Genomic DNA, 111,762 nt, shown 5'->3' on the forward strand with positions numbered 1-111,762 from the left:
TAACTTATAGTATGCTACAAAGTGTGTTTATTAACTACCTATGCAGTGTGTAACTTTCTTATGCAACTTCTGTGATAATAATGAACATGTGATTATATTTATTCATTCTTAATCAGTAATATACTTCATTAAACAGTACATATTTGATACATATACATTATTAAAATCTAATACATGACTGTTTCATGGTTACTGCCACCAATAAGAAGGACCACAATGGAAATAAGTGAAAATCATTTTTCTCTTTTTTGTGTTATCCTTGGTAGTGTGTGTGCATTCCATGGTTTGCTATGTATATTGCTGTGATAATATATTTTATATTGTCTGCATTATGTAGTAACTATGTAATGTTCATATGTTTACCAAATAAAATCAATCAATCGACCTCACGGTCTTAATCAGCGGCCATGTTTTATTTTTATTATTATGAACGGAAATGACGTCGTGCATTTCCGGCGTCAACGTTGTTTACGCGCTCTTTTATTAACGTTTATTCTTGCACGTTGATGCCATATGGTGGGTATGTCCTTAGTTTTGACTTCCACAATTGCTCCATTACTAAGGACATACCGACCATAAGGTTAACTACTCCATCCACTTTTTGCCATATTTTAACTGACCGGAACTATTTTATTACTCTGCAATTATGCCCCCTGACCGGTGAACGGAACTATTTTATTACTCAGCCATGACGCCGCATACGCAGACGAATCCACTTTATATACTACAGTAGACAACAAATACAAATTGCAATCAATCAGCCAAATGAAGACAGAAACAATTTGTTTTCTTACATTAATTAAATTTTTCACCAAGCAGGTAAAGAGAAGTTTAAAATACAAACATGTGTGACTGTGTATTCTTTTACGGATGTTACGGTCAAATGGCAAAACTATTCCAAAACTCGTTACGGTCAGAATGTCTTTATTCACGATCACAGACACATTGATGTTAGTGAATTGTGATTGTTATCGATAAGAACCTAGTAATTCAACATAAATTGAAAACGAACTATTATGAGTCTATATTTCCATAATAAAGTCAAAACTGGTCACAGCAAAAGGTACATAGTTTGCAATCATCTACACAGTAAAAATTTGAGTCAGATTCACCGCTTAAGGTATACGAGAGGCGTGTACGGAAATTTGTGTTACACTTTATTCTAAAGTTGACGTACAGACAATGGGTCTTTCTTCTGCAAAACCGTATGGCTGTTACATTGAATCTCATGTTGGGTTGTTAATTTGCATTCATTTCAAACGATACACTTTATGGTACACATTTTTTTACTTTGAATCATTAAGTGATTACTCAAGAATAGCAATGTTTTGTTTTAAAATAAAACACGTACCATTTTAAATATTTCCATTTAAACAAAATCAGGATTTATTTCACTAAAATAAAGGTATAGAATTCAAACTGACTTTATTTTAGGTAAAATGTGTACTGGGTGTTATACATTGTGCTGTTTATGTTTTGAAATTGTCTTTTTTCTTGCTTAATCTATAAAGAAACATTAACCTATGTCTGTAGATCATTCGCAAATAATATGATATATGTATATAACAATATTCGTCGTACGACTGATAAATTTATTGTGACCTTATCGATGTTTAAGGACAGGACTTGAGACCTTTAAATAGAATAAGTATTCATAAGTATATCATTAAAAGAATAACTTATATAGTTACCATCCCGGTATCGTAAGATCAGTTTAATATTGTAGAGAACAATGGCTGATAGTTTTAAAGAACGATCTAAATTATTAAAGAATTTATCCATTGTTAATCATTGGCGTCTCTTGTTTCCTGGGACTTGCTATTTATAATTATGTGTATATTTATAAAGCCCCCGACTGTGACATAGGAAACACTTATGCAAGCCGATTTACAAAGCTATAATGGAGACTATGTTTCATGCTTTACAAGGCTTGCGAGATAACCGCCGGACTACACCATCCGAAGATTGCCGGATCGATCTCCGGCCCGGCCACATAAATTGTGTAAGGATTGGTAGTGAACTCTTTTTCACGGTCTTCCCCCCCCCCCCCACCCCCTGATCATGATTCCATTGGCGAACTTGTCCAAGTTTTGCATTGTTGCTTGTTTGCATATAGTACAAAGCATGTGATAACCCGTGTGAATGCACCTGCATGAGTTACGGAATTTCCTGACTTTTTTAAAAATGCATTTCAAAAAGCATTCATGTCTTGGTTATTTACCATACCACACCCAAATTATGCCCAAAACGGGTTGTTTCTATAAAGGCTGCTATTGCATATTTCAACACTATAAGGAACACATATTTTAAAAATATTTGTTTTTGTGAAAGCCACCTGTAATTTTTGCGATAGGACGTGGCAAAATTCGGTGAAGTTTTTTTTAATTATTTTAATTCACATTTACATGTACAATGTGAGACCTATATTTGGCCTATTTGGTGTCACAACATCGCAATAAAAACAAACGCCCATTTCGTCACCTCTATACAAAAAAGCTTGTTTTTACAATTTACATGTTTTTAACAAAATGTTGAATTCATGAAGTTACTATGACACAATTTATATAGATATATATAGAAATTAAGCGAACATAATTCGCTTTTTTTAATGTAAATGCGGTTTCTTTTTTATCAAGGAATGCGTTTATCAACCGCAGTATACTTATATTAATGTCCCACTTATGGAGTCAATAATATGAAGCGGTGGGATGTTTGTTATTGTGATATGACCATTTACTCTGAGATGAATACTTTGTTGCCTGTTATGCTCACCCAATACGCGTGTAGTTATAGTGTTGTAAATTAAACGGGGTTTTAAATACTTTTTTGTTCTTCTCGGATCTCCAAAACTGTCGATTCAATATAGGGAACATATGCAAATTGATTTTGATCAAGTAGTATCTAACGTCCTTCTTTAAGGCAAGATGGTTGGAATATAGAGAAAAACAGGTTACTACCTAATCGTTTTGTAATATAGCACGCAAGGCTTAGAATAATATATATTATTTAATTCGTGCCGAGTTTGATACATTACAAAAAGATCAGCCAGTAACCTGGTTTTTCTGTTTATCATACCTCTTCGTCCCCATTGTAACAAAATAATGAAAAAACACACACTAAAAAACTGCAGTTTTAGCGGAAAAAATATGACTTTTGTCGTTTGACGTGTTAATAATGACGTCATGAGCATGCGCGCTAAATATTTATAAAAAAATGTTTTTTGCTGTTTGTGTTGCATTTTGTGTTTAAAATATATTACATCTTGGTATCAAATTGTTGTTTTGTTGAATCTGATTGGATTTTACTAAAAATTATTTCTTTATAGTTGATTTCGAGTAATATGACCATCCTCCACACATGACTGATATAAAGACTTCCTGTTGACCATGATATCAAAAATATATCAGGCAACATTATATCAGGCAGATATCAATGCGGTGGAATGATAAAAATCACTGTGTGCAACGTCATCTTCATCAAAGGGTTTTTAAATAAATGTACTTATGTGTGCGATGTAAAGCGCTTATTGAAATATGCGCCGCAGTTTCATTTCAGTATTCGTGTGCAATACATCAGGGATCTAAATTGTGCTATTCATTCATTCATTTATTTCATATTTGAACAATTTGTAAAACATGGTACATAAAGCATATAGACCAGTTGAATGTTATTGTTTACATTCAGGATTTTCCGCGCATGCGCACTGGCTGGTTGGCAAAAAACACTTGTTACAGTAACGTAAAACATGTATACACGTCGTTTGTTTAGTCAATAAAACGATACAAAAATCCGAAATAAACATTAAAACTCTTAAATAATAGAGCAAAAATATAATATTTAGTACCAATAAATGTATTTTCATAAATATTATTTCCTCTGTATAAAAATACGAATTAATAATATTAATACATCACAGTAAACGTGGTCGGAAGACTAAAAACTGGCAATCCAATAAAACAAAACAATAAATATTCTTTCCTATTTTTTGTGATTGTAAGATTTTGGTAAATTATATTTTAAAGATAATAACACATACATTAATTTGATTATAATTATAAGTGGTATAGATATTGTTATTGTTCATAAGCGAGCGAAAGTGCAAGAGGGGCATTTAATCAATTATAAAACGAAGCCCTAAAAGCGGAATACATTACAATTTATAAACATTGTAAAAATTTTATTTTCCATGGAATGAATTACCGTTTCGTTTCCATCGAATGACAATATCATAAAGTTTAGCATTCATATGAAAAACAAGAACTGCATATGAGGCAAATTAAACTGTCTTTGCGTGCACTCTCTTTACTGGTGATAAGGAGTGATAACAATCTAGCATTTTATGATAAATAAATCTATATATTAATTTATTTTACGCAAGTATTTTTTACCCTTTTGTTGTTTGCTTGTTTTCATGATGTCATTTCGTACACTACAGAAACGTACACTCTCAACACGTAACAGCAGAGTTTACATTTGCCGGTACTCGTTAAATACGTTAATTGTGTAGCAATGAAATTGCACAATATTTTTAATTTATAGTTATTTACACTCTAGTATTATGATTAAACAGGCTAATATATGCATACACTAATTCCTGTTAATCCATTTCAGACAAATATCTTCATTTTTTAAATATGTTCAAATATTTAATAAAGCAAAGACCTATAGAATTCATCTATAGGTCTTTGATTAAAGCAACTGTTTCGTATTTTGGCTTTACAATTTTGCTTAGATGATCGCTGAATATGCAAAGAGATGACATGGAGGTATCATAAATTGTGTTTAATGACCAGACACTTGTATGCCACATGTGGTTTATGCAGGGGCCCAAAAATAGGTCCCTGGATTTATCACACCATGTGTTCTTTGTAATTGTTTGGACAGTATCCGATCATAACGAGATAATCGCTTTATGATGAACAAAGGTGCAATAAAACACCTGGTTAAAAACGCTGAAACAAAGAGTGTCGAAATTGGTGTGAATACTTAAATAAAAACAATTACATTTATCAAGAGAATTTATTTAATGTGTAACAAGGCAAGTTTTTACAGGCATAAATGTTCAAATAAGTTACTATATGTTGCGTACATAAAGTCGATCTATTTGCTGTTTGTTTACATCCATTAAATTTGATTTATTCTGAAAGAATTTCAATATCAGAGAATTTAATTTTTATCTAAAACATGGTCGCGAAGATGTGCCAAGTAGATATTTTTATGGTAACCGCATACCGCGCTCGTAATCGTATGTTGTGTACCACTCCCGAGTTCGTTTATAGTAAAAACAAATAATAACAACAATATAATCGTTCCAAAAATGCATTTCCTTGCACGCTTATGTTTTATTCAGACATAGTTAGCAAAATTATATTTGATATAGTGCAGGATTATCAATAAAAACGATTATTATTTTAACCTTTTCTATATGCGCTTATATGAAGTTCACCTCTTTTTGCCAACCAGTGGGCGGAGTCTAATATTTGCAGGTGCGCGTGACGTCACTCGTCAACTGGTCTATATAACACATAATAAGTTATATCTGCTGATTGCATAACAAATAGCAAACCAAGAAATTAAAATAGCATCATAGTTGATAAATCAAGCAAACAAAACTACAGGTTTATAAAAAATCAATAAATCATATAACTTAATCTCTTTTTTTTTCTGTCATAAAACATGAGCGAATAATACTCGTTTCGCCATAAATACGGTATTATTTTGATAGCGGTCATGTTCCATAAATACGGTATTATTTTGATAGCGTTCATGTTCCATAAATACGGTATTATTTTGATAGCGTTCATGTTCCATAAATACGGTATTGTTTTGATAGTGTTCATGTTCCATAAATACGGTATTATTTTGATAGCGTTCATGTTCCATAAATACGGTATTATTTTGATAGCGTTCATGTTCCATAAATACGGTATTATTTTGATAGCGTTCATGTTACATAAATACAGTATTATTTTGTTTCTCGTTTTAGCGTTAATATAATTTGCAAATCTATTGATTCGAACTTCGAGATGTATACTTTGCAAGGTACCGATATGGACAACGAGAAAGAAAGGTGTGTATATTGGCAATATTAAATGAGATCTTACGTTTAATTTCATTCCAGTCGTTCAGTTAACATAATGCGGAATCCTAACACCACAGCATACATTTCAGTAAATTTTCTCGAAACACGGGGGATTCGGTTAATGTGAAAACAATGTTAAATACATTTATAATTTACAGTTCATAACAATAAAAACCGGTTACCCATCGAAGTGTTTCAAACCGACTGTTTTAATGGGCAATTAAACGGTGACAGAAGCTGTTGTGATCCGAAGCATAGATATTGAAAATACGATTTATCATAAGATCAGATCTATTTAAAGGCTGCTTTATTGCTTATGTAAGCTTTATAATTTATTCAATCAATAACCATTAAAGAATTGCGTTCATACCTTTTTTGTTTTTGTAAAGAAACAATTAAACAGTCTCAACATTTTATAATCTATCCCTATGTTGTCATCTATGGGTAGTTTCATATGGTGTACGAACTGGTCAAAAACTATTCTAAACTGTCCGGGACAGTTTATAAACCGTCCGGGACGGTTTGTAAACTGTCCCGGACAGTTTACTAAACTGTCCCGGACAGTTTGGTTTAGGAAAGTTTTGGACCGTTCGTGCGCATAAACCGTCCGGGACGGTTTAAACTGTCCGGGACAGTTTAGTAAACTGTCCGGGACAGTTTAAACCGTCCGATACGGTATTATTTATATCAACCAATCAGAACACTCCTTACAATAATGCTTTACTTTAGAAGTTTGACGAGCGTAATGTAATATCGTTGTCATCTCGAGCGACGCTATTTTTCTCGGACAAAACATGATTTTAAAAATAATCAATCAATCATTGCCGCCAAAAAAGCCAGAGTTAAAAATGAATATATTAAGTACTCGAAATAAATGTAATTGCCCACAAAGTATGTCTGACATTGGTAACGAATTTCTTCTTGTACAGTTTATCTCAGACCTACTCAGGGATGGCCATAGGAAATTAACGGTCATGGCTCGGGCCAGGCCGGTAGGATGCAGACAGTAAATATAAATAGGGCGGTGTCACACTGGGTTGCGAATGCAAGCTGCATATTTGCGAACGGCAAAGCCAGATAGGTTCAAATATGTCACGAATTTTCTCAATAACTTCGCATCTCGCTTTCTTGTCGCATGGAGTTACAACGTATCACACTGGGTTTGGATTGTCAGCGAAACATTTTCGAATAACATTCGCGGGGACATCACAACAGTTCTCGTTTTCGGCACATGAGTCACATGCTCTCGCTTTCCTGTCACTTATACTTTTGATTGTATAACTTGTTGGAAAAAAACGTCGCAAATCAGACGTAGTTTAATCTAGGACACTACACTGAGAACGGGTTGAGATTGCTTCAAGAACTACAGGTTCGGGCCGATTATTTATAATACTGTCTGTCTCTGTCTGTCTGTCTGTCTCTGTCTGTCTGTCTCTGTCGGTCTGTCTGTCTCTGTCTGTCTGTCTGTGTCTGTCTGTCTGTCACTGTCTGTATGTCTCTGTCTGTCTGTCTGTCTCTGTCTGTATGTCTGTCTCTGTCTGTCTGTCTTTGTCTGTCTGTCTCTGTCTGTCTGTGTCTGTCTGTCTCTGTCTGTATCTGTCTGTCTGTCTGTCTGTCTCTGTCTGTCTGTCTCTGTCTGTCTGTCTCTGTCTGTCTGTCTCTGTATGTCTGTCTCTGTCTGTATGTCTGTCTCTATGTCTGTGTCTATAACTTGTATCGCAAGCATGTCCTCCATTAACTGCCTGCTGCCTGCAGTTGTTTTCATGTTCCGCAATAGAATTGGGACTATCGTTTGTTCAAAGATATTTTAATGGTTCTTCTGTACGTAGGAATTCAACCATTATTTAAACACAATGAAGCATTGCAAGTATCACAGAGGGCGATAAATCAAGACTTTACTTATTACAAATTGGAGACCAAATAATCTTCTCCATACCGATTATAAAGTACGCACATATGTTATTGCAAACAGTATGCGTGTGTGCATGAATGCTCTTATACGTTAAGGCAGTATTGGTTTCATCAAACATCAAACATCAGACATATTGTGCAAAATGATGGTTTCCAGACTCAGAGCAGGTTTTTTTTTGCCCAATTTCTCAATCCCAAAAAGTATACTTTTTTCCCAAATTGTGGCAAAAAATTCCCAATTCCCCCCCCCCAATTATTTTTTTTAAGAAGTGTCGAATGCGTATTTTATCTCAATTTTATTTCAATTACATCTAACAAAGTATTATATGATTTTGTTCTTTTAATTTGAATGATTATAAAGAGTTATGTCAAATTTAGTATTTCCCTAATCAGTGGACTTTTCGTGTGGAAAAAAGGCTAATGAATTTATTTTCCCAATTTCATGAAAATGCAGATAAAATGCCCAATGCCAAAGCCATGGGCTATCTTCCCAAAAAGTGGGAAAAAAATCTGCAGAGGGTCACTCAACCGATTTTTCTATAGGGTGGAGCGGCTGGTATATCTGTTACCCAACCCGTATACCGGTATTTGAAATCATCAAAAAGTATGCATCATTACATGTTTTAAGCGAAAAAGGTATACCTTATCACATATTTTTGATTCATTGTATGCATTTAATCAATTACAAGGAAAATGAATGTTGATGTCATAGCGGAGAGGGAAATGTAGCCCTTGCCCATGCATAAAATCGGTTGGGCATGAAATTCAAAGCTGGGGTACATTGAACTGTTACTAAAGGACCAAACTGGAAATAATTGCCCCGCTCACATAGGCCACACACACCCAAAATTATGTTTTAACATAATTTCTTCATTTATTAACCGGTTAACTTCAAATTGAAACTGAACATTTCTTATGACAGGATCGCTCTCAACTATCCATGACCCCATTACCCATCCTTTAAAATATAATATAAAAATGCTCGGTCTGACAGATTTTTGGATCTTGTCAGACCAACTGTCAGTTATTTTTTCAGAGCTTTCGCCACGTCTACCAAAACATAATTATCTGAACTTGAAGACTATGTGAATTAGCAAATAAGTGTACCATGTAAAAGGGTGAAAACTATGCACTGTTTTTAAGCTTGTAAGCCCGATCGAGCGATTTATCGTACAGTTACCGGCTTTCGCACCCCACCAGCGTTCGAACCTTTTTCTATTTTCCGTTTATCGCGCATGCGCGAGCGTGTACGCGTCATCAATCTGTGTGTACCGATGCGTTTGTTTACAAACCAGACGACCGTAGCTATCGATCGTTAAAATGCGATATAAACAGGTAAATTTTCACAAATTTTGAACAAAAATAACTATTTTTAATATTATTTTTAAATACTGTGAAACCATTATTAATCGTCAGGCATTAATGTTCATAAATTTCGTCAGTCGGCCGATCGGCGAATTTAAGATCCTAACGAACAATCATGCTCTATGTTTGAACAAAAACAAACACTGAGTTGAACAATATTTTAAAACTTTACCGTAGACATGAGGAATTAAATTCCAACATAATCCATGCACACATTCACTGCTGTTTCGTAATCAAGATTAATCCGGTTTTGACACAAAGGGATGTAGATTACACAAGGTACTTAACTGACACGTTACACTTCTTTAAAACGCGTGTGCAGTACAGCTGTATCGAATGCGTTGACTTCGTTTATGTAGAATGGTAATGAATTAGCGCTAATTGTTTATAACTTAATTACCCATTAGGTGCATTGTGTTTTTCAGGGGTGTTGCATATTAGCCATCACGCAGCGAATGCCGATGAAAGACAATAAACCAAATGAAAAGATGACGATGTGTGATCAACATGCATATTTATCACAAATTAATAAAGAATATTTTAATTGCTGTTTGTTGTTTGATTGTTTGCGTTTAACCACACTTATTACTATTTTAAATGTATCAATTTATTTATTTTTAAATTATTGACATTATTGATTTATATACCAGTAGTTTACTTTTTAAGAACAAACACACACATAGAGTTTATAATTTTAATGTTGATATAAGAATTAAAAAGCATTTTATTTGAAAAAAAAACACTTAAACTGGAACCTCTTTCGTATAACACAACCAGTTTTAAAACGGTATTGACAGCATTTTAATAAAAATCATACCAACTAGAATTACGATTGTTATCAGTATGGCAATTATAATAATAGAAAAAGACTAATGGGCAATTGGCTTCGTTGTTACAAACACTCGTTAACGGTTATTCGATCCCACTTGTCCGCTAATCATAACAATGAACGTGTGAATGGCATACATTAAGAGGGTCCATTACTGTCCCTTGATAACAAAAGACTAGTTAATTGGCATGTGACAAACAGGCCCGACCTCCTGCAGTGATTCTCAAGTGTGTTCCCGCATTCGTATGATTTTTCGCAACTGCGATTGATCGCGAATATGTATTACACACAAATCGGATATTGACTGACGCATTTTTTTTTAATTTAAAATCAGAAATCGGCGAATTTAAGTGCTGACGAAATCGTCATTTTTATAAAAATGACGAAATTTTGTGCTGTCGAAAATAAATGGTTTCACAGTATATATATATATATAAAAAAGTCAGATACATAATGATTTTACACTTACAACTTTTTGACAGATGACCCACATTATGGTCTGCGTCAAGGGTCACGTGACCATGGTAAATCACATTGCGATAGGTTACACCACAGTAAAGTTAGTGTGAAGTTCAACATAGCTGATCCACTTTGCATAAATTGACATTAGAGAAACATTTCTTTTTTCTCTCCTCTTTTCTGGTAGCAATTTAATTATGTTTCAGGTGTTTCCACAAAAAAGAGTATCAAAACACAAAGGATACTCACCATCAGCTATGATGAATGCATATAAAATGGTAATGGAAACTGGTGCACCAGTAAAAACTGCTGCTAGACAGTACGGTGTACCACATAACACCCTAAGAGATAGAGTGAAGGGCAGAGTAGATCCGCAGACTGTCATGACAGGACAGGGTCCATTATTCTCCACTGAAGAGGAAGCAAAACTTGTCGACCATGTTAAATATATGGCAAACCTTGGGTATGGTTTCACAATAACTGAGGTTGTAGCCAAGGCAACTGACTATGCAGTGTTCTTGAAGAAGCGAACCCATGACAACCCATTGTCAGTCAAGTGGTTTCATGGTTTCAGACGACGTTGGCCTGAAATAAAGGTAGTAAAACCTAGAGCCTTTAGTCAGTGTAGAGCAAAATCCACAACTGAGCAGGCAGTGTACTCATACTTTGACAATCTAGAAACTGTCATCAAAAATAATGATCTACTTAATAAGCCTGAATGTGTATACAACATTGATGAGAAAGGTATACAGACTGAACACTCTCCCCCATATGTTGTCAGTGGCAAGGCATGTGTCCCGGCCATAACTTCATCAAGGTCCGGAATAACCACTATTATTGGTGGTGGCAATGCACTAGGAACACTGATTCCACCATTTTTTATTTTCAAGGGGCAGCGAATGAATGAAGACTTGTTTCAAGGTCCAACACCTGGCTCTGCTGGCACTATGTCTAAAAGTGGTTGGTCCAATTCTACCATATTCCTTGAGTACTTGGAACGTCATTTTGTACGCTACATTCAAAGGCAAAATGCAAGTCAGCCAATCCTATTGATATTTGATGGACACAAGTCGCATATCAATGTTCCTGTACTAGAATGGGCACAAAAGAATAATGTGCTTTTGTTTGTGCTTCCTGCCCATACAAGCCATTGCCTACAACCCTTGGATATTGGATGCTTTGGTCCCTTACAAAAGATTTACAATAACATGTGTCAAAATTTTGTGAGGGACAACCCATCTTCCAAAATCACTAAATTCAATGTAGCTGCACTGGCTTCAAACGCATATGTCAAAGCACTCTCTAACAGCAATCTAAAGGTGTCTTTTCAGAAAGCTGGCATATATCCTCTCGACAGAACAGCAGTCCCTGTTGACAACTTCAAGCCCTCCGAGCCATATGTCGGTTTAGACCCTACACTTGTCCCAGCTGCTGATCAGTCTGACGTTGACTCATATTTCAAGGCTGCAGAGTCTGTTATCGATAAAAAGAAACAATATAACAAAACATCAATCAATAAAACACTAAGTAGTGTTGTTTCCGGGCAAGAAATTACCCGATCAGACATATGCCAGGAAATTGTCAGCAAAGCACAGTCCCAGCCTTTGTGTGAACCGCCAGCACCCAAGAAGCGTAAAAACAATTCCAACCTGAAAGTCTGTAAAAGGTCTGTCAGCTCACAAAAACACAAACAATCCTGTTGTTATCCCATTCCAGAACCGGTTCCTGGTCCATCAACCATACACTTAAACCTTCAGTCAGATTCATATTCAGATGACTCTGACTCTGATATTGCTGACGAGGATAAGTGCTGCGTTTGCAAGTAATTTCAACCTGAAAAACTGAAAAATTGTGTGTCCCTTGTGTTCACTAAATGGGCACAGTGTGACTTCAATGGCTGCAAACATTGGACACATCTCGAATATTGCTGCAAGCAGCGAGTCATTCGGCGTAATGACATATTCATCTGTCCTTGTCATGGCCAGTCAAGCACTGAAGAATAATAAAATAATAACATCAGTATAAACATGATCAGTTTAAGTAGTTAAATGTTTAAAGTTATTAACTGTTTCAAGTTTTATTGTTTTGGACCAAAAGTTATGAACTATACTGTAATTGTGTACATGGTTCGAAAGCTGGTGCTCTAAAGAGGTGGCCATATTGGATTTTTTGTGACAGGGTGGTGGAAACTACCAAGCATATTTCAAAGTTATGAATTGGGATATACATACGTAAATTTATGCAGGTATGTAGCAAACATTATATTTTTTGGAGGTATTGTTTATTTCGTTGTAATTGTAATAAAAACTATTATTGTATTGCATCTTATATTAAGGGGTTCGAAAGCCGGTTCGTCCACGCTAAGCTTGATTGAGCTGTATAGCCTGATCGGACAATTCCACCTGCCTTTCATACCCCAGGGAAGGACGAGTTTTTTCTTATGGTTTTTCAAATCCTGGGTAAAGTCCCTGGTAAATACCCCGCAAATTGCCCCCACCTTTTTCATTGATATGGTCACGGCTACATTTGCCTAAAAGCCCCACACTGACCTGGCAGTGAACATCGGACAAGTTGAAACATGAGACTGTTGCCCCATCCTTCCCTGGGGTTGGGGGGCCATGATTTCAAGTGACCGGTGCATTATTTGGAAACAATACAGGTTTAAAATTCATGCAAAATTCAGAATTAAATAATTTTGCACATTAATTGAAATGTTTGGGATGGTGGAAAATACCTTTTCATTTCTTCAATCACATCCATCCCTGCCCTGAAACTGTCGAGTAACGGTGTAAACTCGGGATATGATGTGGTCATTCTGTTCACATTTCTGGCCAGAGCATCCAATCTTGTCAGTGAAGAGTTAATCACCTCAAGGGACCTATTTGTCTCTAAAGTTCTTGTAATGGAATTAAACACATCCCGACAAGTCTCTAAAAACCGATCTCTGTCCATATTCGCGTACAAATGATAAATTATCGAACAATCACTCGAATAAACGTTACTAAAAAGGATATTTTCACTTTCGAAATGGCACATAAATGCTTAGTGTTACGAGTGTTTTGATTGGTTGATTGACTCCTCTTTAGAACCTATGCCGTACTATAATTTATGCCTGAAAACCGTCCGAGACAGTTTACGAAACCGTCCCGGACAGTTTCCAGGAAACCGTCCCGGACAGTTTCCTAAACTGTCCCGGACGGTTTGTAATCCACAAAATAAATCGCCCGGTACGGTTTACAGACGCACGAGCGGTTCAAAAGTAAGAAACTGTCCGGGACAGTTTAGTAAACCGTCCCGGACAGTTTAGAATAGTTTTGGACCAGTTCGTACACCATAGTTTCAAGTCTATGGCAAATCGGGGCCAAATGATTGTATTAAGGGTTCATTATTGACAATATTAAAAAGTTTAAATATGTTAAAAAGGAATTTTCAACGAATATGGACGAAATATGTATTTTTCTGTGCTTTACACTTGCCTTTTTATGTCGGAATGGAATAACACTACAGTACCTATACGATTGACTTATTCTTTACGCCATCGATATTTAATTTTAAATACAACTTTCCCATAAATTAATGTTTATGTAATGACACTTCTAAGCACAAGTGTACTTGCATGATCTTGAGCGTGATCGTAAAGATTACTATATACTAATTTAATAATTAAATATTTTTAACTTATTTTTAATTGGCATAATTTCTTGCATATAATACCAATTTGTTTTTGTGTTATGTACGGTAGGCTAGCTTCAAGTGTTTTGTCTTTAATGACGTCATGATCTGATCAATATTAAATAACGCGGTGCGTAGCATGTATGGCTTAGGTTTAACCCTGTATTTGTTATTGCAATTGTATTGCTGATAAGGTGAAATATAAGCACTTAATTTTCATGAATAGTCCAGTCAAAATATCCCCAAAACAGCCATAACCTTAAAAAATTGCAACAGAAACGAAACCTTTTTTATTTACCATCTAGGATCTATTACACATTAAATATAAAAAATCTAGAAACATCTAAGCAGGGGAAATGTTGTAAAAAATGAAACAATTTACTAGGTAAACACTTAATATTTCAGATAGAAATCGTCTGCTACAGCTTAATAGTGTTCAGAAGAGCAGTTTCATTTCAATATTGGAACATAAGCCGACACACAGAAAGTAGCAAATAATAGAAATATATATTATTTAGCTATCTGTACATGTATTTAAAGCGAGTTGAGTATACATTAAACATAATACAATATTGAAGAAGTGGGTGGGGCAAACCTCAATACAATACGAACATAACCTAAATAGGAGTATATGACTGCCACTTTACGTTCACCACAAGTATCAGGCACATATAATAAAGTCTTGAATACAAATGTTAAACCAAGTTCTTATAATTAAAAGTCAGAGTCAGAATCGTCTGGTTCCCGTCTACGTGTTGTGTTAGTGCAACTAACACCCTGGCACTCTGAACATCCAGTTGTACATTCAAGTCTGTTTTTTCTACATGTGCATTTTTTAGAATCGCAATTTAGTTTGCATCTGCATTTAATCATGCTAAGACGGTTCTCTGGGGCAGGGGGTAAATCTGTTTTCGCTGGTAGAAGTCTGTCGTTATTAAGAGCCCAACCTCAGCAGTCGTGGGTCAGCTCCTATCCACTCCTGGACTTGAAAATATGAGCGCAAACTGTGATACTTAGCCGCCCATGAGGTAGGTGGTAATATTTGGACCTGCATATGGGTTGTACTTGCCATTATCTTCCTCGTAAATTTCCTGAAGCGTTTTACGTCTAGCCCTTCCTCAACCAATCCACCATACAGACTAACAAGTATTTTTTCTCCATTTCTTACTTTGCTTTCTTCAGTGGACTGTTCTATGAATGCCTCCGCAAGTGGAACAAGATCTGTATCACTCAGAAACTTTTTCAGCGCCGTTCCTTTGCTTATACCATACATCTGTGAAGTAGTATCACATCCAGCGAGGGCATGTATTACAGGCAGGATATGGGAACAGCTGAGACCTAATACATGTACCCGTTTTGTCTTCTGAATATTGCACACTCGCAATCCCTTGGAGCTGAGCTCCAGATAAGGGTCGTATTTTCGTAATTACGAATTATTTTCCGTTACGTATTTATTTTAAAATCTTGTCGTACCATTAAGAATTACAAAATCAAGTTACGAATATTATTTTTACATCGGTTCGTATCGATTTTTAATGAGTTCTTTTCGCGTATTAAAGATCTTTGCGGTGCTTATATAGAATGGTTATCGGGTTTGTTTAACAAAGCGCATTTTTCAATAAAAGCGGCGTATCCAGTCTCTCTGTAAAAAACAATGGCGGCGCCCAGAGAGCGTCTTAAAAAACTGCAAAGCGTGCAAAAACACGCTTTAACAAATTGTACGCAAAGTGAGCCGAAGTTAAATGTTTAGAAAGACATTATAGAAAAGATCTTATACGATGTTGTATGTTCAGTTGCCGACACAGTCGGAAAAGCTAAGCAAAAACGCGACACGACGGGTCCAAACTTAAACACAAAAAAAACATTGAACGAGTGGAAGGGACAAGTCCCGTGGCTAATCGTTGAAAAGATTGAAGGGGAGACCCGTTTTAATTGTGAGATATGTAAAAATTCATCTAAGGCATGCAATCTAAACACAGTTTGGGCATATGAAGGTATTGGAAAAATAAAATTGTATAATACTGAAAAGACACTGTTGAACTCGTATAAATAAAGTTGCTAGTATGTTTATTTTGATTTTTTTTTGCATGAAAATAACCATTATTATTTATTTTTAGGTCATTTAGAAAAAATAAGAATTATTTTCCAAAACTTAGTAGTAACGTTAAGAATGAAATTTCAGAGTTAAGAATTCTTTTTGAAAATCTGGTAGTAATTTAAGAATTTCACAAAACCTTATCTGGAGCTCTGCCTTGGAGGCTGTAGCACTGGTAGCTGACTTGAAGAAGACCGATTTGCTGGGCGTATTGTAATGTAACAGAAGTACGAGTAAATCCGTATCTTCACCAATAATGGTTACATTTGATGTTTCCACTAATTTGAGAGAAGTTTCTACAATCAACCGATCAGAATCATGGACAGTGTGAACACAACGATATCCGTTTCCTTCTAATTCTGTCCCCAACATGGAAATGAAATTCTGTTTATTTTCTGGGTTTGGCAAGAACTTCTCTTTTCTTGAAGCCAATGGAGTACATTTTGTTAAGTAGACTTTTGGTCCAACAACACCATGCGTTCGCCAACTGTAACGGAGCTATGATAGTTCTAGGTCGACAATTTTGCATAATGGCTTGACCTATTGAGGACAATTTTACATCAGAATCCCCGAAAATATTTCTCTTAAAAAGAGTAATAAGCTTTCAGGCACAAACTGCTTATTGGCGATATCATCCGGATTTGGATAAACTGAGTCACTTTTTGCATCCTTGATAACACGTTGAATCAACTTAGCTGCTGTTTTTAAAACATTCACTTTTTGGGCCTCAGCATTATCAGTTTATCTACATTTCCTTGTGAATAGAAGTCATGTAATATTGAAGCTGCAGTTCTTCTAAAGGTGACCACATCTGCTTTCCCATTGATGTCTGTGATTATTACTGAATCACCAAAATGTTCCTTTAGTTTGTTCTTAGTGTATTGTACACCATATGCATTTTCTCCACAAATATTTTTCATTTGGTCAACTAAAACTGTAACTGTTATTTGCTCATCTTCACTTTCTTTAAATAATGAGATCACTTGTTGAAAAGCTAGATGTGCTGCTTCGTTCGCGGGTCTGCCTCGTATTGGTGATGTCATCGTTTTGGGTTCGGTAACACTGCGGAAATGTGTCGGCATGTCTTTAAATGTTCTAAAATTGATGCTGCAGGACTGGTGGTAAACTGCATCAGCTGCTGGCAGGTCATTTACATATTCTATCCTGCCCCGGACCTTATTAGCCCAATCATCTCCTCTAGCTGAACACAACTCTATTATAGTTTTTTTAAATGTCCTTACTGGAAATACATCGAAACCACGTTTTCTGTCATTGTATTTAGCAGAATGATCACAAAATGTACAATGTTCTTGAAAATTCAAAACATCAGCTTTAGACCTCACAAATCTGGTGTTTGGACTAAGGTTTTTTTTTTGGTATCCCGAGCAATAACATTAGCGTTTGTGTAAGTCTTTCGACATGCAATGTGGAAACAATTTCCTGGAACAGCATAAACATTATCCTGTCTCTTCATGCTAGCATCATTTATTCCAGTGCATCCTTTTACAGTAAGTTTAGAGCCTTCGTTGTCTTCAACTGCATGGTGACATATACAGCAAATCTTGATATCCATTCTGTAATATAAAGAGAAGACAACTGTTAGGTTTATGTTACACACTTCCTGAATAAAATATTTTTGTTGCATTACTGCATTTATTTTCAATAATATATAAACGTTGAACCTGTACACTTGTATTACACCATATTTATAAGTAAAATGTTGGTCTGTTTCTAGTTTCAAAATACGGCATACATGGTGCTGATAAGAAGTTATAGCATATCTTTTCATTTTGTTGAAAGATACAATATATTAAATTCATTATTTTTGACATGATAATACTCACTTGTCAGGATTTCTAACATTAACCGCAAGACATCAGGTGAATCATTTCCATGTTATTGTCTGATATACATAATAAAAAAATTAGAAATGTTTGTTATGGAAGCAATTTTGTTAGAAATCATTTCTGGTTATGGTCACCGTATAAACAAGTGATTCCGACCGATGCAAGTATTCATGAAGTGTCCAACAAGGAAGCCTAAAGTTAAGAAGGATGACAACAGAAGACCAATAACCTTAATAATCATGAGCTTTAACAATGATCCTTTGATGACATTGTTATGACATTGTTATGTATGTATTTTACATTGCATAGATAACTAGATTAGCAAAAGATATTGGATTCACTAATTTTCTGTCTTTTTCACAACCCATGAAATACTTACAATAACAGACTGGTCACCAAATGCTTTGTCAATTGTCTGAACATCTGTCAGACAACTGCTGGATTCAACTGAAACATGCAAGCAAAGGAAAATATAAGCATTTTATGCCTCATTGGTAGCTATAGACTTTTTAAGTAATAAGTAAATAAGTTACGTCAAAATTGAAATTTTGACTGAAATTTTGACTTGAACGCGCTTCCGTACTTGAGTTTTTTTTATGCAAAATCTGCAATCCCGCGGACAGTGTTTCAACCCAAAAATGTGTGTTTATTGGTGATTATGATTGATTTTTTTTATAAATGCAACTTATATTTTGTGTTTTTGAAAGAAGAATGCCACTCAAAGCGAGAAAATATTACTAAATAATGTTGCTCAATCGTAAACCGCGAAAACATGTAACATTTATATATTGCACTTTAAATGGCTTACATACTTGTCGCACAAGAGATATGACCTGTAAATGATGAAAACTCACATGTAAAGGTTTTTTCTCAAAAGATAAAGCAGGAATCCCATTGAAAGCACCAACGACCTTCATCGACGCCGATGTCATCGTTTACAAATACTAAAAAATCCTCCGAGTTGAAAAGTAGCTTACGTATGGTGGGGTATATGGACAATTCTTAATATTTATAATAGGAAAAATAAACTTGACTATTTTCATATTTCCCCTGCTTCGATTTTTCTGGATTTTTCAAAAAAAAATCATAACAATATAAGATAAATAAAAAAATGTAAAAAATTTCTGTTGCATTTTTTTTTAAATGTCAAATCGTAGAATAACTGGACTAGAATTAGTTCCTACTCATTTGAGAAACGTGTTTCGTTGTATTTGATGCGTGTAAAGTATTATCTTTATACGACAGTTTATATGCATCTTGCTGTTCGTTCTTCCAAGGGATTTTCACGTCCAAAACTTGCACTTGAAGCAGAGTTTTTGTCGAAATCGTCTTCATTCCAAAAATAAGCTTCTATTCAAACTGGTACGTGCATCGCATCGAATCACTTTTTACCCCCCAAAAAATAAAGATATAAATATCATCGTCGTTACTCAGTATTTCGCAATGACGAAAAACAACAAAACAGTTTGCCTTGAAGCTGTTTGATATATGTAAATTTGAAATAATGTTAAGGTGAGAAACACACGTATAATATGCATTTTGGTACTCCTGTTGTTGTTTTTTTCAAAGTGAGCGTGTATACTACTTATCTGTATAGATTTAATGACCGAGCGAATAACGTGTATTCATAATTATGAATGCAATAAAATTATATATCTTATTTTCCGCGTCCCTTTTAAAGAATCGGGTTTTATTGCAATGAACCTTTCCGCCGGTCGGTCGGTCGAACAGTCAAATAGGCGGTCCATAGAATGTTTCGTTTGTGCACAATATCGTGAGAATGCTTTGACATTACTTCATTCAAATTGGTAATAAAGGACGACGCTTATCGATTTTGATGTGAACTGGGGTGGTATTCCAGAAACATCTTAAGTCATTTCTTAAATAATTTCACTTAAATTCAAAATTACAATGTTTTGTATTTCTATACAAGATAAGGAATCATATGTTTCTTTTGGTATTCCTAAAATAACATTGACCTAATGATGTTATTTTGGTGTAATTCTTGATGCCAAACTATTGAAATAGGAAATGAAACACTTAAGAAAATGTCCCAATTTAACCCATTCATGCCTAGCGTCCTGATAAAAGGATATTGCAAACAGCGTAGACCCAGATGAGACACCGCATGATGCGGCGTCTCATCTGGGTCTGCGCTGTTTGCTTAAAGGAATTTCAGTAAGTAATATTCTAAATATAGAAATAACTATACTAGACATCCCTAATGTTGGAAATAGATTGACCCAATTCAGAAGTATGGGAGAGTCCACTTGGCATAAATGGGTTAAGGATAAAAATAAAATTAAACTTAAGATGCTTCTGGAATACGACCCCTGCAGAACTCCTGGGGTCAGTGGTTCGAACCCTGATGCGGGTTACTGTTTTTTCTTAATCTTATTCTTGATTTTTTACTGGAGCTTTTTAGATCCAATGTTTACATTTATCAATATAAAGCATTTAATGACATACTTTAATACTTGCCAAAATCTGTGAAAATGCCCCTTTAAAGGAGAGATATTAAACATACATAATTTGACCTTTACATTGAATACTTCTGTTTTTTTGTGTGCGTCCGTTAGGCAATGATGACCTTGACCTTTCACCACTCAAACAAAATGTGCAGCTTCATGAGATTCACATGAGTGCCAAATATCAAGTTGCTATCTTCAATATTGCAAGAGTGATGGCCAATGATAAAGTTTTCAGACGGACGGACAGACAGACTGACGGACAGTTTAACTGCTATATGCCACCCTACCGGGGACATAAAAAATAACCCTCAAGTGGGCTCGAATCACTGACCCATGGAGTAAAAGTCTAACACTTATACAACTCGGCCATCCGTGCTCGTACAATGACTGATGTGTTTTATACTTTATATAGGCAATCCTTGTAAGTATTTTACAAAATATAACGACAACAACAAAACTTTCCATATTATTCAATCGTTGCAACGCTTCATATATTTCAGATTTATAAATAGTCAAAAGAGGCATATAATGGATATGTAAGAGCATGGCAAATGTTCAGTATTACTGTTTCCTCACAAATATCATTACTACAACGACGATTTGCGAATCTGGAATACTTTTTTTAGTTTTTCAATTTTCCAAAACACGAAAAGGTCCCTTTTGAAGCGTTTGAAACAATACCAAAAAATCGCTAGATTTCATAACATACACCCGCTTTCACACAAAAGAAGCATTCCATTACTTATTTATTGTTTATGAATGTTTTATGTCGTGAACATATTAACCATCGGGCAGGAGATGAACAAATGAGATATTTAGGTACAATTGTTGATGCGTGCCATGAACAATTAATACGACGGTAGTTAAGTTGCTACAGTATTACACAGGGAAATTAAAATCGAATGGTGCTTAAACCAAGCAAATTGAAAAAAGGAAGTTAAGCATAGCAATGAATAAAATATTCAACATTCTATTAAAGTCCATGATCCTGAGCAGCGGCATGCTACGATGAGTATCGGTAATTAATATATCTAAATGTCAAACTAACACGGGCCAAAGCAATCGCAATTACAAGTACGAACGAACATATTTAAATATTTCCGATAGCTTTTACCTTGCGCAATTTATAGTATCACTTCTTCCAGTTCGTACACTAGGAATGAGCCGCGCTATGGGAAACGGGGAGTATTGCATGGCGTATGATATTGTCCCAATTACACGTGTGCAGTCGTATGTAAAAACTATGAGAATGTACAATCGAATTTAAACGCATCAGAGTCCGACACCATGTTTTCATCATAATATCAAATTCAATTACATGTATTTCGATAATGAATCGGGAAGAGAAAAACCTTTATCATTTGTCCGGGTTGGAACACTAATCCATCTTTTATAAAAAAAAATATCGATAGTTTTGCCTCTGATGAAGCATAGTTAAATGTTTGCGTTTCCATAGTGTGACGATCGTGAATAAAATTTAACTTAATATACTTCTGGAATGCCCCTCCTGATCAGAGGTAAATGTCAATGGGGCTTGTAACCTGAATACATACATAGGTCCACTTGTCTCTTCAAGTACAACACATAGCCATAAAAACATTCCTTGGAAGGCTTTCAATTCTGATAAAACTTATCCTGAACATTGGGCACTGAAATGCATAATTATTATATAACTCATGGTACTGAGAGCACTAAAATGCCATTTACATAAAATCTTATTAGAGATGTGTATTCAAAACTAGAAACATGTTTCTTTGCTTGCTGATTTATAACTATAAGGGATTGACCTTATTAAAAAGCCATGCAAGGTTGGAGGCGCCATGCATTTTTCATAAATAGTTCTTGTAAATATCTGTAAAGATCCATATGAAAGATCAGTACGGTCAGTAATAACAAAGAAGCAAATACTATCAACGCGCTTATTAAGTACACGAAATGGATTTGCAATTTTACGGAAGCCCTGGAGGGACATTTTTTGTTACATGTTACGAGTTATTTGTTATTACTTATTAGTTATTACTTATTTAAGTTATTTGTTATGAGCTAACTATTTGGAGAGCATGAGGTCTACCACCATTACTGTAGCTCAGTCCCTTATCTAAGATCCTGTAGATTCTACTCTCAATGTTTTCAGAGTCAGTATCTGCCAATGAGGCAAGTAACTCTTAAGCATCCGGTTTGGCCTTCAGTTTCATTCTACTAATTATATACTGCACTGGATCATCAGAGCTGTTCCAGATAGCCATTTCAGTAAATACTTCCACTTAAGTACATGCAAGGCTCCAAATGTCTGTCATTTCATTTGCACGTTTTCTTTCAAGAAGGATCTCTGGTGCCTGATATGCAGGGGTTTCAGGCTATAAACAAATCCCCCAGCCACAATTGTCATAATATTGTTTGTTGTCTAAGTTTACTGACACCCATATCACATAATTTCACCACATGAAACTCGTTTGCAACAAGTACATATTCAGGTTTGATGTCTCTATGTATGATCATGGGGTTTTGCAGATATGCAACAGCTTTGGATATCTTCAAGCAAACATTTAGCTTCAAAGACATGCTCATAGATGGTCCATCAATACCAAATAGACTGCTGTCAAATGTAACACCATTAATGAGTTCAGAAACCAAGTATAATCGAGCACTTTCAATAGCGAACGCCATCAGCATGACACTATTTGGATGCCTTAGTTGTGAATGGACGCAGAGTTCTCGATCAACAATTGGTTTTGCGATCTTCATCCGCTTGATCTTGATCTCTTTGATAGCCACATTTGTGCCCATCCATGATCCTTCATACACAATACCAAACCCCCCTCTTCCAATTTCTTTACCTTAGTTTATGTCAGCCAAATTTATTCTTGGTACTGTGCAAGATGTTTGGATGTTTAATGTCTGTAGCTGAGTGTTGCATTCCTGTGATTGGCTATTCAATGTCTGTGCTGGAGTTTCCAATGACAGTGGTGGAGTGTTCCCTGTCTGTGGTTGAGTGTTCAATGTATATGACTGTATGTCAACTGTCCGTGGAGTGGCCAATGACTGTTGATGTGCATAATCTCTGTGGTTGGGTGTTAAATGTCTGTGGCTGAGTGCTGCATTCCTGAGACTGGCTGTTCATTGTCTGCGCTGGATTGTTTAATGATCGAGGTTGATTATTCAATGCCTGTGGTTGAGTGTTCAATGTCTGAGATAGAGTGTCTAATGTCTGTGGTGGAGCGCTCAATGTCTGTGGCTGAGTGTTCAATTCTGTGTTGGTGTGTTCCCTGTCTGGGGTTGAGTGTTAAATGTCTGTGGTGGAGTGTTCCCTGTCTGTGGTTGAGTGTTCAATGTATATGACTGTATGTCAACTGTCTGTGAAGTAGCCAATGACTGGGTTGATTTTTGTCAGTGTTTTCATTGTATTAAACTGTTCTGTTACATTACACCCAGCATCAAAGGTGTACAACTGCTCACCTATAATTTTTCCAACAGAATATTTTCCAGGACACGTTACTTTCAAAACTGATGCATTCATCCCTTTATGAAAAAGACTGCCATCCCTAAACCACTGATACTGTAAATATCTGGTGTGCAATGGCGTTATCAATCCCAACATTATATCACCACCATTCAGTCCATGTATTTCATTTGGACCCTGCATTATTATTTCTGGATTAGCAGAAGAAGTGTAACTGCTATATTGGTACGACCCGTCATTTAATTCATTTAAATACTTCCGATATTTTTTTTGTCCCCTACCGGTTTCACCGGAGGGGACTTATGGTTTGCGCTCCGTCTGTCAGTCCGTCCGTCAGTCCGTCCGTCCGTCCCTCCGTCACACTTTTCTGGATCCTGTGATAAATTTCAAAGTTCTTAATATTTTTTCATGAAACTTGAAACATTGATAGATGGCAATATGGACATTATGCACGTCATTTCATTTTGTTCCTACGTCAAAAATTCTGGTTGCTATGGCAACAAATAGACTAGAAATACTGCTGAAAATGGTGGTTTTCTGGATCCTGCGATCACTTTAAAAGTTCTAAATATTTTTTCATGAAACTTTCAACATGGGTAGATGGCAATATGGACGTTCCTACGTCAAAAATTGTGGTTGCTATGGCAACAAAAAAAAATAATCTGAAAATGGCTGAATTTCTGACAATGGTGGAGCCGGTAGGGGACAATATTGCTTGACAATAGCCTTGTTCAACATGCACTAGTAAAAATCCATCATCTGTGATACAGTTATAATCTGCAATTTGCAATTTTATGCGCTGATGAATTATAACATTGTCTCATAGAGGCATAGGAAATTGTACACTCACTAGTGTCATATCTAGATAGTATGTTCCTTTTGTACTTAAGGTCCATATTTCCAGGCATAGTGTTGTTAACAAAAAACACTCTTGCTGTGTCTTCTTAAGCATTTTCATCTGCTTTATCTGTCACTGTCTCTTCCACATTCAATACCTCTTCATCACTCTCATCCACACTTCCAGCTGTTTGTTGAACCTCCATAGTACATGATGAAGTTTGTTGTTTTGGCTTTGTTCTAATATACAAATGGTACTGTGAGGAGAAGAGCCCGCGAGATTTCATGTATTCTTGAAAAGAACATGCATTTCCTTCTGTAAATCCGTCTAAATTTTCACCAGCAAAACTGCCTAGCGACAAATCCATGTCCTTCAAGTAACCTAACTGACTCTTTCCCTCTGTGAAATATTTCTTTACACCTCTTTCAATAATTGTTTCCACAGTTAGATCTTCTTCTGCATTGTAATCCATTCTTCGTACACCTCCTCCTTTTGTCTTAGTGACGACTCTATACTTTTCATTTGAAATATGCTGCCATCCAATATATAATTTGTATATAGCGTGTTTTCCCCTTCCACTGTTGCCTTCACCAATATCTTGTTTCTTCTGAAACAAAAAGACAAACATGAGCCAAGATATAAGAAAATGACAAGAGCTCCACGGTCGGAGACTGATTCCCCCAAAACAGGGCATTGACACAAGATTTTTTGCAACAAAACTAACCACAAGAGTTTATCTTATCATATTGGTTTGACTTAGCCACTAAAATAGGGGTCATCAATTGTCCAAGGAAATGCGCATGGAAATTATAAGGCCAATCTATTCGTAGACACGTAATTGACAGGAATCAATTTTCACATTTAATTTGACAGTGACCTTTGACCTAGTGACCCAATTTCAATTGGGGTCATCTACTCTCCAAGGTCAATGCACATGGGAAGTATCAAGCCAATCGGTCAATTATTGACAACAATTATTGACAAGTTATTAATCGGAATCATTGTTACATTAAGTGTGACAGTGACCATTGACCTAGTGACCCCAATTTCAATAGGGGTCATCTACTGTCCAAGGCCAATGCACATGGGAAGTATCAAGCCAATTCATCAATTTGCTGACGAGTTATTGATCGGAAACGAACTGGTCTACCGACAGACCGACATTCAGACCGACCGACCGACCGACCAACATCCAGCAAAACAATATACCCCCTCTTCTTTGTAGGGGAGCACAAAAATTGGGACAGTGTCAATAAATGCCCTCGTTTGCAAAACAGGTATGCCTACCTTAGTGAGTCCAATTTGAGATAGGAATGTCCCATTTAAGGTACCTAAGGTAAACAGGTGCTATCAGAGGGGAGAAAGAGAGACAGACAGACAGAGAGACAGAGATAGAGATAGAGGCTAAGAAACAAAGATAGACAGAGACAGACAGATATGTTTTAGTCATATATGGACAAGAAAAGTTAATGTTAAACTATTAAGTATGTATAAAAAGCAGTTATTCTGAGAAAGGTTTGTGAAGTTTTTGCTCCTGTCTACAGGTTGGTGGTATTTTGGTAATGTATTAAAAGTAATATGTCAAAGGACTTCTTGACCTAGATACCGGTAAGTTTAATGAAGTTTGGATTTAAACGTGTTAAGTAATAGAGTGGACAAGACTCTGGTGTACAGATAGACATACAGGCCGGCATTTGAAAACTAGTATAACCTGGCATATCTGATGGAGGGCATAATAAATCATGTCAACACAGAACATTTTGTAAATTTTACCAAAAATCAAGCTTGTCTAGTATTGTTATAACTTATTTCTTATGTGTTATTTCTTATTACTTTTTAGTTATTTCTTACTAGTTATTACTTTTTACTTAATTGTTATTAGTTATTACTTATTTCTTAATACTTCTTTCTTTCTTTCTTATTTTTTCTTATTGCTTATAAGTTATTTCATATAAGTTAAATATATGCCGGGTAAATATGTCAATATTGACAAATATTGATGGTTCAGTAAATGAGACGAAAGGGACATGATTGCCATTAACATCTCCACTGACAAATTGACTGCAGTTTTTACCATAATTATTTAACAAATGAGACCCAGATTGAAATTGACCAAGAGGACAAGCATTTGTACCATAAATCATCAAGGCTGGACCAAACTTCAGTTCTCTATAGCATTAAAAAAGACTACCGGTAATAAGGTTTAGTATTTACCTAAAAACATTAGTTATTGTCCCAGGATTAAGTGTCCTAGTATCAGGTAATACTCATGCCTTAAATTGCTTAACCATGTGATAATACCCAACTGAATAAAAAATAACCATGTGAATTTTGTAAAGTTGGGCTGTTAATTTTAAGCTCTTTTTAAGAATGGGACCCGAATTAAGAACTTTTAAGACTGTGCGAACTCTTTCCACGAAGGGGGCTATAATTTCCTGATCCTAACCCTAGCATTATAGAGTTAAAATCCGAAAACCGCTTTACCCGATCCAGGTCACTATGACCTTTGGCCAACTTACCTGACAAAAATCAATAGGGGTAATTAGCTGTCAACCTCCCTGTAAAGTTTCATGATCCTAGGGCCAACTAGTATCGAGTTATCATCCGGAAACGGTTTCACTGTTCTGGGTCACAATGACCTTGAGCTTAAACCTACTGACCTCAAAATAAATAGGGGTCATGCATCTGCTGGTCAAGGGCAACTTCCCTATCAAATTTCATTTCCTAGGTCAAAGCATGCTTGAGTTATCATCCGTAAACTGTTCCGTATACGGACAGACCGACCGACATTTGCAAAGCAATATACCTTCTTCGAATAGGGGGGGGGGGGGGGGGGGGGCATAACTAGAGGTCCATATGAATTTCAATTCCTTGAGTAATCTTAGTACAAAAGGACTTTTATTGTGAAATTATTTACAACTCAGGAGGCAGTTTGAAAGAGTGCTGAACACATTGGACTAGGAGTCAAAAATATAAAATTATATTTTCCATTTGGTTGCTATGCCAATGAGAGTTCCATGCGGACTTCTATTCCTTGAGAAATTTGGCAGAGGACTACTCAAATACTATTTCTGTGAAATGAGTTTCCAATCAGGCTAGTGTTTGATTTTTCTTTTCTTTTTTTAATAATATTTTCATATTGGTAGCTTTGGCATGCAGATATGAATTTAAATTTCTTGAGAAATGTTAGTAGAGGACTACCCAAGGATCAATTCTATGAAATCATTTACAAATCTGGCTGGGTATGATACCTTAGGAACTGGTGTAGACTTTTTCTTTCTAGTTTCCTTGCTCATGTTTATCCTCCTTGACTGTATTTATTTATTTATTTAACGACAATGGCACAGTCTCTCGGGTTTCTTTTGTAACAAACTTGATGCCTGATGGGGATGTCAGCTAGAAATATAAAATTACAAAAAATTAAATAATTGGTAAATCGAATGGCAATGATTTAATAATTGTTAGGAAATATGTTTCACATGAATGCATCGGAAAATACATGTATTAAGTAATTAAATTAAGCAGTTATTCAAGTTGATCTCCCAGCAATTTAACATCTGGTTATATAAATGATATAACCTGGGCGAATTCATAAAGTCATGTGACCTGTGACTATATACAATGTAATCAGCAACGCACGGGGAATTAGGCAGAACTGCTCGCACTGTCGGTGAAGAAACATCGGCCCGATAGTAGTAAAGGTAATTAAGCTGGTGATACATGTAGCTAATTCTGCATTAACTGCTTTCTAATACATCGTACCAAACTTGTTTGGGCATTGAAAAACCAGCAGAAGCTAGACATTAGAAAGACTCGCTATTCCTTGTCCGTGAATATTATTGCACAAGCATTGCGTTTTCTGCGATCTACGAAGCGTCAAGGATATTTTGATCTGCTAGCGTATTACACCCTAGGACCAGTGCTCCTTGCGCCTGTCTGCTCAGTGATTACCATTCCCTGATTTGAGTTGCCCATCAAATCTTATTTGTAGATCCCATCTCAGATTTGAGGTTGATCAAGTTTTGTCTTATCATCAGGCAGGTAAAACCAAGAGAAATTTATATGAAGTATAATTGGCTCATGTTAATCCTTCGCGTGTACTAACGAATATATTCGTTGCTCTGAGAACCCCCGGGGGGGGGGGGGTAACTTCCCAAATTTTAGGGTAGGGGTGTCCCGCTGAGACTTCCGAAATGTGACCCATTTTTATACCGGAACTCTGATAAGGTAGACCCATTTTGATACAAGATTTTTGAAAAAGCATGCCCATGTGTATACGATACCATTGAGAAAGTGGACCCATTTCAATACTAGAAGTTTCATAAAGTGGACACATTTCATACTAGAAATGTAATCTCTTTCATATCAATACAGTATACTTATTGAATTTGCTATTATATCTTTCCGGCTACTGAAATTTACTTTTTGATACCCATTTATATACAAGAATGACATTTATCATACTCATTTTGATACTGATACTTTCAAATCTATATGCATTTATATAAAGCAAATTTCTAATTTCAATATCCATATCTATAATTTTAGTCGAAAAACACACCCCATAAAATCGGCACACCCCTATATAGGAAGTTACCCCCCCCCCCGGGTGAGAACCACCACAGAAGGGCTAGTTCCTGTTCGTATTCCATACAATACATATCACAACTCCTTATAAATACAAATTACATCAAGCAAGTCAAGGGCAATAGATCTACAGTTCTTGCAGAACATAAGAATAATATACGATAATAATATAAAATAATAATAATAATGTTAAGGAAAAACTTACGGCATTTAAAATAAAAATAAATGATTCCGATCCAAGTACTACTATGGCGGGAAATAACAAGGGAGTACACTATGCACAACACTTCCGGTTAACGAACACTGAAATTCTCTCTTTCTCACTTGAGCCTTGAGGTATCCTCCTACATTCAGATTGAGCCACTCCTGAGAGAATAATTTTGAAGTAAATCGAGCTCTCTTAAACACAATGGCTGAAGAATGAATAGAACATCAGTCCAACATTTTATATATTTATCTATTTACATGTTTAGTTACGGAACGTGTCACACGTATTAATTTTGACAGCTAATGTGTATCAGTTTATCAATTTATGAATAATTAAAAAAATAAGTAAATAATATACCGCAGAATCGCCGTCACTAGAGCCGTTCACCATTCCATGCTGATTTTTTGCGCATATAAACTCGTAACTATTAAGTAATAAGTAATAACAAACAACTAATGACAAATAACCTAGAACAAAAAATGTCCCTCCAGGGCTTCCGTACAATTTCAAATACAAGTGTAATTCATACGCACGAAGTCCTCATTGTATTCACTAGAAATAGTAATTTACATAAATCTAATAATAACTTCAATCCTCGCCCATACCGAACAGTGGTAATTTTTAAACAGCGAATAAGTGTTCTACTGTAAAAACGAGAAGTATTTAAAGCTCTATGCAAATCTCTCTAAGTTATCAAAAAAATCTAAACGTTAATTTAAGTTTGGTGTCCATCAACGTTTTCGTATTTTTTTTCTGAAAAAAAAAGGTTGAATCGTATAAACCAAAATGTGTTGGGACTGCCTTCGGAAGTTGTCTGTTTTACACTTTGTTATTACAGATAAAATAAGTGTTACTATACATTTAAAGCAAAGATTGCACCCGGACTCCGTATGCTATCTGTTGACTATGCTATCCGTTAACGCTCATCATCATCTAACTCCTTTGTTGTGGCACCAGGCGTTAAAGTTGGCGCTGTTGTAAGCGCACGCGCTCCTCACCTCGGCGACCCGGGTTCAATTCCGGCTCCCAGTGCATGCGATTTTGGTGACCGTAAAGTTGGAGTTTTCCCTCGTAACTCGGGATTCCACCTTCCCCACATAAAGATCAAATCAAAATCGAAAATCATTAAGTACAAACAAAATAGCTGGAAATTGTACCTACAGTTCTAAATTCGTCCCAACTGTCGTGAGTCAAGTTAATAAAAAAGAAGTGTAGGGAAACACTCCGGGTCCTCATATAATGCAGTGTCGGGCGCTGAAGGACCTGATTAACATTGACAAACTTAAGGTTGCTGTGCCATGAGGAAACGATTGCGGAAAGGAGTCAGTTGTGCTTGAAATGTTTGCAGATTTTTTTTCGGATGCGTGTTGGCGCAATGTGGACATATGTCAAAGCATCCTTATGGAAACATTTTCAAATAAGTATTGCATATTTTAATATCATTATAAACATTCCATTTGGCCGCTTCCATACTATGATCTGACTGCATCTTATGAGGTGATTTCAATTAGTACCTTGGTCAAATCTTTGCCTTCAAGAGCTGTTGGTATTTGTTTTAACTCGGCAAGGATGAAAGCCAAACCTCTTTAGATCGACATAACGAGATACCTGTTTGGTTTAAAAACGGAAATCTCCGACTTAACTTAAGTCAACTTGGGATGACCTCTTATGCGATGTCGTCAGAACATAAAAGTTTAAAATAATTGATCGGATGTTAGGATTTAATATCAATGCAATTGTACATTCAAAGAATATAACATTGCAGGGCAAAGTACATTCGGCGCTCGTGATAACATATTTACCAAAATAATCGTTAATATCTTGAAGAATACTTCGTGATTAATAAATATTTTGTTATCTCATTTAACACGGAATATATTTTGATGCAAAGTACGGCACGTTTGCTAATGAGGTTCATCCCATGGGCAGAATAAAAATTATTTACATGAAACGTAATTCCGTACAGAGTCAATTCGTTATAGGACGAGTAGTTCGTTTTAGTCCGTTTCTGGTAAATGGTAAAATTATATAAAGTAATTGGACAGAGGATCACACAAGAAATATCTGTGTAAGTTGATTTCAATCAAACAGAAGAGCACGTTAAGGCAATTCCAAATAAAGTCAACGGCTTTTGACCAAGTCTTTGTTTCGTTGTCCAGTGTCCATGCATTTTGATTATTATATACAAGTCGAAGTGTAAGAATCGCCCTTGGATTATTCCTATCACGTTTGGTTATCATCTGCCGAGGGGATACGAAAATATTGCGTAAAATGTAAACGATTGCAAATGCACAATAGCTTACTTTTCAGCAATTTGTTTACATGGAATAATTAACTATGTTCTCTTTCATATAAGTTTATTCAAAATTTATTAAGTATTCTGTAACAACACGTTTCTTTGCATGCACAATTTTAATATAATTTACTATGAACAGGGCAAAACAAAATCGAATGTTCTCTACAACTTACAAACAAACATTTGTATTGATACAATTTACACATACTGCTGACCGTATGACCACAACACGCTAACAATGTTGTGATAATTAATGAACGTTAATATCTTTTTCTAACTAATCAAATGCTGCATTTATAACAACAGACAAACACTTGTTTTTAATAATTCAAATAATCTATGAATAATTTACAGCGTTTCTAATTATATTAATCATACAAAGTCTTACAAATATCATTATCGGTCAATGTATATAAAACGAAAAGGGACACAGGTCGCTCATCTGAAAGTCAATGTCTAATTATCATTGGGGCTAAAATCCTGACAATGTTTCATCAAGATTTGTCAATACCTGGGACCTCTAAAATGCTTACAGTTTCTTCAAAATGACCAAAATTACCTACAACCTTTGACCTCTTCTGAATAAAGTTCATAAACAGCCTTGATATTATTGGGCCAATATTTTTTTCCTAAAGATTGGACTAGAAATGTGACCACTAGAGTCTTATCAAGGTACATTTTTACGCTACAAAAAGCAAGAAGCACAAAACATGATAAAAAGCTCACCTTGAGCACATGCTCAGGTAAGCTAAACTTAAATCTTACCTTAAAATCATGTACTGTGGAAAAAGCAAACAAAGGGCCATAATTGTGCCAAACATGTCGCATGTTCTAAGGATCATCAACAGTTTATGGCTATTCATCTGTGAAAGTTTAAGTGGGATCCAACACAGAGATGGGGATAAATTGAAAACAAAAGCTTAAGGAGGTGAAAAACAGACAAAAGGCCATTACTCTGCCAAAACCTGTTGCGGCCAAAATTTTGCTCTTTACAATCATCTAAACATCAAGGTCATTCATCTGTAAAAGTAAGAGCCAGATCCACCCAATAGAGAGGAGTTAAAAATACAAACACCAGAACGTCCAGATGGATGTACAGGAGGACAAGAGTGATACAAACACCAGAACGTCCAAATGGATGTACAGGAGGACAAGAGTGATACAAACACCAGAACATCCAGATGGATGTACAGGAGGACAAGAGTAATACAAACACCAGAACGTCCAGAGTGATGTACAGGAGGACAAGAGTGATACAAACACCAGAACGTCCAGATGGATATACAGGAGGACAAGAGCGATACTTAAAGCCTACTACTCTTTGGGGGGCATAAATACTGTTGCAGTAAACAAACACTCAAGAATACAACTTCATTTAAATTAACATCTAACACAAAACATTCATGGTGTTTTTTTTTGGACTGAAAACATATACAGATTTAAATAATTTAAATGCATCTGAAATAACATATAACTAACTGCCTGCTATTTATAGGTACAGATTGCAAAATTATAGTGACTAAGCAGCAGCAAATCCCTAAACAAGAGCACCGCATAACGGGTGCCACGCTCGGCTGCGGGTGAGGTTTGAATAACTGAAAGCTTGTCAGAATTTTTTTTTTTTTTTTAGAGGTCACAGTTACCTAGACCTTTGACCTAGTGACCCCAAAATATGTGTGGCATGTAGAACTCATCATGGTGCAGTGACATATGAAGTTTCAAAGTTGTAGGTTGAAGCACTTTGATTTTAGAGGCAATGTTCAAAACCTTAACAAAATGTTAAGGTTTTAGCACGTCGCGGTTGGTGGACAACACGACGAGCTGGCTATGACAATACCTCGGGTTTCTCCGAAAAAAATCCGAGCTAAAAACAGCCTAATGTTGGCCATCATCAGCTAGGAACAATTCTTTCATGGCAAATAAAATAATCCTGTTCATTTATGCATTTAACACTATCCCCCATAAGAAGCGTAGTTAACATGGCTTTTGCAACCAGCATAAAACCAGAACAGCCTCAAGTAACTCAAAGTCTGTTCAGGTTTTATTCTGTTTGCTGCTCATTAGTAACTAAGAGTTGGGAATAATGCATTTAAACTTGAATTAAGAAAGAAAGGTTTTTAATAAAATGTAACTTTTTAAGGGACTACAAATGCGTCAAAGCACATATCTTAGTGGCAAATTATTAATTCAGAGGACATGTTCTTCAAAGTTAACCTCAGTTCAACTTCAAGGTTTACCAACTGTTGAAGACTTGACCTGATGACCTACATTTTTCTAGACGCTAGGCATAAATGGGTTAATATTGCAGAGATAATTATTCTCACCAAAATCACAAATAATGCATCATACATGTGGCTCCTAGAGTGTTAACTGGGTTTTCTTCTGATCTGACCTCGTGAGATTTTATTTGATGCACTTAACCCATACTCGAACATGGCATAGATATTGTCAAGATAAACATTCTGCCAAAGCATCAACAAGATTTAGGAATACAGACAAACCCAATAATTGTTCCTTTAGGGCATCTATTAACTTGTTGAACACGTATGCGAAGGAAACCCACATACGCCAATAGTGGAAATAATTCAAGCTTGTACTTTATGCAAATTCAGTTAACAAGTATCAGGCTTCTATTAGCAACCTTTTGATGAAAATTTAGACATATTAACAGTATAAACATTTAGCTTGGCACAATGCTCAGACATGCATTTTTGTCAAATGTTATAAGAGCTGTATCATAAGTATTATCAATGATGTATTGGTCATTTCTAGAATGTGTAAATATTCGTTTGTTCTGAGCTCATCTAGCTGAAAACCACACAAAACATAATATTTTAATGCAAACAAGCTCAGAAATAACTACATGTTAGCAAGAATATGTCAGGGTTTTTAAAAATATTAAAGACATAGTGTGATGAATCACTTATCAGCAAGACAATAAAACAAGAGGGCCATGATGGCCCTGTATCGCCCCACTGCTGAAAAAAGGCTATTCAAATATTCTCTGCATGTGCAAATACTTAAATATAGGCCCTATTTAAGCACATGTACACTTTTGTGACCCCCTGGGTTTGGTCAAATTTAACCCCAGGGGCATAATTTGAGCAAACTTTGTAGAGGACTACTATATCTCACTACATGTTCATATAAAATATGGTAGCCCTAGGTCCTAGAGTTAAGGACAAGAATATTTTTAAAGTTTTCACAAAATAAGCAAAATATAAGCGTATATAATGATCAATTTTGTGACCCGCGGTTCAGAGTCAAATTTTACCCAAAGGGCATCATTCGAACAAACTTGGTAGAAGACTATAAGATGTTACTGCATACCAAATTTGGTAGCCATAGTCTGAATGGTTTTCAACAAGAAGATTTTTTAAGATTTCACAAAATAGGCGCTTTATAAGCGTTTATTCAATTTTGTGACCCCCCAGGGCAGGGTCAAAGTTGACCCCAGAGGCATTATTTGAACAAATTTGGTAGAGGACTATAAGATGTCACTACATACCAAATTGTGTAGCCCTAGGCCCAATGGTTATGGACGAGTAGATTTTGAAAGTTTTCACAAAATAGGCCTTATATAAGCATATGTTCAATTTTGTGACCCCGGGGCAGGGTCAAATTTGACCCCAGGGGCATAATTTGAAGAAATTTGGTAGAGTACTATTAAATGTCACTACATAACAAATTTGGTAACCCTATGCCTTATGGTTAAGGACAAGAGAATTTTTTTATTTTTCACAAAAAAGGCACTATATAAGCATATAATCGATTTTGTGGCACCCAGGGCAGGGTCAAATTTGACTCCTGGGGCATAATTTGAACAAACTAAGTGGAGGACTATACAATGTCACTACATACCAAATTGTGAAGCCCTATCCTAATGGTTAATATGGACAAGAATTTTTTTAAGTTTTCACAAATTAGGCAATATACAAGCATATGTTCAATTTTGTGACCTCCAGGGCAGGTTTAAATTTGACCCCATGGATAAAATTTGAACAAATTTGGTAGAGGACTATAAGATGTTACTACATACCAAATTTGATAGCCCTAGGCCCAATGGTTGTTGACAGAATTTTTTTGAAGTTTTCGCAAAATAGGTCTTATATAAGCGTATTTTCAATTTTGTGACCCTCAGGGCAGGGTCAAATTTGACCCCAGGGGCATAATTTGAACAAACTTGGTAGAGAACTATAAGATATCACTACACACCAAATTTGGTAGCCGTTGACCCAATGGTTATGGAAAAGAAGTTTTTAAAGTTTTCACAAAATAAGCCCTTTATAATATATATTCAATTTTGTGACCCCAGGCAGTTTCAAATTTGACCCCAGGGGCATAATTTGAACAAACTAAGAAGAGAACTATTACATTGTCACTACATACCAAGTTTGGTAACTCTATGCCATACGGTTATGGACAAGAAGATTTTTGAAAGTTTCCCACAATAGGCCTTATATAAGCATATTTTCAATTTTGTGACCCCCGGGGCAGGGTCAAACTTGACCCCAGGGTCATAATTTGAACAAACTTGGTAGAGGACTATAAGATGTCACTACATACCAAATTTGGTAGCCCAACCCCCAATGTTTATGGACAAGAAGATTTAGAAAGTTTTCAAAAAATAAGACCTTTATAAGTATATATTCAAATGTGTGACCCTCATGGCAGTTTCAAATTTGACCCCAGGGGCATAATTTGAACAAACTAAGAAGAGAACTATTACATGTCACTACATACGAAATTTGGTAGCTCTATGCCATACAGTTCTGGACAAGAATATTTTTAAAGTTTTCAAGAAATAGGCCTTATAAAAGCATATGTTCAATTTTGTGACCCTCGGGGCAGGGTCAAACTTGACCCCAGGGTCATAATTTGAACAAACTTGGTAGAGGACTATAAGATGTCACTACATACCAAATTTGGTAGCCCTAGGCCCAATGGTTATGGACAAGAAGATTTAGAAAGTTTTCACATAATAAACCTTATATAAGCATATGTTCAATTTTGTGACCCTGAGGCAGGGTCAAATTTGACCCCAGGGGTATAATTTGAAGAAATTTGGTAGAGGACTATAAGATGTCTCTACATATAAATTTATTAGCCCTAGGCCCAATGGTTATGGACGAGTAGGTTTTGAAAGTTTTCACAAAATAGGCCATTATATAAGCATATGTTCAATTTTGTGACCCCCGGGGCAGGGTCAAATTTGACCCCAGGGGCATAATTTGAGGAAATTTGGTTGAGGACTATAAGATGTTTCTACATACCAAATATGATAGCCCTAGGCCCAATTGTTATAGACGAGAAAATTTTGAAAGTTTTCACAAAATAGGCCTTATATAAGCATATGTTCAATTTTATGACCCCCGGAGCAGGGTCAAATTTGACCCCAGGGGCATAATTTGAAGAAATTTGGTAGAGTACTATTAGATGTCTCTACATACCAAATTTGATAGATCTAGGCCCAATGGTTAGGGACGAGAAGATTTTGAAAGTTTTCACAAAATAGGCCTTATATAAGCATATGTTCAATATTGTGACCCCCATGGCAGGGTCAAATTTGACCCCGGGGCATAATTTATAAAAAAATTGGTACAGGACTATTAGATGTCTCTACATACCAAATTTGATAGCCCTAGGCCCAATGGTTACGGACGAGAAGATTTTGAAAGTTTTCACAAAATAGACCTTATATAAGCATATGTTCAATTTTGTGACCCCTGGGGCAGGGTCAAATTTGACCCCAGATCATAATTTGAATAAATTTGGTAGAGGACTATGCGATGTCTCTACATACCAAATTTGATAGCCCTAAGCCCAATGATTATGGTCGAGAAGATTTTTAAAGTTTTCACAAAATAGGCCTTATATAAGCAAATTTTCATTTTTGTGACCCCTGGGGCAGGGTCAAATTTGACCCCAGGGGCATAATTTGAACAAATTTGAAAGAGGTTCACCCCAGGAACATTAGTGTGAAATTTCATCAGAATTGGACCAGTAGTTTAGGAGAAGATAATTTAAGGAAAAGCTAACGCACGCACGGACGCTGACACAATGGACACATGACCATGACATAAGCCCCGCTGGCCTCTAGCCAGTGGAGCTAAAAAATCACATTTCACAACAAATAAATAAACATACAATACAATTATAATTCTGTTATAAATTCTATACAACAACATACAGCCAACATTTTCAGGATGATTGGATGAGATGTCACATGACAGTGGCTACACACCATTGAAAGTCACCGCACACCACCAAATGGCAGACATCAATTGAAATCACTCAAACTCATATACTCTGTGAATGAAGTTCAGGCCATGGTTACTTTGACATAACCACTTTGCCAGTGTCTTCCTTGCCCTTGTATCGTGTTTTACCACTTGACCATGGAACATATCGGTGCTTAATCATGTGCTGGAATGAAAACACAATTAACTTTTAAACAATCTGACAGATGAATGGCTTGCACTAAATGAAAGTTAGGGAATTATTTGCTCACAGATTGTATAGGGAATTTGCAAAATGCAGCAATGAAAGTTCTCAAAATTCTAATTTTCATTCCATTATTATATTAAGTTGAACATGTTAGCCATGCAAAAAAAATCATCTAAATATACACCTTTTTTATAAATGATTATTACATAAACAAATAATGAAAATTGCCTTGAACCAAACCAAATTTTTACTAAATTAAAGCATTGTGAACTGTGAACTGTTAAAACTTCTAAACAATATAAGCAAAACTTCAAAAATCAGAGGCAGAGATCCAAACTTCAAATTACTTCAAATTTAGTGCCCACTAGAATTGTGTCAATTAGACCCAAATATGCCCACATACATGTCATGGACTTGTGTTTTTGAAAACATTGCTTTGATGCTAAATCAATATTCATCAAGGAAAAAAAAGATTTTGGTGTTCAGTTTGGAAATATATCATGGAACATAAAGCAAACAAAAAAAGTATTCATTTAAAAAGATAAATGATGGTGTGAATGACAATTTCATATCAGTTAAAAATGTTATGATAAAATAAAAAAAAATTCATAAAAAAAAACTCAAAATCAGGATCTTTTCGCAAAATGCCATTTTGTTTGTTAAGTGTTTACTCTAAATTTGTACAAAATGTGCAGGACATACATAGGGCATACATATAGGAAATATAAATTGTAGGACATACATAATGGCCCTGCTCTGTGAAAGGGGGGTTTAATGAATGTAGGTAAAGTGTCGTCCCAGATTAGCCTGTGCAGTCCGCACAGGCTAATCAGGGACGACACTTTCCACATTTAAGATATTTTTTATTTCAAGAAAGTCTCTTCTTCGCAAAACTCTTGTTTAGACGTGAAGTGTTGACCCTGATGATTACACCCCATTTACACAGAGCCTGGCACATATGTAGTATTAAGTCAGGATACATACTTTTATTTGTCTCTTCATGGTGATGACAAACAGGATGATAAAATACATCACTAATATTGGCCAGAACACAGGTATATTAAATGCTTCAAAAAATGTACAAAACATTGCAATGCACACTGCCCAGGTTCCAGAATACCTGAAAACAAAAACAGTTTTTTTGTATACAAAACAATACATTTCTTTATAACTCTTGGAGGTTTCATGCAAAGTGAAAGAAAACTACAAATAACACCACTCATTTGGAGGACAAACATGAATGATTTTATTTCACAAAAGGAATACAAAACCAACATAAAGAATTTCTTTCACAAAAAGTATGTTCATTACAATTTGTACAATGGCCTACCTGATAAAAATGAAACAGTCATTAAAGATCGCAAACAATTACAACCCACAATCGCTCATTTCACGCAGATGCAAAACATTGTTGTTATGAAAATTAATCTCAACATTTTTTGCTACTTAGCATTAACCCTTTGGATGCTGGGAAATTTGTCGTCTGCTAAAATGTCGTCTGGTGAATTTCTAAAATTAGCATTTTCTTCTATTTTTTTCAAAGAATACTATCAGAATAGCAAACAGTTTGGATCCTGATGAGACGCCACGTTCTGTGGCGTCTCATCTGGATCCTAACTGTTTGCAAAGACCTTAAAAATTCGGTTCCCGCATTGTAAGGGTTAATGACACACAAAGACTAAAAAATAAATTTATTTTTTGTCTGTGTTCAAGAGAACAGAGTTCTCTGGAACAGAGTAACAAACACAAAAATAATGTCTTAAAACTTAGTAAAAACAACACTCCTATAAAGTTTGATGTTGATGTGAAGAAAAATTACCATTGACCTCTATGTTTGAATTTTACCTTGAAGATGAATTTTGCCTACGACACACTCTTTCAAATAGTTATTTTAAAATCTTTCAATGCATAGAGAAGGTACAGAGAGATTCCGATATAGCCTCCACCACACCCCTGTGGAATGGAGGAGGGGTTTACTTACGTAAGGCTTGAAAATACTGTTATTTGTCAGACAAAATACACTTGAACTCTTTCAAAATGTTCCGACTCCCTGGGCCCTTATCAACCAACTCATCTTAAGAAGAAGGCCCAAAGTCGCTCGTCTGAGATAACAAGATATTATTAGGACAAATCTTCTGACCAAGTTTCATGAAGATTTGAGAATAAATGTGGCCTCTAGAGTGTTAACAAGGTTTTACTATAGTCATATAAGGAAAAATGCCCCGCCCCCTGGCGGCAATGTCTTTCAACCAAAGGGCATCATTTTTTAACTCTTCAAAGATATAATTGGGATGAATCTTCTGACCGAGTTTCATGAAGATCGGACTATAAATGTGGCCTCTAGAATGTTATCCAGATTTTACTATAGCCATATAAAGCCATATAAGGAAAAAATGTGGCAGCCATGTTTTTCAAGCAAACATTACCATTTTTGAACTCGTCCAAGATATCAATAAGACAACGTTTCTGACCACATTTCATGAAGATTGGACAATAAATGTGGCCTCTAGAGTGTTAACAAGGTTTAACTATAGTCATATAAGGAAAAATGTCCCGCCCCCTAGCGGCAATGTCTTTCAACCAAAGGGCATCATTTTTTGACTCTTTCGAGATAGAATTGGGATGAATCTTCTGACCGAGTTTCATGAAGATCCGACTTTTCATTTTCGCAAAGTTTTCAGAAACTTCCCGGAAAGCACGTTTTTTGCATGAATGAGCGTATGACGCGATTAAACGTTGCACCGTATCGTATTGCATTCTATCTAAATTTAAATTCACTTGTCTATAAATGGCCTCATTTTATGTTTTAATTGATGTTGTTATTATGTTGGATTATCGGACATATATGCACATTAGAAAGCGGTATGTTTACAGTTAATGGATACACATTTTCTTTCAATTTCTCACCCCTTAAAACACAATACACACAATGGGTACTTTTATCGGATTAATGAATGCAACACTAAGTGTTTCTTTTACGGGAGGGTTTTTGTCCGGTCCCGTTTTTTCATGGGAGGGTTTTTGTCCGGTCCCGTTTTTTTCATGGGAGGGTTTTTGTCCGCCCATGTTTATTCATGGGAGGGTTTTCGTCCGCCCCCTATGAAAATGACGGGAGGGTTTTTATCCGGGAGAGGTTTTGTCCGTATTCCAAAAACAATATAATCTCATGCCCAGCGTTTTTTCCAAGAAAAATAATATTATTAATTCTCAAGACGCAAGTTGGATAATTGTTTGGTGAATAGAGTCCAAGGTCAATTAAAATATTGATCAGTTTATTAAACTTGTTAAAATATTCATGAAAATTGATATAATCTCAAGAATGATGTTAACATGCTTGTAATCCAGCACTTCTTAGCTGAATTGTAACATTTGGATTGTACATTTTGAAGTTGTTTTTTTATTTTCTCACCAGAATTTGAACTCAGGCAGGCGCCTCATAAATGGCTTAAACTCATCTGATGATCTTGTGGGAAGTGAGGGACCATCCTCTGAAGTCAGAAACAAATCTTGCTGATTTCTATTTACAAAACATGAGCAGTGCTCTGTGAAAAGGGGGCTTAATGCATGTCCGTAAAGGGTTGTCCCAGATTAGCCTTTGCAGTCCACACAGGCAAATCAGGGAAAACACTTTCCTCCTAAACTGGATTTTTGCAAAGAAGAGACTTTCTTTAAACAGAAAAGCTGAAAGTGTCGTCCCTGAGTAGCCCGTGTGGATTGCACAGGCTAATCTGGGACGACACTTTAAGCACATGCATTAAACCCCTTTTCTGAGAGCACAGCCCATATGGTTACATACTGGATTTTTTTGTAGGAAGTAGGGTCAAGAAGATGGCAGGCATTTCGCAATGATTGGTATTATGGTAAAAGGCCAACACATTTACATGTATTTTTCAATGCAATTTTAATTCTGATAAGTTCATTATTAATTTGCTTTAAACTGAAAAGACTTTTATGACTAAAAGTGAAGAAATCCAGATATAAACGTCTCCATAAGTCTAAACAAGCCTTGAGATGTAAATCCTGCAAGTTCAGCTTTATTTTTATCCCACCCTCATCAAAAGCAAAGTGAAAATGGCTTTTGCAACCAGCATAAACCAGAACAGCCTGCGAGTAACTAGCAGTCTTTTCAGGTTTTATGTTTGCTACTCATCAGTATCTAAGGTTTGGAAATGAAGCCTTTAAAACGTGAATTAAGTAAGAAAGGTCTTTATTTAAATTTAACTTTCTGAGGGACTTCACATGCGTCAAATTGCGTTTATAAGGTGATATAGGTTATCTGAACTGTGCATATCATTTGGCAGTGTTCTGTGAAAAAGGGGTTTAATGCATGTGCCTATAGTATTAAATTAAGCTAAAGAGAAAGTGTTGTCCCTGATAAGCCTGTGCCGACTGCAAAGGCTTATCTGGGATGACGCTTTACACACATGCATTAAACCCCTTTTTCACAGAGCACGGCCCATTTGCTCGCTCATACCGTCCTGGTCTTGTCCCATAGTTGGATCAATCTTTGGGGTCAGGAACCCAATGAAGAGGTTGAGCAGATAGATTCCCAAGGCATATGTTACTATGTACCAACCCTGAAAGACAAGCATACTCTATGTAAACAGCTTAGTAGCCTTTTAATGCACTGCACAATGTGTATAATTTAAGCAAACAGAAGAGCTTGATTGCTTTTAAAATTGAATTTCTCTTAAAATTCAGCAAACATACAGAGCTTAGTTGCATGTAAATGTATGAGACAGTCTCTTTAATACAAGCAAACAAAAGAGCTACGTTCCATTTTAATGTTCAGGTATCATATATTAAAACTATCATTATAGTAACCTTATGAAGAAAAACACATGAGTGTACCTAAAGAGAACAGATGTTTAACATCATTCACACTACTTTAAAAATACATCAAGATGTAATATCTGTATTAATGTCAAACAAAAGTTTTATCTAGTTTGAGTGACTAAATGATTTGAGGTCGCTGTGCGGTAGTGGATAATGGTGTCCGCTTGGCGACCTGGTCAAGGCTTCCATCAACCCCAAAGACGACCAAGGACTGGTTCTACCCATGAATCTGACTCAAGAGCAAATCAATAAGCCTAAGGATTTTGATGCAATCAAGTTTAAATAAATAGCTTTTAACTTAACTAAACTAAATGGTTAAAGTCGCAATCTGAGAAACCAGGGCTAAATGCATACATGTATGCATAAAGTGGCGCCCAAGATAAGACTGTGTAGTCTGCTTCTATGACTTTTTTGTTTTAATTAAGTATTCTTAACAAAAATCCAGTGTAGAGGGAAAATAACATCCCTGACTAGCCTGCACATTTTGCGTAGGTTCATTAAAAACAATACCCACACTTATTATATACCTGTTTAATGCTTTTAACAAAATACAGGTTGTATCAATCGTTGAAATAAAAAATCCCGTATTACGCTACTCGCTGTTTCCAATTCCCTATTACCATACTAGCCGGACTACTTCGAGCCATTTAATGACGTCACATTACGCGCAACGAAAGTAGAAATATTTTATATTACGAAATATATTACTTAGTACATCGTGTGACTTCATTTCTGTGACAAACACAATAGTTTTATCTAAACTCTATGGAATTTAAGGACATGTCGGACGTGGTGTTTTTTAACAGTAAACTATTTGTTAAAAACATCCAACGAATTCAAAACGTTTTGGAGTGTGTGTTTATCATGCATAAATGTATATTTCGATAAGAATACAATAAAATAGTGTGGTTTAAACTAAGTTTCGATAAAGACATGGAAGAAGTTGAAGTGCATATTGTTTCAACGTTTTTGTTATAAACATCGCATTAAAGTTGTCAACTTAATTGTTATAAACATTGGATTAACGATGGCATTAAGGTAAGCGTGTCAGAAACCTGTGTTTTCCAGGTTCGAATGTTTACACGTTAATTTACATAAACTGTATTCATACGCGTCTTAAATAAACTATGGCGTACTGTTTAAGTCATTGTTTTGTTAAAGTAAAAACTACAATTGTTTACTTTTTTGTTAGTTGTTGTATATAATAAAAGAAATATCACGCTAGTCAATTGTTCCAAGAGTTTGTATCACTCTCGTGGCTTGCGCTATTTCGCATCACACTCGAGGCTCCGCCTCTTGTGTGATACGTCATCACACAAGCCACTCGAGTGATACAAACTCTTGGAACAATTGACTAGCGTAATATTCCGTATGCATTAACCCTTTCCCTCTCAGAAGCAAAGTGAAAATGGCTATGTGCAAACAGCTTAAAACCAGATCAGCCTGCGAGTAACTTGCAGTCTGTTCAGGTTTTATGCTGTTTGCTGCTTATCAGTCAGGGATCATATTTTTTTCGGTTTTGTCGGTCCTAGACCGATTGGGGTCATGAAAGACCGATTGAAAATCCCAAACAGTCGGTCCGATTTTGTTTGCTAAAAGTCCCATGTCATGAAATTGATTACACAGTGTACATGCTAACACACCCTAATGACATTCTTATCTCGATTAGGTGTGATAAACCACGGAGCGTATATTGACCTCATCTAGAGTCCGTGGATAAACCATTCGCTGCAGTCTCTTAACCGGTCATGACCGGTTTATTGCACGTCAGACCAAGAATCAAAAACTTGTGAACAGCGGATTAAAGTTGAATCCGAAAAGACGCGTCTGAAAGCACGCGCTGTAACTAAACAAAACATGCCGATACATTTTCCACCAACGTAATAATCCGGTAATATAATTATGAATGAAAGTCGCGGATCTGATCGACAGAACAGCCGAAAGTTATTTTTATGGGCGGAACTTCACATAAAAAAGTACACAAGAAAAATAATATAAATTGTATAAATCTTTAGTAACACCGTGTTAGAATCGAAATAATTCGTGAACTTTATAGTTTGTTGTTGAATAACTCACGAGCGGAAAATTAGATGCGTGGTTTCAAATGCTTCGCTCTCATGATTTAATCCCTACGCATCTAAACTATCGGCCGTTTGTTATTTGACAACAAACTATAACGTACACGAATATTTTCTTGATTATTTGGTTTATTATTGTCAGTAGCCAACCTACGCACAGACATTTGTTTGGTTCAGTGCATGTTTGTAAGCTCTTATCGAGTCGACAACGATTTAAAACATCGGTATAGACTTACACGGATTAATAAAATTGACAACGATGAAAAAAGTCTGATAAAACAGCACACGAAACAACAATGAAATAGCAAATGATAAAACCAGTTGAGAAAACTCGAATGTTCTGTTTAAAAAAAATGCCTAAGGGAATTTTACTTGTACATTTATTATACCACCTTCATGAATGGCAAAATCAATGGTTTATATGTTGACGTAATTTGTCATGATTTCGGACATAAATTTTCGGATACTTTTTCCCATTTATATCCAGACCGATTGATGTTGCGGGAAAATATGATCCCTGTTATCAGTATCTTAGGGTTGGAAATGAAGCCTTAGAAACTTGAATCTACTATTATCTAGTAAGAATGGTCTTTGGTTATATTTAACTCTAAGGTACTACAAATGCTAAACAAGAGGGCCAAGATGGCCCTAGTTCGCTCACCTGAGAAGAGTGTGTTCATTGAATTGTTACCAAATGTATTGGGCTGTTTGTAAAACATGCATGCCTGCATATGGGCTGTCAGTTGTTATGGCAGCCATTGTGTGAATATGAATATATTAGTCATTGTGACTTTGACTTTTGACCTTGGTTTCTTGAGTTTTCATCTGGACACCATTTTACAGTGTTGAGTCATTGTTATTAAGACGTTTGACCTAGTGACTTGAACATTATGTTGGTCATCTGCCAGTCATGATCAATGTAACTATGAAGATCATGAATCTAGGTGTAAGCATTGTCAGTAAATATCAAGAAACAATTTTATTGTTTTGAGTCACTGTGATATTGATCTTTGATGTAGTGATTTGAAATTTAAAAGGGGTATTTTTATAATCATGATAAATGTACCTATGAAGTCTTTATTCTAGGTGAAAGTGTTTTTGAGTTATCATTTGAAAACCAATTTTTGTATTTTGAATCACTGTAACTGTCACCTTTGACATTGTTTATATGCTAATACATGTTGTCGTTAAAATTAAACCCAAAACAAATATGTTTGTTGATCGTTTAATACAAAGACAATAATCATACGGCTCAATACACAAACACAAAGTAACTTAAAGTGCTTTAGCTGATTCTAAAAATGACAATGGCAAATGATTATTGAATTTTTATTAATACATGCCCGTGATAATCGTATTTTGTTTTTATAAATTCTTTTTTTTTTATTTGCATTCTTTTAAAAAAATAATTATTTCTATCCGGATGACAGCAATTTCTTTAGAAACGGGAATGCAATCACTAACAAGAGGGCCTGAAAGGCCCAAAGTCACTCACCTGAGATAACAAGATATTATTGGGACAAATCTTCTGACAAAGTTTCACGAAGATCGGAAAATAAATGTGGCCTCTATAGTGTTAACAAGGTTTTACTATAACCATATAAGGAAAAATGCCCCGCCCCCTGGCAGCTATGTTTTTCAACCAAACGGCATCATTTTTTAACTCTTCCAAGATACTAACAGGATGAATCTTCTGACCAAGTTTCATGAAGATCGGACATTAAATGTGGCCTCTAGAGTGTTAACAAGATTTTACTATATAGCCATATAAGGAAAAATGCCCCGCCCCTTGGAAGCCATTTTTTTCAAGCAAACATAATTATCAAAATTGTGACTTCTAGAGTGTTTACAAGGTTTCTCTATAGCCAAATAGGGAAAATTGCCACTATATACATATAAAGAACAAGAGGGCCTGAAAGACGCAAAGTCGCTCACCTGAGATAACAAGATATTATTAGGACAAATCTTCTGACCAAGTTTCACGAAGATCGGAAAATAAATGTGGCCTCTAGAGTGTTAACAAGGTTTTACTATAGCCATATAAGGAAAAATGCCCCGCCCCTGGCAGCCATGTTTTTCAACCAACCGGCATCATTTTTGAACTCATCAAAGATATCATTGAGACCAATCCTCCTACCAAATTTCATAAAGGTTTGACAATAAATGTGGCCTCTAGAGTGTTAACAAGGTTTTACTAAAGCCATATACAGTCAATCTTGTGGCTGCGACCACTTGTATTAAGCGACCTTTGTCTTATGCGACCATTTTGAAATCCCACGGAGCTTTTTCGCTATATAATGATATTGTATTAAGCGACTTTTGTCTTACGCGATCAGTGCGGAAAATAAACTATTAATCGGCAACATCTGTCGAAATCCGTACATTACCAATTTGTTATTATGCTAATTAGTAGATATTTGTTAGCCAATCACATTGTTATTGACTTAATAAATTTTCCAATCAGGTCTGTTTGTTTGTTTTCAATTGATGTGTTTTAATTTTTTCAGCTCATTATGTATCATAATCGAGTCAATTTCATTAAGCGTACATGCAGAAATTAAAATGTCAAAACGAAACGTGTTAACGTTGAACCAGAAAATTCGGGTTTTGGAATTGTCAAGGAGTAAAAGTGCGCGTAAAATCGCAGATGAGGTTGGAGTCGGTAAAACTCAAATTCAGAACATTCTGAAGCGTCAAGCCGAGGTGCTTGAAGACGTGGAAAATAATGTGTCAGGTGAAAAAAAAATGTGCGAGGTGCATGAGGAATGAGGACATTAATGATCTTGTGTTAACGTGGTTTAAGGATGCAACAATGAGGTGAATGCCTGTGTCAGGCCCTCTCATTTGTGCTCAGGCCCTTAGATTTGCGTCCGACTTAGGAATTGAGACGTTTCAAGGCTTCCACTGGCTGGTTAGCTTCGTTTCCCAGCACATTTTTAGCCAAATTCTTTGTTCTCAGGAAAAATATTTCCTTGTCTATGTTGTTTTTGAAAAAAATATGTACACACAATTCATTTATAATAAATGATAATTTATAATAAGTGAAAAAATATAACACATTATAAGTTAAATATTGTTTATGTACCGTATACGTGCGCTAATAAGACGCATTTTTGAGACTTAAATTAATAAGTTACAGTTGGGGTCGCGTCTTATAAGCGAGATACTGGTGAAAATAAACACAAAATTTCAAAATATCGAGTTTACTGGGCTTATGCTAGCCAAGTTGGACACTTGTCAGTTGTTTTGAATCATCGCGGCAGCCATTTGCATTTTCTCTAAAGTCTGTAATGGCCCGTACCGTGTATCGGAACGCTATGTTCAGTTACCGATTTATTTGTAATAAAATGTATTGTTACTGATTTTGTTGTCAATTATTTTTAATTTGAATTTTGTTATTTTTGGGGCGTAAGACGTTATATTGTCCGTGATTATTCTTGAAAAGTTTTTATCACCCGATTGTCTGCGCGCGACGTCGTTAAATGCCATATAAATTGGCCATTATAGTATACGTGTGTAAGCGGCTACACGATGCCAACAATATGCTAAAAACAACAGCAAAATCAATTCTCAGTTTGAAACTGTCAATTGTTCAATAAACACGCTGCCGGTTACAAATGCTATTTGACAAGTTTGTATCACCTGATCGTCTTTGTTCCACGTCGTTAATTTTCAATTAAGACATAATTGGCAATTAGGGTATCCTCTGAAATAAGTTACCAGTTTGCAACTGTCAATTGTTAAATAAACATGTTTATTCAGACGACCCACTAATGCCGATGCCACATTATTTATTAGGGGCCAACAACGACGGGAGCAAAGAGCGACCGCATGCAATTATCCGCATATGGCTTTCTTCTTGACACGTGATTTCGATCTGCGCTTCGGAGTTTATCACTCTATCACGCGATTGGCTAATTTTATGAAAGTGGGCGTTACCTATTGTTGATAGACAATGGGCGTAAAATTTGCATAATCTAGGTAATAAAACTAAACGCTTTCAAAATATCTGCCTATTAGATTTCAATACCTGTCAAACAATACAATTAAGATGACTGACACAATCAATTTTGCTTGTGCATTGATATAACGAACGTAATATGTTTGCAATTGTTAGGGCAAATGATTAATACGCAATTATTAGAAATTTTGTCAATTTGATAATTATTTTCATTGCATGAATAATACTTGAAAATAAATTAAAACCCACTAATATATCATAAAATAAACAAATATTATTTACTTTGTTGTTTGGTTGTTTTATTTTTCAGACTTGCGTGAATTACTAATTGTATGCAGCGCGAGTTTGAAAAATTCTCAATGTTTTACTAATTGATGATTTTCTTTAACATTCTGGCATTTTTCGTACATTTTCTGGCCGATGAATACGGCACAATTTGACCGCGTCTTACACGCGGGTCAGTCTGAAATCCACCCATAAAAAGTCCAAAGTCGGGGTGCGTCTTATAAGCGAGGGCGTCTTATAAACGCATGTATACGGTATTGTGTTTATATTCATTTTATTATAAAAGTTAAAATCATTGTGGACAAAAGAGATTATCCTTCATATAGATTAAAATTGAGGGTAAGCATTCTTCCAGAATGGCCTTTTTTATTTAAAGACCATTTTATGAAGAGACCACTTTTGATTACTCCCTTGAGTGGTCTCTTAATACAAGATTGACTGTATAGCCATACAAGGAAAAATGCCCCGCCCCTGGTGGCCATGTTTTTAAAGCAACCAAAACCATTTTCGAACTCATCCAAGATATCATTGGGCCAAATCTTCAGACCAAGTTTCATGATGATCGGAAAATAAATGTGACCTCTAGAGTGTTAACAAGGTCATACATTTCAATATAAATTAAAATAAAAGTTGAGATGACCATGTGTCGAAAAATGCGAAATAAGCCAGATATTTAATTCTGAAATCGAAATATCTTTAAAGTCAAGTTGCCAGAATGTATATCATGCATGTACGATGTCAATCTTAATTTAGTTTAATGGTTGTTTTTAAATTTCTGCAGTGATGTTTATTCATACGATACACAAACACTAACTCTGATCCTAATAAAAAGACGAATTCTTCGGTTATTGTAGGAAAATATGTACGAAATATCTTCGTCACCATCGGCTCGGGGCGCTAATTTGTCTTTGCTGCATTTTATGAAATTCGTCTTCCATGTCTTGCCTATTTTGTGTTATTGTAACATGTATTTTTCAATATATTACAATTTAACACATATAAAAATCGTATTGTCTCGCTTTAATCATTTGACAAAAGAATGCCATATTGTACAGAATCATCAAACAATAAAAAACATATTCAAAAGTTTGCTATCTTTCAGAATGTAAACTATCATTTATAATTAATTCCACTTAATCTTCTTGTGCTTAAAAAAAAAAATTAAAAAGGGAGACAACTCTGTCAATTCAACATAATTTTTCAAAGGCCATTTTGCAGTTACTTCCCTTGACATGCTAAACTAGAGTGTTCACAAGCTGCCTTACTATATAAATATAAGGAAAATGACCCCCCCCAGCAGCCATGCTTTTTTACCGATCCAAACCATTTTCGAACTCAACTGTCTTATCCAGAAAACACATGTACTGACCAAATTTCATGAACATAATGGACCAAAAATGTGACTTCTAGAGGGTTCACATGTTTTCATTATATAAATAGAGAGAGAAAACTGCCCCGCCCCCTGGCGGCCATGTTTTTTCACCATTCTGGACCATTTTCGAACTCGCCCGAGATATCAATAAAACCAGTGTTTTGACCAAGTTTCATGATGCTTGGGCAAAAATTGTGACTTCTAGAGTGTTCACAGGGTTTCTCTATTGCCATATAAGGAAAACTGCCCCGCCCCCTGGCAACCATGTTTTTCAACGGACCAGAACCATTTTTGAACTCAACCAACATATTATTAAGGCAAACATTTTGACAAAGTTACACAATGATTGGGCATCAAATGTGACTTCTACAGTGTTCACAATGTTTTTCTTTTTTTTGACCTAGTGACCTAGTTTTTGACCCAGCATGACCCAGTTTCGATCTCAGTCAAGGTATAAATGGGACAAATGTTCTGACCAAGTTTCATCAAAATCAGACAATAAATGTGGCCTCTAGAGTGTTCACAAGGCAAAATGTTGACAACGCACGACGGACAAAAGGCGATCACAAAAGCTCCAGGTGAGCTAAAAATGCCCGGCCCACTGGCGGCAATGTTTTTACACCGATCTGGACCATTTTGGAACTCGTCCGAGATATCAATAAAACCAATGTTTTGACCAACTTTCATGATGATTGGACAAAAATTGTGACTTCTAGAGTGTTTACAAGGTTTCTCTATAGCCAAATAGGGAAAACTGCCACTATATACATATAGAGAATAATGCCCCGCCCACTGGCGACTATGTTTTTAACCGATCTGGACCATTTTCGAACTCGTCCGAGAAATCAATTAAATCAATGTTTTGACCACCTTTCATGATGATTGGGCAAAAATTGTGACTTCTAGAGTGTTTACAAGGTTTCTCTATAGCCAAATAAGGAAAACTGCCCCGCCCACTGGTGGCCATGTTTTTCAACAGACAGGAACCACTTCTGAACTCAATCAAGATATCATTAAGACAAACATTTTGACAAAGTTACATGAAGATTGAACATAAATGTGACTTCTACAGTGTTTACAAGGTTTTTCTTTTTTTTTGACCTAGTGACCTAGTTTATGACCCGGCACAACCCAGTTTCGAACTCGGACGAGATTTTATTGGGGCAAAGCTTCTGACCAAGTTTCATGAAGATCGGACAAGAAATGTGGCCTCTAGAGTGTTTACGAGCAAATGTTAATGGACGGACGGACGGATGACAGACAAAGACCGGTCAGAAAAGCTCACCTGAGCAATCAGGTGAGCTAAAAATCCATATCTAAGTGGTAAAGGGTTAAGCCCAATTTTCTCAGAGTGCTTATCATTTGTATGTTTACCTGTAAAAAATAGACTCTAAGGAAGTAGAATGCAAAGAGGAGAAGTGTGACTGTCCATCTGAAAGCCATGTGGGGAGTGGATTTGTCCATGAAATTTTGCTGGATCTGAAACAAAATGTGCAAACTATATTTACAAGACAGCTTTCAGAAATTAAATGTTGTAATTATCAAATAACAATATAACTATTTCAATGAGCTATATAAGCTGAAGTCACAAGTAAACTGTTAAGTTGTACTTTTTCTGAAACTGTGAATATACATACAAAATTTTACATAAGTCTCTGTAATGTTTGTTGACTTGTCAGGAGCAAAACTTAACAAGATCATGGACACAAATTATATGCCCATGGCCCCATGGTAAATAATAAATTGTCAATGTAGTGTCATATAACCCCCTTACACACTTACGTAATAATATGTAGCAAGTTGTAATAATGAAAAAGTTTGACCCCAAGGCATGTTCTTTTGATGCCATTGGCATTTTTTTTAAAGTTTGTACAGATCCTCAATGCAATGTTACAAACAAAACATTCAACCTTTGGGCCTTGTACATGTAGTTTAAGTGGAATATTTCCTGAAAGTTATTTTGCTATACATGTATATGTCTACATACATGTAAATGTTACCCAATGGATGTAGCTGGTCGGTCATGATTTGATGAAACTTAGAAGACCAATATACAATTTTGCATACCAAATATTATAAATCTGGATGTGGAAGTTACACAGATGTTTATATTTTTGCTAATGAGGTCAATGGTAACAATATCAATGTAAAGAAATTCTACGGAGGCATAACTTTTTTAATTGTTCATGTACGATGCTGAAACTGACTCATGCACACCTTATATCATAGCTAACAAAATCAGCAAGTTTTAATGTTGTCTGCATAAAAGTGTAGATCATCCCCAGACAATGAGCAAGAGAGCTGAAATGACAAGATTGACCAAAGAAAGGGCTATTTCTTCTTTAGTGCCTCACAGGATTCGGCTTTTTTTTCATACTCGGCCTCCATTTTATGTAAACAAGCATTTGCACAAAGCTAGTTTACGATTGGATTTTAAAATTACACTTAGTCCAAAATCTCTTATCAGCCTGGTTTACATGTAAATTGTCTGGTGATAAAATTTGGCCTCCTTTGTTAGTAAAAAAATAATCCCAGAAAGTCTGTTGACGATTTAATGAAAACTAAAACTAAAAGATTGGAAACAATTAATATGCCTTCTACCCAGCTGCCTATTTATTGGCCTGGTGGATAAACAAGTGTATAATAAGGGATCCCTATAAAATGAATTAAGAGGATAATTGTTAAGCCACTAGGCTCTTAATCTTGTGGTGTTCCCCAATAATTTCTTTACAAGAAAAAAAAAGAGAAATAACAAATGTTGGCAACTGTGGTAAGTAGCACATAAAGTCTGTCTCCATAGACAAATCAACTTATTGGCATATTCATTTCAGAGACCAAATTGATGGTGGGCCATTAGCCAAATACCTCCCACATCCTGCGAAAAAACTGCGACACCATCCCAGGCCGCCTTGGAGCTGAATCAGAGTCCATTGTTGTCAATCTGAAAAAGAAAATGCCATGTTACCAACTAGATGACTATTGCAGAGAAACACACAATTTTCGTTGCTCCAAGTGATTGTAGCTGAATACAAAAGATCCTGAAACACAATCATTAAAGTAAACACAGTAAAAGGGTCATTTTGAATTTTCTACTAAATTTGTTACACATTACTGATTTTTTATGAGCAACTTCCATATCCCGACAGTGTTTTTTTTCAGTTTTGGGGGAAAGGGGTCGGGTCCCTTAAGGGAGGAAAATTTGTGCGTAAAAGGGGAAAAAGGGGAAATTTCAATGCTTAGCAAGTAACAGTACAAATTCAAGTTTTAACACTATTATGCACCATAAATAGAGAGAAAAACATTATTATCCCCACGCTTTTTGAAAAAAAGGTGGGGATATTGTGGTTATCTCCGCCGTCCGTCCGTCTGTCCGTCCGTCCGTCCGTCCTGGCCACTATCTCCTCCTACACTAAAAGCACTAGAACCTTGAAACTTACACACATGGTAGCTATGAGCATATGTGCGACCCTGCACTATTTGGAATTTTGATCTGACCCCTGGGTCAAAAGTTATAGCGGTTGGGGTGGGGCCGCGTCAGAAATTATCACTCATTTTTTTAGGTTATTTTACATTTACTTCTTTATTTCTACACCGATTCACTTCAAATTGATACTGGACCTCTCTTATGACAATACGGTCAATCTCAACCATGCATGGCCCCATTCCCAACCCTGGGGCCCCCCGCCCACATAGGCCACACCCACCAAAAATTTCCATTTACTATAATTTTTTCATTTCTACACGGATTCACTTCAAATTGATACTGAACTTTTGTTATGACATTAGGGTCAATCTCAACTATGCATGGCCCCAATCCCAACCCTGGGGCGCCCGCCCACATAGGCCACACCCACCAAAAAATTCCCATTTACTATAATTTTTTCATTTCTACACGGATTCACTTCAAATTGATACTGAACTTCTCTTATGACATTAGGGTCAATCTCAACTATGCATGGCCCCATAACCAACCCTGGGGCCCCGCCCACATAGACCACACCCACCCAAAATTGCCTTTACTATAATTTCTTCATTTCTACACCGATTCACTTCAAATTGATATTGAACTTCTCTTATGACAATACAGTCAATCTCAGCTATGCATGGCCCCATTACCAACCCTGGGGCGCCCCGCCCACATAGACCACACCCACCCAAAATTGCCTTTTACTATAATTTCTTCATTTCTACACCGATTTACTTCAAATTGATACTGAACCTCTCTTATGACAATACGGTCAATCTCAACTATGCATGGCCCCATTACCAACCCTGGGGCCCCGCCCACATAGACCACACCCGCCCGAAATTGCCTTTTACTATAATTTCTTCATTTCTACACCGATTCACTTCAAATTGATACTGAACTTCTCTTATGACAATACGGTCAATCTCAACTATGCATGGCACAATTACCAACCCTGGGGCGCCCTGCCCACATATGTCAGATCCACCCAAAATTGCCTTTTACTATAACTTCTTCATTTCTACACCAATTCACTTCTAATTGATGATGAACTTCTCTTATGACAATACGGTCAATCTCAGCTATGCATGGCCCCATTACCAACCCTGGGGCACACCTAGGTCAAACATTCGGCGTGGGGATACGCGTCGGCCTCTGCCGCGCCATTTCTAGTTCCAACTGTTTTTTTCATCAACATGTTATGTGTATGTTCAAAGATCAACCTTTTGACAAAAAACTGCTTGTCGAAAGTGCCCTTTTGACAAAAAAGCCCCCCTGCCCTTTTCAAATCTTAGCTGGAGCACTGAGAAGCTGATGTATATCATGTCCAAATGACCGAATATAACTGTTTAACAATTTATTTAAAGTGAGATGCTTTACTTTTTGATGTTTTATATTTCTTTTTCCCTTTCAAATGATGTTCATTGGTGTTATTCTGTGTTTAAACTAGAAATCAGAGCTCCAGATAAGGGTCGTATTTTCGTAATTACAAATTATTTTCAAGTTCGTTACGTATTTATTTTAAAATCTTGTCGTACCATTAAGAATTACAAAATCAAGTTACGAATATTATTTTTACATCGGTTCGTATCGATTTTTTTTGAGAGAATTTCGCGTAGTAAAGATCTTTTCGGTGCTCATATAGAATGGTTATCGGGTTTGTTTAACAAAGCGCATTTTTTTCCAATAAAAGCGGCGTGTACAGTCTCTCTGTCAGAAACAATGGCGGCGCCCAGAGAGCGTCTTAAAAATCTGCAAACGCGTGCAAAAACACGCTTTAACATATTGTGCGCAAAGTGAGCCGAAGTTGAATGTTAAGAAAGACATTATTATAGAAAAGATCTTATACGATGTTGTATGTTCAGTTGCCGACACAGTCGGAAAAAGCTTTAAAAAAAGCGACACGACGGGTCCAAACTTAAACATAAAAAAACATTGAACGAGTGGAAGGGAAAATTTCCCGTGGCTAATCGTTGAAAAGATTGATAGGGGGGACCCGTTTTAGTTGTGAAATATGTAAAAATTCATCGAAGGCATGCAATCTAACCACAGTTTTGGCATATGAAGGTATTTGAAAATAAAATTGTATAAATCAGTATAATACATGTACTGACTAGACACTGTTGAACTCGTATAAATTAAGTTTCTAGTATGTTTATTTTGATTTTTTGCATGAAAATAACCATTATTATTTATTTTTAGGTCATTTAGAAAAGTTAAGAATTATTTTCCAAAACTTAGAAGTAACGTTTAGAATAAAATTTCAGAGTTAAGAATTATTTTTGAAGATCTGGTAGTAACGTTAAGAATTTCACAAAACCTTATCTGGAGCTCTGTAGAAATTGCACGGCAGAGGCCGACGCGTATCCCCACTAGGGCTGCAACAATATACCGGTATATCGGTATATACCGCAATACGCAATCCGCATATTGTATTGCGATATGATTTTCATCATACCGGTACGAAAATTTTACAAAAATTCATTCACATTTCGTCCAGAAAAGCCATCCGAAATAATGATAAAAAGGTAAACAAAACAAAGCAGTGTAAATTAATTTTTACGTAAAAATAGCATTCTAAAAAGTGTATTATACAGAGTAGCGTTGTTACATAGGAGCATTCATTCGATGCTTTTGAACAGATTATCGTTGAATAAATTGCGCACAGCTGTAAATGTTTCGTTCGATTCTGATTTGAGCATTATTTGTAATCCGAATTTCGGAAACACGCTTCCAAATTTGAATGCTAACGCGACAATAAAAAATTATAGCGTCAAATAAAAAGTGCTTTATCCTTTGTCTCAATAAAAAGCGCGCGAAAATTATACAGACATGAAGAACGTCGCATGGAAAGTATGGGTGTATTTTGTGTTGTATAAAAACGGGAACATCACGTCAGCTAAATTACGCGTGTTCAGTGGGAAAAACGCCCCGGTTGGACGTTATTTCATCACATCTTTAAATAGTAACAATTGCAAAAATGTATTTGATACTTAAGAAAATTTGCGATTGTTTGTGTTTCTTATTATTCTTGAGCACATTTATAGTAAATATTTACCAGAATTTGCTTTAAATTGGAATTTATGGGATTATCGGGTAATTGGCAAGTTATAATTTTGGTACAAGTTAGCACTATATTGCGATATATTGCAATACGGGTTTTTTAACTGACAATATATTGCAATACGGTTTTTGGCGTATTGTTGCAGCACTAATCCCCACGCAGCATGTTTGACCCAGGGGCGCCCCAGAATTGGTAATGGGGCCATGCATAGTTGAGATTGACCGTATTATCATAAGAGAAGTTCAGTATCAATTAGAAGTGAATCGGTGTACAAATGAAGAAGTTATAGTAAAAGACAATTTTGGGTGGGTGTGGCCTATGTGGGCGGGGCGCCCCAGGGTTGGTTATGGGGCCATGCATAGTTGAGATTGACCGTATTGTCTGTAGAGATGTTCAGTATCAGTTTGAAGTAAAATCGGTGTAGAAATGAAGAAGCTAATGTCAAATAACCTAAAACAAGAGCACCGCATAACGGGTGCCACGCTCGGCTGCGAAAACTTGTCAGAATTTTTATTTTTATTTTAGAGGTAACAGTGACCTTGACCTTTGACCTAGTGACCCAACAAGAGATGTGTTTGTCAGAAACACAATGCCCCCTACTGCGCCGCATTGAAATAAAACTTCTATTTATCATTTGGCAGGTATAGAAATCATCTCCCTTTAAAGGTTATTACTTCCCTTGAATTTTGTCCAATCCAACCGGGGGTGGGGGGTGGGGAGGAGCTCACAGTCAATTATGACCATGTCAGACATCACTGACAACCAAGGCCTGTGGTTTAAAAGAGATCATAACCAGAGTTGATCATGTACATTGTATCTATGGACATAAGTCCACAGGTATGTAATGAACATCAAAGAAATTATGATTATATCATTAAAAAAAAAAATTTGACAAATCAATCATTTGGGTTATAAATAATCAAAATAATAAATCTGTACAGTAACTGTGCAAAGAACTTCAATTCTTGGTAAGGAAATATATCATATGAGATTTATAATTTTATAAATTACTCCCTTGAAAATAATTGTCTGTAACAAATCTCTATTTTTAGTAGCAAATAATTAAAAGCCACTACCGTTACTGAAGATTCACTACTCAAAATGTGCAGCTCCATGAGATACACATGCATGCCAAATATATAAAGTGGATATATAGAATACTTTTCTCCCTTTTTAAAGCTTATTACTTCCCTTAAATCTGTATTATTTACCATAGACCGTAAACGATGACCTTGACCTTTTACCACAATGTGTTTGTCAGAAACACAATGCTGCCTACTGCGCCACTTTAATATATTTAACAAAAATATATACGTGGGCAGGTTAGATAACTATGTCCATTTAAAGCTTATTAATTCCCTTGACTTTGTTTTTTCGACCCTAGACCCTGAAGGATGATGTTCACCTTGAAATTTTACAACTCAAAATGTGCAGCTCCATGAGATACACATGCATGCCAAATATCAAGGTACTATCTTCAATATTTAAAAAGTTATGGCCAATGTTAAGGTTTTAGCACGACGCCTATGGTGGACGCGGACGACGAGCTGGTTATGACTTTAGCTCGGGTTTTCTCCAAAAACAGCCTTGCTAAAAATGAGTGAAAATCTCTGACCCGGCCCCACCCCAACCCCCATAACTTTTGACCCAGGGGTCAGATCAAAATTCCAAATAATGCAGGGTCGCACATATGCTCATAGCTACCATGTAAGTAAGTTTCAAAGTTCTAGCGCTTATAGTGTAGGAGGAGATAGTGGCCAGGACAGACAGACAGACGAGATAACCACAATATCCCCACGCTTTTCATGTCACTGTGGAAGAGGAGAAGCTGAAGAGATGGAAGCAATACTTTGAGTCCATCCTAAACCGCCCAGACCCACCAACCCTAGCCGACATTCCTGAAGCTGAAAAGGACCTTGACATCAACCTCGGCAACATCACTGTAACGGAAGTCAATGAAGCCATCCGAAAGCTGAAGAATGAGAAGGCACCTGGCGACGATGGAGTGTGCCCTGAGATTCTGAAAGCAGAAGACACAGTGACGCCGCAGCTTCTTTGCCAGATTCTTCAAAAGATTTGGAACAGCGAAGAAGCGCCAAGCGAATGGAAGACCGGCTCCATTGTCAAACTGCCCAAGAAAGGAGACCTGGGGAACTGTAACAACTGGCGAGGCATCACTCTACTATCTCTCACCAATAAGATCTTCAGCCGCATCATCCTCCAACGCATCACAACAGCAGTGGACGGTATCCTTCCCCAGGAACAGGCTGGCTTCAGGAAAGGCAAGTCCTGCATCGACCACATCATCAGGCAGATCCTTGAGCAGTCCCATGATGGAATGTATCCCTCTACGTGGTTTTTGTGGACTTTGAGAAGGCCTTCGACAGCCTACACAGAGACTCTCTGGAAGATTCTGAGACATGACGGCATCCCTCAGAAACTTGTCAACGTCATCAGGTCTCTGTACGAAAACTTTGAGTGCAGAGTCGTCCACAACAACCAGCTCACTGAACCATTCAAGGTGGAAACTGGGGTGAAGCAAGGATGTATCCTCTCGCCGCTCCTCTTTTCAATGGCAATTGACTGGATCATGCGACGCACCACAGAGGGAAGGAGGCAAGGAATACAGTGGACGCTGACCTCGCTGCTAGATGACCTGGACTACGCCGACGATATCGGGCTACTTGCTAGCAGGAACCAGGACATCCAGCAGAAGACACAACAGTTGGCACTGTCAGCAAGCACCATAGGTCTCAGGGTCAACATTGGGAAGACTCAGGTCATGAGGAAGAACACCAGAGTTGGCGACCCAATCACTATCAATGACCAGCCTCTGCAAAATGTGGACGTGTTCATTTACCTGGGCAGCAAGGTCACCACAGATGGAGACTGTGCAAGGGAGATCAACACAACATCAGCAAAGCCAACCAAGCCTTCGCAATGCTGAAGCCCATCTGGAGGACCACAAGTCTTAGCCTGCACACCAAGCTCCGCATCTTCAAGAGCAACATGCTGAGCGTCCTTCTATATGGGTCTGAGTGCTGGAAGACCACTGCTACCATCGAGCGAAAACTGGAAGTCTTCCAGAACAAGTGCCTACGACAGATCATGAAAGTCTTCTGGCCAAACATGATCACGAACATAGAACTGCTTAAAAGAGCTGGCGCAAACAGCATTGCGGAGACCATTGCTTTGGAAAGATGGAAATGGCTATGCCATGTCTGCAGAATGGCACCCGACTCCCTACCCAGGGTAGCACTGAGAGGACTCCACAGGGGAAAAGAAATCGTGGACGACCGAAAGAGACGTGGCACTGAACCTTGGAGCAAGAGCTCAAGAACAGAGGCCTCACTCTGCAGACAGCACCTGCAACAGCAGCTGACCAACCAAAGTGGCGCTCCCTTGCCGTCACCTCAAGTACCAGACGGTGCAGAGAGGATTTAATGAATGATTGAATTTTCAAAAAGTGTGGGGATAATAATTTATTTAAAACATTTATGCAGCATACCGTTTAATAAATTGATGTTAACATTATTATATTATTTTGGTTATCTGTGTTGTTTATCACGTTGAAAACAAAAAGTTAATTATATACAAATAAAGCTTATCAAGACTTATGAAGGTATGACTTATGAAGGCACATGTAATTATTGTTTTTTATGTAATAACATACTTTTTAAAGTGATAATATATTCAATGACATTAATGTAGTAAGGTTTCTTTAAAAGATTGTTCTTTTTACAGGGGTTTTTCAGCACTGTCTGCGCCTTCGGAAAACGGAGGCAGTCCCAAAGCAAACGGACCCAATCCCAACAATCAAAATTATAAACAAAAATCCCAATTTCCAAAAAAAAAAATATTTTTTTTTGAGAATGAAGTGTCTTATAACTTGTGTGACTAACCAGTGTTTGTTTTGGTAAAAAATATCTGCTATAAGGTTTTGATTGTTCAGTTCTTATCTCAGAGTGTAACTGTAACTGAAAAACAAAACTGCAGTACTTGAATAAACGTTGAACATGCCCAATATTGCATCTGTTTATATAAAGAAGACAAAATAACAAATTAACACAAATTTATTTGTTAAACCACTGAATTATTTAAGCATGATAAATTAACATTTTTTTCCCAAATGAGCCGTTTCATCTAAGCAAAAATTACCAAAATGGCCAATTTTGTCGATAAAACATTCCCAATTTGGTCAGACTCCTTTTCCCAAAATAGACAGAAAAAAACCTGATTAATTAGGTTGGAATAACCAACAGTTTTCACGCCGCGAAAAAGTGGCGATAACTTTTTTTTGGCCAGTGAAACCTATGATTATGGTATCGAGGTCTGTAAACATTGAAGGGAAAATGTTTTTTACTCCGTGAAGATTTCAGTCTGAGATACTGTCTGATCAATGTTAACTGGGTCACGCGAGTTGTGTATCATGTTATTACTTAAAAGTTGACCCTGGTATTTGTAAAAATATTGCAAGACATGTTCTCGAGAGGATTTCAATAATACTTAGGATTTTGATGCAATCAAGCTTAGATTCATTGTTTTTTTTCACTATTTGGGGAATGGGGCCGGGTCCCTTTGGACTGGGAAAAATTTGCGGTGTTTTGACTAAAATTTGGAAATTAGTGTTGTTGTTGTTTTGCCAACAAATGCTTAATAACTGAGGATACAAGTGTGTCCAGTATTATATTTACTAAGGTTAATCTTACAGTACAGCTAACGCGGCACAAACATAATCTGCGGCTACGCCACGGCCAGATTATTAGTGCGCGGCGGCCGAATCGTGTGTTCACGCGGCGTATCGCCGTGGCCCTCAGCATCGATCCGCGCAACGACGCCGAGTCTGTGTTAACCTCGCGTACTTTCGCGGAGTAAATCAGCCGCATACGTACGCGGCGGATCGAGTGAAAAGATATCCACCTACATGTACATACATGTATGTGTAGCGTAAAATTAATTACGCGCAACTGTTAATGTTTCGTTCGATTATCATTATTAAATTTGTAATCCGAAACACACTTTCGAATTTTAATGCTAACGCGCTCTTTGACAAATTCTAGCGTCAAATGAACAGTGCTAAAATATCCTTTGTTTCATAAAAAGCGCGCGAAAATTATGCAGACATGTAGAACGTCGTTTGGAAAGTTTGGGTGTATTTTGTGTTGTATAAATACATGAACATCACGTCAGGTGTAAAGCGCGTGTTCAGTGGAAAAAAACGCCTCGATTAGACGATATTTCATCATCTCTATAAATAGTAACAAATGCCAAAATGTATTTGATACTTAAGGAAATATCGAGAATGTTTGTGTATCGTAAATATTCACCAGCATTTGCTTTAAAACTGGAATATACGGGATTATCGGGTAATTAGTAGCGATATTACCTGTATAATATGAACAAAATAAAACGTGTTTATATACGCATATTCAAACAATAGTTATAATAAGCTGATAATTAACAAAACAACAAATACGTCGTCACCGTCTTGATTATTGATGTGACTTCAAACTGCTAATTTTCTCAGCTTAAATTTAATAGCAAAATGAACATGCAATTAATTAATAAATCCACCATATGCTGGAGCCTTGACCACTGGTATGTGCGAAAACATAATTACGTGACCTTGTTTATGTGTGAAATACATACACTACGGGCGGGAAACAAACTTAGTTGGCCAGACACATTAACTATGCTTACATGTATATGCTAATACAATCCAGGCACAATAAATTTATTATAATTTTAATTATTATTATAATTGTTCTTTCAAAATTTGTTAACTACATGTAACTAATAATTTTAAAAAGATTTTTTATTTCATGACGCGCATCGACTCGGCATCATGTCGCGGATAGCGGCATGCCTCAGCGGACAGATGCGAAGTTTCGCGACGAAATGCGACTTGCCGCCGCATACTGTTGCGGCTTCAACGACTGACGCGGCATCGACTCGTTTCGCCTTGCCGCCGCGGATCGCGAAATACGTTTGTTCCGCTTTGGCTGTACTGTATATGCATGAGAGAAAAAAAAAAAATTGAAACCTTCCATTGGGAAATTTTAGCTCTCATTTGGGAAAAATATATACTTTTATGGGTCCAGCGATATTTTTCCTTCTTTATAAAGTACCGGTAAACGGCACTTTCCCAATTACGAAAAAACTACAAATTTCCCAATTGCTGTCCCAAAAATTCTCAATTAAGGTAAAAAAAAAAAAAAATATTTTTTTTTGGAAAATGCAACATTTTGTTAGTTTCCCTATGCAGCTCTATGGTTTGAACCTAGGTAAATAAAATATTGACAGCTTGAAACACTAAGTTATCAATTTTAAAGTATTTGGGAGCATAAAATCAAATTCTCCAATTTCCCAATTTGAGGGTTTCACTACTAGATTTTTCCCAATTTTCAGGTGGACTCAATTTTTCCCAATTGGACCGGTACGGGTACTTTTCCCAATTGGACAAAAGAAATCGCTGAGGTCCGGTTACTGGACTCGATTTTGAATGAGAAAAAAACACTGCTTCCTGTAGTATATTGCTGACTATTACAGGAACTTGGGAAGGCTTATTATAGGCAGATCTCCTGGGAAGAAGCAGTACTTAGTGTCTATGGAGGAAATAATGAGAACGTTCCCCGAGCAGAAAGAAAACCAGAAAGCCTGTAGAAATGCCAGAAATGAGTATGTTAGAGACATGATAAGTGAACCTGGAGGCAACAACAAGAAGCTATACTCATATGTAAAAAGCATGAAAAGTGACAGTTCAGGCGTTGCTCCCCTGAAAAAAGATGGGTCCACCTATTCTGATGCTAGTGCCAAAGCAGACATCCTGAACGACCAGTTCTCCTCAGTGTTCACAAAGGAGGACTGCGAGAACCTTCCAGATCTCGGACGGGATATCCCAGTGGAGGCCCCCCCACTGATGATCCATGTCAATGGTGTAAGGAAGCTACTTGAAGCCCTCAACCCACACAAAGCATCAGGACCAGACCAGATATCATCCAGATTCCTGAAGGAGATGTCATCGGTCATAGCCCCAGCACTAACCCTCATCTTTCAAGCGTCTCATTATCAGTGCCAAGTCCCTACTGATTGGAAACAAGCCAATGTCACGCCACTTTTCAAGAAAGGAGACAAGACCCAAGCTTCCAACTATCGTCCTGTGTCACTAACCTCAATCTGCTGTAAGACCATGGAACACATTGTTCACAGCCACTTGATGAAGTTCTTGGATGAACACAAGCTTCTCTCCGATGCACAGCACGGATTCCGAAAGAGGAGATCATGCGAGTCACAACTCATCAACACAGTACAGGATCTCGCAGCAGGGTTGAGTAACAAGCAACAGATTGACGGGATACTACTTGATTTTTCTAAAGCATTCGACAAGGTGCCTCACCGACGTCTTTCAACAAAGCTGCACCACTACGGTGTGCGCGGCAAGACTCTGGGGTGGATTAACAGCTTCCTATCCGATAGACAACAGCAAGTTGTACTTGACAGAAAGGTATCTGCACCAGCCCCGGTTACATCAGGAGTCCCTCAGGGTACTGTCCTCGGGCCTCTCCTGTTCTTGGTCTACATAAATGACCTCCCAGGTAGTCTCATCAACTGTACGCCTCTTTGCCGATGACTGTCTATTATACAGGACCATAAGATCGGCAGATGACACCAAGGCACTTCAAGATGACCTCGACCAGTTACAAGTATGGGAGCGGGAGTGGTTAATGGACTTTAATCCGGACAAGTGCGAAATGATCCGTATTACCAACAAGCGGAACATCACACCTGGCTCATACAACATCCATGGCCAAACACTTAAACAGACAGATAAAGCCAAATACCTTGGTGTGACCATAGACAGTTAACTCACGTGGAACAGCCATATAGACATCACCGCTAAAAAGGCAAACTCAACATCAGCCTTCCTTCGTAGGAATCTGGCAACCTGCCCTACAGACATCAAGGCAAAGGCATATACACATCACTTGTAAGACCCCAGCTTGAGTATGCGGCATCTGTTTGGGATCCCAAAACCCGATCCAACATCAACAAATTGGAGTCTGTCCAACGAAGAAATGCCCGCTTCTGCACAGGCGACTACCGATACACCAGCAGTGTCACTGCAATGATGGTCAAGCTCGGTTGGCCAACGCTTGAATACAGACAGGCTTTTTCCGCCCTATGCCACGGGTCCGAAATTCGGCCCCATTCCCAATGCAAATCTGGTTGTTTTTTTCCCAATTGAAAAAAAAAATCCCAATTCCAAAAAAAAAAATAAAAAAAAATTATTTTTTTTTTACTTAAAATATATAAGTTAACCTGATCCGGTGTAGAAAATAAAAAGTGTTGCATATTTAAATTATCTGTTGCCTTGAATTTGTTTTAAAAACTGTAAAATATGTTAATGATTATTTAAGACTTTCCTTATTTTCCTCAAAATCCAGCGCTTCGCACGATTTTTTTCACCTCAAAAAAAGCCAGGCCTTTTCCCCAAATTCAGATTTATAAACCTGCACTTATCTCACATGTTCATAATACGTTGTAAAATTTTAATAATAAGTTATCAAAATAGTCGTTATGTACCAGTTAACGGCTTCTTTGAAATATAAGAAACACTATTTACATGCGATAATTTTTCCCAATTGAGCCAATTTTGCGACTAATTTTTTTCCCAAAATGGGAGTTTTCACGACGCGAAATTCCCAAAATTCCAGTGTGGCGTATTCCCAAAATGGAGCGGAAAAAGCCTGACAGACGACAAGCGGCAAAAGTGGTCATGATGTACAGGATCGTAAACAACCTGGTGGACATCGATTCCAGAAGCGTACTCATACCAGCAGGAGTGCACACCAGAGGCCATGCAAACCGCTTCATAGTGCCATTCACGACAGTCAATGCCTACCAGTATTCCTTCTTCCCAACTGGAATACGCCTCTGGAATGGTCTCCCAGAACAGGTGGTCAATTCGCGACTTTCCAGTTTAGCGCCCCTAGCGGTCAGGAGGTGATTTCAAAACAAAGATGGCTGCCTATGGGGTCATGACCCATATGATATGAAAGCATTGAAAAGCGATAAATATACATTAAATTCACAACGTAAACATAATCAAAGGAGAAACAAACACAACAAAGGTAAATATATTTGTTTCTGCAGTTTTTTCTTAATGCCAGCTGATAATATCAAGTCCTTACATCAAAATTGACGTGCGCTGTGTTGAAAAGACTTGGTGGGGTAATGTAAACACATTGATATCTACGTACATTGAAATGAGGTAGATTTAGGCTGAAAATAGCGTCCAAATAAAATGTTATATGTAAAAATATTAATATTAAATAAATGTGAATCCTCATTGATAGATGACAATCATTTTTAAATGAAATTCCAGTATCGACTATCATATGTGAACAGTATGTCATGAATGCATTCTTTGACTTTATTAAAATCAGGGAAACACTAAAACATGTAAAGTCTGTGTGGTCGTCTGAATATAAAACGCTTCGTGTTGAGTATTGAATACTGCTTAAGCCGGTGCTAGTGGTAAGAGATGTTTAACCTTCTATTGCCTCCCTCTCATGAATGGATATGATAAAACTGAGTCGCAATTTTTTTACTTTCATTTTTGGTTTGGTTGCTCTCAAAAGATAAGCATTTCCAGATTATTTTTTTTTAATTTTTTTTTCCATTTATGATAGGCCCCAAAAAATAAATTGATTGTTTCCGCTTTCCAGACCAACCGAATTTTTTTCTCCGGGCCCTTAAGTTTAACATTGAAAATGGCAATAACAGTGTCTGTTATGTTTATTTTTCAGATGCCTCATCATTGCTGTGTGCCGTTGTGTACTAGTGACTCTAGAGTGAAATCCTCGCAGGATCTTTCTTTCCATTCATTTCCCAAGGATGAAAGTTTGAAACAGAAATGGGTAAAGAACATTCGAAGAGACATTGGTAAGAACTTTAATTTGAACAAGCATACAAGGATATGTTCAGCTCATTTTGAGGGAACTTGTTATGAAGTGGCTGTGCCAGGACAAGTGCGTAGAAGGTTGAAAAAAGACGCTCTGCCCACAATATTTTCATGGGTCACGCCAAAAATTCCACGTAGAAAGCTATTCAGGGACAAAACACCTAAGACGCTGAAAGTGACAGAAAGTGGTCAAAGGTGTGTCTCTGGCAGTTCATTCATGATAGATCATTCATACTCTGGACCAAGTGACAATATGGACTATGTCATTGATGACTGTGACATACAGGATGTTTCTCCTTCGCCAGATACCTTGAACACTAGTAAGCAATCTTCATCTACAGATGACAGCCTTCAAGACATTGAAGCAGACCCTTCACCACACAAAGAGGACCTCTTCAAGCAGCACAAAGCCCTGCTGCATGCAAGATCTAAAGAAAAGTTTACAATTGTGCGGTTCTGTTCTTCTGATAGTGACATCAGATATTACACAGGCTTCCCTTCATACACAGCTATGTGTGCTTTCTTTCACTTCCTTCAGCCTGAATGTAACTTTTTGTACTATGTTGGTTCGGAAAATACTTCTCAAGGTAAAGCGTATGAGTTTGTGTCGAAGAGGGGGCCATCCAGATCTCTGTCTCCCCTAGAGGAACTTTTTCTCACATTGGTCCGCCTTCGAAAAGGTCTTCCAGAGAAAGTAATTGCAGACTTGTATAACTTATCTGAAGGACATATTTCGAAGATTGTGAATACCTGGATTCTTTTCCTGTTTGACAGGTTAAGGTGCCTACCAATTTGGCCGTCCCACAAACAGGTGCGAAAAACAATGCCCATTTCATTCCGGACTGATTACCCTGACACACGAGTCATTATTGACTGTACAGAGATATTCATTGAACAGCCGTCAGCATCAGTGTGCCAAAGGGAAACATTTAGCTCCTATAAACACCATAACACTGCCAAAGGACTCGTGGGTATAGCACCCAGTGGCCAAATTACTTTCATCTCAAGTTTATATGCGGGTAGATGCAGTGACAAAAAAATTGTAAGGCACTGTGGCTTATACGATATTCTGGAGGAGGGAGATTCAGTCATGGCCGACAAAGGTTTTGATATTGAAGAGGATTTGAAGGAGAGAAACCTATCGTTAACAATCCCCCCGTTTCTTGAGAACCAGGCTCAGTTCACCTCCCAACAGCTTGCGGCGACAAGGAACATAGCCGCAGTACGAGTGCATGTGGAACGAGCAATAAGAAAGGTGAAAGAATTTGAAATACTCAGACACACAGTCCCAATATCACTTTGCCCAATGTTGGAAAAAATTTGGACGGTTTGTGCTCACTTGGCCAATTTCACTGGTAGCTTATTTAAGAATAAATAAAAAGGTCCTCTTTGTGGTTCTGTCAGAAAACTTGTTTGAACAGTTACAATTTACAATGGCTTTTGTGGCACGCTAGATGGGAAGCCGGCCTTTGTGATTTTGCAGAAACTGAACAAGTGTTATTTCATATGTGTGTTCAGTATTAAATATTGTGTTAAAGTGTAAATATAATTATAGTAAGATTACAGAAGAAAAAAAAACAATATCATTGAAAATTTAATACAGAAAACTGTGAAAAGTCCTGAATTCATATGTTTATATTTTATTTTAACCCTTTTAGTGCTAGAACCAAACTTTAATGGCCTTTACTTTTTACAGTTTGGATCCTGATCAGATGCCACTAAATGATATTTTGATAGTGTTTTTTGAAAGAAAGTTAAAATGATATTTTTAGAAATTCAGCAGATAGTTAAAATTATATTTTTAGAAATTCAGCAGACGACATATTTCCCAGCATTTACAGTGTTAACCATTTGGACACGACTGTCAGATTAATGTGAAATATCAAGAAATGATTTCCATAATTTTTATTTTTGTCAGCATGCAAACCTGAAATTTCCCTGAAAATTGGCTCCTAATATGGATATGAACTAAATACTTAGTTAATGCACCTTGAATCACTTTCAATTTCATACATGTATAGAATAACATAGCCCATGATGGAACTAGAATCAGGATTTTTCAAATAATTATTGACTCTATATTGATATATCTTATAATAAAGTTATAAAACATACATGTCTGGTCCTCTATTTCATATTCTACTGCATTTGATATATTATCCTATTTATAGGCTATAAGACTGATTTGGAAAATACACAACATAGTTATAATATTAAAATTAAAATGTTGCCTAAACCCTTACTGCATAAGAACCTGTAAAAAAATTTAGTGACTTATTGATCTGCTGGCAATATTAGATAATGCACACTTAAAACTGCAGGTGGCCACTGTAATCCCAATCAATGCCAATAAACAAGGGGTCATAGATCCCCTAGTGACTGTGTAGACGAGAGTTGATCAGCTGGATATTGCTTAAGGCCATGTGCCATATGAAGGATGTCCCATAATTTATGACACCTTTTTATCCATTGTTGCCAAGGACTTCCCATAGTTACAAAGAATTTTGCAAGATGTTTATATGCAGATTTGTTATTCTGTATCATCTATATAGTGCTGATGAAACACTGAGTGTATGAATGTTTGGTCACATCACTTTTTTTTTAGTCATTATCATTCATCTTTATGGAATAGAAATTAAAGAGTTTAGAATGTCATTTAAGAAATGAAATAATGAATTGTCATAATATTATGAAGTCCAAACTAATGTTTATAATTTGAGATATAAATTAAATTATATATAGCTATAGCTCTACTTCAGAAAATACTTGTAATTAAATTTGATATTTAATATTTATATATCTTTTCCTAATGTTTGTGTTAATTTGAGATAGCAACATTTATTACTGCTATTCTTCAGAAGAACCAAAAAATGACCTTGAATATGAAGATTTATTTTAATCTGCAGACAATTGTTTTTTCCTAATCAATTGTCCTTGTTATTTATTAAAGCTAAACCTCTGTTAAAATATTAGGTCATCTCTTGATTTTGATTATTTATAAATGATGCTTATTTTTAGTGCTTTTATTTGTTGATATATTTAAATAATAATGTTATTCCTCAAATGTGCATAGAACGCTTAATAAAATTTTTACATAGTACATTTGTTGTATATCTAATTGGTTTTTGAAAAGGTCCATGAGCCTTCTCAAACGAGTGCTTGGTGGAATCAATCCTCTCGGTGCAAAAATGAGGAAGCGATCAAGATCCATTTGGTAATGAATGAAGTCATTGAAGTTAAACTTGAAAATTAACTTAGTGTATAGAACTTATCGGAAGCCAAAGATCGTTTGTTTTTCAAATCATATAGAACCTGTAACTGTAGAAATTCAGCAGACACCATTTATACCAGACATTATATCTAAGACGAGAATGGTCACTCTTCATTCATGTTTATCAAAAGTAAAAACAGAAGTAAACTTTACACTTTTAATTCATGAATTTCCATATGGAAACATTCAAAATACATATCAACATATTATACACATAATGAGCAAGCATGAGACAGCAGTTTTTTAACCACATTTACCCTTTCAGTGCGGGAACCGAATTTTGAAGGCCTTTGCAAACAGTTTGGATCCAGATGAGACGCCACAGAACGTGGCGTCTTATCAGGATCCAAACTGTTTGCTATTCTGATAATATTCTTTGAAAAAAATCGAAGAAAATGCTAATTTTAGAAATTCAGCAGACGACATTTTAGCAGACGGCAAATTTCCCAGCATGCAAAGGGTTAAATTAAGATGACTTGTGAACTAGAACTTTACTAAACTGAAAACACATTTTGTCATGCTGATATATATGCCATTTGTATTCAAACAGTTAAAATACATATGATATAAACATATATTACAGATCTATAAAAGTACATTTTTACAATTTTTATACAAGGCAGTTTTTTTTAACCACAACATTTCAAACATGCAGTATTATTCCGACTAACTCCACTCAATTAAAGACCATTTTCACTGTAAGGAGAGCTGTGTAATTCCTGACGTAAAGTAATGAGCCATATCACAGGAAAAGGGACCTTACGGAGATTACGTAAAGTTTGAATATAGTTCAGCCTTTGCTTAAAAGTGCAGTCTGATAAGGATTCAACATCTATTCTTTACTGGATGAATAGCAATCTGGATTCAGAACGGACTGAGATTTTCTATCTGGTTTCAATCTACTTTAGGTACCTTTTCCTGTAACACGACTCAAATAATACACTAATATAAAAGGAATGCATCTAATAACATAGACTGACACTACAGAAAGCATTAAGAAACAAAGTGTGGCAGTAACTTGTTGAACCATATGTCTGACAGCTTAGGCAACATGACACTGTTGAAGAAGTGTTGGTCCCTTTCCACACAAACTATCATAATGTCATCAGGGGGAACAAACACAACCAGGTCACATGTTTCGATACCACAAATATTTAACTGTCCTTGAATCTGAAAGTAATAGTCATGCTTTTCATGTAGCTTGACTCTGTCATTGTCTTTTTTCAAATAGAATGATCTATTATTTATCTGTTTCTGGATTGAAGTTTTTCTATCAAACAAACTGTATGGACATTTCACTTCTACCAACTTCATGACCCTATCTTCTGTCAGAACTATTCGGTCAGGACTTGCACCAAGAAATGGAATGTTTGGATTCACTACCAGACCTACAGCACTGTCTGTAACATTTGTCTGTTGTGCATATTTAGCAAACGCAACATTCTCATACATGATCCCATGTTTTACACTGCGACTTGTGAAGTGCACCTTTTTTTGGTCAAATGTTTTACATGGATCAGTTGTTGACTTCATTCTACAAAATGTTCCAAATGTAGAAGATGTTATTCTGTACTCGCGCTCAGAAAACCACTTAGCATTTTTGCTTTGCATCCGTGTTTGTTTTTCAATGTTTTTAGACATCTTAATGTCACAGGTGATAAGTCCTTCATAGAATGTCTTCTCATTTTCGCTGAATTCATGGCAAGTTTTGCTGAAGGTACTGGTTGTTTCTTGTAATCGCTCAAAGAGCATGTCATTCAAGTCACTTGCATCACTTTGGGCTTTTGGTAACACTGGCTCACAGTTGTTGCTCCTTAATGTTTCTATAACTGGCAATTTCAGCCCACCAGTGTCATACAATTTAACAAGTTTTTCAATCTGTGTACTTGACACAGCTTTTGCAAAGTGCGGTACAGGATTGTGATATTTCACTGTAGAACACAATTCTCTCTTTGCCACTTTGAAAGGGTCATGTTTCACAAAGTTAATGTCACTAAACAAAAGTGGTTCGTCAGAAATGGGTTTTCGCACATGCCACATTTGTAATTTATCTGTACAAGTTTGGATGTCTGGAATTTTCTCCACTCCTTGTCTATGGAGGTCAATTATCAAGTACACAATGGCCACAACATGTTTGCACTGTCCATCATTACCAGCAGGACAGGTGCAAGTTGCCCACTTCATGGAGGTACCACCATTTTTCAGACACAAATGGACATGGTAGTCCTTATCCTTCATAGAAGGGACAGCGACACCCTTAAAATATATATATTTTCCGGATTCGGATTTCACGCAACTTAGTTTTGATACTTTGCCTTCTCGAAAAAGGTTGTATCCCTCAATTCTATGTCGTTTTGTCTTGACTTTCTCATCCAAGACCTTCTCGTCGATATCGGTGACATAGAAATCTTGACCCCAGCCGTTCTTTGGGGCAATTCTTCCTTGGAAAGCCAGTAAAGCTGTAATAAATAAATTTAACTAATTAAAGTACTTTGTTCAAGTAAAATGCTTACAGAGACTTTGTATATGTATAAGTTGCTGGTAAATAATTTTGAAGATAGAATCTAAATATTACAGAATTTGGCACCTGCGAAGACTGCATTTTGAATCTTGAAAAAAACTAGTTACAACTTTTTCATTATTAGTTTTTGCTTGGTATGGCTAATTTGCAAAAGAAGTTGCCAAGTGAATGAAATATGACCAGTGCTACATGAAATCCAACAATGAATGCTTTGATCCACACTGTCTCATCAAGATTCACATTGTCAAAAACATACATAATAATATAGGCTTTCACATAACGAGACTCCTTTAGTTGTTGTACCAATCATCTGAGCGAAAGTGACCAGATTTTGACTTTATAGCTACATGATTTATAATATGTACAACTAATAATACTGCCTGTTTTTTTGGCTTTAAATCATGCAATATACACTGTACAGGAGTATCTGCTTTATCTATACTGAAGCACTAATCCCAATAGGCACATGCATTCCTTGTCTATAATATTAAATGTTATTATAATATAATCTGCGTCACAGGAAAATGGACTTAGCGTGAGTGTTAATAGTTTCGATCCCGATCAGCTTGTGTCTTTAAGTGCAAGCTGATAAGGATCCAAACCGTACACTATTCTGTCAGTACTTCTAAAGATGCTAAGCTAACATTTTAAAACCGATCTATTTTCAAAATATATTTAAACACTTCACAGAAAATGTTTACCTTTGCGAGTCAATGTTGGATTTTCATTCATGATCTCTATACAACCAGGGCAGTTCCATGAAGACAAATAACCAGCCTCGTCTTCATCCATGTCAACACAACGTGGGTGAAACCAACCATCGCAGAAGTCACATTCAACCATCATTTCATTCTCGTCATTCTTCTGTCGGCACAGACAATACAGCTGAACATCTTTAGTAGAGCCGTCCCCGAGCTTACGTTTCTTCGACATTTTAGATCCTGCAAAAAGAATAACAATTTATGCGACTCCACACTCTGGCTCATTTGTTTTCAGACAAATACATACAATACTATTTTTTACTTGACTATGGCTTGTCTTGACAGAGAATCAAATTGGTAACCTTTGGCACTTGATGGGTGAACACTACCTCTGCCATTACACTGGTAATATCATTGTAACACACTGACAGTGACTAATTGCTGTGTGACACTATTATATGTTCTATCTAGATTTTAAACACACATGCAACTTATCAAATACTTTCGGACACTGAAATAGTCCTGTTACAGCATTTACAGTTGCACTGACTCAACCTAAGAGGCTTAGTGGTATGAATGCACTTCATCCTGTGTGTTGATGGGATTACTTTAAAATAATGATTGATTGATTTATGGTGGTAAACATTCATATTATTGTTAAAGTTCACTTATTAAATATTTTTACGCTGTTTCAAACATAAATTTAACACTTCAATGTATTAACTACCGATATGTAATGTATTTACATTACCCCACCCGCTCTTTTCAACACAGCGCACCGATGCCTACCGTCAATTTTGATTATACTAAATAGATGTAATCAGCTGACTATAAAAGAATAATTGAAGAAACAATCATATTTACCTTGTAGATGAGTTTAATTCTTTTTTGATGGTGTTTAGCGAACGACTTTACTGTATATATATCGATTGTCAATGTCTTCATATCATATGGGTTATGACCCCATAGGCAGCCATCTTTGATTTGATATCACCTGCTAACCGCTAGGGGGCGCTAAACTGGAAAGGGGCGAATTCCCCGTCCATAGATGTCTTTAAGACTAGGATGGGGGAGCTGTGCATATAACTCTGGAGCAAAATGTTTTTATCCGGCTTTTAACCATTGTTCTTCCCTTCACACGTGTACATAGTTCACAATTGTGCGACAATGTCCCAGAGGGGCCCAGCACATTAACCGAGAGATAGAGATAGATAGAGATAGCAGGGAGCGAACCCACGAACTCCCGATCGCTAGGCGAACACCTCATCCACTACACCACTGCGACCTATATAATGTATCTTTTATTGAAAAATTAATTTCTGTTTCAGATTAACTTCCAATTGCAACCACTCAGTAAATTTACTAAAAATAAAAACTAGAAAAATAATCAAAACATTACCCCACCCACAAAAAATACAACGCGTTTGTTTCATACCTATTTAGAAAGTCGGTTCAGTAGTTTTGAGATGAAAGTCAAAGTATGGTGTTTATATTAAACGAGTTTTGTCATAAGATGGGCATAAAAACTGTCATTTTAAAGCAAAATACATATAAAAATACGAGGTACACGTCGCCAGTGCCGGTACTTCCGGTATAGACTAGTTTGTTTACAGCTTATTACAGTTATATAAAAACTATGTTATTAAATGGAAACCAGTCCAAATGTGTATTTGCCGGTTAAAAACTACTATTAATCAATTACAAAGGTTAGATACCAGTAATTGATTATGAAACGCTGTGACTGAGTATCCAGTGCATACAGATTCGATATACAAAACAAACAATAGTTATATCTATCAAAAGGTTGTTTTTTTTTCCAAAATATTATAACGTATTTTTGCATAAGAGATTAAACCTTGTGACTCAGACACTTACTATGGCTCGATTAGTCATTGTCGGCTCCGCTACTACTTAAATGTACCCCGGGCATCTTAAGTGTACTTAAACGTGCCCCAGGTACGGAAAATATACTGAAACGTACCCGGAATTTCTAACGCTAAATTGGTCGTTGTCTGCAATTTTTTCGAATTAATAATGCTCATACGTATCCTCCAATTACCTTGAGTCGAGCATGACCCAAAGTCGATCACTCTGTTTATATTAAGAATGCGGCTCTCGTGATGACGTCACACGCATGCGCTCCGAATATTTTGTTTTACTTACATTACTTCGCTTGAAAATAATTACAGATACGACTAATATAAGGAAAAACCCAAATTAATTGTATTTAAAAATCTTACTTCAACTAAAATAGTCAAAATTTATGACCATTTTTTGCATTTGTTCGGTACTCTTCATTAAACTTGCACATAAATTGCAGACCACTTCCCTAGTTTAAACACAAAAAAATCATGTATATGATTTATTTGAATGAAAATTCCTTATTTTTTTCAAGATTCCCATAAAATGTTGCATGGAACAATCTGTGAACGCACGTCGCGAAAATAGGTTACATGACGATTTACACACTTTCAGTGGGTAAACCTTGTCCCGATTGGGTGATAATTTTATCAAATCTTTTCATAGTTTTATATGTCATAATTTTATTTGAACAAATTGCAAACTTTATTTTTTTTTGAACTCTTGAGCACTTTTTCGTGTCAATTAATGTTGCTCAAAAGAAGATTGACCGATCCAACAGAAACTTGTTGAATGGTTAATAAAAGATATGGGAAAAATTAAATTAATCTTTCAGTTTCTCTAAATTTGGTCAGTGAATCGACTTTTCAAAGTTTTGTTGACCTTCTGCCTATTGGAATCGAGTACTCTCGCTTTTCGGATGTGACCTCTCGACTCAAAGTAAACAACGTGTGAAGTGTATGTCATTTGCGGGTGTGTATGGAACTATCAGCTTTGCGTGGTTAATCACGCTGTAAATAAACAATTTTGACATTGGTTGAACGGGATTGAAATGAATCTTTAAAGGTACATCATTTATTGCGGCATTGTTTGAATTAATTCAGAAATTATTTTAGTTGTTTCCTTAACCGCTCGACTCAAGGTAATTGGAGGATATGTCAACATTTTGTTATATAAACTCTATTATATCGAACTCCTACCCAAAAAGCATATTGAGGCAGGTTTTGTGTAAAAGGAATTGTGTTTCGTATTCCGTTGCGCGTTTTACGACATCGGATTTTGGGCGGGAATAAACATCGGGTACAGTCTTAATCGGTCTGGTACGTGTTAGTAGATCTTCCACACCCGGGGTACATTTAAGTATACTTAAGAGTACCCGGGGTACATTTAAGCGGCATCAACGGTCGATCGCGTCTTGTATCTTGCAATATCCCTCGTACAGTAACACAACTCAAAATGATTAGACGTTATGACAATATTGAAGATTACTATGCACTTTTTTTCCTTTTTGACAACTCTCCTGTTGTTGAGCCAAAACAGAGGTTTTATGTAATACCATTGAACTACAACGCCGCTTTTTCTAGTACTCCAAATGTTTGCAAAGTTTTCCAAAAGTTAACACACACGGATTGCGCAATCATAAAGGGATTCTAGATGAGAGCATCAAACAAGCACACAGTTTGGTAGAAATTTGTTTGAAAATAGTCAATTAAAGACAAAATGATGCATGTATAATCATGTTTAATTATCGAAAGTGAAGACAAGAATTATGATTCCCATATTAAAAACGGCTCTGCTAGGTCCCGTGCTAATTTTATCGTTCATAATTTCGACGCAAGTTTCTCTTAAGTGAGCCCATATATCATTTTTGTACTTTCTTGCCGAATTCGAAATTCGGCGAACCGGTATTCCAGAGATTTGTGTCATTGTTAAATACACAAGGCTTTGCATTGGCAATTTCAAAACGGTGATCCCAGCATTTTGTGTTTCTGTTTCGTGCAGCATTAAATTAATTATTTATTGTGATTGCTTAAAGGTACTTGCTCATAGATGTTTGACTAATTGTATTTAAAAAAATAAAATTCGTCAAACTGATAGATTTGTAAAGAAGCCATTGGATCGTAGTGTTTTCCTTAACGTGTTCGATATGTCGTATTCAAATTCGTCATTTTTAACCCATATGCCAAACCAACTTGTGGAATATTAAAGGTTTACGTAGACGTTGAATGTGCTGCTGTTCTCATTTGATAACACACTATATGACATGCGATTATGTGGAAGCTCACAAGAGAGATAGGTTCTTGAATGAAAAAAAAACAACATGGTCGTATGTGACGAATATATAGTAATTGAAAGATAACCTCCAAATATATGAATTAATAAAAAATGTTATTGTATTTTATAATCACAGGTGGTTAGCGTGTGGCTATGATATTAATTAGTGAAAACATCATTTTGAATGATAAATAATCATATTATAACGAAAAATTAACTTTTCTGAAAAAAAAAATTTCACTATCAAATATATATATAACAAGGTATGCAACTCAAAATCACCCCAAAACGGGGTGCATCGCTTTGAACAGCCATATCTTCATCAATTGTGCAGCGATTTTCACGATCTCGGTCTTATTCAACGCAGAAATGAATTTCCTTTCTGGAAATGTATATGTCTTGCAATATTTTTACAAATGCTGGGTCAACTTTTAAGAAATAACACGATACACAACACGCATGACCCAGTTGACAGTGATCATGTATTCTTTATGAATGAAATCTCCAGTTGTAAAGACACACCTCCGCATTGGACCAATGAAATCACTCGTATGTTTAAAATGTCAGTTAGTTGAAATGTATGTAAACAAAGGTTTCAAACGGCGCTGGACAGTTAGTCTTGATGCAGAATGTAACGACAAGAACGGTAATAATGTTTTTTCATACGTTTTATTGAATTTTGGTATCGAACTACATGAACTTTGTAGGGAAGTTGCTCTTTACTCCGTGAAGATTTCAGTCTTAAAGACAGCATGATCACTGTCAACTGGGTCATGCGTGTTGTGTATCGTGTTATTTCTTAAAAGTTGACCCAGCATTTGTTAAAATATTGCAAGACATATACATTTCCAGAAAGGAAATTCATTTCTGCGTTGAATAAGACCGAGATCGTGAAAATCGCTGCAAAATTTATGAAGATATGGCTGTTCAAAGCGATGCACCCCGTTTTGGGCTGATTTTGAGTTGCATACCTTGTTATATATATATTTGATAGTGAAATATTTTTTTTTTCAGAAAATTTAATTTTTCGTTATAATATGATTATTTATCATTCAAAATGATGTTTTCACTAATTAATATCATAGCCACACGCTAACCACCTGTGTTTATAATGTCAATGAACCAAAGTCGTTAAAAAGAGTTGCGACAGCACATAATTGTAATTTGGTTATGTGACTATACTATGCACAAATCATTGACGTTTCAAATAATTAGTATTTTTAAACACGCGGCAAAATAATATCTTTTTTAAATGCAAAATATTAGTTTTATATCATATTTTCGTGCTTGCTCTTTTGTAATGTGCTCTTATATGATTAATCTTTGAGCACACGATGGCACACGTTATTACTTTATAAAATAACCCATTGGTAATTGTTTAAATGTATTGAGGATAGTTTTGTTTTAACATTTTCCATCACAAGCTCCCAATATCATTTATGCAACCAGCTTTTTTATTACGTTGTCATCAAACCGTTATGTTTCAAGTTCGAACAAGACATAATTAATGCTATTCAAATAAACACTCAGTGTTTTGTGTTTATTATTTTTTCACATGATTACTCTGTTCTTATATTATTTAGGTTTATTTCAGTGAAATTTATTAAATTTCATTGAAATCAAGTATACAATACAAAATGTGTATGTCACATTCGTACAAGGAACCTATACCAACATATAGGTCCCTTATTCGTAGTAGCTTTAATTAAGTACGGTAGAAAACTTTTAAATTTAATTTATATTTGCAACATAAACCAAGCCTTATATAAGATGATTTTTAAATGACATATCATAGCACCAGAAAATAATGCCGGTCAACTCGTACCATAGATTCCTTTTAATCACAATACATGTAGTGTATTTCATCATTTACATTGTATGTCATGCAGGGTACTGAAACCGGTTCTATTCAATGTTTACCTTCAAAAGACTGTATTGACCGATTTTAAACATAACATTTAACATAGTTTTAAGAATGTTTATATTTTAAAGAACACACGAGGATAAGTTCGAACAACTTTGTTCGCAAAATATAATTTCACAAAAGAAAATGAGTAATGACTCAGTCATATACATGTTCTCATAACTTTAAGCAGTTAGTTACTAATCAATATCACCTTAGTATGACTCAGTTAGGCTCGATTGGTCATTGTCGGCTCGGGTACTACTTACATGTACCCCGGGTACTCTTAAGTATACTTACATGTACCCCGGATACGGTATACATACTTATACGTACCCGGGAAATTTAACGCTAAATCGGTCGTTGCCGGCTATTGTTTTGAAATTAATTATATTCACATTTATGTCAATTTTCTGTAAAATGGCCTCTATATTATCGAAACCCATACTCAAAAAGCATGTTGATGCAGTTTTTTTAAAAAGAGAAGTTTATTTAAGATAATCGGTTGCGCGTTTTATCCCACAGCTAAATGATTTTATAGAACAAATACGACTCATAAAGAAAAGATAAGGTTTTCTCCACGGTTATTTTTAGATAAGGTTTATTCCACAGTTATTTTTAGAACATAGGGACTACTTTTTGGCCTTTCACCCCTGATTGCGTCATTCAGGTCATTGGGTACGCAGTCGTTGGACGAGTTAACGAGTGTGTGTGTGTGTTTGCGATGGATAATTAAGAGGATAAAACACGGCTGAGCAGTGATAATCGGCCCGCAGGAAGCATAACGGCCCGAGGGCTTTAGCGACCTGGGGCAGATTATCACATCCCGGCCCGGCTCAGCCGGGTATTTAACGTCTATAATATATATCTTACTTTTATATTACATTATAGATGGGCACAGGTTTTGAGTCATACAATCATACTTTTTTGGTCCTTTACTAAAATTTATGAGGAACCAGCTTTCCGTACTTATATTTTCATTGAATTGATTACACATGTGACGTAATTTAAATGACAAAACAAGCTAGACGCTTTGGATTTAAGGACAACAACAATTCGGACTTGGGTGGTTTTTATTTAACAGTTAAATATTTTTTAAGCATCGAACGATTAGTGTGTGTGTTTACGATGGATTATGAATGTGAATAACAGTATTGGGATATAAAACTGGAATGAAACTGGTGAGACTGCATTTTCGATTTCGTTAAAATGTCGAATGTACTCGAATAACGCGATGTTTTGTTAAACAATTGATGGATTTAATTTAAGAAGAGTATCAGTGAATTGTTCTTTAACTGTTCGAAGGAAATCGATGTTGATTTAAAAGGGTTATTTCTTTGATGAATAAGTCGTTCCTTTGTCAGTCGATCAAAGAATGTCTATTCACAAAGAATCGCCTGCTTGCATCCAGTGCGTTAAAATGGAAAAGATTGATGGCGATGAAGAAATGTGTCCAGAATTTTAACTCGTCATGGAAGCAAATTAAACTTTACGAAAATAAACATGGTAAGAAGATCTACACAACTTCACGTAGGTTTCTACACATTTTGTAAATTTCAAAATGGCAGTCATTTTTGAGTTCGGTATTTTACAGTGATAAAACCAGAATTGTAGTTTGAACACAACCGTGTTCTACTTGAATGTGTAACATTTGGAACGCTGATTATATTTGGATCGAGGCTTATAGCGATATTTTGTCTCGTTACTCTTCTTTTGCGTGGAATTCTTAAGGACTTTTTCGAGTTCCGTAAACGGGAAAGATCACAATTAATATTACTACGCAATGTTAGGTTCACCTATTTTAATGTGGTTTTGCTTATATTTTATATATTAAAGACTACTATTTTTATTGCATCAGAAATAAATTAAATAAAAAAAAATATTGTCGGATAAATAGAATACTATTTTAGTGTGATTGTGTACTTAAATTTATCCCACTCGTCTCAGAAAGGCTTACAAGGCTCGGCAAGCCTCGCCATGTAAACCTCTCTTCACTCGTGGGATAAATTTAAGTACACCATAACACTAACATAGTATTCTCTGTTTACGACATCGGATTTTGGGCGGGAATACGACTCGGGTACAGTCTAATATTGACCTGGTACGATTAAGTATATTTATCGTACCCGGGGTACATGTAAGTATACTTAAGAGTACCCGGGGTACATGTAAGTAGTACCCGAGCCGACAATGACCAATCGAGCCTCAGTTAGCGTTTATTTATAACGACTAATTGAAATGAAATGGAACATATATGATAAAAGGGACGTTAGCTCTAACATCGAAGACGCTTCCATAATATATGCTAAAATTAACTCGGGCTTGTACAGAGTTCGACGAGAGATTGCCGTGGTGTAGTGGATATGGTATCCGTCTATCGATCGGGAGGTTACTGGTTCGATTCCCACTGTGGGAGCGATCTTTTAATCTCCCGCCCCCCCCCCTCAAAAAAAGTTCTGGTTCTACCCAGAGCCCAGACCCCTTCTATAGTCGAAGAGCGTCGATGCTCCAGAGGAGCCCTGCACTTAATTGACAATTAGAAGAAGTATATAGTGCGTGTATCCTTAAAAGTACTGTGTTGTAACCTATCAAAACCCACGTTGCTATTTATAGATTTTATGGAAAACCAACTAAGTTTGCAAATTTAAATTTGTTGTTACTTTGCAGCATTATTTTAACCATGTAAATCTCATCCAAGTACTCATAGAACATTCAAGTCATAAGAGTGTGTCTCTGTTTTTATATGTCCATAATTTATTTGTACTAAACAAGGGAAGTTTACAGGTGAAGAGTTCAAGAAAAAGACTGCTGTGACACAGTGTGAGTTGTGACTGTGAGAGTAAGTTGTAACGACTGTCTGAGTGGGTGTATAACTACCCTAGCAGGGCCAAAACACCAACTTTGGGAAAAGGGACACAGCCTCTTTTTTTCGGGGAAGAAAGACACCATTTCCTGGCTATGGGGCATGAAAAAAACTGAGGTAGATTGGAAATTTAGAGATAAATTCATGATTTAAAGAAATTTATATAAGGCAAAGGCCAGTTTCAAAGGGCCTTTTTGGTTAAGGGGAAGAAAAAGAGGCCTCTTACGAAGGTGTTTTTTTTGCCCTGCTTAGTGTTATAGTATTGACAACTTTCTGGAAAATTTTGGCCACATAGAGGCATATTCGTTTATTAAAAGAGTAACTTGCGTGCATTGGATTCAAAGGGATCGTATCTGGTTTTACTATAGCAGAAGGGTAGATAACGTCTCTGCCTATAGTTCTATGATCTATCTCATGTATACTACAGAGGTAGTTTTGCTAAGTTATATATTTTAACTATTTGATATCGTTTGGGCAATAAGTACCAGTAGTTGCAAAAATCCAACTCCCAGCTGTTGACACTTCTGGTCTCTGCATGAGCTGTACGAATGTACTCATAATTTAAGCTCAGAGCATTCAAGATGATTTAGGCCAATACTCGACCATATATACCTTTCACAGTAGTTTGGTCTACCATAACTTTAAATGTTGCCTTTTAGTATTTTCTTACATTGCAGGACATGGGAACAGGTTCTGTATACAGAATCATCTTAATGCGGAAATAAATAGCTGATTCACTTGAGTCTTTAGTTGGTAAATATTTTTTCTTATATAGATCTGTCATGGACCCTGCACAGAAGACAGCCTTAAGGAAGTCTCGAGTTCATCTGGTCAACCATCTCGAGATGAGACATCTCTATGATTACATACTTAAAGATGAGCTGTTGACACCAATCATGGTTGAAACCATACAGGTATGCTTTGAAGATGTAATACTTCATCTACATGTATACTTCTGGTAAAAAAATGTTCATATGAATAAGAAAATTGCCAATAAAAAAAACACAAATAAGCATAAAGTGTTAAGACATTTTGAATCTTAGACACAATATAATTTTATCCTATCTAGGTAGCAATACTTGTGCCACACTGATTGAACAAAATGACAAGTGTACTTTTTGTAGACTGAATATTGTCCCATGAATTCCAGTCAGTTTTAAGCAAAATTAGCAAGATATTATAAATGCATACACTAAATTAAATTGTTAAACCGCTCATTTAATGATTTATTACATAATCATCTAGGTTGAACATTGTTCTTTAAAACAAGCAATCAGGCTGTTAGTTCCACTTTAAATCAAGAACATTTGGTTGGAAAAGCTCTAAAGGCGATGCATATTTTACTCTATAAATGTAAGCAGTATGAATTAAAGCCAAAATTATTTTGTCGGTTGTTTGATTCTTTTGTTGTGTCTATTTGTTGCTATGCCTCTGAAATATGGGGTTTTAATAAATCAAAAGAAATCGAACGCTTTTATTTTAAATTTTGCAAAAGATTGTTGAATGTAAATATAAATACATGTAATGCTGTAGTATATGGTGAGGTAGGCAGATACCCGTTGTATGTTAAAAGATATGTACGAATTGTTAAATATTGGTTAAAAGTTGTTAACAGTAAAAATATTATTATACAAACTGTATATATCAAAGTATTGAATGATTGTATTAAAGGATGCAAAAATTGGGTTGCAAATGTTAAACAATTGTTAAATGAATACGAATTTTCTCATGTGTTTGAAACTGCAAATATAACTAATAGTTGTTCTTTTGTATGTGAATTTAAATGCAGACTTATTGACACCGCTAAGCAGGAATGGTTTGGAAATATGAATAGAAGTTCTGTTCTAGCTAGATATGTATAGAATTTTTATGCCCCCCTTCAAAGAAGAGGACGTATATTGCTTTGCACATGTCGGTCGGTCTGTCGGTCCATCCACCAGGTGGTTTCCGGATGATAACTGAAGAACGCTTGGGCCTAGGATCATGAAACTTAATAGGAACATTGATCATGATTCGCAGATGACCCCTATTGATTTTGAGGTCACTAGGTCAAAGGTCAAGGTGACTTGAAATGGTAAAATGGTTTTTGGATGATAACTCAAGAACGCACACGCGGCCAACAGGGCGAACTCTGAACAATATAACTGAAGCAACTGGTCTGTAATCCTAAATCTATAATTATCAGTCCAATGAAACATCATCATTTGGGAAAAATAAAGTGGATCAGTAAAAATATTATCAGAATATGAGTTTTTTTTGTATATTTTGTATATTAAATATTGTGTTAATGTTTAATTTTGTTGATTAATATAAATATAAGCAGTACAGGAGAGGTAATACACTTAGTCTATTATATGTTTCTTATAATAAGTGCAATAAGTTTAAATTTCATGTTTAATAAATAGAGGATATTTGTTCATGTCAGTGTGAGATCATTTGTTATTTTTTTCATTGTCCCTTGACATATTGCTTTTATATTTTGCATACTTGTTTACCAACATCACCCCCAACCTATAAACAAGAGCAGACAACTCTATCAAGCATTTTGTCATCATTATTGCCCCTTCTATACTTAGAATATGCATATATTTGATAAATCTATGTTAAAGTTGCGTACTACCTCAAATATTTCCTATATCCTTTAACATATTGCTTTTATATGTTCCATACTTGTTTACCAACATGACACCAACCTATAAACAAGAGCAGACCACTGTATCAAGCATTTTGAAATAATTATGGCCCCTTTTACACTTAGATAATTGAACATTTTGCTTAAATTGCCATAACTTCTTTATTTATGATAATACTTTATTATTACTTTGGCAAAACAACACTTACCGGAATACCACAATGCATTCCACCCAAACAATACCCCACGCCCCTACTAGAATCCCTTCCCCCTCCTCAACCTCACCCCCCCAATTTATTTTTTAAACATCATATAATAAATAACCACACCCCACATTATACCCCCCTCTCACACCCCCCACCCCCCCTACCTCCCCACCCCCCAAAAAAGAGATTTTTTTTTAAACATCTAATAAATTACCACACCCCACGTTATACCCCCCTCTCACTCCCCCCTACCCCCCCACCCCCCCCCCCCATTTTTTTTTAAACATCTAATAAATTACCACACCCCACATTATACCCCCCTCTCAACCCCCCTACCCCCCCCCCCCCCCCCCCCATTAATTTTTTTTCCTTGTTTTATTTTTGAAAGATCGTCTAATAAATTATTGAATATGAACAATTTCCCCATGATGACTTACGTTATACTGTCAAGCAATTGAATAGTCGAGCGCCCTGTTAGGTCACAATGTCAAAGGTCAAGGTCACAGTGACTCGAAATAGTAAAATGGTTTCCGGATGATAACTCAAGAATGCTTACGCCTAGGATCATGAAACTCCATAGGTACATTTATCATGACTGGCAGATGACCCCTATTGATTTTCAGGTCAATAGGTCAAAGGTCAAGGTCACAGTGACTCGAAATAGTACAATGGTTTCCGGATAATAACTTACATTAGGTCAAAGGTCAAGGTCAAAGTGACAAAAAACGTATTCACACAATGGCTGCCACTACAACTGACATTCCATATGGGGGGCATGCATGTTTTACAAACAGCCCTTGTTAAAACCTCTCTTGAATATGAGTACTACTTGGATTTATTGCCTAAAAATCTACGTGTATACTTTGTTAAATTAAGGGCTTCAGCCCACCCGTTGAGAATTCAGACCGGAAGGTACTCAGGCAACAATATCCCTCGTGATGAACGGTATTGTCTTTGTTGCAATCAACGGGACATAGAGGATGAATTCCAATTTAATTGTGTTTGTGCATGCTTTCGTTTACTACGTCAAAAATACATTAAACGTATTTATCACATGAACCCATCTGTTGTAAAGTTTTATAATTTATTGACATCAACATGTAAATTTGAAATTATTAATGTATGTAAATATGTTAAAGAAGCCTTAACTATACGAAATTCTATTATAAATACCACTAATTGACTTAATAGACTAGTTTTTTTTCTTATTAAGTTCCCATAAATATCTGCAACTTTTTTGCATTGATATTATGTGAAATAATTGTTCTTCTGTTTTTGTACTTTCTGCAAAAATTATACCATATATACCATACCCAAATTAAACGTAAATAGTTTATCCTTACTGCCTTTAAAATAAGAATGTTTCTTCTTTTCAAAATGGTTGTTTTTTCTCTGTTTATATTTTGTTTTGAAATTTCACTGAATTCACACATTGAATTTATATATATATATATATATATAATATTGTATCATTGATTTTGTCAAAATTATTATATTTTGACACGTGACATTGTTTAATTTATAAATATATGCATTAAAGACGATGTACATATGTATAAGTCTGAATAAACTGTCTGTTCTGTTCTGTTCTGCTGTTGGGTCAATATGTACCTTGTAGTTGGGTTTGAAAGCAGCATCCAGGAAAACAGCAGATTCCAGGAAAAACATGCTCCTGCAATGTTTTAAGATATTCAATAACTTTAAATCCGACCTTCAAGAAACTTGATGATTATGTTGGTATGCATAGTAGATTGTTCAAGTGATTATGTTGGTATGCATAGTAGATTGTTCAAGTGATTATGTTGGTATGCATAGTAGATTGTTCAAGTGATTATGTTGGTATGCATAGTAGATTGTTCAAGTGATTATGTTGGTATGCATAGTAGATTGTTCAAGTGATTATGTTGGTATGCATAGTAGATTGTTCAAGTGATTATGTTGGTATGCATAGTAGATTGTTCAAGTGATTATGTTGGTATGCATAGTAGATTGTCAAAGTGCAATAACAAACCAGATTTCATGAAGCTTGTAAGATTTATAGCCCTTGAAATATTAAAACAATTAAAAACCAAATCTTGTATATTCTCTAATTCATATAGTTGTAAATGAATCATCTTCATGTTTATGTTTATTAGTATCATATCTCGATTAAGTTAATAACCTGCTAGATCATCTGAATTTTGGACCTTGTATAATCCTAAATGTGCTGTCTAATATGTACTTTCTGTCCACTAGATATAGTTATGATCAACCAATAGTGAGGAAACATTAGAGATTATAGTAACCAGAGAACAAGTTGTTATGATCAACCAATTGTGAGGAAACATAAGAGATTATAGTGACCAGAGAACAAGCTGTTATTGAATAGTGAGGAAACATTAGAGATTATAGTAACCAGAGAACAAGCTGTTATTGAATAGTGAGGAAACATTAGAGATTATAGTAACCAGAGAACAAGCTGTTATTGAATAGTGAGGAAACATTAGAGATTATAGTAACCAGAAAACAAGCTGTTATTGAATTGTGAGGAAACATTAGAGATTATAGTAACCAGAAAACAAGCTGTTATTGAATTGTGAGGAAACATTAGAGATTATAGTAACCAGAGAACAAGCTGTTATTGAATTGTGAGGAAACATTGGAGATTATAGTAACCAGAGAACAAGCTGTTATTGAATTTGGGCTGGTCATATTACGGTCATGGTCACTTTTACAGTTATTAAAAAAAGAAAAATGGTTCCTGCTGAACGACTGTGTGTTATGAATTTGGAGACTTTTTTTGGCTCACCTGTCACGAAGTGACATGGTGAGTTTTTTTTTACCGTGTGATGTCCGGCGTCTGTTGTGCGTGCATGCGTGTGTGCGTGTGCCCATCAACAATTTGTTTGTGTAGACAGTAAAGGTCACAGTTTTCATCCGATCTTTATGTTATTTGGTCAGAATGTTTATCTTGATGAAATCTGGGTTGGGATAGTATTTGGGTCATCTGGGTTCAAAAACTAGGTCGCTAGGTAAAAAAAACTAGGTCACTAGGTCAAATAATAGAAAAACCTTGTGTACACAATAGAGGTCACAGTTTTCATCAAATCTTTATGAAATTGAGTCAGAATGTTTATCTTGATGAAATCTGGGTTTGGATTGTATTTTGGTCATCTGGGGTCAAAAACTAGGTCACTAGGTCAAATAATAGAACAACCTTGTGTAGACAATAGAGGTCACTGTTTTCATCCAATCTTTATGAAATTTAGTCAGAAAGTTTGTCTTTTCAAATCTAGCTTGGAATCGAATTTTGGTCATCGAGGGTAAAAAACTAGATCACTAGGTTAAAGTTAAAAAAACAACTTGTGTAGACAGTAGAGGTGAGGTCACAGTTTTCATCCAAACTTAATAAAATTTGGCCAGAATGTTAATCTTGATGAAATCTGGGTTGGGATTGGATTTGGGTCATTTGGGGTCAAAAACTAGGTCACTAGGTCAAATCATAGAAAAACCTTGTGTAGACAATAGAGGTCATAGCTTTCATCTGATCTTAATGAAATATGGTCAGAATGTCTATCTTGATAATATCTGATTTTGGATCGTATATGGGTCATCTGGGGTCAAAAATTAGGTCACCTGGCCAATTCTAGTAAAACCTTGTGTAGATGAAAGAGGTCACAGTTTTCATCACATCTTAATGAAATTTTGTCAGAATGTATTAATTGATGAACTCTGGCATGGGATTGTATATGGGTCTGATAGAATTTAAGTTGATGTAGCAAGATTAGTCAGGTGAGCGATTCAGGGCCATCATAGCCCTCTTGTAATTGCATTTTTGGTCAGTCTGGTTATGGTCACTGTTATTCAAAATAGAACATTGGTATCCAATCAATAGCTTTTGTTTGGAACAGGGTGTAACATGGAAATCGGGTAAGTAGGTACCTTACCTGCTTCCCTAAGTCAAGGTCACTGTAAAGCAAAGATATCAGTTCAAAATGGTGGGACTTGATTTGGATAAAAACAAGACCCACAGGTAATATGACCCAATAAAGGCTATACATATAGCCAAAACAAAGCTGTGCTAATGCTGTACACAGAGGCAAGCAGTTGTTATCTAATTTGATATGTACGGTCAATATGCATACCAACTACTACACAAGCGAAAACTTCAGAGAATGGTTCAATTTTCAGGCCAAGGAATGTAGACCAGATCAGGTGCGGGCTTTTCTTGACATTCTGCCGCGTCGCGGTCCTACAGCCTACAACATTTTTCTGAAGATTCTGACGGAGAGTGGTCAAAATGCTCTTGCAAATCACATCAAACAGGTGTGAACAACGGTTTGTAAAATGCTGAAATGCTAAAATGCTATAAATTGGGTCTCTTTTTGTACAGTCGGTTATTACAATATTCGTATACCTTTTCACCATATTATAAAATTATATTATTGTTTGTTAATTATAGCTGAACAACACAATTTTTATGCCCCCGGATTGAAAGATCGGGGTATTTTGTTTTTGGCCTGTCTGTCTGTCTGTCTGTCTGTCTGTCTGTCTTTCATTGTGTCAGTCAGTCATTGTATGTGTGTGTCACAAACTTTAACCTTGGTTAAAGTTTTATAACGTTTGCAATATTGAAGATAGCAACTTCATATTTGGCATGCATGTGTATCTCACTGAGCTGCACATTTTGAGTGGTGAAAAGTCAAGGTCAAGGTCATCCTTCAAGGTCAAAGGTCAAATATCATTGTATTTTTCGTTCCTAAAACTTTAACCTTTGTTAATGTTTGGTCATAACTTTTTTAATATTGAAGATAGCAACTTGATATTTGGCATGCATGTGTATCTCATTGAGCTGCTCATTTTGAGTGGCTTAAGGTCAAAGTCAAGGTCATTGTTCAAGGTCAAAGGTCAAATTTATGGCTTCAAAGCGGCGCAATAGGGGGCATTGTGTTTCTGACAAACACATCTCTTGTTGTTTTAAAGGGAGAAAACAACATGAGCAATACAATTAAAAATAGATCGGAATTAAAGGGGCCTTTTACAGATTTTGGAATGTATTGAAGTTTGTCATTAAATGCATTATATTGATAAATGTAAACATTGGATGTAAAAAGCTCCAGTAAGAAGCAAGAATAAAATCAAAGAAAGAAAAAAAAGTAACCCTCAACTGGGCTCAAACCACTGACCCTGGAGTAAAATGATGTATTTGATTCTTTATATATTTAAAGCAATCCTCATAGTATCACTGAATATAACAACAACAACAGAACTCTCCAAATTTGTTCAATCATTTCACGTTACAACGCTTAATAAATTTCAGGTTTTTAAATCATCAAAAGATGCATATAATTGATATTTTAAAGCATGGTAAATGTTCAGTATTGCTGTTTCCTCATAAATATAATAACTAGAACGAAAATTTGTGAATCTTAAACATTTGTTTTTTTATTTGTCAATTTGCCTAAACATGATCAGGCCCCTTTAATGGTGTTTGAAATAGCAGTGTTGAAAGGTATACAAATAAATGTGTATGTGAAAGAATTTTAATATATTTTTGGCAAATTTTGGCAAAACATTATTTTTTTTGTCAAATGTAAAAGTCATTTGTATTCTGAAAGGAAAATTGGTTGCTAGTTTAAATATTAATATTAATTTTGCAGCTATAGACCATTACACAACAGCTCAGTGTACACTGGAAAATAAACCAAGTACAGCATGAGTTAGGAATGTCATAGTGTATATGGTGTCTGTCTCATCTGTCAGGAGAGCTGTTAGGAATGTCATAGTGTATATGGTGTCTGTCTCATCTGTCAGGAGAGCTGTTAGGAATGTCATAGTGTATATGGTGTCTGTCTCATCTGTCAGGAGAGCTGTTAGGAATGTCATAGTGTATATGGTGTCTGTCTCATCTGTCAGGAGAGCTGTTAGGAATGTCATAGTGTATATGGTGTCTGTCTCATCTGTCAGGAGAGCTATTAGGAATGTCATAGTGTATATGGTGTCTGTCTCATCTGTCAGGAGAGCTGTTAGGAATGTCATAGTGTATATGGTGTCTGTCTCATCTGTCAGGAGAGCTGTTAGGAATGTCATAGTGTATATGGTGTCTGTCTCATCTGTCAGGAGAGCTGTTAGGAATGTCATAGTGTATATGGTGTCTGTCTCATCTGTCAGGAGAGCTGTTAGGAATGTCATAGTGTATATGGTGTCTGTCTCATCTGTCAGGAGAGCTGTTAGGAATGTCAATAGCGTATATGGTGTCTGTCTCATCTGTCAGGAGAGCTGTTAGGAATGTCATAGTGTATTTGGTGTCTGTCTCATTTTGTCAGGAGAGCTGTTAGGAATGTCATAGTGTATATGGTCACTGTCTAATCTGTCAGGAGAGCTGTTAGGAATGTCATAGTGTATATGGTGTCTGTCTCATCTGTCAGGAGAGCTGTTAGGAATGTCATAGTGTATATGGTGTCCATCTAATCTGTCAGGAGAGCTGTTAGGAATGTCATAGTGTATATGGTGTCTGTCTCATCTGTCAGGAGAGCTGTTAGGAATGTCATAGTGTAAATGGTGTCCATCTCATCTGTCAGGAGAGTTGTTAGGAATGTCATAGTGTATATGGTGTCTGTCTCATCTGTCAGGAGAGCTGTTAGGAATGTCATAGTGTATATGGTGTCTGTCTCATCTGTCAGGAGAGCTTAAGTTTGAGAGAATTCTCAAGAAGCCTTTGGCTTTCAATAGCAATAAAGCTTACATAACTATAGTTTGAACCTCTCCAAACTGCTACAGGAATATGACAGAGAAACTGGCAATGCAAGCGGTCTCTCTGAGCTGAGTCTTACTCCAGAATCCTCATCGGACAATGAGGACATGGAAGGTGTAGAAGGTGGGCAGTGATTTTAGTGTTTTGTTTCAGTCAAATTTGGGTCCTGTAGTGGTACCCATTACCAATATAAAAAAGTATATATTTTTCCCAAATGTGACCTGAAAATTCCCAATAAAGGATGTTCAAAAAAGTATTTTGTTTTTATAATATGTCTAAACATTTAATTTATCTCAAAATCATAAGTTATACCTTTGTAAATGCAATATTAATTTCACTTTTATTCTCAATTTACAGCATTTGTTGGTAAACATTGAACAAGACTTATTTCCCAAATTTAGTCAAAATGGCGCAAATTTTCCCAATTCAAAGTGATTCGGCCCCATTTCCAAAATGGTAAAAAAAACACTGGACCTTTATATTCTGTTTATGGGTAATATTTAGTATTGTAAAAAACTAAAAGTATATTTTTTCATTATTGTATTTCTTCAATATTGCAAATGGGTTTATGTTTATAAAAATAACACTTTAAATCAATTTTGTCAACAATGTCATAACTGCATGATCAGTAAAATGTTAATTGTCAAGGGCATTTATTTAAAATGTATTTTAATTAATATATGTCCCAAGATATTACTTGAACTAGCTTCTTAAATGTTTCTGTTTATTTTATTCCTTTTCACAATTTTATTAGCGAGGCTGTTTTCGGAGAAAACCCGAGCTGTTGTCGTAGCCAGCTCGTCGTCCGCGTCGTGCTAAAACCTTAACATTGGCTCTAAAATCAAAGTGCTTCCAACTACAACTTTGAAACTTCATATGTACATGCACCTCGATGAGTTCTACATGCCACACCCATTTTTGGGTCACTAGGTCAATGGTCAAGGTCACCGTGACCTCTAATATCAAACTTTAACATAGGCTCTAAAATCAAAGTGCTTCCACCTACAACTTTGAAACTTCATATGTAGATGCACCTTCATGTTCTTTTCATGCCACACCCATTTTTGGGTCACTAGGTCAAAGGTCAAGGTCACAGTGACCTCTAATATAAAACTTTAACATAAACCTTAACAGTCGCTCTAAAATCAAAGTGCTTCCACCTACAACTTCGAAACTTCATATGTAGATGCACCTTGATGAGTTCTATACGCCACACCCATTTTGGGTCACTAGATCAAGGTCACTGTAACCTCTAAAAAAATAAAATCTAACAAGCTTTCGCAGCCGAGTGTGGCACCTGTTATGCGGTGCTCTTGTTGTATTTACGATGGATTGTCCACAATTTTACTTCAAAATGCAGATTCAAAAATCTCTGCGCACTGTGTTGCAATAATTAACCATTTTGGTTGCGTTCTGTCATTATTCACCAGTAAAATAATCATGTTTTTCAGGGTGATATTTGCAGTTACTTTCTCTGTCAATTGGTTTGTCTGCATACTATTATAATGTAGTGTGTCTGCTAAGTACACCGTGTAATGTACCCCTTTTTGTTCTATATGGATTTATCTGAAATTCATGCCTACTGTTATTTGGCCTTGCAAAATTTGGAACGATTATTCGTTGCGATCTTAAATGCACAGATCGGTCTAACAAAAATATCAATCAAAATTAATGTAGCACAAATACAAATGATTTTGCATGATATCATGAAGATGATAAGATATATAGATGTGTAAGACACTTTATCCCCAGATATCCTCATGTTCCTTAGTTATTTACCCTTAAAACTGCTGACACAGCAGTGCGGGGTATGATGTTTGTGACAAAGTACTAATAGTCAGTTATTGTTCCATCATTCAGACTCAAAGTTAATAAAAATAACTGTCATTATCTTTGTATTCTCTAGTTTCTTGTATAAGTTTTTTTTAGCAGGATTAAAATTATTGTTTTAACCGATAAGCCCAAATTGAGCCGACTTAAAGTTTTTATATTTGCTCAATATGACATTGTGAAATAAATGCTTTCAGTATTCAAGGGCACTTCCCTGATAACTGCAGTGCAGGAAACAGGCAGTCCAGTTGCTAACCTACCAGACCCCCAGTCCATCGTGTCCTTGACCTCTCAAGGTAGCTCCGCCTCTCTGGGACCAGGGTACACAGGAAACTATGAGGAGGTGAGGTCACAATGATTTCCTTGTCAGACAAACTTATCAAAATGTTTACTACGTTTTTCTTCAGAAAGCTTCATAGATTTTTCCAATATTTCTATTTAAAACCATTTTAATGAATTGAACTAATAGCTATGTGTACTAATTTAGAATAAAAAGCATTCAGTGTGTGTTTTTAACCAGGTTGTCAGAAGGAAAAAACAGGTTATTAGATTGGCGAATGTCGGCTGGCGGGCGGAACAAGCTTGTCCGGGCCATAACTTTGTCGTTCATTGTGATTTTTATACGCCCGTATAAAATACGGGACGTATTATGTGAAACCCCTTGGCGGGCGGGCGGGCGGCGGGCGGGCGGCGGGCGGAAGGCATCACTTTGTCCGGACTCTAATTCAAATTGTATTCATCCGATCTTCACCAAACTTGGTCAGCAGTTGCATCTAGTTGATATCTAGGCCAAGTTCGAATATGGGTCATGCCGGGTCAAAAACTAGGTAATAGGGTCAATAAGTGCATTTTCAAAGGGGCCACTTTGTCTGGACTCTATTTCAAATTGTATTCATCCGATCTTCACCAAACTTGGTCAGCAGTTGCATCTAGTTGATATATAGGCCAAGTTCGAATATGGGTCATGCCGGGTCAAAAACTAGGTCATAGGGTCAATTAGTGCATTTTCAACGGCGCCACTTTGTCCGGACTCTAATTCAAATTGTATTCATCCGATCTTCACCAAACTTGGTCAGTAGTTGCATCTAGTTGATATCTAGGTCAAGTCCGAATATGGGTCATAATGGGTCAAAAACTAGGTCAAAGGGTCAATTAGTGCATTTTACTTTGTCCGGACTCTAATTCAAATTGTATAAATCTTATCTTCACCAAACTTGGTCAGTAGTTGCATCTAGTTGATATCTAGGCCAAGTTCGAATATGGGTCATGCCAGGTAAAAAACTAGGTCATAGGGTCAATTAGTCCATTTTCAACAGCGCCACTTTGTCCGGACTCTTATTCAAATTGTATTCATCCGATCTTTACCAAACTTGGTCAGTAGTTGCATCTAGTTGATATCTAGGTCAAGTTCGAATATGGGTCATGTCGGGTCAAGAACTAGGTCATAGGGTCAATTAGTGCATTTTCAACAGCGCCACTTTGTCCGGACTCTAATTCAAATTGTATTCATCCGAAACTTTTAAACAACTTTTTATCCTGCGTCAAAGTGGTATGGGGGTATAAGTCACATTCAGTGACAAAGCTCTAGTTCAAGTTGAATTCACCAAACTTGGTCAGAGGTAGTATATAGATTATATATCAGTCAGGTCTGATTGGAGACATGCAACCGATTAACACATGCAATATTTTTATGCAATATTTTTATCCAGTTTTATTTTGCGATATTTTCATCGGGTTTATTTTTTTCGCGATTTTTGAAACGAGTTATTTTTAACAACATGTTTATTGGTAAGTTTCATTTTTCCTTCAATCTAATCATGATTTCCACAGGTACATGAGTTTTTCACTGTGCATGGGTACTATAGAAAGGCAACTGTTTATCATTGTCATCAACCTAAAATCAATTTTTATACGCCCGTTTTTAAAAACGGGACGTATTATAGTTTCACCCTTGGCGGGCGGGCGGGCGGCAGGCGGCGTCCACAGCAGTGTCCCCTCTCTAATTCAAATAGTTTTCATTCGATCTTTACCAAACTTGGTCAGAAGTTGTGTCTAGACAATATCTAGGTCAAGTTCGAATATTGGTCATGCAGGGTCAAAAACTAGGTCACGGGGTCACTTAGTGCATTTCAAGGATTAAGCATGGTTTCTGCTCTCTTATTGAAGAAGTTTTCACCCGATCTTCACCAAACTTGGTCAGTTGTTGTGTCTAGATGATATGTAGGTCAAGTTCAAATATGGGTCATGCCGGGCCAAAAAGTAGGTCAAGAGGTCACTTAGTGCATTTCAAGCATTTAGTATGGTGTCCGCTCTCTAATTGAAGTAGTTTTCATCCGATCTTCATCTAATTTAGTCAGAAGTTGTGTCTGGATGATATGTAGGTCAAGTTCGAATATGGGTCATTCCGGGTCAAAAACGAGGTCACGAGGTTACTTAGTGCATTTCAAGCATTAGCATGGTGTCCGCTCTCTAATTGAAGTAGTTTTCATCGGATCTTCACCTAATTTGGTCAGAAGTTGTGTCTAGATGATATGTAGGTCAAGTTCAAATATGGGTCATGCAGGGTCAAAAACGAGGTCATGAGGTCACTTAGTGCATTTCAAGCATTTAGCATGGTATCCGCTCTCTAATTGAAGTAGTTTCATCCGATCATTACCTAATTTGGTCAGAAGTTGTGTCTAGATGATATGTAGGTCAAGTTCAAATATGGGTCATGCAGGGTCAAAAACGAGGTCATGAGGTCACTTAGCGCATTTCAAGCATTAAGCATGGTGTCCACTCTCTAATTGAAGTAGTTTTCATCCGATTTTCACCTAATTTGGTCAGAAGTTGTGACTAGATGATATGTAGGTCAAGTTCAAATATGGGTTATGTCGGTTCAAAAACGAGGTCGTGATGTCACTTAGTGCATTTCAAGCATATAGCATGGTGTCCGCTCTCTAATTGAAGTAGTTTTCATCTGATCTTCACCGAATTTAGTCAGATGTTACGTCTAAATGATATCTAGGTCAAGTTCAAATATGGGTCATGCCGGGTCAATAACTAGGTCTCGAGGTCACTTAGTGCATTTCAAGCATTGAGCATGGTGTCCAAAACCTTCGAACGGGCGTATCTTGTGACAGTTTGGCACACTTGTTTAAAATCATTTGGCACATTTATTCACCTTCATTAGACGGTGTGTCGTGCGAAAGAATTACTTCGATATCTCCAAGGTCAAGGTCACACTTTGAGTTCAAAGGTCAAAAATGGCCATAAATGAGCTTGTCCAGGCCATAACTATGTCATTCATTGTGAGATTTTAAAAATCATTTGGCACATTTGTTCACCATCATTGTATGGTGTGTCGCACGAAAGAATTACATTATTATCTCCAAGGTCAAGGTCGCCATGAATTAAAATAGATTTATTTTGAAACAAAGGGGATTCATTATAAACAATCAGTTCAGTTTTAGTTGTCTCCCTTCATCAGACTTTTTTTATACGCCCGTTTAAAAAAAACGGGACGTATTATAGTTTCGCCTTTGCGGCGGGCGGGCGGCGTCCACAGCAGTGTCCGCTTTCTAATTCAAATAGTTTTCATCCGATCTTCACCAAACTTGGTCAGAAGTTTTATCTAGACAATATCTAGGTCAAGTTCGAATATGGGTTATGCCGGGTCAAAAACTAGGTCACAGGGTCACTTAGTGCATTTCAAGCATTTAGCATGGTGTCCGCTCTCTAATTGAAGTAGTTTTTATCCGATCTTCACCAAACTTGGTCAGAAGTTGAATCTGGACAATATCTAGGTCAAGTTCGAATATGGATCATGCCGGATCAAAAAATAGGTCGCGAGGTCACTTAGTGCATTTCAAGCATTTAGCATGGTGTCCGCTCTGTAATAGAAGTAGTTTTCATCTGATAATCACATTACTTGGTCAGAAGTTGTATCTAGACAATATCTAGGTCAAATTTGAATATGGGTCATGCAGGGTCAAAAATTAGATCACAAGGTCACTTAGTGCATTTCAAGCATTTAGCATGGTGTCCGCTCTCTAATTGAAGTAGTTTTAATCTGTTCTTCACCAAATTTGGTCAGAAGTTGTGTCTAGATGATATGTAGGTCAAGTTCAAATATGGGTCATGGTAAAGTTATCAAGTTGTCCAAAACCTTTAAATGGGCGTATCTTGTGACAGTTTGGCACTCTTGTTTCAAATTGAAAACCTGGTTTTGTGACAATTTTATCCCTTGTTTATATCTTTAATTGATATCGTTCTGTCACAATTATTTCCTCATAACTATATCTGTTTTTAAAAAGGATACAACATGATCTTTTTTTTTCTTGTTTGCATTTAGATATAAAATATTTAGCCAGTTAGGCTACTGAGTTGACAGAATGTGCATTGCTGTATCATTGCTGTATCATATTGCTGTATCATATTGCTGTATCATTGCTGTATCATATTGCTGTATCATTGCTGTATCATATTTTAGTTTAATTACAGACTGATATACTTATTATGTACACTGTATTTTACCCTTTCTAATTTGTTGTAAATGAAGAATACATGGGTATCCAACCACTTTTACTTCTTCAATCAAGACAAAAATAAAACCATTGAACAAAAAATACATACATGTATTCTTGAAATAGAAAAAGTTTGAGCAACAAAAACAGAAACAGCAAAAACAATAACAGTAACAACTGTAACCCAATTGTGGCACTTCATCAAGTAGTTTTAGTTTTTAGTAATAATAACTGTTTAAACAGCAGAATTGCCATACACAACAACAGCAAGCAGCAAAACAAATGGAAATATTCTGATTATTTATGGTATTTTAAAAATGAGGGAGACATCTGCATGTACTACAGCAGAAGCCACAACAGTCTGACAGAGGCATCGATTGTTTCATGACATTTTAGGAGTACCGCATGGAGTCATCTCCACGAGGATTTCTCCTAATCATCAACAACCGCACGTTCAGGGGAGATCTTGAAGAAAGGGTGGGCACAGATGTTGACTGTGCAAACCTCAAATGTCTGTTCCTAAGTCTGGGGTTTGGAGTGGAATTGAGGACAAATCTTACTGCAGAGGTAATGAATGAAACATATGCGAAATTACTTAATATGTCTGAATTATAGGATCTATACAACCTTACTGAAAGTTGATTGCATTGTATTTCTTGTGTCAGACTGTTAGAGCATGATAATTGCATGGTGCTGTGCCCTTCTCTTGTTTGCTTGCCCTCCCCCAATGGTAAACATCTCATTAAATTTAATATGTTTTCTGTCATTTGTGAACAGCAAATGAAAATGCAAATCTTAAAGTCTTGAAAACAAATGTTTGACAGAGAAATTACTTTACTTGAGGTCTTGAGCAATGGATTAGGAAATGTTACCTGACCGCTTAGGCTTACAACCTGCCATTGTTCTTCAGGAAATGGTTGCCAATCTAGAGGTTTTGTCATGACATGAGCAAAATTCTACCTGTGTTAATGTTTTTGTTCCTTTTTGCCAAGGAGATCATTGCCAATCTGGAGTTCTTGTGTATATGTGAGCAACGTTCTACCTTTGTTAATGTTTGTGTACCGTTTTCATCAGGAGATCATTGCCAATCTGGAGGTGTTGTCACGACATGAGCAGCTGCCCTCTGTGGACTGTCTAGTGGTTGCCATTCTAACACATGGGTCGGATGATTACCTGTACGGGGTTGATGAAATGTTTGTTGATGTGAGTTATTATGGAATATTAAGGAATCAAATGATAAGTGCCTTAAATAATAGACAGTTAACAAGAATTTTTCACCTAATATTGTTTCTTGAGTTTTATTAATAAAAAATTATTCTCATGGTATTCATATAAAGTAATTTGGACAAATGTGCTATTATTTATGAATTTATTAGTAGTCAACATATTTCTAAACAGGCTATTTCATAAAAAAAACTTCAGGAATGTGCTGTGATAATATGAACATATCTTATTATAAACATAACACAATTTAAGTTTTGTTATAGGGGGATTTTGAATTACCATAATATTACCTTATGAAAAATGAATATGATGGTAATGCAAAATCCTCATTTCATGGGGATTTTCATCAGTAAGGAGTCTCCAGTATTTCTTGCAACGCAGTCAATCTCTTTCTTATTTTCTTGTTTTGAATACATTCTGATACCTCAAACTAGAAGATATTTATAAGTATTGAAAGAGAATCATGGCAATTATCCATTCATAACCGTAATTTTGGACAGAAATCATTAACAGCTTTATTATGTTTGAGTATTTTTTTGCTGCAGGTAAACCATTTGTACGAGAAGTTAAGTGCTACACAGTGCCCTGCCCTTATTCACAAACCAAAGTTTTTCATTGTAAATGCCTGTAGAGGAGGTAATACATTAACAGATACTTATAACCTGAGTACATGTATATGTAAAGAACATAAAAATATGCACTTAATTTAGAATTGTATTGTAAGGCTTGACATGCTCATAAGACTAAGAGTAAACCCTCTGCATGCTGGGAAATTTGTCGTCTGCTTAAATGTCGTCTGCTGAATTTCTAAAATTAGCATTTTCTTCGATTTTTTTCAAAGAATACTATCAGAATAGCAAACAGTTTGGATCCTGATGAGACGCCACGTTCTGTGGCGTCTCATCTGGATCCAAACTGTTTGCAAAGGCCTTTAAAATTCGGTTCCCGCACTGAAAGGGTTAAGCTCAGCATAGTAAAAAAATGCTTATAATGAGCTTTTGCAATTTTCCTTTTTGATTTCATTTGGTCCATAATGAGTTATATGTTGGTGATGTACAGTTTTTTGGACAATCTAGAGACCAAATTTATTGTCTAATTGTCTGGAAAAATGCGTAGGACATATGTTTGTTTTAAATTAAATATTTAAAAATGGATTTGGTATGAAAACATGGCTGCCATTGGATTGGCGCAGTGTTGTAAATACTTAATACTTACCATTAAGAACTCACATATTCAATTTTTAGCAAATCTAGTAAATTTCTCAAAACATGTCCAAAAATGTCCCAAATGAGTTCGGAAAATGTACCATGCTGTTGGAAAACATGTGAAGAGGAATGTTCTAAATATAGCTATATTGAAATTTTTGAATTCTCTAGAAGTCACATTGTTTGCTCATCTTAATGGAACTTGCTCAGAAAATTGGTCTAAGGTGAGTCCTATGGGGTTTGGTCCTCTTGTTTAATACATCCTTCACCTTTTCAAAGTTTATATTGGAGAATGGTACTTTAAACTTAATGATATCTTTTCTAACTTGATGCAATAACATCAAAACAAGAAAGGGAAAGATGAGCACTTACTTTACAAATCATTATATCATGTATTTTGATAACACTACAGAAAGTCCTAAATAAAAAATACAGGTGTTCAGATAAAACAAAGAAATTCTGGTGAACACCAAGAGAACTAAAGCATATTATCTTTAACCCTTTTCGCTTAGATACATTTTTTGCAACTGTAGACTTTTGCAGACTGCGAGTTCCTCGTAGGCTGTTCTGGTTTTGTGCTGTTTGCACATAGCTATTTCCACTTTGGCTCTGAGTGGGAAAGGGTTAAATGCACCATACGAGGATGAAGCATACGAGCTCATACTTTCAATAACCGGGACACCAACCATTGCCTATAGACAAAAATAGGTGATCAGGATATTATACCCTATTCTAAACTTGACAAATTCACCAGTTTTGTTTTTATTGAAATGCAAATATTTGAGTAGCTACTGATTGGATTGCCTCGACTATTTATTTGTGATTTCAAAGACTGTCAAAGAGTCTATATTTGCTGTCAAGAATGTTATATTAATTTGATAATTAGGTATAAACAAACTAAGTTTGATTGATTCGTAGGAATCATATGGGTTATATCAAGCCATCATGCCTTCTTGCTTTCTACCTTTGAGTCTATATTTCACTTCTCGAAATAACTGTTCACCATTATCACTCTCCCCCATAAGAAGCAAAGTGAAAATGGATTTTGCAACCAGCATAAAACCTGAACAGCCTGCAAGTAACTCACAGTCTGTTCAGGTTTTATGCTGATTGCTGCTCATCAGTAACTAAGGGTTGGAAATTAAGCCTTTAAAACTAGAATACAGTATGAAAGGTCTTGAATTAAATTAAATGTTTTAAGAGACTACAAAGATGTGAAAATATTATTTAAGTGGTAATGGGTTTTACAAACACAGATGCTGAAGACAAAGGCATCCTTGCTACTCCAAGCATCGGCAGGTGCTCTGTGGGAGTTGACGTGAACAAGATACCAGACACGGCCCAGGCAGTCAGACGTATAGCCAACATGCAGGACTTCCTTATTGCTTACTCTACCATACCTCGTAAGTGTAAACTTTAATGTAAGACATGGTAACAGGTAAAGGAAAATTGCTGATATACAATGGGACAATTGCAGTGCTATGTAATGTACTTATCGGACAACTTCATTGATATATAGAGAAAATAATATTAAGTTTTGGATAAAATTAAAGTTTATCATGTGAGGCTTAGAACCATGGTAGCTTGCAGCTTGCCGAGGGCCACCATGGTTCGAGCCGAGCATGATAAACTTGATCTTTATCCAAAACTCACATAATATTCTATTTATCGTATTATTTCCTCCCTTTTTTCGTTGATATTTATCAAATATTGCATTTGTATACGATTTAGTTCTTCAGTAGTTGACAAAACAAATTCTCCAAATTTTTGGAAAACCCCAAGTGTGATAAAAACTAATGATGGTATAGCGCTCAAGTTTATCAACTCGTTGTTATACATTCGATTTTCATCTGGTAATAGGATGAAACTAACTTTAAGTTCAACTGCAATTATAACAGCAATGATATGTATGTACTCAAGGGGCAACAACCGTTATATAATAATATACTTCAGGGACAACAGCAATGATATTTATGCCCCCCTTCGAAGAAGAGGGGGTATATTGTTTTGCACATGTCGGTCCGTCCGTCCGCCAGATGGATGTCCGTCCGTCCACCAGATGGTTTCCGGATGATAACTCAAGAACGCTTAGGCCTAGGATCATGAAACTTCATAGGTACATTGGTCATGACCCCTATTGATTTTCAGGTCACTAGGTCAAAGGTCAAGGTCACAGTGATTCAAAATAGTAAAATGGTTTCTGGATGATAACTCAAGAACGCTTAGGCCTAGGATCATGAAACTTCATAGGTACATTGATCATGACTGGCAAATGACCCCTATTGATTTTCAGTTCACTAGGTCAAAGGTCAAGGTCACAGTGACTCAAAACAGTAAAATGGTTTCCAAATGATAACTCAAGAACGCTTAGGCCTAGGATCATGAAACTTCATAGGTACATTGATCATGACTGGCAGATGACCCCTATTTCAGGTCACTAGGTCAAAGGTCAAGGTCACAGTGACTTGAAATAGTAAAATGGTTTCCGGATGATAACTCAAGAATGCTTACGCCTAGGATCATGAAACTTCATAAGTACATTGATCATGACAGACTGGCAGATGACCCCTTTTGATTTTCAGGTCACTAGGTCAAAGGTAAAGGTCACAGTGACTCGAAATAGCAAAATGGTTTCCGGATGATAACTCAAGAATGCTTACGCCTAGGATCATGAAACTTCATAGGTACATTGATCATGACTGGCAAATGACCCCTATTGATTTTCAGGTCACTAGGTAAAAGGTCAACGTCACAGTGACTTGAAACAGCAAAATGGTTTCCGGATGATAACTCAAGAATGCTTTGGCCTAGGATCATGAAACTTCATAGGTATATTGATCATGACTGGCAGATGACCCCTATAGATTTTCAGGTCACTAGGTCAAAGGTCAAGGTCACAGTGACTCAAAATAGTAAAATGGTTTCCGAATGATAACTCAAGAATGCTTATGCCTAGGATCATAAAACTTAATAGGTACATTGATCATGACTGGCAGATGACCCCTATTAATTTTCAGGTCACTAGGTCAAAGGTCAAGGTCATAGTGACTCGAAACAGTAAAATGTTTTCCTGATGATAGCTCAAGAATAATTATGCCTAGGATCATGAAACTTCATAGGTACATTGATCATGACTTGCAGATGACCCCTATTGATTTTCAGGTCACTAGGTCAAAGGTCAAGGTCACAGTGACAAAAAACGTATTCACAAAATGGCTGCCACTACAATTAACAGCCCATATGGGGAGCATGCATGTTTTACAAACAGCCCTTGTTAAATACATAAGGGCAATAACAATTTTATATAATATACTGAAGGGACAACTGCATTAATAATTTAATATGCTGGTACTTTTGAAATGTAGAACTGCTATCATGGCATTCTGGCTGCTGATGTGACTGAACAACGCAGTTAAACAAGCAAAAACACAAAATGTTCACCATTGCAGGGCATGTGAGCTGGCGACACAAGACAGAAGGAAGTTTCTTTGTACAGGGATTTGTGAAAGTTTTTAAAGAGTGGGCCTCTACCATGGATGTTGTGTCCATGCTGGTAAAGGTGGGTTGAAGTTAGGCTATCTGTTGTTTTCGTTATTTTTTTAGGCGACTCAAAACGAATGTTGATATATTTTACAACCATGCAGGGATGGGTAATGCGATTTTATTGTCCTGTACCGGTTTCACCGGAGGGGACTTATGGTTTGGGCTCTGTATGTCTGTCAGTCTGTCTGTCAGTCAATCACACTTTTCTGGATCCTGCGATAACTTTAAAAGTTCTTAATATTTTTTCATGAAACTTTAAACATGGATAGATGGCAATATGGACATTATGCACGTCATTTCATTTTGTTCCTATGTCAAAATTTTAGTTGCTATGGCAACAAATAGACTAGAAATACTGCTGAAAATGGTGGTTTTCTGGATCCTGCAATAACTTCAACAGTTTTTCATATATTCATGAAACTTGAAACATGGAAAGATGGCAATATGGACATTATGCACGTCATTTCATTTTGTTCCTACATCAAAATTTCTGGTTGCTATGTCAACACAAAAAATTTATAAAAAATCTGACAATGGTGGAATTTCTGACAATGGTGGAGCTGGTAGGGGACATATATTGCTTGGCAATAGTCTTGTTCTTTCAGTCATTCGTTTGATTTTTTAGTCAGTTTGTCTGTTTGTTTGGAATGTTTTAGGAATGAGCTACCTTTTACAATTCAAATCTCTTAGTTGATTAGATTTACACTTCAAGTTGGTCATGAAAATGAAGTGTATACATGTGTATGTGAAAACCATTTTCATCACAGTAATTTATGCATTCTTCTCCGAAAAGTAGCTTAATAAGAATTATCTGCATTACATATAGAAGTATGTAATGTCAGCAACTAAATTTCTCAGAGATTAAATTGAAACTTCAAATATGTCATCACTTCAAGGTTTTGAGGTGCAAGTCAATTGTGGCTTCCCATTGATCAACACATTCGAGTTATGTGTCCTTAATCGTTTACCACTTGGATACATTTTTGTACGCATTTTATATCCCATAGAAAGTTAAATTTAATTAAATACCTTTAATACTAATTTCAAGTTTTAACGGCGTCTTTTCCAACCCTAAGATACTGATGAGCAGCAAACAGCATAAAGCCTGAGCAGATTGCGAGTTACTCGCAGGCTGTTCTGGTTTTATGCTGTTTGCACATAGCCATTTTCACTTTGCATCTGAGTTGGAAAGGGTTAAAATCTTATAAGCTAGACTCGTGCACATACAATAGTAACCGCTTTCTCATCTTTGTGTCCCAGTTGACAACAAATTTACTTTTTAAAACAATAAATTGTCTAATTATGTTTCCAAATATTATACATAAAGGAAATATTTCAATGACACACTTTGATTAGTATAGCCTGTAAATGAATATAGGTATATAGGTATATGTATTCAATATTCTATGAATTGTGTGTTGAGGTATTCTCTTGACCCCTCAATATCATTTGACAAGTGAAATTAAATGAGTTGTGCTTTGTGAAAAAGGGGTTTAATGCATGTGCGTAAAGTGTTGTCCCAGATTTATCTGTGCAGTCTGCACAGGCTGATCAGAGATGACACTTTCCGCTGTTATGATATCTTTTGTTTCAAGAAAATCTCTTCTTAGCAAAAATCAAGTTTTGGCGGAAAGTGTCGTCCCAGATGAGCCAGTGCAGACTGTACAGACTAATCTGGGATGACACTTTATGCGCATGCATTAAACCCCCTTTTCACAGAGCGCAGCTCAAATCTATGGAACGGCAAAAATATGTGTTGTCTGGATTTTTGTTGTTGATTGCACTGTTACAAACTTCCAATTAACAATGCATTTTCGAAACTTCTCATCAATAATTGGCATCTTTGAATATCAATTTCTTTGTAAGTTTAGCTAAAATCTGTTGAATTCTGGTTGATTGCATCCTTAGTTTGAACGTTGTTGAACCAGATTGAATAAGTAAGTACACATAACTGTTGATTTTGGAGGAAATCCAATTTGAAAATTGAACTTTTGATCTCCTTATTGCAAGGCAGAAGCCATACTCTCTACATTATAGAGACGTCACGGCAAAATATATTTATTGCAAAATTGTGTAGGAGTCGGTATAATTGCCTTGCCATGTGTCAAAAGTATTGCAATTGATTGAAATGATGAAATGAAATTGTGATCTCTATTACAATATGTTGTTTCCATGTTATAGGTGAACCATCACGTGTCCAGGATTGACGAGTATGCTGGCATACAGATACCAAGCCCGCAAGTCATGTTGACCAAGAAGTGGTACCTTAATCCACCCAATGCTGCTAACAGTAGCTGAAATATTCCGGGTACCAAGATCAGATTATGACTGTACTTTGGACGCATTTGTAGTCCCATTTATTGGAGACCTTTCTTACTAGATTCAAGATTTTAAGGCTACATCTACAAACCTTAAGATACTGATGAACAGCAAACAGCATAAAACCTGCACAGACTGCAGGTGACTCGCAGGCTGTTCTGGTTTTATGTTGTTTGTGCATAGCCATTTTCACTTAGGTTCTGAGTGGGAAAGGATTAACCCTTTCAGTGCGGGAACCGAATTTTGAAGGCCTTTGCAAACAGTTTGGATACAGATGAGACGCCACAGAACGTGGCGTCTCATCAGGATCCAAACTGTTTGCTATTCTGATAGTATTCTTTGAAAAAAAATATAAGAAAATGCTATTTTAGAAATTCAGCAGAAGACATTTTAGCAGACGACAAATTTCCCAGCATGCAAAGGGTTAAATAGTCATGTATGGAAATGTGTTCAGTTTGAAATATAGAAAAAATGAGTTATTATCGTCACATTGTGTGGGTTACTAAAGTTTCTGGTCATTTGAAATTCAGACAAGAATGACCTTATAGACCTTATATTATACTCAAACATGGTCATTATCTGTACAGAAAATTAGATATTTGTAAAACTGAATACATACATGGTTGGGGTAGAACATTATTAGTGGAGATAATAGCATCAAAGCATCATAAGTAAAAAAAAATTTTACAGATCTCATTGCAGACGTGTAAATTTCTGTAAAAAAAAGGTTGATTTTCATGGGATTTGTATGATTCTTTTTTTAACCCTTTGCATGCTGGGTACCGGGTAATTTGTCTTCTGCTAAAATGTCGTCTGCTGAATTTCTAAAATTAGCATTTTCTTCGATTTTTTTCAAAGAATACTATCAGAATAGCAAACAGTTTGGATCTTGATGAGACGCCACGTTCTGTGGTGTCTCATCTGGATCCAAACTGTTTGCAAAGGCCTTTAAAATCCGGTTCCAGCGCTTAAAGGGTTAACTAAGAATGTTACTAAATGCTAACTATGTTATTGACACTGAATGTTTAAGTTTAAGTTTCTGTACTTATCTGCAATGAAGTCAGTAAAATTGTGTAATTGTTGTCTGCTTTTATCTTTTCAAGAAACTTACAATACTTGTGCATGAAAGAGTTACGATATTTTAAATAGTGTGAATGTTTTTTAATGTATTTAAAAAATTTAAATGGTGCTTATGTGATTTAAATGTATTTGCATTGTATTGTGAATGCTGGTTATTTGACATACAATGTCCTTTATGTGGTGTATATATTTTTTAGCAAATATGCCATTTACAATGTTGTATATTTATTGTTAAAATAGTCCTTTACAGTGATTGTTTGATTTGTGTAATTATACATATTTCTTTTGTATTTAACTGCTAACTATTATTGATAATCTTTTAAAATTCATTGATCAGGGGGTAATAATGTGATTGTCAAGATGGCGATATCCATGCCGAGACAGGTATTTTCGCTGTTTTATTCCCTTATTTACTTTTTTTTTAAATACCCAGCCATATCAGTAAGACAGTGATTAGCATTTATTTCTAATTAATATTGTCTTTATATCTGGACTTTGCTCGGCTACAAATTTAGTTAGCAGGAGCTGTAGTTAAGTGAAACTTTACTCTGCATTGACTTTCCCATCCTATCAGGTGATTATCCCCTCTGTTTATTGTACAAATATTTGTGTTATCAATATTTCTTTTTATATTATTTATTCGAATCATCTTTGTTCTTTAAGTTGTACATTTTTACAACTTTATTGTATATGAGCCCCAACTACAAACGTTTAAAAACAGAGGATAGTTGTTCCTTATAAGACTAAGATCTCCAAATATTACAATAACTTCGCTATGGCCAACCTTAATGAAATTTAAACGTATAGCAAGCTTTCATGGATACCTAGCTTGGTTGTTATTCCTAAAAAAAGGACATAACTACGTTATACATAAAATATATTCTGTTTGGAATGAGATATTGAACTGTATCTGTTGATGAGATATTGAACTGTATCTGTCGATGAGATATTGAACTGTATCTGTCCATGTAATTGAGATATTGAACTGTATCTGTCGATGAGATATTGAACTGTATCTGTCCATGTAATTGAGATATTGAACTGTATCTGTCGATGAGATATTGAACTGTATCTGTCGATGTAATTGAGATGTTGAACTGTATCTGTCGATGAGATATTGAACTGTATCTGTCGATGAGATATTAAACTGTATCTATCGATGAGATATTGAACTGTATCTGTCGATGTAATTGAGATATTGAACTGTATCTGTCGATGTAATTGAGATATTGAACTGTATCTGTCGATGTCATTGAGATATTGAACTGTAGATGTCATTGAGATATTGAACTGTATCTGTCGATGTAATTGCGATATTGAACTGTATCTATCGATGTAATTGTGTCGATGTAATTGAGATATTGAACTGTATCTGTCGATGTAATTGAGATATTCAACTGTATCTGTCGATGTAATTGAGATATTGAACTGTATCTGTCGATGTAATTGAGATATTGAACTGTATCTGTCGATATAATTGAGATATTGAACTGTATCTGTTGATGTAATTGAAATATTGAACTGTATCTGTCGATGTAATTGAGATATTGAACTGTATCTGTCGATGTAATTGAGTTATTGAACTGTATCTGTCAATGTAATTGAGATATTGAACTGTATCTGTTGATATAATTGAGATATTGAACTGTATCTGTCGATGTAATTGAGATATTAAACTGTATTACTATCAAATTTATCTAGTTATGTCAAATATTCCTTTTAGTTAAATTTTCTTACATTACAAGGAAATCAACGTTGTTCTATCAATATGCACAAAACCATGTTGACAACAAACCTTTTGGCCCCCCTTCGAAGAAGAGGGGGTATATTGTTTTGCACATGTCGGTCCGTCGGTCCACCAGATGAAATCCGGATGATGACTCAATAAAGCTTAGTCCTAGGATCATGAAACTTCATAGGTACATTGATCATGACTGGCAGATGAGCCATATTGATTTTAAGGTCACTAGGTCAAGGTCACACTGACTCGAAATAGTAAAATGGTTTCCGGATGATAACTCAAGAATGCTTATGCCTAGGATCATGAAACTTCATAGGTACATTGATCATGACTTGCAGATAACCCCTATTGATTTTCAGGTCACTAGGTCGAAGGTCAAGGTCACAGTGACTCTAAATAGTTAAATGGTTTCCGGATGATAACTCAAAAATGCTTTCGCCTAGGATCATGAAACTTCATAGGTACATTGATCATGACTGGCAGATGACCCCTATTAGTTTTCAGGTCACTAGGTCAAAGGTCAAGGTCACAGCGAATTGAAACAGTAAAATGGCTTCCTGATGATAACTCAAGAATAATTAGGCCTAGGATCATGAAACTTCATAGGTACATTGATCATGACTAGCAGATGACCCCTATAGATTTTCAGATCACTAGGTCAAAGGTCAAGGTCACAGTCACAAAAAACGTATTCACACAATGGCTGCCACTACAACTGACAGCCCATATGGGGGGCATGCATGTTTTACAAACAGCCCTTGTTTTCAATGTTTTCAATAAACCAGTTAATTAATTGTCGAAAAAAAATGTTTTGTCCGATTAGCATGCATGCTACATTAGGCAGAGGGGCTATTTTACCTTCAATACCGAAATTATATGAGAACATAAGTACATTGTTTTATAATGAATTTTTTACACCACACGGATAAAAAGTATTTTGTGTGGATAAATTACATTAACAGTAGAAAGAAACATGTTGATTTATAGCAATGTAGAAACCGTAGACTTTATATTAACTTCATATTTATATTACCATTAAAGTTATGCCAAGAAACACATGTGTATGTTACATACTGCCAGACAACTCGATGTAGAATAATTATTGTAGAACAATAAACTGTACACGTTTGGTTTCGCCAAACTATTATAGTAATACTTGGTGTTTTTGTTTTAAAAAAGATCACGTGAACAAGCCAGCGACTTTGAAGAAGAAAATGAACTCTATGTGTATAGATATCGTTTGTATTTTTCAAAACGACACTTTTTCCAAGCTTCTAAAAATAAGACGTATTTAAGTGTATTTCTTCTATAGTAATTTGTACTGTATGCACCCAAGCTGAGGCCCGATGAAAATGGATGCTAATTTTCCAGATTTGAATTCTTGCATATGTTATTGGGACTTGTTATGTGGTCACGGTATAGTGTTGTACCAGCAAATCTACTGCGAAAAAAAACAGCGGAAGAGTTCACTAATTACACAAAGCTTTAACAACGACACAAATAATACGTGCTGGTCTATACGACTTGTTCCATTTCAGAAATAGACTTCTGTCTTTTGCCGCATTAGGCAATGTTGTGTATTTAACTGGCTACAGATGCGCCAGTTGCTGCATTTCTCTAGCTAAGTTTGTTTAACTATTATTGCATAAACTCTATCTATAATGCCCTCTGGCGGGGTGCAGAAACTTGGCAAAGGAGGGCTTGAACAGGAGAAATCGTGTATTAACAAGGCGATTCCTGTGCCGTTCAAGCGCGATT

The 111,762-nt window shown here is 36.1% G+C and overlaps 5 protein-coding genes and 2 long non-coding RNA genes across 12 annotated transcripts; 4 read left to right on the top strand and 3 right to left on the bottom strand.

Moving 5' to 3' along the window:
* The first annotated feature begins 9,265 nt into the window (after window positions 1-9,265).
* LOC127831227 (uncharacterized) lies at window positions 9,266-12,472 on the top strand. Its single transcript, XM_052356213.1, has 4 exons — window positions 9,266-9,328; window positions 10,853-11,434; window positions 11,978-12,050; window positions 12,363-12,472. The coding sequence occupies exons 1-4, from the start codon at window positions 9,314-9,316 to the stop codon at window positions 12,470-12,472; spliced, it is 780 nt and encodes a 259-aa protein (XP_052212173.1). The 5' UTR covers window positions 9,266-9,313.
* A 1,514-nt stretch (window positions 12,473-13,986) lies between these two features.
* On the bottom strand, window positions 13,987-19,227 carry LOC127882069 (uncharacterized). Its single transcript, XR_008050393.1, has 3 exons — window positions 19,115-19,227; window positions 18,640-18,707; window positions 13,987-17,987 (listed from the first exon to the last, which is right to left on the bottom strand). It is a non-coding gene; the product is annotated as an uncharacterized LOC127882069 (long non-coding RNA).
* A 12,937-nt stretch (window positions 19,228-32,164) lies between these two features.
* LOC127880791 (protein RER1-like) lies at window positions 32,165-75,703 on the bottom strand. Of its 2 annotated transcripts, XR_008049741.1 has the most exons (8): window positions 75,522-75,703; window positions 53,965-54,040; window positions 52,474-52,578; window positions 43,042-43,144; window positions 41,977-42,055; window positions 39,552-39,687; window positions 37,815-38,546; window positions 32,165-37,637 (listed from the first exon to the last, which is right to left on the bottom strand). XR_008049741.1 is itself a non-coding variant. In XM_052428209.1 (7 exons), the coding sequence occupies exons 2-7, from the start codon at window positions 54,028-54,030 to the stop codon at window positions 38,454-38,456; spliced, it is 582 nt and encodes a 193-aa protein (XP_052284169.1). In that variant the 5' UTR covers window positions 54,031-54,040; window positions 75,522-75,703; the 3' UTR covers window positions 32,165-38,453. The 2 variants fall into 2 exon arrangements, 1 of the variants encoding a protein (XP_052284169.1); XM_052428209.1 differs by having other exon boundaries at window positions 32,165-38,546.
* Window positions 66,594-70,691, top strand: LOC127880789 (uncharacterized). Its single transcript, XM_052428204.1, has 2 exons — window positions 66,594-66,760; window positions 67,439-70,691. Exon 2 carries the CDS (start codon window positions 67,439-67,441, stop codon window positions 68,969-68,971), a length of 1,533 nt encoding a protein of 510 aa, XP_052284164.1. The 5' UTR covers window positions 66,594-66,760; the 3' UTR covers window positions 68,972-70,691.
* Window positions 71,777-75,118, bottom strand: LOC127880788 (uncharacterized). Of its 2 annotated transcripts, XM_052428201.1 has the most exons (3): window positions 74,951-75,118; window positions 74,087-74,326; window positions 71,777-73,323 (listed from the first exon to the last, which is right to left on the bottom strand). In XM_052428201.1, the coding sequence occupies exons 2-3, from the start codon at window positions 74,316-74,318 to the stop codon at window positions 71,858-71,860; spliced, it is 1,698 nt and encodes a 565-aa protein (XP_052284161.1). In that variant the 5' UTR covers window positions 74,319-74,326; window positions 74,951-75,118; the 3' UTR covers window positions 71,777-71,857. The 2 variants fall into 2 exon arrangements, with proteins under 2 accessions (XP_052284161.1, XP_052284163.1); XM_052428203.1 differs by lacking the exon at window positions 74,951-75,118 and having other exon boundaries at window positions 74,087-74,893.
* Window positions 75,704-82,761: 7,058 nt separating the features above from the next.
* LOC127880790 (caspase-3-like) lies at window positions 82,762-108,200 on the top strand. 4 transcript variants are annotated; one of them, XM_052428205.1, is made up of 11 exons: window positions 82,762-82,962; window positions 83,762-83,900; window positions 89,995-90,129; window positions 92,584-92,680; window positions 94,585-94,730; window positions 99,289-99,459; window positions 99,967-100,095; window positions 100,662-100,752; window positions 102,578-102,724; window positions 104,771-104,880; window positions 107,046-108,200. In XM_052428205.1, the coding sequence occupies exons 2-11, from the start codon at window positions 83,769-83,771 to the stop codon at window positions 107,160-107,162; spliced, it is 1,275 nt and encodes a 424-aa protein (XP_052284165.1). In that variant the 5' UTR covers window positions 82,762-82,962; window positions 83,762-83,768; the 3' UTR covers window positions 107,163-108,200. The 4 variants fall into 4 exon arrangements, with proteins under 4 accessions (XP_052284165.1, XP_052284166.1, XP_052284168.1 ...); XM_052428206.1 differs by having other exon boundaries at window positions 82,762-82,943; XM_052428208.1 differs by having other exon boundaries at window positions 82,764-82,907.
* Window positions 95,221-96,187, top strand: LOC127880792 (uncharacterized). The gene is made up of 2 exons (XR_008049742.1): window positions 95,221-95,370; window positions 95,673-96,187. It is a non-coding gene; the product is annotated as an uncharacterized LOC127880792 (long non-coding RNA).
* Window positions 108,201-111,762: the final 3,562 nt, after the last annotated feature.

Source organism: Dreissena polymorpha, chromosome 5 (genome assembly GCF_020536995.1).
Source record: "Dreissena polymorpha isolate Duluth1 chromosome 5, UMN_Dpol_1.0, whole genome shotgun sequence".
Lineage (NCBI taxonomy): Eukaryota > Metazoa > Mollusca > Bivalvia > Myida > Dreissenidae > Dreissena > Dreissena polymorpha.

Excerpts from the sequence above, each read along its gene's own strand:
- LOC127831227 (XM_052356213.1), top strand. Across the intron at positions 11,435-11,977 it reads CATATGTTGTCAGTGGCAAG|AAAGCTGGCATATATCCTCT; the intron begins GCATGTGTCCCG and ends GTGTCTTTTCAG. Across the intron at positions 12,051-12,362 it reads GCCCTCCGAGCCATATGTCG|AACCGGTTCCTGGTCCATCA; the intron begins GTTTAGACCCTA and ends ATCCCATTCCAG.
- LOC127880789 (XM_052428204.1), top strand. The coding sequence starts at position 67,439 with ATGCCTCATCATTGCTGTGTGCCGTTGTGTACTAGTGACTCTAGAGTG.
- LOC127880791 (XM_052428209.1), bottom strand. The coding sequence starts at position 54,030 with ATGGACTCTGATTCAGCTCCAAGGCGGCCTGGGATGGTGTCGCAGTTT. Across the intron at positions 52,579-53,964 it reads TTTTTCGCAGGATGTGGGAG|ATCCAGCAAAATTTCATGGA; the intron begins GTATTTGGCTAA and ends ATTTTGTTTCAG. Across the intron at positions 38,547-39,551 it reads CCATGAAGAGACAAATAAAA|CACATGATTAAGCACCGATA; the intron begins GTATGTATCCTG and ends TTTTCATTCCAG.
- LOC127880790 (XM_052428205.1), top strand. The coding sequence starts at position 83,769 with ATGGACCCTGCACAGAAGACAGCCTTAAGGAAGTCTCGAGTTCATCTG. Across the intron at positions 90,130-92,583 it reads TTGCAAATCACATCAAACAG|GAATATGACAGAGAAACTGG; the intron begins GTGTGAACAACG and ends AAACTGCTACAG. Across the intron at positions 100,753-102,577 it reads TGTAAATGCCTGTAGAGGAG|ATGCTGAAGACAAAGGCATC; the intron begins GTAATACATTAA and ends TTACAAACACAG.
- LOC127880788 (XM_052428201.1), bottom strand. The coding sequence starts at position 74,318 with ATGTCGAAGAAACGTAAGCTCGGGGACGGCTCTACTAAAGATGTTCAG. Across the intron at positions 73,324-74,086 it reads TCCAACATTGACTCGCAAAG|CTTTACTGGCTTTCCAAGGA; the intron begins GTAAACATTTTC and ends TATTTATTACAG.